This window comes from Lates calcarifer, linkage group LG11, assembly GCF_001640805.2.
Source record: "Lates calcarifer isolate ASB-BC8 linkage group LG11, TLL_Latcal_v3, whole genome shotgun sequence".
Lineage (NCBI taxonomy): Eukaryota > Metazoa > Chordata > Actinopteri > Centropomidae > Lates > Lates calcarifer.
The window spans coordinates 22,455,742-22,563,241 of record NC_066843.1 but is presented as its reverse complement, the minus strand read 5'-3'; the positions used below and the strand labels follow the sequence as shown (position 1 = coordinate 22,563,241).

At 42.1% G+C, this 107,500-nt stretch overlaps 7 protein-coding genes across 11 annotated transcripts in view; 6 read left to right on the top strand and 1 right to left on the bottom strand.

Moving 5' to 3' along the window:
• The window catches only part of LOC108898489 (serine-aspartate repeat-containing protein F), a 6,882-nt gene extending 3,591 nt beyond the window's left edge, over nucleotides 1-3,291 (top strand). Inside the window, exons 2-6 of the mRNA XM_018698368.2 lie at nucleotides 1,261-1,337; nucleotides 1,600-1,668; nucleotides 2,479-2,530; nucleotides 2,868-2,904; nucleotides 2,989-3,291. Coding sequence (XP_018553884.1) covers nucleotides 1,261-1,337; nucleotides 1,600-1,668; nucleotides 2,479-2,530; nucleotides 2,868-2,904; nucleotides 2,989-3,034 — 281 coding nt within the window. The 3' untranslated portion in view covers nucleotides 3,035-3,291. The remainder of the gene's footprint in view (nucleotides 1-1,260; nucleotides 1,338-1,599; nucleotides 1,669-2,478; nucleotides 2,531-2,867; nucleotides 2,905-2,988) is intronic.
• A 1,392-nt stretch (nucleotides 3,292-4,683) lies between these two features.
• LOC108898490 (multidrug resistance-associated protein 1-like) lies at nucleotides 4,684-28,121 on the top strand. Its single transcript, XM_018698369.2, is given in 36 exon segments — nucleotides 4,684-5,028; nucleotides 6,764-6,940; nucleotides 7,339-7,467; nucleotides 7,875-8,012; nucleotides 9,135-9,260; nucleotides 10,128-10,189; nucleotides 11,522-11,653; nucleotides 11,899-12,126; nucleotides 12,794-12,971; nucleotides 13,270-13,387; nucleotides 13,390-13,430; nucleotides 13,944-14,036; nucleotides 14,275-14,478; nucleotides 14,769-14,795; nucleotides 14,797-14,847; nucleotides 14,849-14,917; nucleotides 15,077-15,164; nucleotides 15,257-15,326; nucleotides 15,779-15,905; nucleotides 17,037-17,213; nucleotides 17,560-17,727; nucleotides 18,969-19,140; nucleotides 19,368-19,428; nucleotides 19,840-19,966; nucleotides 20,067-20,228; nucleotides 20,230-20,275; nucleotides 21,720-22,030; nucleotides 22,190-22,336; nucleotides 22,338-22,390; nucleotides 22,595-22,721; nucleotides 23,352-23,453; nucleotides 23,820-23,966; nucleotides 24,087-24,245; nucleotides 24,548-24,714; nucleotides 25,111-25,305; nucleotides 25,426-28,121. Coding segments are annotated over 36 exon segments (4,536 nt in total). The 5' UTR covers nucleotides 4,684-4,980; the 3' UTR covers nucleotides 25,535-28,121.
• A 485-nt stretch (nucleotides 28,122-28,606) lies between these two features.
• Nucleotides 28,607-37,785, top strand: scaf1 (SR-related CTD-associated factor 1). Its single transcript, XM_018698380.2, is given in 7 exon segments — nucleotides 28,607-28,816; nucleotides 30,633-31,880; nucleotides 31,882-34,198; nucleotides 35,070-35,152; nucleotides 35,671-35,982; nucleotides 36,496-36,624; nucleotides 36,917-37,785. Coding segments are annotated over 6 exon segments (4,161 nt in total). The 5' UTR covers nucleotides 28,607-28,816; nucleotides 30,633-30,719; the 3' UTR covers nucleotides 37,076-37,785.
• Nucleotides 37,786-38,177: 392 nt separating this feature from the next.
• On the top strand, nucleotides 38,178-49,670 carry snrnp70 (small nuclear ribonucleoprotein 70 (U1)). Its single transcript, XM_018698360.2, has 10 exons — nucleotides 38,178-38,406; nucleotides 38,746-38,899; nucleotides 39,001-39,063; nucleotides 40,767-40,821; nucleotides 40,908-40,972; nucleotides 41,077-41,139; nucleotides 42,577-42,658; nucleotides 46,709-46,810; nucleotides 48,149-48,248; nucleotides 48,337-49,670. Exons 2-10 carry the CDS (start codon nucleotides 38,753-38,755, stop codon nucleotides 49,073-49,075), a joined length of 1,416 nt encoding a protein of 471 aa, XP_018553876.1. The 5' UTR covers nucleotides 38,178-38,406; nucleotides 38,746-38,752; the 3' UTR covers nucleotides 49,076-49,670.
• Nucleotides 49,671-50,869: 1,199 nt separating this feature from the next.
• lin7b (lin-7 homolog B (C. elegans)) lies at nucleotides 50,870-57,361 on the top strand. 3 transcript variants are annotated; one of them, XM_018698363.2, is made up of 6 exons: nucleotides 50,870-51,203; nucleotides 52,315-52,433; nucleotides 53,949-54,020; nucleotides 54,648-54,857; nucleotides 55,548-55,763; nucleotides 56,749-57,361. In XM_018698363.2, exons 1-5 carry the CDS (start codon nucleotides 51,128-51,130, stop codon nucleotides 55,713-55,715), a joined length of 645 nt encoding a protein of 214 aa, XP_018553879.1. In that variant the 5' UTR covers nucleotides 50,870-51,127; the 3' UTR covers nucleotides 55,716-55,763; nucleotides 56,749-57,361. The 3 variants fall into 3 exon arrangements, with proteins under 3 accessions (XP_018553879.1, XP_018553878.1, XP_018553877.1); XM_018698362.2 differs by having other exon boundaries at nucleotides 50,879-51,203; nucleotides 55,548-55,723; XM_018698361.2 differs by having other exon boundaries at nucleotides 50,906-51,203; nucleotides 55,548-55,711.
• Nucleotides 57,362-60,561: 3,200 nt separating this feature from the next.
• LOC108898487 (protein phosphatase 1 regulatory subunit 35) lies at nucleotides 60,562-69,099 on the top strand. 2 transcript variants are annotated; one of them, XM_051073821.1, is made up of 6 exons: nucleotides 60,562-60,782; nucleotides 60,924-61,044; nucleotides 61,904-62,019; nucleotides 62,110-62,200; nucleotides 63,451-63,771; nucleotides 68,962-69,099. In XM_051073821.1, the coding sequence occupies exons 1-5, from the start codon at nucleotides 60,567-60,569 to the stop codon at nucleotides 63,753-63,755; spliced, it is 849 nt and encodes a 282-aa protein (XP_050929778.1). In that variant the 5' UTR covers nucleotides 60,562-60,566; the 3' UTR covers nucleotides 63,756-63,771; nucleotides 68,962-69,099. The 2 variants fall into 2 exon arrangements, with proteins under 2 accessions (XP_050929778.1, XP_018553881.2); XM_018698365.2 differs by lacking the exon at nucleotides 68,962-69,099 and adding an exon at nucleotides 64,304-64,497.
• Nucleotides 67,050-83,328, bottom strand: LOC108898488 (cytosolic phospholipase A2 gamma). 2 transcript variants are annotated; one of them, XM_018698366.2, is made up of 14 exons: nucleotides 83,040-83,328; nucleotides 82,460-82,570; nucleotides 81,293-81,435; nucleotides 79,051-79,237; nucleotides 77,938-78,043; nucleotides 77,704-77,844; nucleotides 75,614-75,679; nucleotides 75,306-75,446; nucleotides 74,941-75,087; nucleotides 74,752-74,835; nucleotides 73,879-74,033; nucleotides 71,406-71,577; nucleotides 69,559-69,727; nucleotides 67,050-67,683 (listed from the first exon to the last, which is right to left on the bottom strand). In XM_018698366.2, the coding sequence occupies exons 1-14, from the start codon at nucleotides 83,151-83,153 to the stop codon at nucleotides 67,665-67,667; spliced, it is 1,755 nt and encodes a 584-aa protein (XP_018553882.1). In that variant the 5' UTR covers nucleotides 83,154-83,328; the 3' UTR covers nucleotides 67,050-67,664. The 2 variants fall into 2 exon arrangements, with proteins under 2 accessions (XP_018553882.1, XP_018553883.1); XM_018698367.2 differs by lacking the exon at nucleotides 67,050-67,683 and adding an exon at nucleotides 67,721-69,050.
• Nucleotides 83,329-107,500: the final 24,172 nt, after the last annotated feature.

Genomic DNA, 107,500 nt, shown 5'->3' with positions numbered 1-107,500 from the left:
CAGAACAGTCTGGACTGAGAACGTCTTGTGTGCCAGGATGGTGATGCCAGACAACAATCCTTGGAGGAACACAGTGGCTGAAAAGAAGTGATAACCAGGGCCTGCACTAAGAATTGGGTGGTGTAGTGAGACCTGATTTTATTTATGTTGTATACTGAGAAACAACACGACCAAGAGACAGATGCATCGTGGTCAGAAAACGAGAGCTGGTCACCAAATGTAAAAAACAGGTTTCTCATTACCTTGGTTGAGGTGAAACATGAAGAGGAGATTTTGAGGCAGATATTGTGATAGAGAGATTGATTGTTTGGGATGACTAAGAGTTCAGTCTTAGACAGATTTAGCTGAAAGTGACATTCCTTCATCAATGTGGATATGTCTGAGAGACAAGCCAAGATTCTTACAGAGACAGTTCAGTCACCTGGTAGAAGGACGGATATAGTTGGATGTCGTCTGCGTAGAAAAGCTAGCACATGGTGTATATTGCAAACACTGAAGAAGCGCCCAGTGAGACAGAATCCAAACCAAGAAAGCGATGCCCGAGATGCCTGTATCAGAGAGAACAGATAATAGTGTCAAAGGGCTGATCATACCACCCACAACATGAAAATACTGCTTAAAACTTCAAATAATTATATTCCACTACTATAATATACAATAAAATTACCTGAACATGTGCCATTCTGCTGTATAATGAGGACTTTTACTTTGATACTTCTAATACATTTGCTAATTATGCTTAGTAGTTTCACTAGCAATAACATTAAGTAACATTTTGAATCTAGGACCGTTACAAGTAATTGAGTATTTTACAGTAATGCATTACCACTCTCACATTCTCACTAAAGTAATGGATCTGACTATGTCTTCCAGCACTATCGGTCACAACAAGTTTGAGTCGCTTAAACCGAAACTGTGTGCCAAATTACAAGTGAGCAGAATGACAAAGGCACCTGTAACATAATGTTATGTAACAAGCAATTTGCTTTAAGAAAAAAAATATATATATTTTCACTCTTCGTGATACATCTCCAAAAGAGATTCATCTATATATTTTATATGTTGGCTTTGTGTGGATTCATTTGTGTCTGAAAAGTTACTCCATACTTACTATAACTATAATTGGTGGACAGACCACTGTCACTTTATGCTCACATTATCAATGGTCAACCATGTATTTTGGTGCAGATTTGTTGAGTGTTAGAGCTGTTCAAGTGTTTCAGTCTGAACGTCATATGTTTATTATTATATTATGTGCAGATGATGATGATGACGACGATGACGAAGATGGTGCTTATCACAAGGGCTCTGTGTGCTCATATTGTGAATTCTGTGAGGTACGTCTGAATTTACATTAGTGAGATTAAATGTAGTTATCAAAGCTCAGCCAGAAACCTACAGACCTTCACAGGTTATGTCCCTGAAATCCAAAATAAAACAAACACCACAATGACAGATAACAATGATTAAACAGCTGGGATTTTTTGTGTTGAAATGGAAGTAGAACATACAATCCTGCACTCTACATGTGGCCACTGTGTTTTGTTTAATCCTGCCTGTACTCTGGACTTCTTTTTGACGACATGTGTCTTCTTCCAGCACTGTGACAGCTGTGATAAATGTCCTTGCAAAGAGGGAGACAAGTCTGAACACTGTGAATCCTGCAAGGTGAGAAAACACACAATATTCCATCATCAGGTCAAAATGTCAGCTTCCCAGGACCAAAAGCGCAAACCAAAGCCCAAGATTCTTACCCAAACTACCTGATTCAAAACACATGTTTGAAAGCACACACAGGTTCACACCACCACCAAAATCATATAAAGCCCATCTGTCTAAATGTAAATGACAGAATCCAAGCACATCAGCCTCCATCTGACTTATATAAAAACCTACATCAGCACCTTGTGGCGTGACAAAATGTTTCCAAATCTAATGCCTGTTTTCACATGAACTTTTCTTATTAACAAATTAAGACTAAGACACTGTTTACACTATCCACCAAAATATCAACTTGCACATTGCAGACCCCACAAAATCCACATGTAGAGTCTAAGCAGCCACTAGTTTTTTCATCCTGTGAGTCACCATTTATCTGTGATGTGACACGTTAAATTCATTATACCTGAAAACTGAATAAGATGTAAGTCTAAGCCACCCACCCTGCCTCTAGTGGTTGTAGTAATTATGACGGGAGCAAAGGGGGAAGTGACAAAGACCCTGTCAGGAGAAGGTTAGGGTAGGTGGATGGGTCGATGAAACACAGGATGTTCACAATGGAGACAGTTGTTTGTTTCTTTTTTCCATCACTGTTCCACAACCTTAACCATGTGTTTAATATTATAGCCATGATGATTAAGGTCCTGTGGGGTCAGACATTCTATATAGTTGTTTACACTGGAGAACTTGTTCTTGTGCTGCTTACATTTCTACATTCATGACTTTGTTGTTCTCTTTTTTTTTTTTTTTTTTTTACAGATGTGCAGCTTCTGCCATGTGTGTCCTGCTTGCAAAACTCTTTGCCAGCCCGGTGAGTACACACAGAGCTGCCACAGTGTCAGGAAACACATTTAAACAGACTCGCATCACAAAAGGAGCATTGTTTTGTTGCTCATATAACTGGCCAACCCTTGTTATACAAGAACTTTGAGACCTGATTCATAGCTGTAAAGAGAACAGGACCTCCTGAGCTACTGTGATAGCTGGGGGGGGGGGGGTTAGGCAGAAGCGCTGAAGCTGACCCATCAGGGAGCTTTGATTTCAACAGTACAGTGTTATATGAACGTCTCCCTCTGAAGAGAAATGTTAGACTCTGTGGTTTGATGACAGAGGATTCAGCTCACTTTCACATTGTCTTCTCTCTTCAGGAGGTTTTCTTGATGAAGTGACTGGATCAATCTACAAGTAAGTGACATTTAAACTGAACTGAAACCTGTTCAAGCATTTAGGAACTACAGTCTGTAACCTCTGCTTGTCTCTCCACTCCAGGACTGTAGCTGATGTCTTTGATGATGATGATGATGATGACAACTGAACCTGACCATACGTTGCCACCATGTGGCCAAACTAATGTTTCACCTTCATCTCTGATTTTCATTGTTATTTTTGTCTTTTTCCTTGAGAACATTACACGTTTGCTCACCAATGACTGAATATAAATTGTTAAAGAAATAACTTAATATATTTGTGTACTGTTGTTAACTGACAAGTCTAAGTCGCACTTTTAAGGAAAATGATATATTTGAAGTCATATTTGAGATATGTTAAATAAAAAAAGAGGGGACATTTTTACTGATTGATTTATTGATGTGAAACTGTTGACTGTTTGACTGAATGTATGAAGGACTGTATTCAGTCACAATGACGGAAATGTTTCCTACAGAATGAATTCTCCTAAAAGCTGTTATGCTGCCTGAAGTCAGAAAACAGGACATTTTGAGCAGCATAGTAACAGAGGTGAGGACTCTGATGACTTAACAGTTTAAACAGGCTTTCAAATTGACTTTAAATCAACATGATTTGACTATTCTAACTAAAACTCTGAGCCTCAGAATCACTTTGATGGTTCAACAGGTTGTAACAGGGAGGATGGGGCCTTGGTCATTTGAACACCTGTTGTTGCTCTGTGTAACTTTGGTGAGCAGGTACGATCTCCCTCTACCTGAGTGATAGTCAGCTGCTCAAACTGCTGGAATCAGGTCCAGCAAGTTCCAGAGTGATGCTGAACTGTGGATCAGTTAAACAGACTTAAAAGTCATTAAAAACCAGCGTTCATCTCTGACATCCAGCCAGGAAACTGACAAAAATATCAAGAAACAAATTAGAGTTTGGTGTGTTTGTTACAGCCACAGCACTTCCTGCTCCAGAAGCTGGGGATCATGGGTAATATACACAGATGGGCTGTGTTTCAGTTCAGTGAGACAGTGGGACTATGCAGTCAGAGCTCCACTCATCAGATTCAGATTGATAGACTTTGTTTTCTTTACGTGAATCACCACACATGACTGCAGAGGGCACTGTTGGTCAGCAAAGTTACATTATGTTACTTTAAAAACAATGACTTCTTACTTCACTTGGACTTTCAAGCTCTTGACTTGGACTGACAGTAATTATGATGTTTATAAAGAAGAGCTGAATGAGTTTTCATTTTCATTTTAAATCTTCATATGCTTCACTTTCAGTGAAACATTTCAAATGTCAAGGACAAGACTCCTGCTTTATTCTAAGCTCTATGAACCTAATAGGGACCAGAGACATTAACTGGCATATTGATGGAAAGGGTTCAAATATTTAAATATCTATGTTTGTGGTATGAAGACATATACAGTATATATTGAGAAGTCATCATCATGTAAACCTGGATGGATGGATTATTTAGTAGTAGTAGTCTACAGATTGATCTAAAAGCCCAAATAATGAACCTTCAGAAGTAGTTCTGTGTATCCCAGAAATTACTAAGGCTATTGATAAATGAATTCCCAGATTCCACCATACATCTCCACAGCTGAAACAACCTGAACTTGAACTTTTGGAGCAGCTGACCTTGTATCCCCAGGTCTGTATTCCTACTGACAGATAAACTGGCAAAGGGAGAGGAAATCAAATAGTTTATGCATCATAAAATAAACTGAAATGATAATATTTTGGCAGACTATAACGGATCATGTCCGGATCAATGAAGTATGTCAGAGTTACATGTTTTTAAGACTTAGGTTAGGACATAAAGGACTTGAGAGGATTTTCCATTAAAAATCTGATTGAATGCATTAGGGGACAGATTGAAAGGGAACATAAAGTCACGGTGCTCTCGCTGCTCAGCAGGTGGCAGCACACACAATGTTCACGCTGACTTTGTAAAGGAGAAAAGAAGAAGAATAAGGAGCAACCTTCCGCTTTGCTCCGCAGTAAGGTTATAAAACCAAAGCTAAGCTGTAAACACACTCCGACGCTCAGCACTTCACCTTCACTGCGGAGCAGCGAATGGGTTTGGACAGGTTCTGCAGTTCGGACAGTTCCGACCCGTTCTGGGTGAGTTCACTCTCACGACCTCCGTGTTTTCTCTCTGTCTTCTTGTTGTTATTAGCTGCCGGCACATGCTAATAGACCTGACTTAGAGCCGGTAGGTAGACTTCCGGCCGAAGCACTCAGCTCTACGTAACGCTGACCCGGCTTCACCGAAGAACCGGACACCGGCTTCACCACCGATCATGGTCCCCTGACAGCGGTCGGTGTCCCCGTGTCCTCAGGCTCAACACTGTCCTGTGGAGACCGCTGTTTCAGAAACAACACACAGCTGTTGTCACACAGCTTATAACTGACGCCGTATAATAATATGACCCACTCATCTCCCGTATACAGCAGGAGATACCGTAAAGTCCCGGTCCACCCCGATCCAAACCCGGTCCAAAAACGATCCACTTACCTTGTACCTGACTTCTGCCTCCGTAGGGACCCTGTCATAACAAACACTTCTTCCCAATACGTTACAGCTGAAGGTGGCACTTTAATTAGGTGCAGAATGTGTCGGTGTGTAGGTGATCGGTGGTTTGACAGTCAATGCTCTGATCTGAGTTCTGCTGCATTCAGTGAAGTATCTACTGGTCTCTGCTCAAACACTGTTAGAGCTGTTATCGAGACTCAAACATGACCCCCCCCCCTTTTTTTTTTTGGTCAAGGCAGATGGCCGCCCACCCTGAGTCCGGTTCTGTCTGCTCGAGGTTTTTCCTCTCCACTGTCACCTAGTGCTGCTCATGGTGGGAACTGTTGGGCCTCTCTCTGTAATTCTCATAATCTAAAGAGTATGGTCTAGCTATGGTCCTGCTCTATATGAAAAGTGCCTCGAGATAACTTCTGTTGTGATTTGGCATTCAGCTGTTATTGAGGGTCAGACAGGATGCAGCTGCTATAAAGGGTCAGATGTGATCCAGCTGTTCTCAAGGCTCAGACAGGATCCAGCTGTTACTGAAGGTCAGATGTGATCCAGCTGTGTATTTTAGGGCGTGTACAGGACCTGGAGGACATTAGACGTCATCACTGATCAGGAGTTTCTGTGGGAAACAGCTGGGGGATTATTTCCTTGTGGAAGGAGTTGGTCAACCTGCGATTTGGAGGTGATTAAATGTGTGAACCTCTGAGCGGATGAAACAGGTTTCTAACAGGTAAAAGATACAGCTGCTGACCATTTCCTCAGCTCATTAGTAGAGACAACTCTGACAGAGACTGGTCAACTGAACTGATTAAAATTCAATTGGAATATGAAAGAATGAGGAAGTGGTTTTTATGAGCATAACTGAGCCCAGAACATGTAGACACAAATGAATGAAAGTTTCCAACCACTGTCTGACAGCTTTACTGTACTGAGCCTAACATTGTTTTATTTTGACTTTAAACTTATAACCAGTCCACACAATATGCTCTTTGTTTCTTTGCTAATGTGAGTAATGATCTTTCAAACACCTGTGTTAATCAGTAGTGCTGACATCAGTAATAACCGCCCAGCGTCTTCTAGCTCTTTGTTTTGGTGTAACGACTTGAACACTTCCTGTATGGATGTCCCCAGCTTTAAGAAGTGTATCTGTCAGTGTTTTTGTTTCTTCTGCCTCAAAAAGGAAACTTAGCATCACACTGGAAAACACTGTCTATCACCTGTTGTTTTTGTTCAAGAGCTTACGTGTGGTCAGATGTGACTCTGATGACACTTGTGAATAACATCTCAGTGATTTTTGGCTTCATTGTTTTCTTTCTTTTTTCTTGCCTCCACCAGGACTGGAACTGTACATGGTACGCTGAAAACCCAGACCTGACCCAGTGTTTCCAGAACACTGTCCTGGTGTGGCTGCCATGCCTCTACCTCTGGCTGTGTGCTCCCATCTACCTCATCTACCTCCGCAGCCATGACCGTGGCTACATATGTATGAGTCACCTCAACAAAGCTAAAACTGTGAGTGATTATTCTGAGGAATCATTTTATTATTCCTGCTCTCTCTGTGATATCTTATATTATTGGGGCAGAACAAAAACTCAAACATTAATACACCTGTCATCAGGTTATATTAGAAAAGAAGTGGCTCATGTGTTGTTCTGAATGGACACACTGGAAGGCAGAGTGAAGAGCTGGACGTCATACAGATGGCAGAGATGTGATATCATTTAAATATGGAGATAAACTCTCAAAGAAGCACACAAACGGTCATCAACTGTCTAACTGACTTTTTCTCAGAGTCTAACTTTTCAAAGTGTAAAAGAAGTCTAACTCAGTCTAACAATGATACATGAATTGTACAGAGTCAGCAAAGGCTCCAGGTTTACATCTAAATGTGAGCTGTCTTCTCTCCTCAGGCTGTTGGCCTTCTGCTGTGGATCATCTGCTGGTTGGATGTTTTCTATTCTTTCTGGGAAAGAAGTCATGGCAGCAGTGTCCCTGCACCTGTCCAGCTGGTCAGTCCAACCTTACTGGGCCTCACCATGGTGAGTTTGGTTTTTATCATTTTTATAGATGGGAGATCTGTTACCTCTCTTTGAATCAGAGCAAAGCTGGTTTGGATTTATTTGAAGGTTTTGTTTTTTTTTATAGTGTTTTGGATCTTAGCTGCTCTCTGCATAGTTTTAATCCTCTTTTAATCAGACTGTTCAAGACAGGAATGTTGCACCTTTATCCTGCCTCGCTGTGGAGGGGGGTGGTATTGTTGTCGTTCCACCTTGGAACAGCTCAGGTTATCACAGAGCACAATTGACATCTGTTCATCCATTCTCTTTTGGACACTAATTCAAATCCAGGTCGTGAGAACAGAGAAAGCTCAGTGTAACAGAGGTGTGTTTGTTTCATGTAATATAAATGTGATGTATAAATGTTCTTAAATGTGTGTGTGCTCCAGTTGCTGGCCACCCTGTTGATCCAGTATGAACGGATGAAAGGGGTTCAGTCGTCTGGAATAATGCTGATCTTCTGGCTGCTGGCGCTGTTGTGTGCCACAGTCACCTTCAGGTCCAAAATCCTCCAGGCCCTGAACCAGGTCAGTCTTGAACAAGCAGAACTGAGTGAAATATCTTTTTTGCACATACTTTTATCGACCTCAGTGATTATTACCATCGTCTGTATACAAACTGTACATTTATGTTTATTACAGAGTTTGTAATGCTTTTTTGCACTTTATTTTTATCCTTATCCTATGCCTTTTTTATATTATATTATATTTTTATCTTTTTCTATTCTTCACTCTTGTTTGTTCTCACTGCTGCTGTAACAAGTGAATTGGGATAAATAAAGTCTATCTTATCTTATCTTAATAAAGTTTATAAATCTCTGGTTATGTCACTGGTGTCATGTGATGAGTAATCCCAGCACCTTAAACACAGTTACCTTCAGAAGAGACAATATTATAGTGAGTTTGTCAGTTCTTTTTATCAATGCTGGTGTGTTTCACAGTTGTACATTGTGAAACAATGATGTCAGGAGAGAGGGGACTCAAGACTTCTGTCTGAGCCTCTAGCTGCCTAGCTAGCTTCTACTGATAGTCTGCATGTGAGGGGAACAGCTGTAAACTGTAGCTGCAGATTGTAATGTGGGCATGAGTCTCTGCATGCATGTCAAACATCACACTCTGCACCACCCACCACTTTAAGTGGTAAACTTTTGGTCTCAACCAGTCTGAGTGCTTTACAGTCACAGTCTCACACTCACACACAGTCCACCTCCTGAGCCACAGCCCCACCAAATAAATTCTCAACCTGTGGGAGACACTGTGACAGTCTGTAAAATGGTCATTTCAACTAAGTGTGGAAATACTATGATAGTCTGGAACATCTCTCTACACAACATGGACTTCAGTTCCAGGAATGCTCTACAGAGTGTCTGTTTCCAGCTGAGCAGTTCGCTTCTGACTCAGACTGAATATCCTTTGTTATAACATTGACTTCACACACACAGATTTTTTTCTTTGACACAGAGAACATGAAAATGAATCTTGCACAAATATTCTTCATGTCTTTTAGATGATGTCAGACAGACTGTTGCTGAAAGGAATCAGTAAAGAATCAGATTGATAAGGAGAATTCATAATGGCACTGGTATCCATAGAATCTCTTCCCAGTTATTTCAGCAGGTTCTGTGGGTTAAAATCTTTGTTTTCTTTTAGCCTTTGACGGTGAGCGTGTGGCGGTACACCACCTTTTATATCTACTATGCTCTGCTGCTGGTGGCTCTGTTCCTGTCCTGCCTGACGGACCGCCCCCCCCTCTTCTCCCAGGCTGTTAAAGACTTGGTGAGACTACCTCACGCTCATCATCTGTCTCTACTCTCCCTGCTCCTCTCTTCACCTTCTCTCTGTCACAGTTTTATGGAAATGTTAACTTGGATTTTTTCATTAAGTTGAGCCTGATGATGATTATGTCTTCTTATTCTAGTCAGTGTGCACAGATGGAGCCCTCTAATGGCTCTGTGGGTTTAACCTCTCATGATGATGGATATTATAAATATAAGTTATGAAAGTTCATTACTTCTACTTATTTCTGGTCAGTGATTTAAACCTGGCTGCTCCTCCTGCTCAGTTTCTTGACCTTCTACTAACTAACTACTACTGACAGATGGAAACTGTCCTGTCTTAGCAGAGGAGACTGAAAGTGACTTGTGGATTTGTTTATTTGCAAAGAAACTCCAAACAACACAGAACATTCTAGTACATACGCCATCTTACAGCATCATCCACAGATCACAGTTTCCCACTGTAGTCTATAGATATGTCTGCAATTACAATCATGTTCACAGCTTCCAGTATTTTTCTTCACCTCACTCCACCATAAAACATGCTAACACCAACAGATAAAATGAGATAATCCAGCAGGAGAGCCTGAGCTCATAAGATGGTGTGTTGTGATGTGAGGGACAGGTAGCTAGGTGTAGCTGCTGAATGTCCAGAGTGACGAGTTAAAGTACAGGTGAGTGCAGTGTTCATCGTTCTCCACCTCCTCCTGTAACGTTCATCCTATCTGACTGGGGCTTTAGTTAAAGTCACATGACATCATATACATTCCCTGTTCACCTTCTAGATCCTGATAAAAACCCTGTTCTCTGATCAGTATGTGAGCAGCAGAAACACGTATTGGGTCTAACTGTGATGTTTTTGTTTCAGAACCCCTGTCCTGAGCCTGGAGCGTCTTTCCTCTCTAGGATAACCTTCTGGTGGATCACCAGGTGAGCAGCGAGTGTCTCAGTGGTGTGGAGCTCTGTATGTGCAGACAGACATAGTTAAAAAAAACCTTTACGGACGCTGGAACATTGTTGTCTCTCTGGATCCGTCTGTGTTCTAGGTTTGGTTGTATTCATTTTTTTACAAAGAGAGATCAGAGTGAAACTGAATCTGAGTCTTAATCATCAGTGGAAACATGAAAACGAAAACAGTAAAGGTCAGGTGACCAGTGTGGTTGTGCATGGCAGAAATGCTGTGTCATGGTTTCACAGAAAAAGAGACAGCATTGTGAAAACACAGTGTAGTGTTTCCATGAGGGTTTTTATCAGCCGCAGTGCTGTCGCTGTGTCCATGAACATGTAACATCTGACCTGTATTTATGTGTTGGATCAACTTAAATCAACCTTAGCATTGTTATAGACAGTCATTCATGTTCACCTGTGGTGTGTGTTAGTTTACTAAGAGGCACTTGAAGGGTGGAGGAATAAATGTTGAAGAATGAAATGTCTCACCACAGGAAATGACTTCCCTACTAAAACTGAACATATATATAGAAACTCTGAAAAGTTAGTTGAACCAGTTTAGTCTAAGTCTGAGCCTCTTTGAAATTGGCGCTGACATTGATATTGATTGATACATTTTTGTGATCCAAATAAAAATTTGTGCTCGCTTATATTTTTAATCAGAATCATGCTGCCAATACTCACAACACAACAAAATACAGAAACACACTGCAAGTAACACAGATGACAGGTGTTTCCAGGAGACAGAAACAAGACTCTCAATGTGAAATGTGCATGTGTTATTACAGCAGTGTATAGAATAGAGTGTGTAGCCTAACTGGATTAACCAGCAAACCTTCACTTTGTTTAGCTCAGTTGTGTTAGTTCCTGCTGCGGTGTCAGACTTTCTGTTAGGAGAGGTCGGGGTCGACCTTATCAGTGTGTGCAGATTCTCCTTAGCGAATTGTCTAACTGATGAACGTGCACTCACAAGCAGCCTGTACGGACTGATTGGTGGTGTGGTGATGTCACTGTATGTGGTGACAGTTACAGTTCATCGAGAACATTAATGAACCATGTGAAATGTCAGCAGCCTGTGTATCAGGTGCGCACTGTTTGAAAAGTGAACTAAAGCAGGACAGACAGGAGGACACTGATGACAGAGGCATATGTTGTGGTACCTGCGTCATGCACCACGTCACATAAACACTTTTTTGACCTCAAGCCTTTTGATATTTTTTTCTTTTTGCCTGTTTTACCAGTGTCCTCTGAATGTTCTGTGTAGTATCACTGGATTTAATACTTCTGTCCTCCTGCCCATCTCATCTCCACCAGAATGATGGTGACGGGCTACAAGCGCCCCCTGGAGGAGAAAGACCTGTGGTCCCTAAACTCTGAGGACCGCTCCCAGAGAGTGGTTCCCCAGCTGGTGCGACGCTGGAACACAGAGTGCCAGAAGGTCAAAAGGTCAGGAGCTCAGTACAGCAGGGAATGACTACTGTAAGGAAATATCCAGGAATAAAACACTGGTACCCTGTCACACTGCACCTGCAGCCCTGTACCCACCAGTTGTGATGGGTGTTGTAACAGGAGGACTACACCTAAACCTCATCTTAAAGATCTCACAAATCATTTCTGACTCTCGACTCAACACATTTATTTAGAATATGTAACTGAAGCAAACCTGCTTTCCTTCCTTTCTCTCTTCCCAGGACAGAGCAGAAAACTTTGTACTCTCCCAGGCAGGTCCCATGCAGTGAGAGCAAAGAGGGCCGAGCTGTGGAGGAGTCTGAAATCTTGATTGTAAAAACCCCCCAAAAAACAAAGGAGCCCTCCCTGTTCTGGGCGCTGTGCCTCACCTTCGGGCCCTACTTCCTCATCTCCTGCCTCTATAAGATCATCCAGGACATCCTCATGTTTGTTGGGCCCGAGATCCTGCGGTGAGAAACCTCATCTTCTCTCAGACACATGGAGCCTTTCATCAGGTCATTATTTGATGTATATGAAATGAAAATGCAGCCTTAACGTGGCCCTCCTCTCCCATCTGTAGACCCAATCAGTCCCACTGAAGGGAGGGACCAAGGAGCAAGTTACTTTTCCTTGTTTCTTAGGATAGGGGTTGATACCCCAACTTTTGGGGAATACACTGCCCCCTGTTTGTTTGGAGTATGAATGTATTTCTTACCTTTAATCAGTGTAAGATTAAAAAACCACCTGCGTCAGTCTGCTGTAAGTTAACATGTCGTCAGCACTAGTAACCAGGCTGTGTTTGGTCTGTCGATAATCGTATCCTGCAGGGAGAGGTTGATTCTACATACTTTAAACTCTGCCCTCGTGTATCTTTACATGGGTGTTTTCAGGCTGCGTTCCCCATACCAAAGCCAAACTTCTGCTGGTTAACTTGGACAGTTGAGGTCTGTTTATGAGGCTGGACACATGAGCTGCTGATGCACAGAACTGGTTCCTAGGCAAAGACCCTGAAAGAGGCAAAGACCCTGTTTGGAATGAAGTTATTGAAACAATGAAATACACAGAGCGTGAGCTTGTCATTATGGTTTAGTTGAAACATGTTCCTAATGCTGACTTCCTTCACTTGATCCCGACCAGGCTGCTGATCCGCTTTGTTAACAACTCTGACGCCCCCCCCTGGCAGGGCTACTTCTACACTGCTCTGCTCTTCATATGTACCTGTGTGCAGTCACTCATCCTCCAGAAGTACTTTCACGTCTGCTTCGTCTCAGGCATGCGCCTGCGCACCGCCATCATCGGAGCTGTCTACAGGAAGGTACAGACTCAGTAGATATTTAAAGTGATTTTTTTCAATAGAATTGTTTTGCTCATGTTAAAGATTATAGAAATACAGTATATGATAACAGAAACACCACAAAAGCACAGGATAAATAACTCTGAGTGAAATAGATGAGTCTCACTGCTCACTCCCTGGAAGAGGTTGTTACTGGATTAATTAACTCACAATAACACTATTACTCTTCCGGTCAGTTGTGTGCATGTTTAGGCTGTGAATCTCCTGCTGGACTCTAACCTTTGTAAGGACCTATCCCTCTCTGGATCTGCTCTTTCAGGCCCTGGTTATAAGCAGTGCAGCACGCCGCACGTCCACAGTGGGAGAGATCGTTAACCTGATGTCTGTGGATGCCCAGCGCTTCATGGACCTCATCACCTACATCAACATGATATGGTCTGCCCCCTGCAGGTGGTGCTTGCCCTATACTTTCTCTGGCAGGTAGGGTTACAGATACCTACAGTCAGTCATACAGGTGCAGGTTCACCATCCAAACCACCAGCAGCTCTCTGCTGACGACATCTCAAACAAGCACACATTTCTATTTAACCTAAGATGAACCAAAACCAGAGAAAACAGACTTCTGTGGAACTAGTCTACAGCTCAGTCATCAGTTAACAATGTAACAGTGAGATTACCACATATCATCTTTTCTCTCATTTTTGCCCCTTTTTTGTTCAGCGCACAAGTTAAAAGTTAAATTGTATTAGATTGGTGAAGTCAGGACATCTGGAAATACCTGCCCAGAAATATTGACCAGACCAGACAGAACATTCAGCTGACACTGTTTTTGAGGCTTGATGCCATGGACACACTTTGGTTAATATTAAAAGCATCCATCAGCAGCGTGGTGGGAAATACTGGAAATCTAACAGCTGCTAAGTACGAGTGGAGATGTTAGAGGGAAAGCTTTGTTAAAGTGTTGCTGTTGTGTTTTTATGTGTTGCTGTGCAGAACCTGGGTCCGTCCGTTCTGGCTGGAGTGGCTGTGATGGTTCTGATGGTTCCTATTAATGCTGTCATCGCCATGAAAACCAAAACCTACCAGGTGGGGCTTCTCCACAGACACACAGTCTTAAAGCCATACAAAACCTCATGACTAGGTCCACTGACTAATGAAGACAATGTTCTAATGAAGACAATGAAGGCATGTCCAACACAGCACTACACACATAGACCACACACAGACCAGGCTGCTGGCTCTGAGAATCCACAGTGTGCAGCACTGTGTGTCCTCTGTCTGTTGCTTCATGTTGCGTTTGTGTTTGTGTGTGTGTGTTGAGCAGGTGGCTCAGATGAAGAGTAAAGACAGTCGCATTAAGCTGATGAATGAGATGCTGAATGGCATCAAGGTGCTGAAGCTGTATGCCTGGGAGCTGGCCTTCAAGGACAAAGTGTCAGAAATCCGTGAGAGCGAGCTGCGGGTCCTAAAGAAGGCCGCCTACCTGGGTGCGATGTCCACCTTCACCTGGGTCTGTGCACCTTTCCTGGTGAGTCTGGCACAGAGGGACAGACAATGTATTTACAGGCTAGTATTTAGTGTACAGACTGACAGGACTTACCAGAGCACTACCAGAGTCAGAGTCACTAAATAACCACACAAAACTTTCCTCGCTTTCAGAGAGATTGGTCTGTAGTTACTCTGCTTACAGAAAACTCTTTTCACAAAAACTGCTTAACTCGTCTCACTTTCTGCAGTGTTACAGTTCTTTAAGAGTAAAATGGATTATAATCACATCCAGGTGTTTTTCTCTCTCCATCCTGCCGGTTCACTGTACAGGTTGCCCTGTCCACTTTCACTGTGTACTGTGCTGATCGATGAACGCAACATCCTCGATGCCCAGAAGGCATTTGTGTCAGCTGGCGCTATTCAACATCCTGCGTTTTCCTCTCAACATGCTGCCAATGGTCATCAGCAGTATGGTGCAGGTTGGTGTGCCTCTCCATCGTTCCTTTGGATAGCACTGCTAGTCATGTCTGGTTTTCAAATAGGAGAGATAATATCTTGATCCCCATAAGCCACATTCCAGCGTGATAAAGACATTTCCACCTTCAGTCCTGTGTTTCCTCCCTCCTGTGTCTCTTCAGGCCAGTGTGTCCTTGAAGCGACTGAGAGTGTTTCTATCACATGAAGAACTGCAGGAGGACAGTGTGGATCACAAAGCAGCAGCAGGCTGTGAGTCTTGATGAGCCCTGTGTCTTCTGTACATAATGTGGGTATATCACAGGCAGTGGTTTATTACTACATCTCTTCCTTCCTCCTCCCAGCCCCACACAGTATCTCCATTGTGGATGGAGTTTTCAGCTGGTCCAGAGCTGAATCACCGACACTCAAGAGGTGTGTGTCATCTGTCCTCAGGAGGCAGCTTTAGTCCGTTCACATAAATAAAATTAGTTTCACGTATGCCCACACTACTTCATTTAAAGCAATAATCACATGCCCATTGATTTCATATGGAATTGTCCCTGTTGTTCACACTGAGATCAGACATGTTAGTGCATGTGATGGAGGACAAACAGTTTCTGTCGAAATTAGGCTTCAGCTTCCTCCTCAACTCACTGTAAGAAAAGAAAAATTGTCAAAATGTCACTCACTTATTTTTCTCTGCTCATGTGCTCAACAGCAAATATGTATTTCTCTTTTTCTTCTAATGTAACTATTTTCCAACTTAGAAACAAAACATAGTGATTACTAAGTATGTCAGGAGATTCTTCCTTAGATGGAAGTGAGGTGAGCTGAACCTTCCTTTGTGTGTGTGTCTGTGTGTGCGCGTGTGCGTGTGTGCACAGGCTGAATGTGTGTATCCCAGAAGGCTCTCTGGTGGCTGTGGTGGGACACGTGGGCTCAGGAAAGTCCTCGCTGCTGTCTGCCCTACTCGGAGAGATGGACAAACTTGAGGGAACCGTGGCTGTGAAGGTGGCCGCTCTGACTCTAACAGACTAACATGCTGACAAACTGACTGCTACCTTCAGTAATGTCATGAGAATTCCAGTACTCTAAACAGCGCTGGAAGTCTTAGTCCATCATAGTCCTAAATCACATTTAATCAGTAAGATGTGACACATATGGACACATACAGCAGCATTGTGCTCTGTTTTCCTCAGTAAAAGTTTAGTCTCAGTTTCACTGAGCAGTTTTTTTATGCTTTCTAAACATTCTTACATACAGTTCCAGCTCAGCCACTATTTACTCGTTTGTACCAGATGGTAACACAACAGACTCTCTGCAGTGAATCCTGGTGTCATTCACAGACTCTGTCCTTCCTGCTCTCCTAGCATTAGCATTAGCATCACAGCAGCTGCCTGATCTCTGCTCTGCAGAGCAGCTGATCATCTAGAAGCTGATAGACTGAAACACTGTTCTCTGTCTGAGTTTATCTTGAGAGGAGAAGCTAAAACATCAGATAACATTGTGATATTTCTTTAGTCAACATCTAGAGGAAGACTGAACTGGTCGACTGCCGACATTGATCTCGTAAACTTTAACCTTCCTCATCCCTTCTGATAACACCACTAAAGATATCTGACTGAACCTAACATCAACATTAGTTCCACACCAACCCGATCATGTTAACGTTAGTTCACCTTTTTATAAATGTCAGTGAATATATAGTATGTCTCAGCTGTGTTGTTGCTGCTTCTTGTGTAATCCTCAGTGGATTGTAGAAGAATTTAGTCCATAAATCAGTTTCTTCAGAGAACATCTGACAACATTACTAACGGAGACAGAACATGACTGAAGGGAAGATGTCTTTCTGTTACTGCAGCAGCTCAAACAGATCAATCAGCTTCCCAACAGGAGAGATTATTGCCTTTAAATTTGCATTAACACAGTATTTGTCTGTTTACCCTGTCGTCACATTATTGTTTAACATCGTACCAGTGTGTTCATTGATGTGAGTGGCCAGGTTCATTTCTGTCTAAACACTGCTCACAAATAGGCTGTGGGAACATTAAATCTGAGTGGTTCATCCTCTGAGGAGCGGGACTGTGACTACTCATCATTAACTACTGGACTCCATCAGATTAACAGTGTGTGTACCTGCAGGGTTCGGTGGCCTACGTTCCTCAGCAGGCCTGGATCCAGAACTCCACTCTGAGAGACAACATAGTGTTTGGTCAGGAGAGGAGAGAGACATGGTATCAGCGTGTGGTGGAGGCATGTGCTCTTCAGCCTGACCTCGAGATCCTTCCTGCTGGAGACGAGACCGAGATCGGAGAGAAGGTATCGGCTCATGGTCACATAGTCCATTTATCTTCAGAGTGGAATGAGTGTACTGGGTGACATTGTCTACCTTTAAATCCCTGTGATGGATAAAAGGTGGAGCTCCACAACTGACAGTTTGTCTTTAACTATGAGTCATGAAGTAACAAACACTCTGTGAGAGCTCTGCAACTGGAGTTTACTGTATTTTTCACCCCTCCTCAGTTTGATATCACCTTTGTCTAAACTAACTTGTCACCTCTGTTGACAGTACACAGTGCTAAAAACACAGAGACATGAGATGAGGCTGAGCAGTGTTGGCTTGTTTATATCTCGGTCCTCGCTCCTGTGTCTCTCCTTGGTACAGGGAGTGAATCTGTCTGGAGGTCAGAAGCAGAGGGTGAGCCTGGCCAGGGCTGTCTACTGTGACCGAGCTGTGTACCTGCTGGACGACCCCCTGTCTGCCGTTGACGCTCACGTAGGAAAACACATCTTCGAACAAGTCATTGGCCCACAGGGACTGCTTAAGGACAAGGTGTGTATGATCTGAAGCTCAACCAACTTAAAACACCATGTACAGGTTGATTGTATGGTAACAGTTCATTTCGGAGCAGCTGTGGATCAGGAGGTAGAGTGGGTCACCCACTCATCAGAGGGTCATTGGTTCCCTGTCTCTTCCAGTATCCTTTGGGCAAGATCCGGAATCCCAAATTTCTCCTGATGGCACATGTATGTGTTAGAATGCTGTGTGAATGTGTGTCTTTACCTGTAGCTTAAAGTGCTTTGAGTGGTCGATATAACCAGAGAAACTGAAGGATGTTGTGGTTGTAGGCAGGTACAGTGTGAAACGGTGTGAACATGTTTGTCAGTTGAAAAACCCAACATGAAAACCACAGGATGTAGAGAACCAGGTGCACCTGGAGAAAAATATGATGTGTGCAAAATGAGAGCTGTGGAAAAACACAACTAGAAAACGATCTCATCAGTATCCAACATAACAGAAGCATCTCAGTCATGTGACTGATACAGTGTTGATTGCAGGGTTTCAAGGTGTCAGTCCACCAGTCATTGGCTGTTTGAGCCACTGTGCTTCTAACAGCCACTGACTGAGTGAAGAGGCTCGAGCTGTGTGATATGTTCACCTCCTGTCTAGATGTTGTGACTGTTGCTCCTCTTTGTATTCCTGCCTCAGTCAGAATCAGCTGCGACTGGTTCAGGATTCAGCTGCCAGGCTTTTAATGGACTCCTGTCCTATCATCACTGCACTGCTTTTCTCTGCGTGTATAATACATCTTTTAACCATCCCATGAGCCTGAGCATCATCTTAGATCTGATCTGATCTGTTTCTGAACTTTTTGTCAGTAAAGATCAGATTATCAACCTTTGTGTCCACTTTTAATAAGCATTCAAAATCAGGATTGTGTTTTTTATAATGTCTCCATGATATATCTATTTGTATGTGCACATGCTGAGTGTATATGTGAAGATGTGTGGTGAAGAGATCTATGTACATCTTGTGTATATCTTTATACACTTCTGTATAGATATTTATTCTGTTAGATGGATGAATATTCATCAGCGAATAGTCAGTATTAAAGAACTCAGATAAGGATTCAAGACAAAAGATGTGATTGTGACAGAGTGTGCCAGTCTGATGCAGAGAGTTTAGGATTTTGATGTGTGTGTGTGTGGTAACGCTGTAGTTTAAAAGGTTTTTGACTGACTGTAACAGTGACGACTTGAGCTTTAATGCTGAAGCATGCTAAATGTGTGCAGACTCGCGTGCTGGTGACCCATGGGTTGAGCTACCTGCCCCAGGTGGACCTGATCCTGGTGATGGTGGAGGGAGAGGTCACAGAGATGGGCTCCTACCAGCAGCTCATGGCCACAGAGGGAGCCTTCGCTGAGTTCCTGCGAACATACGCTGCTGTCGACCACACGGACAATGGTGAGACTTGCTGCACTTAACATCACCACAGTGACTGTATATCTTGGCTGGTGGTTTAAATATACAGCATAATGACATATATGAACTGTAACACTGAGGAAGAGGAAATCTGCTCCATGACCATTAACTGTGCTTTGGACCTCAGTTGTTTGCTGCAGTGTTTGCAGATAATGTTTCAAGATCAGTCCCTTGTCCTAAAACTTCTTTTGGTTCCTTCCTGTGTTCAGAGTCTGTGCCAAAGAGTGTGACCAAAGGACTGGAGAACGGCAGCGCGACTGCTCTTGTTGGGTGAGTGAAACCAGACAACAGTGGAGCTCCATATGATACATCAGGCTTTGATACAAGCACAGTACCTGCTAGTAGGAGCAGTTCACTGTCAGCTGAGTTTTCTTCACAGTCAGAATCATCAAACTCTCTTAAATGCATGAGCTTGGTGGGTTCTTGGTCTCCTCTCTGACCAAGGCCCTTCTTATCTGGTTATTCAGTTTGGCTGGTTGGTTGGTTGGTTGGTTTTTTCAATAAAATTGTTAAGATTCCTGAAAACACGTTTTCATGTATATATGTTTGTTCACCTCAGAGAAAATTGTAAGCACCAGATAATTGGTGACATTATCACCTGACTTATACCTCATGATAAATACTGGTTGTTTGTCTTTTCCGTTCTCCTGTGTTTCTTTTAATTGTTCCATGTGTATGCAGCACTCCAGATGTCAGCAGAGTGTCTAAGTTGTCCCAGACGGGCAAGGAGGACAAGGAACTGAACAAGAAGGCCAAGAACCCTGAGGTGGGAAAGCTGACAGAGGCAGACAAGGCCAGCACTGGACGGGTAGGTTGTGACTTTGATGTTTTACCACATCAGAGCAATGAATTGATCATCATACAACCAGCTACAGTCTGATCCCAGGTGGCCTCCTCTCACTCCCCAGGTGAAGCTGTCTGTGTTCTGGGCCTATATGAAAGCTATCGGGGTGCTTCTATCCTGCATCAGTGTGCTGCTGTTCCTCACCCATCACCTGGTCTCCCTCTTCTCTAACTACTGGCTGAGCCTGTGGACCGACGACCCCGTGGTCAACGGCACTCAGCCTGACAGACTGCATGAGACTGGGGGTGTACGGTGCTCTCGGCCTGTCCCAGGGTGAGGGGAGAAATCTTGAAAGGAATTAGCTTGACACGCAAGAACGTCATTAATGTTGTTGTATGTTTACTTTGTGATTCACACTGAACAAACAAAGAGGAAACAAAATTTCAAAAAGAGTCTGGGTGGTGTCAGGTATGAGGTGCGATCAAGAAGTTCTGACACTGTTCCTGCTGCAAACAAATGGAGCTCAGTGTGGTAATGTACATGCAGCAGGTGTGAGAACTATCCTGAGTCAGCAAGAGTTATATCACAGGACCAACATCTGGACCTGTATTATGAACATTTTTGTGACCACTTGCATTTACAATTTCACCACGAAGCAGAAGCTGCATTGTGTCAAAGTCTGTGAGGATCTCTGTCAACAGGCCCAGGATCTTCCAGCCCTCATGTCTAGAATCATCAGCACTGATGAGAGTTGGGTCTATGGCTACAACCCAGAGCCATAAACTACAGCTGTAGACTTTTCCACTGCAGTCCTCTCAGTCCTCACAGTCTCTGAGACCAAAGAAGGCACGTCAGGTCAGCAGTGCGACTGAGACCGTGCTCATCATTTTCTTTGAATTCATCATGAATTCATCCCCCAGGATCAGACAGTCAACGCTGAGCTGTACTGCACAGTTCTGAGGTGTCTGGGGGAGGACGGTCAGTGCAGACCACCTGAACTGTGGCATCATGACAACATGCCTGCCCACAGCACATTAAAAACAGTTCTTTGGCCCCCACTGTGATACAGGGGAGGAGATCCAGCGTGAGCCGCAAATGGTGCTTGTTGTGCTTACAGAACAGGACCTCCACTGTTCCAAGTATGGCAGGAGCTCTGGGAGCGATATATCTCTCCACAGGGTGACTGCTTCAAAAGGGATGGCAGCTAAATTGAAGTCAAGTATGGTTTTTGCTTGTTATAGGCACAGTCTTGGAACTTTTTGATTGCACCTTGTATTTACGTGTTCATGTCTGTAGCGGTGATACAGTGATGCAGCATTAGGTTTACAGTGACAGTGAAGTAGTATCTATCAGACCAGTTAAACAAAGACACCAGTGACTCATGACTGCACTTAGACTTTAGCCCGACTTGAAATAACTTCATATCTTCCTCAAGCTGAAAGATTAAATCTGATGTTATAAAAAGGCAGGAAATTTTCCTGCCTTTTTATAACATCAATCAATCTCTCAGTTTCTTGACAACACGTGTACTGTTAATCACCCACTCACACTGGACAAGCAAGAGGGAGAGTTGTGGAGAGTTGATCTTGACTCATATGTGTCTGTCAGTGAGCTCAGGTAACACTTATTCAAACACAGCAGTTAATGTGACACTTATTTAACTCTTCAGGTACAGTAGGGTGTGTGTCAGCCCTGCAAGGGTGGATGTGTGTGTTTGAAATTCATACAGCACTCAGACTTATGGTCTCACCTTATAAGCCCCACTACTCTGTTGCAGGTGTGGCAGTCTTTGGTTACTCCCTCTCCATGTCCATTGGGGGCATCCTGGCATCACGCTGCCTCCACCAGTCCATGCTGTATGACGTCCTGCGCTCACCTATGTCCTTCTTTGAGCGAACGCCCAGTGGAAACCTGGTCAACCGCTTTGCTAAGGAGATGGACACTATTGACTCAGTGATCCCCAGCATTATTAAAATGTTCATCGGCTCCATGTTCAATGTTTTGGGGGCTTGTGTCATCATACTTATTGCCACACCGCTGGTAGCTATTATTATTCCTGTTCTCGGGTTGCTCTACTTTTTTGTGCAGGTTAGTTGACAACCACTTTTTCCTTCCTTTCATACATTTTCAATACATTCTGGTCCCTTAAACACTGAGGACTGTGTGTTTACAACATCTAATGTGACTGTAGTGTTAAATAGTGACAGGTTAATCAGTGTGATATATGTCTGTCTGACTTCTGTACAGAGGTTTTACGTGGCATCATCTCGTCAGCTGAAGCGTCTGGAATCAGTCAGCCGTTCACCCATCTACACCCACTTCAATGAAACACTGCTGGGCACCTCTGTCATCCGCGCCTTTGGTGAACAGGAGCGCTTCATCTGTGAGAGTGACCAGGCGAGTGGACCACAACCAGAAGGCTTACTACCCCAGCATAGTAGCCAACAGGTCAGGGACACTGTTCTGACTCACTACAACTACACTCAGTACCTGCTGCAGCAGGGTACGTCATCTGTAGAGAAGAAAAGACAAACATGAGTAGAGTTTTAAGAGTTCTCCTCAAGTAACTGATCCTCTGCAGTTGTATTGAATGTGCCACTTAGTCATTACAGGAGTGTTCTTTCTTTATTGTGTCAATGAATGTGTGTGTAGGTGGTTGGCAGTCCGTCTGGAGTTTGTGGGAAACTGCATCGTGTCATTTGCTGCTTTGTTTGCTGTCATAGCTCGAGAGAGCCTCAGTCCAGGCATCATGGGCCTGTCTATATCTTACGCCCTGCAGGTAAGCGCTCACACCTGTGTCACCTATTCCCATTCACATCTTCTTCAGGAGCAAAGAGAAGTGTTTTTTCCTCTGTTTGAGGTTTGACTCTTTTATTGATGTCATCTTGTTGCACGTTCTTCTTCTATGGTTTATTTGTACATGGGTGGAGAATTAGCACCGCCTATTTATCTTGAGGTGCTAATATCTAATATTTGACTGACTGACTTTTGATGAGCATGTATTGACCTCAGAGGCACTTCACTGTCAGGAGTTTGACCTGTCAGTAACTGCGTTCATTCTTTAATCATTTCATCAGACTATTTATGTGATATTTATCAACAGCCTGAGTAATTTCTGTAAAGAAACACCTCATTCTCTACTGAAGAAATGTCACAGGTTGATTGATATTCAGTAAACACTGAGGGGTGTTAAGTGAGTGGGAGTCTCAGAACGACCCTCTTTTTTGAATTCTGAAGAAATGTTATAATGCTACATTGTAGAACCCTCTCACTGGCGTTGCACTGGAGGGGAGGCAGAAATCAAAGCTGTCTGTGTGGATAGATGCGTGCGAGAAAGATGTGTGTGTTTTATTCATGTGTGAACTGAACCTGTAAGTCAGAGGTTTTCTGTCCCGTGTCCTGTGTGCAGCTGACTGCCTCTCTGACCTGGCTGGTGAGGATGTCATCTGATGTGGAGACCAACATAGTGGCTGTGGAGAAAGTGAAAGAGTACAGTGACACAGAGAAAGAGGTACACAGAAAAAAAACAGCTCCAGGGATCCAACCACTTTAACCAGAATCACTTTTGTTTCTTCCTTCTTCCTCATGGTGCTGGAGTGGGACTGGGGTTAAGAGTACACATGATGTGTAAAGTTGAAGTTAGAAGGTTTAGTCTGACTTGTTTCACTGAAATCCAGGATGAAGTTTTCATTAGATGAAAATAAAATAATGAAACAACAGACAGGTCCAGTGTACTGTAGGTTGTTATGGGAACACGCAGACACACAGTGTAAAGTTACTTGATGTGGAAACATGTTTCTTGTGTATCTGTGAGATGTTCTGTGTAAAGCTTTTTCAGAAAACATCAGTGTTGTTCATGTGCTTATTTACCCTCCAGGCAGAGTGGAAACACGAGCCCTCCAGCCTTCCCCCGGGTTGGCCCACTGAGGGCCGCATCGACATCAGAGGCTTTGGCCTGCGCTACCGCCACGACCTGGACCTGGCCATTCGCAACATCACCATCAACATTAACGGAGGAGAGAAGGTCTGGCTCTGCTGTTGTGGGATAGTGTGTGCTGTGTATGTGTGTTACATCTGTGTTGATGTGTGTGTGTGTACAGTATGTCTGTGACCTGTAACATTTGCTGCTTCATGTCTCCATAAGGTGGGGATCGTGGGGCGCACTGGAGCAGGGAAGTCCTCCCTGACGCTGGGTCTGTTCCGGATCATCGAGGGAGCCGAGGGCCATATCTTCATTGACGGGGTGGACATTGCTCAGCTGGGCCTCCATGAGCTCCGCTCCAGGATCACCATCATCCCACAGGTCAGTCCAGAGAGGACACAGATGAAGATGAGTGGTCTCCCAGTGGAAGTGAATCACTAGGGTCATTGCGATAAATGTCCTTATGGCTGCCGCACACAGCAACTGTCATTCAGCGTGTGTTAAGTGTTTCCAGCTGTAGGTCACACACAGACAATGTATGTAAGGACAGAGCTCACAGTGTTGCGTTTGTGGGTCTGTGGGTAGTTTGGTGAAGGAGGTGTAGCTTTTGTCCCTCTGAGGAGATGGGGCACAGCTAACCTTGACCTGACGTGTTGACGATGGACTATCTCACCCCCCCTCAGGACCCAGTGCTATTTTCAGGCTCTCTGAGGATGAACCTGGATCCTTTCAACAGCTACTCTGATGAGGAAGTGTGGCGGGCTCTGGAGTTCTCCCATCTCAAGAACTTTGTGTCCAGCCTGCCTGACAAGCTCAGCCATGAGTGCAGTGAAGGAGGAGAGAACCTCAGGTATAACTGCTTTATTTACAACTACCCAAACCTTCACTGACGTTTTAGCAGTGACAGTCAAGGCTTCCTGGTACACATGCAGTGTGAGACACAAAACAGAAGCAGGTGTGACTGAAATGAGTGAGTATGGCCTTTATTAGAGGCTGACCTCTGTTTGTTAATGCTGAACATAGCTGTTACTGGAAAAGCAGCTTCACAATCCATACATCACTGTCAGCAGGGCCTTCCAGAACACTTCACATACCCTGGAATCAGTCTTCCATATTCTTTGTCTAAAGACATTGGTACACAGGTGAATACTGTACCTGTGCACCACCCATCATACACCTGGACTTGAGCACAAACACACCTCAGGAAGAAAAAATGTTGAAATACCTCTCTGTCTTTTCCCTGCAGTGTGGGTCAGAGGCAGCTGGTGTGCCTGGCCAGAGCTCTGCTGAGGAAGACCAAGATCCTGGTCCTGGATGAGGCCACTGCAGCTGTGGACATGGAGACAGACAACCTGATCCAGTCCACCATCCGCTCTCAGTTTGAGGACTGCACCGTCCTGACAATAGCTCATCGCCTTAACACCATCATGGACTACACCAGGTACTGTACACAGACATGCACACAATTTGCCACTACACAATGCTGGTAGTACTGGTTGTACTGGCAGTACTTTATGCCACTTGAGTAGACAGACGTTGATCAGTTTTGTGTCTCCTCCAGGGTCCTGGTGTTGGATAAAGGAGAGATGGCAGAGTTTGACTCCCCCTCTAATCTCATCGCTCAGAGAGGAGCCTTTTATCAGATGGCCAAGGACGCTGGGCTGGTCTGAAGCACGAGGTGCCGCCATTTGTCCAGTTGCTCCTCTGAGCCCCTCCCAGCTCCTCTGGCTCTGGGGGTGGACGTCCTGAGATAAAAAAAAGGAGGTTGTCTGACTATTTGAGCTGGAGAAACAGCTTTGGTTTGACCTACTCCACCCTACACCTCCATCCTGACTGAACTACAGATTTCTTCATGTTAACCCAGATCATACCCTGGCTTCTTCCTGCCTTTTCCACTGCCCCTCTGTTTCTGACATGGAAGTCCTAACAGAGGATGTAGAACTTGGCTTTTATTTTGACAGAGCAGCTGTACCAGTGTCTGAGCAGTCTGTGTCAAGAACCTCTGTTTGTAGTAACCAGTACTGAGGTCAGTAGAGGACAAAAAGACTGTTGTCCTGTGAGTATAAAATCATTAGTGCCAAATACTTCCCTCAGATACACCAGCTGTTTTGAAGTGCAGGTTGAGGAGATGGTGGGACCCTGCTTCCACAGACAGCACCTGTTCCTACTGTCCTCAAACACAGCAGCAGAAACTGATGGAGAAAATCCTGCTTTGTCCCAGTTCTATACATACAGGTGAAAGGCAGTACAGGATGGTCTCTGTATGTACCTGTGTAGTCTGCTGTTTGTTAGTTACATACTTTACACACAGTCAGTTTAAAGAATAAGACTGGCATCAGTGTACATTTTGAAATCTCCTTCAGACTTACCTGTGAGGCCAAACAGACTCAGAATCTGCTCTGCAATCGTCAGCTGTCTGAAGCTGGGACACAGCTAATGCTCTGAGCTTGGTTTGTTGAAGTGAATGTAAAATCATCAGGAGTCATTTTTCTGTTTGCCAGTTTTACTTTGAGGGAGGATGTGGAGGGTCTTGGCAGAGCAGCAGGTATGCCTGATGGCTCAGAAACATAAACTAAGCTGGTGATGTCACAGGCCTGGGCAGCAGTGGTGTGTGACAGTGAACAGCGACACATACAAATCACAACAAAACAACAAATGCACGAACTGAAGGGATCTGTGAGACAGATTCCACCTGACTGTTACATTACATGCAGCACTGAGTGTTTATTTATTGTGAGCTTGTGTTCTTTCAGCAGCAGCTTGACGTAGTTGTGTTGATACAGGCTGCTGGCTTGGTTAAAGGCTCAGCTTGTTAGTCAGGTCAGTCTGCAGTTTCAACCAAAGGATTTAGAGTGTCTCAAGGAAACTTTGAGACTTTGTGTTGTTGTTGTTGGTGTGCAGCTTCAGATGGAGACAGATGAACAAATTCCAGAGTTTTGTTTCAGATGAACTCTGAGGGGGTCACATGGTCCACAAGATGCACATTGTAATCTTTTTTTTAAAAAAAACAAAGACATTATATACCTCTGAGCTGTTTACCACCAATAAGTCCTGCTGCACACAAGCAAATACCAACAATCAAAACAATCCTCTTGACGCTCTTGACAGTTTTCAGATTGATTTGTTTCTCTGTTACATTTCTTTGCATCGCTGTACTTGTTTTGGTGAGTTGCTACGTTATCTTTATTGAATAAAGATCTGTTGGTTTGAAGCTCCTGAAGTGTCATGCAGGGTGTTTGTGCCCTGGGATGAGTACTGTGCACATTAGAAGCTCTGATTACAGTGAAGTTTCAGTCCTCACACAGATCTGAGTGTGATCTAGTGTTGCTGTATAAAGACGTGACTGCTCTGCTGTTGTCACCACAACGTGATCTGTGGAAGCTGCTCTGAAGGCATCTGACCACATGTGTCATTCTGACCAGAGATGATCTGTGGGACAGAGAACCTGCACATACAACACCTTCAGTGTGTGTAAGAAAAGAGTGCAACACAAAGATTTAAATTCGCATTGTTTCTAATGGGAAACTGGAAACACTGATGATGTGCATGTAACTTCAGGGGCTCTGAGAGAATTCTATTCAGTTTAAAGTGTAAAACAATTCAGAAATACATTTTCCAAACAGTACGTATCAGTAACGCCTGCAATGTAAGGTGTTGTCTGAAAATACAGATGGCTTTATTCACCATCATTGGAGAGAACTCTCCAAACTCCACTGATGTTGCATGTGTGTGTTTTGTTTCTCTGGAACTGGAGCAGATGTTCTACTGAAGATCAGGACTGAAAAAACTGAGAACAGTGAATTAAAAAAAAAAAAAAGTCAAAATGTCACAGTTACAGGTCTATGGAGGACAAAATGACAAGTTTTCACTCTTATGACTCAGACATTTAGTTTTTCACATGGCCTGGTCTGAAGGTCTGAAGCATCATGTTGTTTTTCATCCAGGAGCAGAAGAGTGCAGCTCCTGACAGATTCCCTGTGTCAGTATGATGGATGTTAGGACCACATGTTTAGCATGTCTTACGCCCTGCACCTCTGAGACATCAGACATCTTGATAAGCTGATAGTAGCTACTACCAGGGTTGTTTGGAAACATCATGCTGTAAAATTTCTGCTTTAGGCAGAAATCAGCTTTGCAAATGATATAAAGCATCTGGACATTCGTCTTACATATTATGATTACAAAGTGATTATTTAATGTTTTATATATACACCACTTGGTTTGTCAGTTTTTAAATAAAATGTATGTCTAAAGCAATGAGCATGTTTTGTTAATTTGCTTCTGAGGTTTCCAGTTTTATTTTCCTTCCTTGACACAGCAGCTCAGATAACAGCGAGCTGATAGTTTACTAAACTAAACAGAACTAACTAGTATTTGGTTTCAGTCACTGTTTTTAAGTGACACTTCCTCCATATGTTAAAATTAAAGAGACCGATCACAAAATGGAAACTAACGGTTGAAACAGAAAACAAATCAGTCACAAAGAGGAATATGACAGAACAGTCATGTTTAAAAGCCTTTTTTAAATGGATTTGTTGTTGCACATTATACATATTATACATTAGGCCTACTATTATTATACACAACATTATACATTTAAATAATTGAATTTGAACATCACTTAACTAGTTTACTGAAGTTTAAGTCCAGTGATAAGATACATCATCCGTGATTGTAGTATGAATCTGTAAGGACCTAACGTTTAGTATGTCGTGTTGTCATGGAGCCGAACAGTGACGACTACGTTTCCCGTCATCCTTTGTCGTCCGGTCTGAGGGGAGGGAAGATGGCGGCGGTTGATGGACTGGAGCTGCTGTTGCGCTTTTAAAACGGCACAAAAAACAGCTGATGCAAAGTTTAAACCATTGGTTTAATGTCTCTGAGAGAGACTGCAGCAAATACAAGACGGAGCCCTTCGACCAGAGACCGCAGACCGCCGCTCCGGACTCAAGGTAACTCGTTAGCACACCCCTCCTCCTGCTGCCTTTAGCCTCCTAGCTACTGAGAGCTAAATCTGCTAACTAGCTAGCTGCCTGCCTGCAGCCGACACATCTTCACACACGGTGTACACGTCTTTTCAGGAGGTCGAGTGACCTTATGTTTTAATGACTGCACCGGGTTACAATTGTACGTAACGTACACAGCGTTGGCTCAGCCGGCGTTGAGCCAGAGAGCTAGCGGAGAGACCGTGAAGGCGTCAACGTTAATGCTAACACCGACTAAGAGGGAGAACACACAGCAGTTACAGCAAAGTTTCCCTTTACCCACCAGAGTCAGAGGACACACAAGAAACAGTAGGAAACTCACTCAGGCTGTGGGTCAGTAGGAGGAGGAGGGCAGCAAGACAATGGGCGGTGTAAACCTCCATCCATGTGTTAATGCCCTGCTCAGCAGCTAGAGACAGGGGACACAGATGGGAGAAGTCGAGACCGTGTCAGCTGATATGAGCCGGTGGGTCAGGGTTGGTCATCTGTCCTCACCTCACACACCCTGCTTGTTAAACCAGTATGAATCAGCAGGACTAGTGACAGAGCATCGGGGCCCTGTCTTAAGACCTGAGTGAGGCACACTGATATTTAAACTGTGTCCCACAGAGGTCCTGCTCTTCTGATGCTCATTATGAATCACACACTGTCAGAGTCCCCTCCTCCTCCTGCAGACCTGAGGCAGACTCACACAGCCTCTGGTTTTGGTCACTGATTCTGTGGGTTTTGTGTTTCTTAACACATTATTGGGACCTTAAATTAGTTCATTGAAGATACTGTTTAGAGATAGATCAATATGTTTTTTTTCAGGGCCAATACCGATTATTAGTAGTCAAGGATAACCAATATTTGGAGCCGATATTCATTTGCAGTAAAAGTAAAAATATTGGCGTCAAAATTTTGAATAATACAAACTCCAACACTTAACTTCATTTAAACGTCTTTAAGCTGTTTATGTTTATTAAACAGCTTTTCAGATTTGCAACATGTTAAAGGTTTTTTTTAATCTTAGACAATAGACAGCTTTGTTTTAAAATTCTAACAAAAAGTGCAGGGAGCTCCCAGGCTCAGCAGCATGTCTTATAAAGTTAAATGAAAATTTAAACAAATAAATAGCTCCCTAGAGTTTTCAGATGGTGCTGTGGGTGGGACAATGCTGGAGACAGAGTAGTGACTGCAGACAGAGAGGCGCAGCTGCATCAGAGCCAAAATAACCCCAGTTTTAAATTGATCTCTTATCAGCCGTCGGATTTTTAAAAAAGGCAGATGCCGATATGCATCAAAATGCCAAACATTGGCGCAGATAATCGGCCCGGCCGATAATCGGTCTATCCCTAATACTGTTTCTACATCTCAGCTGACGTACACAGTGATTTTGACATATATGTGATAAGCTAATATCTGATGATCAAGGCTGTAGTCTGGACAACAGGATGACACTCATTATCTAAAAAGTCGCTGCAGGCCCTCAGGCTCTGTTCTGCACATTGGTTTCCCCTGAGAGAAAGTAGGGTGAAGTGGGTGCATCCTGACATGGACCTCCATCATGTACTGTGCTGAGTGCAGGAAAAGTTATTTCACAAGTAGCTGGATGCACAAAGAGCAGAGGAATGAAGTGAAATTTGCTGCCGTAGTATGTAACTGATTGATCCAGATTAACCAGCTTGTATCCTTACATCACACTGTCCACAGATGATACCACAGGCTCCTCTTGCCTTTGTATTCCCAACATTATCAGTTGGATTTTCATTGCAAGATAAACATGTCCTGTCTTTTCCACCAGATTTATCCCTGGAATCAGATTTTTCTGCGTCACCTCCACCTTCCAAGTTCCACTGTCTGACTCCTGCACCACCAGTGTTCCTGGCCCATGGACTTGACTCCAGCACCAGGCTTCAAAAGGAGGCCTGCTGCCTCCTCTTCCCCAAGTGGAATTAGAGAGATTGCCAGGAGCCCTGCTCCCTGCTCGCCCTCCTTGTCTCTGTCCTCACCTTCATCTGAACCGTCGTCACCGTTGTCTACGTCCTCGTCTGTCTGTGCCAACTCGTCAGTTTATCAGAACCATGTAAAAGGTCAGACGCAGGGGACAGAGGTGGCCAGGGTGTCCTCCACTTCTGCCTCTCTAGCAGCGCAGTCTCTCTCCACACCTACACTCAGCGCCACCTCCCTGGATTTCTGTCATCACACACCAAGTCAAGACTGTGAAGAAGAGGGCAGGAAAAGGGAGATGTACGATCCTTTCCATCCCACCGAGGGAGACAAGGAGGGAAGGGTGAAGGAGGAGGAGGAGGGGGAAGGGGAGAAATATGACCCCTTTGACCCCACAGGGTCTCCAGCATCAGACACTGATGATGGGAATGGCAAAGTGAGGGGGGTGAAGAGAAAGGCTGATAGAGTAGATGAGGAGGAGAAAGAGGAAGAACCTCCGGATTCCACTGACGCCTTGACTGATCTGCCGAGCCCCTGTCTGGTCACCCAGCTCTCTCTGAGGAGGAGAGTGGACTGTAGCTCCACCAAAGCCGGAGAGCAGAGGGAGAGTGCTGACTCTGATCACTCTGAGATTGAGGAAGGGGAGATAGTTGGGGCTGCTGACAGAGATGGAAGCAGTAAGAGAGCAGCTGGAGAAATCCTCCCTCTGAGTTCTCCCAGCGTCTCCTTCTTTGGTTCAAAGCCGGAGCGCATCCTGCGGGTGCTGGATGGGGACGGCTTTGTGTCTGTGCGTGCAGAAGGCAGTTGGGAGGTGGACAGGGAGCCAGAGGACGAGCCTGTGGTGGGAGTGGAGGATCTGAGGAGGAAGCTGGTCAGCAGGCGGAAGGAAAGATATCTCTCCTTTCCCGCCTCTTCCCCCCTCTCTCCTCAGCCACCGCCTCCTCCATCCCATCCTCCAGTTTCTACACCCTCTTCCCCTCTCACACCTCCTCTAGAGCAAGGCAGCAAGAACCGTAAGCCCTCCAAAAGTTCCAAGGACCGAGACCAACAGAAAAGCAAAGAGAGGAAGGTTGGGGAGAAGGAGGAGAGAAGAAAGAAGAGAACGGAAGGACAAAGAGGGAGGACGGGAGAGGAGCAAAGAAAAGGAGCATGGACACAAGACTGGGAAGGAGGTTAAAGGAAGGAGGAGCAGCAGGAGCAGCAGCCAGAAGAGGAAGAAGAGAAGGCACAGCAGCCCAGAGGCCTCCCGATCCTGCAACTCTTCAGGCAGGGGGGGGCACACAAGACGCTCCTTTTCAAGCCTGTCTGAAGAAAGACATCGAGACAAGGAGAGAGACAAAGACAGGGACAGAACCAGAGATAGAGATAGAGATAGAGATAGAGAGAGACGAAGAGAGAGAGACAGGGATAGAGAGAGAGAACAAAATCGCACCAGTAGCCATAGAAGAGATGAAAGAGATCGAGATTCTAGCTCTGGAAAGAAAGAGAGGGAAAGAAAGGGAAAACAGCATTCAAGCAGCAGAGAGCGGGATGATTCAAAGAGGTCCAAAAGAAGCAGGGAAAAGCGGGAAGGTGATCGAGACAGGCAGCGCGAGAGGGACCGGAGACGGGATGGGCGTCCTGTCGTCCCTCCATCCATACAAGACCTCAACGGGTCTGACCTCTTTGCCATAAAACGAACCATCACAGTCACCACCACCACAACCACCACCACCGTACCGGGCTCTCCCAGACTCGCCCCGGCCTCCCCCTGTCGGCCCCCGCAGGATTCTGACAAACCCCACAAGAGGAAAAAGAAGCGAAACTGGCACTCTGCCGGAGAGGTGGAGGACCGGGGGAGCTGTCGCAGCAGGTCACAGTCGCTCTCACCTCCACGGTATCACAGCTACGAGTCAGACCGTTATTCAGACAAACTGGAGATTGATGTGTTGTCCTTGGACGGTGAGGCTTTGGACTCAGACTACCCATCTTTGGAGGACACACCTCCTGCCGCCCTGCCTCCAGAGCCACCTGTCCCCAGCCCCAAAACTAAAACCACCCCCAAGACTGGACGACATCACCCGAAAAAGAAATCTCGCACATTAAAGAAAACAGGCCAGTCTGAGTCCTCCTCCTCATCTTCCAACAGAACCAAAAGTAAATGCCTCTCCTCTCTGACGGTCTCCTCAGGCTCTGCCTCTGTCTCATCTGGCCTCCCCTCTACAAAGAGAGCCAAGAAAGTAGGAAAGGATAAAGAGCGGGACAAAAGCAGCAGGAAGGATTTGGGTCGCTCTGGGAAGTCCAAGAAAGAGAGCGGCGGCAGTCGAAAAGGCAAGCTTCAGTCCAAAGTGTCTGTGCTGGTGCGTGAGGGTGTGAGCAGCACCACAGGGGCTTCAGTGGGCTCTGGAAAGCTCGGCATGGACCTCCTAGGCCCAGGAAGTACAGGAGGGGGTGCCGGGGGCTCTGTGGTGGGCGGTTCCATTGCAGTAGTCTTCTGCAGGGACAATGAGAGCAGGTCTCCGTTTCTCAAACCTTGCTCAGAGCCGCTGTCACTGAGTGGCCGTGGTAAAGATCTGTCCGGTATGGGAAAGCGAAGCAGCCTGGCTGCACCACCATCCTCCTTAACCAGTCCTGCAGGACTAAAATCCAAGAAAACAAAACCCAGCTCCATCACATCCACCTCCTCCTCTGCCTCCTCACCCTCATCCTCTCTGGCAACTAAGCGCCGCCGTCGCCTGGCCAAGAAGACCAGAGAAAAAAGTGGAGCTGCAGGGGTAACGGCTGGAGACGGCAGCCAAGCAAAAGCCACATCTGAGGGCTGGGGTGGAGCTTCGTTAGACGTTCAGTCAGCCGGTGGAGATGGGAGCAAATCAGTCAGTCCACATACTGGCCAGGCTGGCCCCGCACCCTGCTCTTCGTCCTCTTCCTCCTCCTCCTCCTCCTCCTCCTCCACCAGTGTGCTCCCACCCTCTTCTTCTCCACCACACACACCTCCACCCTCCATGGCTCCTTTGCGGGACACCCGGGACTCTTCTCCAGACTCTCAGACTGTGGACAGTAGCTGTAAGACTCCAGACCCATCTTTCCTAGCCGAGGACTGTCCAACTCAGACCAGCCCCACGCTCCCAACCTCCAGTCCGTCCAGCCTGTCCACCCCCCAGGGAGCTGGCCTCAGCATCGCCTTGTCTACACCCACAGCCAAGCCTCCTCCTCCAGATGAAGCACCCAAATCTCTGGCCTCACCTCCCTGCTCGTCCTCTTCAGCAGCCTGTGGCCTCACTTCCCTCACCCTGCCTCTCTCTTCTTCAGACCCCTCATCCTCCTCCTCTGTGTCCTCTTCATCTGCCAGTAAGCCCCCTCCTCCTCCCCCTCCAGCAGCACCTGCCCTTCCCTGGAGTCTGCAGACCGGGGTGGACTGCACAACTGGAGGAGTCCTGGCCTGTGAGTTTGCTTAATAGATGTACAGACGTCTGTCATGTTACTGTGAGACATTGACACCTTGAAGAGAAGGGACAGAGGACTGCATTACAACAATCAGCTTATTTTAGTTCATTAGGTTATCTTATTTGTCTTCGTTACATCATGTCACCTTTAATCTTGATAACAGTTGTTTTGTTTGTTAGATTGATATGTCCTGTGAACTGCAGCTGTAGCTTAGTTTTTACTGCAGTCAGAGGAGACATGATGGTTTACCTTGTTCAGGTGTCTGTCTGTTGTTAGTTCATTATGTATAGTGAAACAAATTGTTGCAGGTTTATGCATTTGGTTGTTAAAAATCCCATAACTCATGAAACATGAACGAAACATGAAATGTTATGTAAGTAACTTTCAGTTTTGAAATGTGGCTCAGTATAATGAATGCACAGCATCATGTACCTCCATCAGGCCAGACTGGAGTGTGTTCTCATGTTATTTTATAATGATAGGCTTTGCAAACCTCTGGTGGTATAAAGAGTAACTGAACACTAAATCTACTTTTCTGACTGAGTAAACCACACATACAGTCACTCAGTGATGCTTAGTTTAGGCCTCATTCCTCTGTCAAGATGCATTAAAACAGAACTCTCTCTGTTCTGTGGAAAGTTCTAGTTTATTTTTCCTGAACACCACAGATTGAGGAAATCCAGTTACGACATACTGTCTCATAGAACTGTAGTTAGACACATAACAGTGTTGATGAAGATGAAGATCAGGCTGTTGAGGCTAAAACAGGTGTTCTCACCTGTGAACTGCTCATTTGAACACAGACAGTGTGAATATGTCAGATATTGTCATGCATGTTAAATGTTGATGTACTTTCTCTGTCACACAGTGACTGCTCTGCTCTTCAAAATGGAGGAGGCCAATATTGCCAGCAGAGCCAAAGCACAAGAGTTCATTCAAGCCACCAGCCAGGTGAGAGAGGGGCACTGACTCTGTGTTATGTCTGTGTTTCATGCTCATCAATAATCCAGTCAGAGTGGGAATCTGGCAGGAATGTGAGTGAGGTGAAATCCATGTTTATGCTCACAATGTCAGTACAGTAACAGTCAGAGAGTGTGTGTAGAGGCTTGTTGTGGATGTTGTACTTGTAAGACTCCTCACTTTATATGTAAAGCTGCTGTTTGTTTTTGCAGTTTCCACTCGAGACTTATCTTTTCACTTCAGCTTTTTGACTCAACTCAGATTTTTAAATTAAAAAACCACACAACGGCTGAGCAGCTTTTTCACAATGAGTTAAATATATGTGATCAACAGGTGATAATAGGCAAATGACTTGAGATGAGCTGTTGTCATGATCTCAGTCACTCTACAGGAAATGGCATGTGTCGACTGCAGTCTGTTTAAACTGAGTCAGCTGCAGTTCATCATTAGGTCAGGAGATGTCGATCTCACCTCATGTGTCTGTCTCTGTTGTGTCTTGTCTCTTGCAGATCCTGTCACAGGCCAATCACAGCCAGTCCCAGCAGCACGCTCCTCCTTCCTCAGCCTCCTCCTCCTCGTCCTCACAGATCCCTCCCCCTCCTTCTCTCCCCCCGCCTCCTGGTCTCAGTCCAGCTCAGTTCATCCTCCACAGCTCCCTCCCACTGGTTGGCTGCACCAAAACTCCACCCTCTCACCTGCACCCCTCCATAGGTGGTGGATGTGCACAGACCCCACCCTCCATCATGCCTGTGGGGATGTCAGGAGTGACAGGGAGCTCTGGTGACTCTGGATGGGACAATGAGAGCAAAGACCCTGACAAGGTAAAGATGAAGTTTGTGTATGTGACATATCTCACTGCTGCTTCAGCTCATCTGCATCTGACCCAAAATCATCCTGTCTGTGATATTAACCTGTTAATTACCTGAAAATGTTAATATAGTTTTACAGCATATATTCATTACAGGATCTGTAACCATTTTCATATCTCTCAAGTATTTGACTGATGGATTTAATATTTGGGTAAGAAGTTCCTGAGTCAGAGCGACCAGTCAACAGTAAAAGAGCTCTGCTCTGTTTCTTTTGCATCTCTCTTATCTTTTTCAAAATAAATTTAATTTGAAATTCAAACTGATCTTCTACTGAAGTTTTGATGATTCATTCCTGTGTAACTACACCAGCTAGTGGTGCTATTGAGAACCTGTTAGAAACCCCCCCAGGCCCCCTTCCTGCCTGTCATCTCATTTAGCATTTTAACTGTGTTTGTAAAAGCACTGCACAGATAAACTAGTTGTATTTTTTTATGATTGTATCATTAATTTACCTGAATTGTCCAGTACCTGAAGAAGCTGCACACCCAGGAGCGGGCGGTGGAGGAGGTGAAGCTCGCCATCAAACCTTACTATCAGCGCAAAGACATCAACAAGGACGAATACAAAGACATCCTCAGGAAAGCTGTGCATAAGGTCAGTCAGCACACTCACCTATAGCAGAGCTGTCACTGGGTATGAATATCAAATACCTCTACATAATTAACAGTTAAAAATCAGGCCCAGAGTCAGATGATAACCTCAGTTTGTTGTCTCTTGCTATTTAGTGTTATTGTGTGTACGTGTTGTACGGTCTAATTTTTTTGTCTCATGGTGAGTGTGGCTGATGGAGCAGCAGTAGGATGATATCTGTTCCCAACCAAATATAAACTTGTATCCTTGAACTGATGAATTGATCCTTGATCTATGTACTGTGTCATTGTCTCAGATCTGCCACAGCCGCACTGGAGAAATCAACCCGGTCAAAGTCAGCAACCTGGTGAAGCTGTATGTCCAGCGCTACAAATACTTCCGGAAACATGGACGCAAAATGGATGAGGAGGAGAGGGATGACAGGGAGCCCGGAGCGCTGCATTCCTCTTCCTGATAGGAGACTTTTTCAAATGTTCCTCTACACCGCCTTCTGCTCAAGACCTGGGCCATTCACTGATTGTTTCTGTCTGATATTTTTATTGCTTTCATAGCCACCATGTCTATGCTTTTATGTGATCTGATGGAAGTCTCTCCCTTTATTTCTGATCTCACTGTAAATATGTCTCATTTAGAAAATGTATCGCGTATACAATGTTGAGGAAGTAGATGCTATCATGCACACCTGATAGCCCAGTACACCAACCCTGCTATAAATACCACCTCTGTAAAGTGTATAGATTTTAGTTTTTGTTGACTGTGTCCCATTAGGAGCTTCACAGTGGTGGTACTGATCGCAGGGCTGTTTTTTTCATGCTAGAGTTTGTTGTCCCCATCCCCCTGTATATCAGAATCCAAGCTGAGGGGAGATGTAATACCCAGCTGCACACATTAAACTATATTGTACAATACTGAAGGACACTACACCCACTCCCTACCCCCCTCTGTCTCTGAGTGTTGGTGGACAGTATGAAGCTGGCGCTGTCAGTGATTCGGGACAGCTGAGCAATGATGGTTTAGACACACTGACCTCTGACCTCTGACTTGTTTTACTCTGACATCTGTGTGTTGTGTGCATGTGTTACTGAGGTTGAGAAAGTTGCTAAATCTCTTTATAAAATGACTTGACCAACAAAAATATAAATGTTGCTTGAAAACCAGTACAAAGTAGAGTGGCCTTAATCATTTAGTTTGTTGTATGTGTTTACATCACATGTCCTCCACTAAAACCCAGGACCTGGTAAACAAGAGAGTTATAGACTGAACAGTCTGTAATAATAATGCTGGATTCACTCACTTGATGTAACTAATTTGGTTTATGTGTAGTTATAATATTCACATGTCTGAATATGTTCAGGTAGTACTCTAATCGTCTGGAGGATGAGTATAGTCTGACGTGCCCGTCAGTTTGATAAAGGATTTCTAAACATTTACAGCTGAATCGCGTTTCATAGTTCTAACTATGTTGCTGACGTAGTCCACGCTGCAGCGGACTGACGTTAGTGATCCGTGATCACGTGACAATGGTGCGCTGTAGTTTGCGGCAACGGTTGTCCCTTTACGGCAGCCCGCCATTTTACTCGAGGAGAACAGAGGCCGCTCGCTCATCCATGGGTCGCATGCATTGAGCAAGCCTACGGCCTGACGGTGTGTGCTCTCTCAGCGGACAGCTTCTACTCGGTATTTATCCACTTTTTAATTACGAGCCGGTCCAGGAGACCTACATACAACACACACTTCGTCCTGTGGTCCATGGTGTGACCTTTGTCAAACATCGGAGGAGAGAAGGTAAGAATAAATTTCGAGGCTCCTTGTTAGCATAGTTAGCTTGGCGACTAATGCACAGCACTTAACTAATGGGCGTTTAAAAGACGATAACCGGACTGGAAACATGTGAAGCGTAACGTCCGGCTCCACCGTCAACGCCGTATGTGTGTACAAAAAGTGCTGCTTGGCTCGACAAAAGGCTCTCAGAACGGCACATGGCAGCACCGTCTGGGAGGACAAACATTAGCACTCGAAGCTAACCGTCTTTCCGCTGTTGATTGGTCCACTGTGGACAGGCAGCAACCTGGCCATGGACGGACCAACCACGGACGTTACTTACACATGTTGTTTCTTTTTCAGGTGAAAAATGACGCAGTTTCTCCCACCGAACCTGCTGGCCCTTTTTGCACCGCGGGACCCCATACCTTTCTTGCCTCAGCTAGAGAAGCTGCCCCATGAGAAACATCACAACCAGCCTTACAGTGGCATCGCTCCGTTCATCAGGCACTTCGAGGTGAACAGTTAACCCCCTGTAATATCCCGATTGCTCTGCTTTATGTACTCATCTTTCTCGGTGTTACATCTCTCCTGTGTTTGTCTTCCCACTATGATCAGGATCCTAGAGATGCCCCTCCACCAACAAGAGCAGAGACCCGCGAGGAGCGGCTGGAGAGGAAGGTGAGACATTAATGAGGGGCCTCCATGTTTACTCAACTGAGGGGGGCACCTCCCCTTCATGGCCGGAGAAGATGCTGGTCCTAGCTTTGAATGCTATACAAATATTTGTAGAAGACACCACTGACTGGCTGCAGCTGATGCTGTATTAGAGATAGGACTCTCTCTGTGCTATTATTGCTGAGCTCTGTAGTGATGCAGTCATTATTGCAGTAGCATAGTCACAGTGATAGCAGCACACACAGCCATAAAGCACTGGTCTGAATTGGTTATGACATTACCTTTGAGATAAGATAACAACCAACATCCACAAGACAGAAGTTAAAGTGCTTTGTAACTTACACGCAGTTAGCATTAATATTGAGACTTGAGATTTAGACTACGAGTTGGTGGACCCAAAGTCCAATTAGCATTTTGTGGGTCTGACTCACTGAACAGAGTCTTAAATGACTGAACTGCCAAAGTAACTGTGATGGACGTAGAGATGTGATGGAGACAGAGGCTAGTACAACCACACACAGATGGTAGAGCTAACATAAATCCATGGACCCAACCTGCCTTGTGTCAGCAGTCCAGGCTGGTGCTGGTGGTGTAATGGTGTGGGGAATCTTTTCTTGACCCACTTTGGGCCCTGAAATACCAATCAATCATGGTTTGAATGTCTTTCTGAGCGTTGTTGCTGACCATGTTCATCCCTCCATGGCCACAGTTTACCATCTTCATTTCATGCTGCTTATGTCTTTTGGTTGAGAGTCCTCCCCCCTGGAAAATTTTGTTATTGTTATTTTACCAGAAACTATTTGTTTTCACATCATTTTGGAACATTAACATTACAAAATGCCACGTATCAATATGTCTGTTTGGTCTGGAATCTGTAGCTAGGTCACTTCCTTAGTGGGTGTAGCTGCTAGTCAGCTGACTGGGTTACTGCAGCAAGTCAATTCCTTTCTCACTCTCATTCCTGTGTCAGAATTGTTTTCTCTAACAGTCAGCATTTTTTAGATTTCAGTTGTCAGTGAAGCTATGAACTTGTTTTCACTTGGCATGTATTCATTTCCACTGTGACAGCAAAACACTTCATGCCAGCTTTCAAAAGCTCTGCAGGTTAAAGTGTGAGTGAATGTTTCTTCCTGCTTTATGGTATCCAACAGTGCAACATATGTGATGTGTTTTGTTTGATATTTATTTTTTAATCTAAGCATTTCCTGAATGGAAATGACAACCTACAGGGAGATGCTGTTTATCAAATTATTATTGTGGCTGTAGGAGGCACTTTAAATCTCAGATGACTCAGAAGAAAACAGTTTTTCTCGGCTGATCTGATCTGAGATGAATCTCCCAACTGAAAATAGGCTCCTTTGTTGTGTTGTAAAGTTCAATAAACAGGTTTATGAAGACTGAGGTAACAGACTGGTCTCAGTGACTAGTATCTCTGGTGTTCAGACCTGAGATCCTGAGATTACACTGCCATCAGATTACAGTACAGGAGAGCAGCTCTGAGAGGGGGCTTTACACATGTTTTCCTGATAAAGCAGCCACAGAGTGTCAATGAGGAAACAAGTAAAATATGAATTTGTGTTATGCACAAGGCTGCACACAGACTGGGCAGCAGCCTAGCATCTTTATGAGCATTGTCATCCACAGACAGCCCTCCCTCAGGAGTCTGTGAGGACTAACCACTTCCTGTAAATCTTTTGTATTTGCAGAGGCGAGAAAAAATAGAGAGGAGGCAAGCAGTGGTGGAGACAGAGCTCAAGCTTTGTAAGTGACATAAAGTACATCCTTTTTTCACTGTGAATGGTCTTTTGGTTCAATCTAATCCTGCTTTCCTATGTGCACTATTGCAGGGGACCCCCATAATGACCCTAATGCACAAGGGGATGCCTTCAAGACTTTGTTTGTTGCACGAGTGGTGAGTATGTTCAAATCACACTTTTATTTTTTTCAGTTGATTCAGTAAACGTGAATACTTTGTAACAACTGTTGACGTGTAACGCTGTTCTGTCTTTACTGTAGAACTATGATACCACAGAGTCCAAGCTTCGGCGTGAGTTTGAGGTCTATGGTCCCATCAAACGGGTATGTTTAGTCCGAGTACAAACTACACTTCACATGCTCGAAACCTTAGAGCCACATGAGCAAAAAATAATATGAAACCAAGTGATGCACGCTAACTTTTACACACCATATTCTTTATTTAGCTGAGTGAATGTGTTACATCTGAGTAATATAAATGATAAAAGGCGGTAACTGAAATCACAATAATGAGAGAAATATGCTTTGCCACTGGACAAATGGAGCTGCTTGTACAGTGTGACAGTAGTAGCCTGTAGTAAATGGTACATTAGGAAGGTGATATTTTAGTTGACTCCCTCAGACAGGGTTTGATTCAAACTCACTCAACGATTGAGATTTTTCTGGCAGATACTGCGATTTGATTTGCAGTGTAATTTTTCAAAGTCAAGCTTCAGTACAGGATTCACTAAATACATGTAAAGTGTGACGGATCATTACCATTTAAGATATGCTTGAAATATTAACTGCTCTGTGAACTACTCCAAAGATGTGAATGAAAATATATGAATCCAAAATGTATTTATTCTAACAATAAATGGTATAGAACACTCACATAATGAACCATAGAACAATTCTCACAGAACAAACAGTAGCACCATGTTCTCTTGGCTTCTTTGCAGTAACTTAACATCAGTCATTCTGCTGCCTGTGCTGATTTTTCAAATGCTGATACGCTGAGGGGAGACTGACAGGCACACAGAGAGCCGGTAGAGACAGACACAGCTGATTAAAACTCTACAGGATTTAAGAAAATACAAACCTAACTTAATGTTAGCTAGTTCATTCTACCATTTTCTCTCTATTTCTCCTCTTTCTCTCTCTCCTTCTCGGCTAAACCAGGATATTTTGCAACTTTATAATATCAGCGGCAATAATTTTCCCATGGCGGGCTGTGGCTACGAATATGAATAGCGGAAACACCGCAGACAAAGTTAGCGTCTTGGTCACAGCTCAGTTCTCTGTCTTGCTGGCCTGTTGACACTGTCAGTCAGTTTTAACAAGTTATAACACCAGTAGTTTCAGCTTTAGCTGTGTTCGTCCTCAGGACGGGCATGCAGGTAGAACGTGACACTGGAGCTGCTGCTCTGCCCTGTGTTTTCATCAAGTATCTAACTCCACAGTTTTGTTGTTTGGTCATTTCAAGACAAGGTGTGGTTGTGAGGTTTACAGCCTGTCGCTCTGTTCCTCCTCTGGTGTCAGCTGTGAGGCAGCTAAAAAAAAGTGTAACGACAAAACAAAAATAATCAGCCTTTGTGATTTACAAATCGCATTAGTTCAAATTGCAATTGTGGTGCAAGTTTTGATAAATTGTACAGCCCTAATTCAAACCTGTAAAGTTTGTGGTTTTGGAGCAACATCAAACTGATATATGGAGATGTTTAGGTTTGTGTAATGACTGATCCCACAGCCAACCAGTGTCTCCTTGCCTGTCTTTTCCAGATTTACATCGTCTACAACAAGAGGACTGGGAAACCTCGGGGCTATGCCTTCATTGAGTATGAGCATGAACGAGACATGCACTGTGAGTACCAGTGCAGAGCACTGATCTGTATTTGATCACATGTCGATGAGAACAATGTGATGGCAGGGGGGGTTCTTCAGGTGACCCCCTTTATTCCATATGACTGTTACTGTAATGATAGGGGGGTGGAGGCCTTCTCTAGCACCAGTGGAAGGTGACTACTAACTGATTGTTATGGCATCAAAGGAGAACTTCTCGTGTGCCACACAATTGCATGTTGAAATATACGTCTGGTGGTTGTGTGATGTGTGTGTCTGTGTTTGATGCGTGTCGTCAGTTGACTAATAGTCTGGCTTCATTCAGTGGGGCATCATGGGAAAAGTGGGAGAACCCAGAGGTAGAAGTGTGTGTTTCCTGTGTGACCCTGACCATCTTTGCCTGTCAAAGGGCACATTGTCTTTTAACTGTCAGGCGTTGTAGCTCTGTGGAAGAGCATCTCTCCTGGTCGGACTGCAATGGTAAGCACACAGTCAGACGGGTCACTGAGCACTGAACAGGGTTTTTACAGGACTGTATGGAAACCCATCCTCTGTATGACTAGGTATTGAGCTCGTGTGTCAAAGTTTTCATTGGTGGTCTTCAACCCTGGTCATGGTGAGATTAGTTCAGCTTCACCACATTAGAGAGATATTTAAAGCTGGTGGTGATGCCACAGTGAATACTACCACAGTACTGTCTCATTAGACAAGTGAATGGTGCATCTAATACAATGACACCATTCTGGGTTATTAGTGCCATCAGCTCTTCAAGACCAGAGTTGCTGAATCACAGCTATGTAGTGACAGCAGGGGGTGAACTGCGGGGGGATGTGGGGCTAAACAGTATATTAACTGTGTGTTGTTCTCATTGCCACTGCAGCCGCCAATCTGTGATGGCTATTGGCCAGAGCTGGCTGGCAGATGATGATGGTTATGATACATCTACACCCTACTACCACAGCTCAGTATATGGTTGGTATAATGGGTTTGTATGATGGGTAAGATTTCTTTCCACCCTCCATCTCCTACATAGGGAAGAGGAGCTACGTTCAATGGGTAAAGCATCTTTCTTTGCAAACCCTAAAGAGCTTTTAGTGCAATTATTCCTTCTTGGATCTTAGGCTTTGACCATTGAACGCACCCCTGACCACTCGTGTTTGAAATGTTGCCCAGTGACTCTGCCCTTTATGTTAAAGCCACCTCAGGTTACCCAGGCTCAGATGTATGGAGGGACACGAGGTCAGTGGGTGAGAGAGAGAAATCCACGTTGTTACACAGCCGTCTATTCCACCGGCTCTTAGTGGGGTTTGTGATTAATGCAGAGCAGATTGATCAACTGAATCTGTAGCAGCTGTTCACACAAATGAATGTAGGTTTCAGTTTTTTGTTGCAGAGCAGTGCAACTGCAGTAAATACAGGTCTGAGGGAAGGCACAACTGACGTAATACATATATATATATATATATATATATATATATATATATATATATATATATATATATATATATAGTTTTGAATATGAGTAAAAATGGTGCCCATGAGCAGAGGTTCATTTCTGTCAGCAAGGTTAGAAACAACTGTTAGATTGTCTCTGTGCAGATAGTTAACCTTCACTCTGTCAATGTCACCTCATTATATTTGTTAGGTTCAAATTTTCTGCTAAATACCAGAGTGTAAGACATTAATGATGGAGGCTGGACATTAACTCAGCCTGTTAATACCATTAATATACATTTCCTATGACTTGATTCTCTAAGCTGCAGCAGAAATACAGGCAGGTCGTAGAGCCTAATTATCTTCATACAGTTCACAAACTCATCCAGTGTAGAAAAGGTTGATACTGTCCAAACAAATAAGTCTGTGCTGGCTTTAATAGAAAAGGCAGATGAGGGGAATTTTTTTGGTAACTGCTAAATGGGCTATTCATACATAATTTATTCACTTTATAACCAAAGGTAGATGCTAGTTATTGTAGCCTTGCAGATTAATTGAGATCAGATTGTCAAAGAAATAATCCCTAGAGTTTCAGCTTCTGACATGTCCTTTAACTCTTTAGACACTGGACACCCACTGCAGGCATCTTTAAAGACATGTCAGCATTAGGAACATGAACTCATTGAATTGCTAGTTAAAAACAAACCATAAAAAGTTTCTTTCTCATTAGTTGGTTGGGGTTGTGATAAGGCAACTCCTGTAAGGAAGGTAGGCCGGGTTTTTTTGTTTTGTTTTTGTTTGTTTGTTTGTTTTTTGTTTTGTTTTTATTATTTTTATTATTTTTTTTTTTTCTGTTTTTTGTTTTTGTTCGTTTGTTTCAGTTGGTCAGTTTTGGTAGGACTGGTGGGGGTTTGGTAAGGCCCTGTCATTGGATGGGATGTTGTCATCCTCAGTGAACACGGGAAGTGGAGGGGTTGTGGTAAGGCCCCTGATAGAGCTGTTGTGACAGTATGTGTATTCTGTTGCTGAGGGGGCAGAGACTGTGAGGCCCGTCAGTGAGGGATTATGGTAAGACCATTAGTGAGGGAGTTTGGTAAGGCCCTCAGAGTTTCTGCTGTAACTGATGGGTTCTGGTAAGGCCCTCTTCTTGGAAGGGATCATCACCTCATCAGACCAGTGTAGCAGCCAGGATGAGCCGCATGGATTTCACCAAGTCCTTCGATCATACAAGATGGATTGAAAGACTGTTGTGTGGTATAATGGGATGAGGTGTGGGGTTAAATTCTGAAACATACATGAGGTTGGAACCATGCCAAATGCTGGACATTCCTTGTTGATTAAAGCTCCTTACTGTCGGCTCGCATCATGTTGTCTTCTCTTGAAGCTTGTAAAAGGTTTCAGCAAACTTGGGGCTGTGCGGTATGACAAAAATCTCATAGTGATAACGCTATATATCGTCCATGTTACAGAGGTAGCCTGTCATTTAGGAACCAGCTCCTGTCTTGGCTGATCATTCTCCTGTTTGGAGCCACTGGGTTCCGTTTCACCTTCACTCAACATGCTGGTATTCACCTTTTGCCTGCAACCATGTGGTGGCATGTAAGATTGCAAACCGTCATCCACAGGATTTCAAAAATTATTGTTGTTAAAAGCTAGCTAGACTTTCTTTTTCCCAGACAATATTTTCATTAAATGATTACTTCCATATAGAACAACTACCAGACATGTTTTAAATAGACATATAACAGTCTACATTTAAACTATAAAACACAAATGTTATGATCTAACTTTAAAGAAGTCAGTCTGAACTCTGAGGGATGTCTGCTTGGACATATTGGCATCATGTATAATTGTTAACATGTAAGTTGAGCCGACTCACGTGACCAAACACACTGAATGAAACAGCGGAGATAAAACCAGACTTTTACATAAAAAGTGTTTATAGGGAAAATGAATAACTGTTATTTTTAACCTGCTTTTTTTTTTGGGGGGGGGGGTTGATAATTGATATGGACTAAAGCCTTCAGGATCAGTGCAGTATTGATGAAGAACAGTGAACCTGGACACTGAACAGCAGCTGCAATGAAAATTAACAGTGCACACATCCACATCAAAAATGTGGACTGATTTTGTGACACCACGATATAGACAGACGTTTTTATTACATCTTATCGCACAGTCCTAAGCAGATTAAGGCTCCTAAAGTGTCTACTGCCATAGCTGATGGAGCATCTATAGCAGCAGGTGATGTAGCTTGTCTATCTGCCTGTTCAGTAGTAATGAGTCTGTTTAAAGAGGCTGCACCTTGACAACATGTGAGGTTCATAGTTCTCTTTAAGACAACCTCAATGACCCAACATCACGTAGGTAACATGTATCACATGGGTAACTGTAGACAGTGGAAGAAGTAGAAGCTGGGTATTTAAATGATGCAGTTTAAAGTGTAACATATCAATCACTCACCGGGTGGAAGGAAGTCTACTCCCATTATCCTTCGGCTTTTACCCAGAGAGCAGCCATCTCGGCCTCGCCTGCTCCTGGTCAGTATAATAATGCACTGTTTGTTTCCTTGGCCACATTGATACAGTCGTACTCTGATCTCACCTCTGTCTTCCCTCTCCCCATTCCTCTTCTCCAGCCGCCTACAAACACGCTGACGGGAAGAAGATTGACGGTCGACGGGTGCTGGTGGATGTGGAACGAGGACGCACTGTCAAAGGATGGCATCCTCGCAGGCTAGGTCAGCCGACATCTTTATATTCTGTTGTCCCTGCTCTGTCTGATGTGCTGATATTTCCTGTCTGCATACTGATGTTCATTGTGTTGTAGACTGGATTTTAAAGGGAATAGGTTGCTGCTTCTGCTGTCAGTCTACACTCAGTAACCCAGAAAGACAAAATGAAAACAAACATCAACAGGCCAAGCAGTGTGTTCACACACACTGTGTCCTCAGTCTCTGGCCTCTCATGAAGCTATAGCCCTCAAGGGTGGGGTGGGGGGACTATTGTGACTCTTGGAGCTAGCCGGTTAGCCTGTTAGCATTGACTTGTCAACCGGAGAGGTGTTGAGATAGCAGCCTGAAGTTGCCAGTTTCCTGGATTAACTTTGTGCTTAATGTCTGTTGTCCAGAGGCTTCAAGTTTACAGCGACTACGTTACAAAAGAACTTGATTTAACCTTACTGTAACAGAAGTTTATTTAACTATATTAGGGCAGGATTTTATTTACTTAACAGATAGAAGACTTGTAGATGAGCCTATGGCCCACAAACCTCAACATGGTATTCCTTATGACAGGCTTTCTGCAAGCACTGCTTTCAGATAGAGCCAAGGAATCTATAGCAGTGATGCTGCTGAAATAAAACAGACTGACCAACATGTGACATGCCTTGTTTTTGGAAATGTCACTGTCCCAACTGTATCTGATTCAACAGACGTGTCTGTGGTCTAGTGTTAAAAAAGTATACAAAAATATCAGGAGATAAGAATATCATCCCAGCCTTAGAAGCTCTGTGTTTTTTTTGAACACATAATTTACATCCTCTATTCAGAGTGTAGCTGGTGTACTACACACATGGAAGTCTCATTTTGTTGAAACTGTTAGACACACTGATGCCTGAGCCAACACCACCACCATGTATCTGTGTTGGAGGTGAGCCTTGCTCCTCCTGTGGAGCGGAATGGTAAACATGTCCATGATTCAGGTTCTTCATCACAATGAGCTCAGCTGCTTCTTGTCTTGTTGTCGCTCATACTGTGTTGGAGAACAGTTGCGCAAAGTTGAACCTTTCTCAGCTTTTCCGGGTGGGGTCACTGGGTGCTTTCTGAAGTCTCTCTAGCTCAGCAGGCTGCAGTACCTCTCCACTGTTGTAAGGTGCTCTTTGTGTTTGTGATTAGTCTTCAGGTTTGACCTCCAGTGTTTATCGCAGCTGTGTCTGTGCTGCTTCTTGACACAGTCTTTGTGATACAGCCTGAGGTCAGACAGGTGCCTGTACATGGTGGGTGTGTTACCCCCCACTCTCAAAACTCTCAGGGACCTGCCACACTTTTGACTTCTATCTTGCATGTGTCTTTCACCAGGTGGTGGATTGGGTGGCACTAGGAGAGGTGGAGCCGATGTCAACATCAAGCACTCTGGCCGAGATGATGCCTCACGTTACGATGATCGACCCCTCGGAGGGTGAGTACTGTCAGAGAACACCTGTTGTATGGTATAAAGTGTGTGCTGCTGTGTCTGACAGTCTTCACTTTGTCCTGATTGCTCGTAGTGATCGGGAACGAGGAGACCGGAGGGAGCGCAGCCGGGAGCGTGACCGGGACAAGGACAGAGAACGCCGGAGGTCCCGGTCCCGCGAACGCCGTCGACGTACCCGTTCTCGGGAGAGAGAGAGGGAGAGAGAGAGACAGATTGGAGGAGCAGAGGATGGCAGCGGTGGTAGCCGGCGTCGAGAGAGGGAGAGGGAGCGTGGGGGGGCAGCCGGAGGAGATAGCAGGAGCAGGGAGAGGAGTCGAGACCGGAAGAGAAGGAGCAGGAGCCGGGATCGCAAGAGGGACAGGGAGAGAGGCAAGGGGCTGGATGGGGAGGAGGTCAGTCAGGGAGACGGTGCACCCGAGGGTGGGGAGCGGATGCTGGAGGAGCAGGAAGGAGAGGTGGGTGAGGGCATGGAGGAGCGCAGAGACAGGGACAGAGAGAGGGACAGGGACCGAAGGCGTAGCCACAGGGACAGAGACAGGCGCAGGGGAGACCGTGACAGAGACAGGGAGCACAAGAGGGAGAGGGGTGAGAGAGACAGGGGGGAGCGCAGAGAGGAGCGCCACGGATCCCTAAGAGATGACATGGGCCCCCAGGACGACATGGGCAACGAGGACGAGGGAGGAGCGCCGTCACACATGGAGGAGTACAGTCAGGACGGCATGATGATGGACCAGCAGTCCGTACCATTAGCCGACGGCTACGGCTCTGGTGAAAACGGCTACAAGATGGAAGCTCCAGGAGATGAGTACTGAAACAGCAGCAGACTCCTTCTAACATCAGCTGTTTCATACTGTATGTTAACGAGCCACAGAGCTGAACGAGGTCAGGACCTCCTCAGTATCAGACATTAGCTAGCTTCCCTCTGTCAACACTCTGTTCAGATATTCCACTTGATATTGTTGCACACAGTTGATACACAGAATTGATTTGATCTCACTGAAAGTTGCAGCTTTCCTGCATTGCCCAACTAATCCGTGCCACTAAATGTAATCTAATTACCTTAGTGATTCAGCTAGGTCTGTTTCTGTTCTTAACTTTTTATTGTTTTTTTTTTTTTTTTTCCCTTCCTCTCCTGTGGCCTGGGATGAACTGTAAAAACAGGGGTTCTCTTTGGTTTGAGATGAGTAGATGGTCTTTTATTTCCATATTCATAAAGCAGTTACATTGTGTGCTTATTTGGATCCAGTTACCAGTTTCTGCTCAGTGTATGTGAAGTCAAGGGGTAATTGTAATGTGTGACAATTCAGGGCTGTACTGTTAATTCATTCTGGAATATTTTTTTTATGTCTGCTGTTTGTATGTTAGATTTGCAGGATCATTTTAATAAAGATGTGACTTGAAGCCTGAGCTGCTCCAAAACCACACATTTAATGTCCCTCACTGCACAGCTGCTGTTTGATTTGAACCTTTTAAAGAAACTGTCTCTCCTTTCTTTACCACCGCGTGAGAAAAGGAGCCGGACAGAGGACAGGTGTTTTGTCACAGATAAGGTACAATTCAGTTAAAATTTAGTCCTGTCTCAACATATAAACACTCACCGGCCACTTTGTTAGGTACACCTTGCTAGTACTGGGTTTGGACCCTTTTACTTTCAGAACTGCCTCAATTCTTCCTGTCATAGATTCAACAAGGTGCTAGAAACTTTCCACAAGGATTTTGGTCCATATTGACAGCATCACACAGGTGCTGCAGATTCACATCCATGCAAATCTCCCATTCCACCACATACCAAAGGTGCTCTATTGGACTGAGATATGGTGGAGGTCATTTGAGTACAGTGAACTCTGTACTCTGATATTGAAAAAAAAAAAAACAGTTTGAGCTTATTTGATTTATGTGGTATGGAGCGTTATCCTGCTGGAAGCAGGAGATGGGTACACTGTGGTCCTAAAGAGATGGTAAGGAAAATATCCCCTACACCATTACACTACCACTACCAGCCTGAACTGTTGATACATGGCAGGATGGATCCATGTTTTCATTTTGTTCTGACCTCTTGTAGCAGAATCAAGATTCATTGCTAGCAATGTTTTCATCTTGTATGTCATTTTGTGAGCTTGTGAATTGTATTTTCTGTTGACAGAGTGACCGTGTGTTTATGCTGCTGTACATCTCTTCAGTTTGAGTGTTTGCATTCAGATGATCTTCTGCAGAACTTGTTTAACAAATATTTATCTGTTACTGTTGCCTTCCCATCAGCTTGAAGCATTCTGACCATCCTCCTCTGACCTCTGGCATCAACAAGGCATTTTCACCCAGAGAGCTGTTGCTCACTGGATATTAAATAATATTTAACTAATTAAATATGTGCGTTAACGAGCAGTTGAACGGGTGTACCTAATGTGGCCATTGAGTGTATAGACAGTTTTTTATACAGCAGTGACACCGATGTTCTAACCAATGTAATATACTGCAGTATATAAGGAACAGTGTGAAGTTCATAATATGCAGTAGCAGGGTTAAACCGGAGTATGGTCCTTTAAAGATGCCACCTCTGATGAATTAAGTAGAAGTCGTGTGGATGACCCCAACTTGAGCAGGTAAACTGGTCCAAGCTCTGTAGAGGTAGGTCCGGCTCGGTCTGCACAGGAGGAGGACTTCACTTTAAACCTACGTAGAAGATGCTGAGGCTGTTCAGTCACGCAGCGGAGCGGGAGCTGCGCTGAAGCTGCTGCGTCAGGTCGTCCCTCATCTCGACCCCCGCCTCCAGCCCTCCGACATGTCCTCGTGAGGAGATGGAGCGCGCATCGCTGTGAACCAGACTCTGCTCAGATACGCGGCGTCAATCAGCGGAGGAGCTCAAGATGATGTCCTCTTACTTCCACCCAGCCAAGGAGGCAGACATGGCGGCCATGACGGAGCCGCTGTGCCTGGAGAGAGGTAAGAAAGTGGCCTCAGCTTCCATTAGCTGCTGGCGGAGGAGAGTGTGGTGAACCTGCGGAGGGTTTTAGTGAGAGGGCGGTAGCTGGTCTCCTCAGCACGGCGGTAGAACAGTGACGGTGTTCGGTGGTTACGGAGTCACCAGTTACTTCGGTTTGTGTCGCAGTTATTGCTGCTACAAATGCTTCAAAGGGTTCTGCTTGTCGCGCGACCATTGCTCGTGCCTTGGTTACCTGTAGATGCCAGAGACAAACATGTCCTCCATGCTCCAGCCCTCCGTCGGACTGCGGGATCAGGATCGTACTGTGTAGGCCCACATCATCATCTCGGTCTGAAACGGCTGAGAGTCATCACTATACCAAACTGTGCTGCGCGAGGCGAGTAAATATCGGTACGCGCGCGGTAGGAGCGCGGTAAAGCCATTGAGTAAAGGAGGAGCAGCGTTAATACGAGGTGAGATGAATGTACAGGATGTGTGAAATGAAATGATCAGTCGTTTGCTATCAGATAATGTTCCTTGGTTCGTTCATTAGACTCATTCTGAACGAGTTTGTCTGAGTCCAGCTTTTCTGAGCCACGTTTATGAAGCAGTCGAGAGGATCCAGACTAATCTTTGAAATAGAAATAAACCAGGTTAACCCCCCACCCCTTCATGTGGCATGTTGACCTCAGGGTCAGTGTACCAGAGCTGAGATTTAGCTCTGTGGTTTGCTGAGTTTAAACCTCCGCTGAGACAGCAGAACACGGTGAGTATAAACACACTGAAGAGAATAAAAATAATTTCAGATACATTTCAAAGTTCAGCGGTTAGTTTGGAATATTCAAGTATTCATTTGTACGTTGTTCATCTCACATTCTTCGTGTCATTTTTAAAACTAGAGTTACATTTGTAAAGGACTTACCACAGGAATGCTGAAGTTATTAGTTGTCTATGTGTCAGTGACGTGAAGTAATTTGACTACCTGCACAGGTATTTAGTTTTAACCACTGAAGTACAATCAAACTGAGGTGGCCACTGCCTAATCATGAGGCCCTGTCTCATACTGGGGCCCTATGTAACCATCACCTGTTATCAGTCTTGTGTGTGTGTGTGTGTGTGTGTGTGTGTCAGATGTGTGCAGGGTGATCGAGCTGCTGGACCGGCTGCAGCGGAGCGGTGAGCTGCCTCCACCCAAACTGCAGGCCTTGCAGAGAGTCCTGCAGAGCAAGTTCTGTGCTGCCATCAGAGAGGTATGGATGTTCAGCAGACTGTTAAATCCATGCGATGTCACCTTGTCTTTAGTCACCATGGTCACTCACTGAGTGTGGAGCATTAGTCATGCATTGGCAGGTGGTACTTGAATCCCGCTCCATGACCTTTTACCTCTTCTCAGGATGATGTAATTCATTGTCTTCTTAAGGATGTGAAAACTATGATTTCAGCAGCAGTTTGAAACTGTGAGGGGCCAGACTGCTGCAGGAGTCACAGGCCGATGTTCAGAGTGAGGTTTTTATTTCCACAGCAGTGAAGAATCTGATAGAAAAGAAGCAAAGGCTCTGGGGCCATAAAGAGGTCAACTAACCAAAACTAATCTTAGGCTGTGGTAACGTCACATGATCTGAATCAGGACTGAGGTAACACATCAGGTCCCCTAATCGCTACTTCACAGCCTACAGAGCAGAGCAGGAGAAACACTGGAGTCTTAAAATAACCCGAACCACAAAACTAACTGTGATGGAAACAGAGAGCAGAACGACTGGTTTCTACTGGTCCACTGACACTCTCAGTATCACTGATCTAATGTGATGGACATTAGTGAGACAGGAACAGAGGATAATCATCCGTATGAGAACACACAAGTAAAGGAATCATTACACTGTAACTCAGATGAAATGTTACATAGATATTAGAATAAAGTGACACCCGGCCTGAACCACACTCAGTCTGATTCTGTATCAACAGAAATATTTTACATGTAAGTCTTTAGGACAATACATGTATTAATGATCTGACTGCAAAATATTGTGCAAGAAAATCTTCCTTTATTGAAGACAGATGTAGTAATAACACACAGGCTTCCATCCACATGAGACTGAAACTACTAAAATCAGTTATTCCACAGTCCAAACCAAACTGGCCACAGAGGGAACACAGATATGAGGAAAATAAAAACTAACCCTGTCAACTAAACAACAAATACAGTTTAACAGTTGGACAGTTAGTTTATCAGCTGAAACACTTTCAGGCTGTAGTGTGGAACTTCTGTCTCCCCCTCCTGGCAGTGAGAGTAATTACACAAACACTGTTGTTGGCTGCTTACAATGTCTGTTCTAGCTGGTGACTTTAATTCTGTCATCTTTCCTTAAGTGAAGTTAACACAGCCTCTGTTTTCACATAATAATTTATTCAAATTATTGCCTCTTATTTAATTATAAATAAATTTAACTAAATGATAAACAGAATGATCCTTAGAGGTGTTGGTAGGTATACTTGGACAGAGCCAGGCTCCCTGTTTCCCCCTGTTTCCTGTTTATGCTAACCTAAGCTAACCACATCTTCATATGAGACTCACTCTCAGAAAGAAAGCAAGTACGTGTGTTTCCCAGAATGCTGAGCTCCTTCTCTGACTGTTAAAATGTCAGTACTGATCCTGAGACAGTCAAAATGACACCACCATTAGGATTTAGTGACTTAAGGTTGAAGTTTGTAATATCACTGTACTCTACTGATATGTTGGCCTCACTCACCTGCTTGTTGTCCCTCAGGTATATGAGCAGCTGTACGACACTCTGGACATCGCTGGAGGACCAGAGGTGCGAGCACAGGCAACAGCCAAGGTATTACATGCAAGTTGATGAGTACAGAGCATGTCACCACTGCAGAGGAGACATTTTACAGCTGAGACAGTCACAGTGGCGACGGTGTTGTGTGAATGCAGCAGAGCACCACAACATGAACACACAAGCAGAACAAGTGTGTAGCCAGAGGCAGCTGCTGCTCTACTGTTGATTAATCAGAAACACACCAGTTCATATGGTCACATCCAGTCTGACTCTGTTTCAGTCCCCAGTCCTCTGTGTTTGAGTTTGTCTTTAAACTAACAGTCACATGACCTGTGTACACTGAAATACGTTCTGCTTGCTGTAATCAGTCCTGTTCATCTGGAGGCAATTCTGAACCAATAAAGACAACCTGTATACTAAGGCTCTTTAAGGAGGCCTGAGCTAGTCCTGCCTGTTTCATCCAGAGGCTGAGCTGAACGGGTAGAACAGCAGAACAGGCAGTCTGAGATGACAGGACGAGTTTGGACTGTGAATCATACAAAGCTGCTCTAGTGGAGTCCCAGGATAGATGTACAGAGCTGGAAAATGAGCAGAGTGTGTCCCCTTTAAAACCTTTCATAACAGTTTTTGTGGTGTATTTATGTTGTATTTTTGCTGAACCCCAGTCTCCTTCCTGACCAGGCCACAGTGGCAGCCTTTGCAGCCAGCGAGGGCCACGCCCACCCAAGGGTGGTGGAGCTGCCCAAAACAGAGGAAGGTCTGGGCTTTAACATCATGGGGGGCAAAGAGCAGAACTCCCCCATCTACATCTCCAGAGTCATCCCTGGAGGCGTGGCTGACCGCCAAGGAGGGCTGAAGAGAGGAGACCAGCTGCTGTCTGTCAACGGTGTGGTAAGAAGCTCAAGACCCTCTGATAGGAGCTGCACTCAGAGCCCAACGTCCAACAGTGGTTTATACTTCACTGCATGTCTGCATACACAGACCTGATCACACATGCAGTGTGCAGTCTTTCCTTCATGCTCGCTGACATGGACAGATATACAGCAGCTGGTGAATGTGTGACTGAGAGAAATTTTAGTTCATGTGTCCTGGGCTGATCCGACTGAATCTGAATCTAAAAAAAAACGGATTGATTGAAATCAGATTGGCCAAACCACCTGTGGAAGGAAGTTTGATACTCAGACTGTTTAGAATGTTTGAAGTGAGTGAGTGCACTGATCTCTGCAGGATGAAGCGACACTGTGGAAATAGCCTGAGACTGTCATCACTCTCCCTCTCTAAAATGATTCAAATCACAATATATGATTCCAACACAGGCAGTCATTCAGAATTTATCTGATCCTAGATCAGTGCAATAACCAAATTACAGACAGGTGATGAACAAAAGGAAAATCCACCATAAAGTGTCTCAGTAAGGTGAGCCTCCAGAACAGCTTCACTGCTCCAAGCCTCTGAACTCTGGCGGGATGAACACCATTATTCCTAAAGCTACTCTCTCATGTGGTGTTCTGATGATGGTGGTGGAGGGTGATGTCTGACTGGCCCCTCACAGCATGTTGTTGTGTGTTGGTGTCCATGTAGAGCGTGGAGGGGGAGCACCATGAGAAGGCCGTGGAGTTGCTGAAGGCCGCCCAGAGCTCAGTCAAACTGGTGGTCCGTTACACCCCCAAGGTCCTGGAGGAAATGGAGGCTCGCTTTGAGAAGATGAGGAGCGCCCGGAGACGACAGCAGCACACCAGCTACTCGTGAGACTGCTCGTTAGTCTGCACCCTGTCACCTCTGTAAATATATGTACAGGTACACAGTGTCAGGGGAACACAGTAATCCATACCAGACACTAACCCTGTACAGTATGTTTTGCATAGTAATTATATTCTGTTCTACAGAGAGTGAATGTACTTCATTTTAATCAACAGGAAATGATAGGATATGCACCATGGTAAACCTCAGTCCCTTCAGTCACTACAGCTGCAGCAAAAAAAGCAAAATGCCTCCCTGTATCTGTTTCCTCTTTCAGTCCAATTACATGCAGGGCCCTGTTCATCAGACCTGGTTTAACTAAACCAGACTAACATGCTGTTTTCAGGTTAAAATGATCCTCTTAATTCTCATCCTCATAATTTGATTCTTTGAAAGCAGTTTGAGGATTCATCTGTTAATCCTGGATTAAGTTATCCCGCTTTTGCATTTTAAATAAAGGTAAAAATGAGTTGAGACTTTAAACCATGATCTGCAAAGAAATATGAACAGCTGAGTGCTGATCATGTGATTGTAGGTACATGAGGTAGGTGTGGGAACCCTCCCAGCATGCACTGGAGCAACTCATTTTATGCCTGTTCCTTCATTTACTTCTGGTATTTTGTTTCCACTGTGTTTGAATGTATGGCAAGGTGACATTCTGAAACATTCCAAGAAAAGCAACTTTAACTGTTCATACAGTTTTAAAAAGATTTAGTCTTAGCTAAAACATACAGTAGCACTAAGAGCACCTTTACCTTTACACCTGCAGATTACATGTTAATCACAGCTTCAGTTACCAGCAGCAGATGTTAATGTGCGTTACCCCTGTTAGAGCTTCTCACAATGAAGCAGTGATGGTGGGTGGATGCTCTTCTCGGGGAGGATTCTGGAAAAGTTCTCCACAAGGGCAACGCGATCCTTGAGCTCATGATCCAACATGACATTTGTCACTGTCTGATACAAACAAGAAGTAAGAGAAATAATCTGTGATGAAACATGTGTCTCGCTGTGGCCATATAACTGTGTGCCTCTCTTCCTGCAGATCTCTGGAGTCCAGGGGCTAGCTAATCCTCCATCCACCTCATCGTCCAACCCTCCTGACACCTCTGTTCCTTTGGGAGGCAAGACTGTAGACGAGAAGCAAAAAACCAAAGTAGCCTACTGACACCTTTTACCTGAACTTCTTCATGAAGCCAACGCTGCAGTTTAGGATTTTCTCCCTCTCTCCCCTCTTTCCCTGTTTCTCAGACAAATGCTGAGTAAGCTTGTTGTCAGACCATGCCTGTAATTTCACTTTCCCAGTGTGACATCATCCTCAGCATCCTGTTACATAAGGGCAACACATTGATCTCTTTAGTGTGTGGCTAAACTAGAACGCAGTGTTTCTGTTCTCCAGTTGTTTTACTGTTGCACTGGACTCCTCAGCAGTTAGACCTCAGTAGCAGGAAACATGGAAACTACAGCCCTCACCACCATTGTCTCCATCAGATGTCCCATCTAGAGAGTTAACCATTAGCATTGTAAAGAACTACACTGACATCAGTGGCAGAATCATCTTAGAGTTTCTAGAATGGTTTTCTATTCATTTATTTGTGCACAGTTTTCATTTAGCTGCATAATAAACATCAAATAAAAGTCTCACTGTGTAAACTGGATGCTGTCTTCTCTCCTGAAGAACTGTCACTGGACCACAACACAGCTCTGTCACCCACACACTGCAGCTAGTAATAACACTTTTTAATGCAAACTGAACATTTCAAAACAGATTTCCTCTCATCCTTCATAATAACTACCAAAGAGAAATCATTATTGTTGGCTACAAAGTAGCAACAGTGATGTGGGCATTCATATGAACACGCATGACCAGGATCAGGCATAGTTAAGACTAGGCTTAAGTTTGGTCGGCACAGCTGACCTAAAGTCCATTCTAAAGACTGGTCTTAACTAAGACTAAGCCTGCAGTTAGGACCAGGCTGAGTCTAGCTGAACCTATGCATTACACCCCATTTCTTTGTTAGGGCATTTCAGCAGCTGGAGCCAGCCAAGAACAAGGTTGAACAGGAATCCGGTGAACTTTGGGTTTATTAAGCAACTAAGAAACACATAGATGTGCAACTAAGTGCAAAACATGAACTCCAACAGTCAACATTTGGACTGCTGTCAATGTGCCTCAGATGTGTGGAGAAGTCAGGTGGAACATTAGGGTCAGAGGGTTGGAGCATTCTTTGTGTCATGCTGTGTGTTTTATAATATGTCAATGTCCTGGACTCATTACAGGACTTTAGGAGGCATGTTGCTGAACTGCATGTGCTGTTAATGAACCCAAATAGAGCAGTAGCAGCACACGGAGGAGAGATCAGTTGGCAGAAGAGCTGTGTCATCTGGAATGAACAGGATCTCAAACCAACTGCCCCCTTCCTCCTCAGGTCCACAGGCGGGGAGCACCATGACAGGGCTCACCATGGCAGGGTCTAGGAGCAGCAGGGGGTCAGTGTGCTCATAATGGATTGGGTAGAGGGAGGAGATCATGGGTTCAGAGGAGGAGGTGTTGCCGGGACGAGGTGTTCAACTCCTTCAGCGAGCCTCCCCACATCGAAGGGGCCACAGCAACATTTCAGTGCAGGTGTTCATGATCCAGATGCTCCCTGGTTCCACCATGTTGCATCCAGCCTGCTGGAACGGGTGGTCATCCTGCTGGACAAAGTTCCTGTGTCATGATCTGGATCAGCTCATCTCTCCTCTTGATGATGGTTCTTCCACCATCTTCTCTCTCTCCACATCTACACCTTGCTCCTACCTACTGGACCCGGCCTCAGAATCCTCAGCCAGCAGAGCAGCATGACATTTACAGTTCGTTTGACTTGACTATGACTTTGTTGCAGGTGTTTATTTGGAATAATTGATTTTCACAAGCCTGCATGGTCTGTACACACTGACTTATTGTTGTCACTGTGTACCCACCTCTAGCCCCTGGAACTGCCATCAAAATAGCAAATGTAAATTTGGACACGCCGCAAATGCACCTGCTCCACACGCTTTAGATGCTATAGAGAAAATTTTATCAATATAATAACTGATCAATACTCCCGAGGGGGACATTCAGCTGAGCACTCACATGAAATTACAAAAGAAAAAATCAACAGACCAAACAAAAACCAAAGCAAAATCATGATCAGCCGGTGGAGTTAAGTTACATGTTATATGTATATTTCTGTTTGGTCTGAATTATCACAGCTCAAGAGTGTGTTTCAGTTTCACATGGATCATATAGGAACCTGTTGCCCCCACAGAAATATGTACCCAGCACTTACTGAACAGGTTAGGACTAATAAGCTAAATGTCACTTGAGTTTCACTTTAGGTCTGTGTAAAATGAAAAATACATTTGTTTACTTTTTTCCATCTTGAAGTTGGTTGTGAAAAACAAAGTCAGTGTTTCTACAGTTCAACATTATTCTCATCCCAGACTTAATAAATGAAATATACCACATATTATTCAAACAGATTTCAAATATGGACATATCAGTTCCTTTCATGTGGGTCACAGCTTAGAGGAGAAATTAATTTATAAATTTAAATTTAATTTGCACTTGACTGCACTGTGGTTTTTAGCAGTATTATATGAGGGCTTTTTTTTTTTATCTTCATGGTTGTTTTTACTGTTGTGAGTGTCCTATATCCTTTTGTGTGTTATGTTGCATCTATGTCTTTGACCTATTGCAAATTAATTTTCCCCTTGAGGGACAATAAAGATCTGAACTGAACTGAACTGAACTGAATGGGATATGAGAAATATAGAAGGAGGCAGTCAGACAGGAAGTTCACGGGTTTGTGTGAAAACTGTCCAGATAACACACCTTTATCCGAGAGGAGCTGGATTCATAAAGAAAACGAATCTGTTTATTTGTTATTAACAGGGGAACCAACTGAGGTCCTCCCTCCAGCACGGCAGGGGGAGGTAATGCACCGCCGGGTGTCGCCTGACCCTGAAGAAGAAGAAGGAAGAGGAAGTGAGTGTGAACGAGGGGGCGAATTTAAAAAAGAAACGGATGATTTACACTGAAACGCTGGGAGAGTAAAAACGTTTCCCATCATCCTCAGAGAGAAAGAGCGAGCGAGAGAGAGAGAAGAAGGAGAGAGTGGCTGAGGATCGTTGGACCGGACTGCACCAGGTGACACAGATAATGATATGCTGACTGTGAGGAACAGAGAGACAGAGCAGAGCTAACAACCCTGTCTACAAGCCTGTCTTCACCTGAGGCAGGACCGTGCCAGGGTTCACTCAGGAGAAAAGAAAGTTAGCAGCTGGAGGCGAGGCTAGCTGAGGTTAGCTGTCTGTTGTTACCAAGGTAACTAGTCAGTACCTGCTGATAATAACAGTTAACTCGGGTTAACTCTCAAGCACGCAGTGAACTGTCTGTGTTCAACTAACAAGCTGAATGACTACAGTTAAAACGGTTTCATCTGTTCACTCATCTACCACCTGCTAACAGGCTAACAGGCTGCAGTCACTGTAGAGGCTGGTGTTTACATCAAAAACAGATGGAAACGATTTGTGATTTATTTAACCTGTATATTTACTTTATATATCCTAAATCTATTATATGTCATACATTTTGATTCGTTGTTTAGATGTAATTTATTCACTTCAATGTTAATGAGTGTGTGTTGCTCTCTGGTGATGTGTGTCACATTTGATCCTAAATCAACTGATTAATCATTCTTTAAGCTAGGATGATTATGATTATGATGGTGAAGATAGTGAAGATGGTGATGATGGTGTTTAGACTCCTTCATTTGTAATTAACAGCCCAACCTTGTTCTTTAAAGAGCCATTACACTGAAAATCATCAAACGTGTCATGTCTGTTGTTTCAGGAATGAGGAGTTCCTCCTCCCTCACCTCTCCTCCCCCCTCCCCTCACCCTGCCCCTCTTCCCCTCCTGTCCTCCTCTACCACTCTGACTGGTTGTCCTGAGCTTGACCTGTCTGTCACACTCAGCCCCACCCCCAAGACTGACCACTCACAGCTGAAGCCCCGCCCCCAAAGACAGACAGGGAGAAAAAGAGATACACAGGTGTGTGTGTGTGTGTGTGAGAGAGAGAGAGAGAGAGAGAGAGAGAGAGAGAGAGAGAGAGAGAGAGAATGATGATGATGATGATTGATGATGATGATGTCATCCTGTAGTCGTGTGTGATGATATCTTCCTGTACTGAAGGTGTGTTTTGAAGAGCCTGTGGTCGTCATGGATACACCAGAACCACATATCACACTGAGAAGAGATGGCCCACCTCAGCAGCCAATCAAAGGTCAGAGGAGGAGCAGAGGATGTCACCATGGTAACCAGACACTTACAACTCTTTTCTACCAAATTGGTTTTGGTTCTTGAAACCTGTGTCTACCTGTGGACTGCCTGAGTTTCCACCAGTTTTAATTATCATCAGTGCGGTGGAGGGTGTCGCAGAATTCACAGCAGAAGTAACCTACACAATGTGACACGTCTACTGATGTCATCAACGGTGTGCTCTTCAGGTTAAATAAGGCTTGCTATATTTGGGTTCTAGTTGGGACCAACGTCTGAGCTTCTGAACCAGTTTATTTTTGGTCAAGCTCAGGTTCTAAACTGGAGGCTGTAGAGACGGGGGGGGGGAGTCTCTCCCAGGCTGGTGATGGTGGTGGGCTCTAATACTGAGCAGGACCACAGCATAGCTACAGCCGTCCCCTGCTGTGAGGCTGAGGTCCATTGCTGATCACAAACTAATGCTAATTAGCCTTGAGTTGTTGTTTAATCAGTTTTTTTCCATTCTGGTTTTGGAAAGGTGGTTAAAATAGACAACACTCTCCACAGTCTCCAAGAATCTCATACTGCTACAGCTGCTCCATGATGAGAAGTTAAGGGTTTGACTCTTAACTAGCCAACTAGTGGATCATGTGACTGAATCAATTCAATTCAGACTCAACTGATTAGACATGATGTTGCAGATGTTCAGATCTGATCAGAACTGTTTGTTTATGTTTAGATCCAAACAAGAACTTGAATTTGGATGAATATAATTTAACACTGCACAACTTGAAATGAACTGTTGAAAGGTTATTTTATCTCTAAGTGGTCAAACACATCAGTTAGACTGTCTCTGTCACTGATTGATCAATAAAATGATCACTAACACAGATTCCTCTTCCTCTCCTCTCCTGGAGCCCCGAGACAGTGGGTGGAGTCTCCTGGTGCAGCGTCCAATCAAGATCCGGGCTGTCTGGAGAGGGCGGAGCTAAACACCACTCTGGCTCTGAAGGTGGAGCTTCAGTCATTGCAGGTTCACACTGTTCATCAGTATATTATCAATATGTCATCGCTGAGTCCATTAACAGCCAGTGACCATAGTAACCTGTCTGTTGTTCTGAAGGGTGCAGGGTTTAACTCCCAGAAGGCTGTTCAGGACATTCTGAGGACGTCAGAGAGGACCAAGAACCTGATCAACACCAGAGCTACTGAAGGTAACACACACACACACACACACACACACACACACACACACACACACTCTGCTCTGATAACAGTTTACAAACAGATAAAAAACAGATTCAACTGAGGTGTAGTATCATCACCATCTTTCATTCAGCTGAAATGATATAACCATGATGAGAAGGAATTATTACTGGATACAGCTGGCACTGAATGTGATGTAACAAGTGTAGACCGTATTCAACAGATTTTCCATCCCACTTTCCTGTTTTGAGCAGTATGAAGTTGAGCAGGTATAAAATGACATTCAGTGTGGTTAAAAACTCAGAAGTTTAGCTCAGTGAACTCTGATTTATCTGGTTTAAAACAATGCGTGCTGGTTAGACATTTTGTCTGACTTTTATTCTTCCTTTTTCACCTTTTTACTCTCTCCTGGTCATGTGGTGACCCATGTTTTTTATTCTCAAGTCTATGGTTCTCAATAAAACAGAAAAAAGTGATCTCTCCAAAATTGTTGCTCTCCATGTGTAACTTTTCCCCCATACACCTGAACACATCATACTAGATGTTTCATACTTGTCTTTTTGTTCTTCATACTTTTCTGGCCTGAAATGTTTAGATCAACATGTGTTTGGCTGAGTATGTATAGGCCTATAGGTTTACAAAGCAGTCTGACATATTAAATAATAAAAGCACAGAACAGCTGTGCAGGTTTCCCACAATAAGTTTGATATATTTGATGAATTTTGACAACAGCTGGTGAAGGGCAAACGCCCTCGCTCTGTCTTGCTGCCTCAAATGTGTCTTACTTGTCTGCAGTGGTTTTATACTCCACCCCAGCAGTCAGCAGCAGTTCATGTTGACCATCAAATCAGGCAAAGTCAGCTGCATCTTGAACGTGCTTATTGCTTCATGTGTACAGGCCCTGAGTCCTGACATCACTTCCTGTCCAGCTTCCATTCCAGTAGCGTGTGTAGCTCAATACAAGCCTTCATTCAGCATCTCTTTGATTGGCCCCTGAAAACCTGAATTGTGTTTCTGAGCTTCTCTTTCCATCCAGTTTGAGTTAGGGTTAGGATGGGTTTTGTCCTGAGATGGATTTTTCCTCCAGAGAACAAACTTGCGATGAGCCTCTGTCACAACAAACATCCACTGGAGCAAGTAGCAGTGACAAACCCATCAACTCAAAGCTGACTGACTGACAGTTTCTTACCATTAAATTAGTCTAGAGCATGAATTCAGAGAAGTTTCTCTCTCTCTGTCTGTCTCTCTATGTCTGTAGTAGTGAATGTCTCTCGCTCTCAGCTCCTCTTCACATCACTGGTCAGTGTTGATGTGCAGAAGGATCAGCTGATCAGCCAGATGCTGCAGGATAGGATGGTGCTGCCCATGCGCCCCCGCTGCAATGACAACAGGACAGCAGAGGGCCCCTCCCTCCTCCTCTTCATGTCATCTGACCTGCTAAGACAGAAGCCCCTCCCACCACAGGAGGAACCTGTCAACTACAGGCTCTGCCCATCACCACGGCCGGCCCATTTGACCTTTGACCTCTACAGACAACAGAGGCGATGGGAGACCATGCCCTGACTGTGACTGGCAGGAGGTACTGAGAATCTTATTGGATACTGTGATGCCCAGTGAATAATAATTAAATAATTTGTTTTTTAAATGATCTAAAACCTTAGTTTTTATTCTTCTTCTTCTTGTTTTTTGTGCAATAAAGTCTTTTCAAACACTGTCACTCTCTGATGATGTCATGACTAATCTTCTGCTCCAGGTCATCCAATCAGAAGGGTGATACAGAACAGAGGAATTACTACTGACAAAATACTGTGTGTCTGGGGTTAATGTACAGGAGCCCAAACACAAACAATAATAATTTAAATAGTGTTAACATGTATGTATACTTCAAACATGAAAAGCTGAGAAAAGAGACATAAAATGTTGAGACTGTTCACAACATATCTAATTCTCCATTGTCACAACTAAAGAGTTTACAATGTTAGAAATGTTTAATTCTGTTAACTTAGAATTTACCACTTTCTATACTGATTTTCCATTGCCACATTTTCTGGTGTAATTTTAAATTGTCCCAACTTAATGTTTTAAAGCCTATGTTTCTACAATTTCACCAGTCACCAGTCAGTCTGAACTGTGGGAGGAAGCTGAAGTACATGGATTGAACCCACACAAGCACAGGGAGAACATGCAAACTCCAGAAAACCAAGGTTCAAACCTGGAACCCTCTTGCTGTGAGGCAACAGTGCTAACCACTGCATCACTGTGCCACCCAAGGTGTCTATAAATAAATATAAACATCTAAAACTGATTAGTATCTGTGTCTGGGAGGACATTCTCTACATTGCTTGTTTAAAGCATTTAAACTTGAATTAACATCTTGACCAGGCCAAACACAAAAAGCTAAGTACTTTTTAGCTTTACAGTTTTTAACATTTTTAAGCACTTTCAGCTCATTGTAGTGCTTCCACATGCCAGCATGGTTGGCAGACCCAATAAATAAGGGCAAAAAAACAAACATTTAAAGAATTAAAAATAAAAGACCACAGCCTCCATTTTAACTTTGTAGAGAAAGATGGTAAGCTCCTGGGGATGTCCAGACTGGACTTCTCCAGGAAGCTAGTTCAGAAAGCTGTAGAATTTATGTCAAATGACCTCGACTGTATTTTGACATTGCCTCTTAACAAAGGTTTTGATGTGAGCATCCATTCTGCTGCTCTGTTAAGAGAGTTTTGGACATGTTTTTAAATGTAAAACCCATTTTCTGCTTTTACTGTTGAAAATTGGACTGATAATGCTTTGGAAACCGTTAATGTCAGAATGTTAAGTGAAACAGTGAATGCAGATTACATTTGTGGCAGGGGAGATGAGGATGGCATTTGAAACTGTGCTTGGAGGGCCCCCATTTAACAATGGCAGGACCCCAAAGGCTTCCAAGGCCTGAAACATCTGCCATCTATGATAGTTCTGGGAGAAAACAGTGAGTTGGATTATACTTACTTTACTTGGCTTCAGTTACCATTTGGCTTAGGGTCAAAGTCTGGAGCCACTCACAGAATCACAAGGTGTACTGTTTATATTTCAGAACGGCTGCTATATGTGCTTTATGATAAATATTATAATATATAGCTTCTACCTGTTTGCCTACAAAAATGGCCCTTGATGTTAAAGTCAGTTGAAGTGGCTGTGCAAGTATCTTTGTCAGCCTCCTCTGATCGAGTGAAATATCGCATTGTGCAATGAGGAGGATCAGTGGGCGTGTGGCATGCTGGCAAGTTAGCTTGAATAAATTTCTCCCATTTAGCAGCTTCCAGATGAAACTGCTTTGTTAAACCCCAACACTTGAACAAATACTGCTTTAAAAAAAAAAAAAAAAAAATCTAAATGACTCATCCATCTTTAAATTGTATTATATTCACTAACTGTCTGAATCTACAACTGCACATTGAGATATGTGTGTTATGTTTGGTTGATCTGCCTATTAGGTGGGTTGACAGCTGGAAAGCAAAACATGCTGTGACCACCCAGCTGTTAATCATTGCCAATGTCTGCTGCTTCTAGAAGTTCTTGATTGAGGTCCAGCTGCCACAGGTCAAAGTTCCAAAAACTACCCACACAGAGCTTTGTTCTCTCCGACATTGGGCGAGAGGCAGGGTATGACAGTAGGACAGATCACCAGTCCATCACAGGGCCAATATATACAGACAAACAACCAATCACACTCACATTATGAGTATAATGACTGTAAACAGCTAATTAATCCCAATAAAGCCTCCAATATGCTTTGAATTCCATTTATAGGGTATCCTATATCCTATCCAGGACTAAACTTTGGTCCTACCTCAAGCCAACAAGCAAGAAATCTTGGTGTGATCTTAAACTTTAATGCTTACATTAACTCTCTAAATTGGCTTTTCTATCACCTTAAAAACATTTCTAAGGTGCGACCATTTCAGTCTCTGAGTGATACAGACAAGCTGATTCATGCCTTTATATCAGGCAGGCTTGACTATTATAATGCTCTTTTATCTGGTCTACCTAAAAATGCTATAAATCGGTTACAGCTAATTCAGAACTCTGCAGCCTGAATGCTGACCAGGACCAGAAAGAAAGACCACATTACACCTGTTTTAAAGTCATTACGTTGGTTACCTGTCAGTTTCTGTATTGATTTTAAGATTCTTTTACTTGTTTTTAAAGCACTACATGGTCTTGCACCAGCTTACTTGTCACACATGCTTAAAACGTATGAACCAATACGCCTCCTTAGGTCCTCAGGTGCAACTCTATTAATTGTTCCTAAGTACAGGACAAATAGTTATGGTGAGGCAGCTTTAAGCTTTTATGCTCCAAGCTGCTGGACTAGTCTGCCTGAGGACCTGAGAAGCACTTTGAACTGTATTAACCTGTGTGAAAGGTGCTATACAAATAAAGTTTGATTGATTGATGTAGATGAATGTATCATTACACTCCTTACAGGAACCTTTGGGGTCGGGCTTACAATACGGAACATTTTGGATCCAGGAATTTTTTTACAGGCACCATTTTTATAAATCTCCAATTCCAGGTGCGTGCAACCTGTTTTCATCTTTCAGCACAACAATGAGCTGAAGCAAACAGCCAAGAAAACTGTCCTTCAGTAACCCAGACTTCAACCCCATTGAACATCTGTAGAGAGACCTAAAGATGGCAGTTCACAGATGCTTCACTGAATACTACTGTAAATGGGATAATTTCATTTTTGATTTTAAATGAATTTATAAAACATAATGTGCAAAAAGTGAAGGGGTCTGATTACGTTCTGAAGCCACTGTACATCATTACATTCAAACATTACAGTGAAGGAAGAAAAAGCAAAACACATTTTTGAGTTTGACAGGGACTTTACTATTCATACACTACAGACTACAGATCATCTATCATTACTAACCAACACAAAAGTGACAAAAAAGTAATCCACTGTAAATGTTTGTGAGGTCAGGCACTCACGTTGGGTGATAAGGCGTAGTTCACAATTGATGTTCTATTTGATCTTAAAGGCACTGGGTGGGGTTGAGTTCTTCAACAATCAACAGGGAAAAACTTTTCTTTATGAAGCTGGATTAGCGTAAGAGGGCGTTATCTTGTTGAAACAACAGGTTGAAACAAACCATGGTCACAAAGCCAGAATCAGAGAACTGTCTAAACTGCTGTAACACTGAGATTTCTCTTCGTGGGAATTTAGGCTCTGACTTAAAACATGCAAAATACAAATACTCAAACCTAAATAAGATACATGCTGTCACATATGTAATTGATATTTAAAGTAGTAAAAAAGACATAGCTTCTTTCTTGCATGCATTACATGATTATGTATTGCTCATGTGGCTGGGTCTGTCTGAGAACTGAGACTCTAAAGTCAGAGTCTGATTTATAATCATTATGAAACCACAGAGTGGTTCAGTTCATGCCAAACCAAAAAAGATTAGAATCAAAGCTTTAGTGTTGCAATGACTTCCTGGAAAGGAGAAAAAAGAGAAAAGGACATTAGGACGTTAGATTTCTGATAAGTCGGTTATTTATTCACCTGCCATCCACATCTCTCTCTCTGTCTCAGACACACAGTGATACACAGATATTGCATAAACTCCTTTTATTGAGTCCATTTTTATCCATCCATCTCCCTTCACACACACTGGTTCTCATGCAAGAACCAGTTGTACAAACAGATTTGTTCTTAAATAGCACTAATTAGCGACTTCAGACTACTTAGAGTTTTCTCTTAGGTTTGACCAATGTAATATTTATAGTAACTATTTTGCTATTCAAGTCAAGCTGTACTTTGGATTTTGTACTACAAATCAACTGCAAATATGACCAAAAGTGGTCCAAACCTATGAAGTTATTAACAGCAAGACTGCCTTTCTTCACATGCGGGAAATTCTTGTTTGCCTTAAGAATTTTATTGGTTTAATCTGAATTAATTATATATATATATATATATATATATATATATATATATATATATATATATATATATATATTGATTATAAATATGATGCCAATATTAATTAGAATTAACTATATCAAACTATAAAAAATATTATTCTGTTCACCATATCATAATCATCGTGGCTTTCCAATTTACTAAGAGTTTTAAAAAAAAGATTTTAGTACACTTAATTGGCATATTTCACCGAATGTAAAATGTAACTAAATAAGTTTGGCCAATTTAAAGTTGATTCAACTTTGAATATCTGTACCACTTGACTAGAGTGGATTGCTGACAATTACTCAACTTATTAAATTAAGTTTATAAAGTAGTTTGAAGAGACGTAATGTAAACTTGCTGTGTGTCTTCAATACATGTAAGTCAAGTCATGGTTGTTTCGTTCCATGATAATGAAAACAATGTTAACAAAAATTAATGTTAGGACTGAATCCAGTCCCAAACCTTGTACACTTATTATTTAACATGTCTAAGCGTTAAGCAGTTTTGTCAGTACAAAGTTAACATCCAAGGCTGGATGTTGTCTAACATCAAAATCACTTCTTTAAGTTTTATGTCAAATGAACTGAGAAAATGTAAAAGGAAAACAGGTCTGTATAATTACTGTCCATGTGACTAAACAGTTGATTTAACTTGATATCTTAAGTTTATTGAACTTGTTTTCTGAAGTTCAGTTAACATATTCTCTATCTACATGTAATTATATCTCATAAATACATGGTGCTAACTCGATATCCTCCCTTTCTCATAGTATTGTGTTCTTCCATCTCTTGTCTCTTTCTGCAGGTATTTCTGCCTCCGGAGCTGTAGAATCTGTTCTATGATGACAAGCCTCCTGCTGCTCCCACAAATCTGCTCAAAGCCTGCTGTTATACCTAATAATTAAATGAATAATTATTAGTACTACTTATAATATTATTGCTACTATTGTTATTATTGATAGCATTTTCTATCTCTACATGGAATCTGTATTATGCTATGTTCTTTTGTCCCTGTTCTTTACCTCCTTTTCTCCCCCTCCCCCCCCTCTCTCTCTTTCTCAACCCAACCGGTCGAGGCAGATGGCCAGTTCTGCTCAAGGTTTCTGCCTCTTAAAGGAAGTTTCTCTTTGCTACTGTCGCCTACTGCTGCTCATGGTGGGAAATGTTGGGTCTCTCTTTATAAATTTTATAAAGAGTATGGTCTAGACCTGCTCTAAATGAAAAGTGCCTCAAGATAACTTTGGTTGTGATTTATATAAATAAAAATTGACTTGACCTGACTTGACTTAATTATTTCTGATTGATTGCTGGAAAGAGATGTGAGATTCAGTTTTTGTCATGATTCTTTTATATCTACCTCTGCCTCTCTCACATAACACCCCTCTCACTCGCCCATCCTTACCTCTTATTCTGTCTGCGTAGAGCGGCCTTATTTATCTCTCTCACCAGAGTATCCTTGTTGTTCTTCATGTTAGCTTTCACCGTCTCTAACATAAACTCAATCTTCTCCTGGCTGAAGGCATACTGGAAGGTGGAGAACTCCTCCATCCTTGCTTTGAACTCCTCTGCATCTATAGAAGACATTTAAGACAAGTTGGACTCCAATTATGTGGCCCCCCTTTTCCATGACACCTTGCTAAAAGTATAAAGCAAAACTGAACCAGCAAGTAATAAGTAGCACAGCCAGTATATAATGTGTGTGTATGTATATAAATACAGTATATCAAGGTCTCTTCCCACTGTCTCCCACTGCACTGAAGCTTTAGTGTTGTCCCTCACTTGTAAGCTGCTTTGTGAAATGGCATCAGCCAATATTTTTAGTGAACCATTCTGCTACTCAAGTCAAGCTGTACTTTGAATTTTGTACTGCAAATCAACTGCATATTATTCATTTTAAAAAGGAATATTACTGTGTAGGTTCCTGCTAGCATGGCTTCAGACCCCTAACAGTGTCCATTTTCAGTGCTGTCAGTTACTCAAACACAAAACTAGCAAACATCCAAATCCAGACCATGGTGCACCTAGAAATAAGTTTGCAGCCTAAATGAATATGTACCTCAACTTTATTGGTACATAAATCAATTTATACATTCACCAGGTTGAGTCGCAGGCTACAGGACCATTATACATCCCTGCATGTAAGAAAATAGATTACTGATATATGATTTTCGCACCATGAATCATATTAGATTAAACCTGAGTAAAACAATGCTAGTTTAAATAGTCTGACACTTAGACCATGCGATAGATGTGAAATACAGCAACAAAAGAGATTGAGAGTGGCAACAATGGCTCAGCATAGATGTGGTCTGATTGTTAATGGCAAAGCCACAGTCTATAATATATTGACACAGCTAATGTGCCATCAGGCTGGTTCCATATCAGATCAATACCATTCACCATCCATCCATCAGTTATCTATACCGCTTATCTATAAGGGTCACCGGGGAGCTGAAGCCTATCCCAGCTGACATTGGGCAAGAGGCGGCGTACTCCCTGGACTGATACCATTGCATACCATTTCACTGTTATGTAAAAACAAGACCACAAGTCTACAGCCACACCAGTGGCTCTGTTGGGTGCAGCTGTACTTTGTGGTTAATGCTAATGTGAGCATGTTACCATGCCCATGGTATGTTTTGCGCAATGGCAGGTATGTTTTCTGTGTTTACTATCTTAGTTTTGCATTTTAGCATGCTACCATCTAACAACAACTAATTAACACTGAACACAAGGTAGCTGAGGCTGATGGGAATGTCATTAGTGACCAATATAAATCAAACACACAACTTCAAATGCTATTTTTAATTTCTCTCCGGTTTCTTATTTATGAAGTAATTGTGAAATAAGGCTTAGCTTCCACTGAGGGAAAAGGTCTCAAATTTACAGAAACATGCATTGTTCAGAGCAAACAGCAAGCAATGGCATCTATACAGGGCAGACAAAACAGAAAGAAAAACATTTACACTGCCCTGTTAATTCTATTCACAAAATGTGTCCATACTGCTTAATACATTAGACAAGTAAAAATACAAACACAGTTTCCTAGCTAACCTATGGATAACCCACACTGCTGCTTTAACGTTGTTTTGTTGCATAGGCTAAATTATTAGCAACTTGTTCACCAAAAAATTCTGTTTCCTTTTTTTCTGTCCATTGAAATTTACGTTTATGCTTGTCTACAGGGCAGTTCTGCCTTTGAGGAGAAAACTCACTAAAAACAAATCTGCAACTGTATGTGCAACAGACCTTTGCAGTTCTGTCTGTTGAAGAGTGGCATGTAAATGATCGTGGGCTCCTTCTCTTTTCCCTCGAACACGTAGCAGTCCTTTGGCCAGTCTCTCTCCTCCAGGATTTTGTTGTCTATCTCTGGGAAAGGCTTCCTCACTTCAGTTGCATAGTCTCTGGCAAGAGTCAGAGTCTGTGAAGAGTGCAGAGGGTGAACAGTGTTTCAGACTTTTTACAGTTTTACAGAATATGGTCACCCAAGGTACATTACATTACATATTTACCATGTTCACATATCTGTTGAGCCTAGCCTGTCCATTCACAACTTGTGGGACAGCAGCGCCTCTGAATGACATTTTGTATCAGCTAGAGATATCAAGAATTTGCACGTTCTTCCTGTGCCTGCGTGGGTTCTCTCTGGGTGGTCTGACTTCCTCCCACAGTCCAAAGACATGCAGGTTAATTGGTGACTCTAAATTGCCTGTAGATGTGAATGTGAGTGTGAATGGCTGAATGGTCTATATGTGTTGGCCCTGTGATGGACTGGTGATCTGTCGAGGGTGTACCCCACCTCTTGCCAAAAGTCGGCTGGGATAGGCTCCAGCTGCCCCGTGACCCTTAATGGATAAACACTATAAATAATGGATAAATAGATGGATGAAAGACTCATATATAGAGAACATATGGGAAAAAATTTAAGTAAATGTGAGAAGCTCATAAATATTATAAGGTTCCTGGCTGAATCCGGGGAAGAGATAGAGTGTCCAGAGTGCAGGTTTATTGTTGGGTCAGACTGGTGTTGTACAGTCTGATGGCTGTTGGAATGAATGACCTGTGGTAGTGCTCCTTTTTGCACTGGAGATGCAGCAGTCTGTTACTGAAGGAGCTACTCAGGTCTCCGTGCAGGGGGTGCAGGGGTTGGGAGGGGTTGTCCATGACAGGCGTCAGCTTGGCCAACATCCTCCTCTCACCCACCTCCTCAGTGGAGTCCAGAGAGCAGTCCAGGAAAGAGACGGCACGTCCACTGCATAAAAGATGGCAGAGGCCACCACAGAGTCATAAAAGGTCTTTAGCAGTGACCTGCACACTCCGAAGGACCTCAGTCTTCTCAGCAGGTGGAGACAACTCTGGTGGGTGGAAGAAGGGATTGACTAAAGTTGATGTATGCACAATTTCATTATCTGCCTTGATGGCACTGGAAGATGGGGAGGGAGCAGAGCCATACCAGTGGCGGAGAACTTAATAACGGCATGTAATCTGGAGAGGTAGGAAATGAATACAGGTTTTCTATGGGTACCAGCACATGTCGGTGTTGAGGGCAATGAGGTGGCAGATAGGATAGCTAGGGCAGGTTTAGGCAGGGACAATGTGGATGTACATGTGCCAGTTGGCAGAATGGAGCACTGCAGCATTATCAATGAGAGACTGGTTCATCAATGGCAACAAGAGTGGGATGCAGACAACAGAGGGAGAAAGCTAATAACATCCAGCCATAGCTAAACCTGGAAGAAAAGTGACTATTCCTAGGAAGTTTAGATCAAAATTCCAAGAATAAGGCTGGGACATTGTGGACTAGCAAGTGGATTAGTGCTAGTTGGGAAGCACAGAGATGGCAATTGTGAATGTGGAGTCCTGGAGTCACAGTAGCACATCTTGATGCATTCCCTTCTCTATGCTGGGGAAACAAGGATGTTATTCATAGCATTAGGCAACCTGGGAACACCCAGCAGTTCTAATGGAAAACTCTCAGAGAGCTTCAGAATGAGAGTGTGTCCAAACTTTTGACTGGTCACTTTAGATTTCAGATGGCAAAAGGAGCAATAACATAACACCCATGGGAGGCAGCAATGCACTAAACCATGCCTAGTCTTCTGATAAAGAAGTTTTCTCAAAGGCCAAAACACTCTAGCTCAGGCTTCTGGGGCTACATGTAGGCCCCTCTATTGTTCTGCTTTCAGCACATGGCATGAGATCCCAACCTGTGTTCACAAGTTAATTTATAACATTGTTCATGCAGTTAGCCTTAGCTGGAAATTACATCTGTGGTGTGCGTTTTCCTTTTGTTGTAGTGGTCAAAGGTAAACTGACTTTATTGATCACAGGTATACTCACTTCTGTTACATTATTTTCAATGTATAATACTGTATTATTTTAATTAACAAGACTAAATACCCAGTGTTTCAACCTAAAATAAAAGAATAATTGTTTAATTAATCGTATTTTGATCATTTTTAATCATTTAACATTTTATTGATATTGCACAGCAGCATGCTCAGTTTTGTTTTTGTATACTGTATATGCAGGTACAGGGCAAGTGAAACTTATTTGTTAGTTCTCATTTTTGACCAGCAACCATAATTTTTTTCTAACTGAAATGACAGATTTTATGAGCTATAGTTAGCTAACAGTGCTAATGTTATGGTTTAAAACACTGCCCCTGGCTGCAAGTGCACACACACACACACACACAAAACACACACACTCTTTACAGTACCTCAAACATGTTTCCAGCGCTGAACTCTGGTGCAATCATGAGGTCAATGTCTCTCTTGTCCCCCAGAAATGGAGGGTACGCTACATTAATCAACAGCCCAGCATCCACCAGATGTAATTTTTCTTTAGATTGAAGGCAAGGTGGAATGGTGAGACCTGACCAGCAAAAGAAATTTTTTAGTGATTTTTTTAAAATCACAATTTAATACCACCTTTAAAAGCAAATCTGTTTTTTATTTATCATTTTCTTCTTTGTTTGTTTCTCATGTGAACTATGTCCCTTGGCAATGTTTTATAATTCCTTGAGGGGTCATCATGAAATAAGGAAAAGTCTCTTTCAAAAAGGCTTTCAAGTAAGTAGTTATATATTCATCCAGTAGACACAGAGTAACTTAGCCTTGACTTGTGTTAGGACACCTTAGCAATATAAATTCAATAATCATACTCTTTATCAAACTCCTCTGCAAAAACTCTTTAGCTGCTAAATGCTCCACTATGTTCACCAGCTAGTTGCTAACTTTGGTGATGTGTGAAGAGTGCACTGTGTGAATTTGAGTTCTTTCACTGAAAACAGCTGAAAACAGTAAAATGACACTGAAATGTTTTGTAGAGCTAAGGTCAACTGCTATCTTTGGCCTCATCACAGTGATTGTTATAGGTCTTGTTTGCTTAATTCATATTCAAAACTGAAATGTAAGAATGACATGAGAATAATATCAATCTGAATATCTTAACTTTCTGCAAGAAAGCACAACTGTATTATCCAAAATGTCAAAATATCCCTTTAATACAAAAATATTGATCATAGTAGTTTTAAAGACAAAGAATTTCCTAAATCAATTCTTATTGTTGCTGAAGAGGTCTGTCTTCTCACCTTGATATTGGTACAGGAAGTTTTTTGTAGTTCCCCACTCCCATTTCAAAATCAGGGGAAGAACTTGCTTAGTAAGCAGAGACACTGGGGGAAAGACATTGAAAAGGGGCATTTCCATCTCATTTAAATCTCTTAAATGAAATGCATCTGTTGTCAGTAATATTGACCAGTTTGGATGTTTACACTGACCATGTGTTTTGAAAGCTCCATCCTCCAGACTTTGGCTCCAGGTCTCTACTGCTGCCAGCAGCTCCAGACTCCACTGCTGAAAAATACTTTTTCTTTCCTCCAAACTCTTGGACTCAAGCAAGGCAGACTCATTCAGAGTTACCTTGTCTGGAAAAGATAAGAATCTAATGGACACTGTAGCTCTTTCAATCAGACATGTCTGAGTCATTCTTTTATCACAGGTGATAAAATATGATAGCTGCAATTTCATGAATTAGCTTACAGCTAAAAACAGCTGGATTTAACAAATAACTAGTAAAACTAATATTATACTATTAGGCCAATGTAATAGTAAAATATTTGAGCAGGATCATCATTACCACAACCTGTTAGTGTTTTCTGCAGTTTATTCAGTTCAGACAGAGCAGTAGGATCATTAATGGTACTTCTGGTCAGGACCACCAGTTTATCAATGGTTCTGTATATGCGCAGGTATTCCTCAGCAGCACTGTCTACTTGCCCAGGCACTGAACCAAACACACACAGAGAGCAAGTGTGTAAGATAATACATCCAACTCACACGAGCAAGGAATAAACACTACCATGAAGCTACTTCTTGCACTTCAACCAGAGATTTATCCCTGGAGCTTATAAAAATACATTTGGGCATGTATGAGAATGTCATTGTGATTACCATTCAGCCAGGGAGGGATGAATTCTCTGATAACCTCCTCATGAGCCAAAGCACAACCTAGAATACCTGCACAGTTTGAACACACATGTACACACACAGTTTGAAAATGAGGACTGATTTGCATGCATTATCAACATGACCAATTATACATTGATAGGACTCTCAAAGCATAATTTTCTGATATACTGTACAATGACAAAAATGTACTTCCTGCACCTTTAAAGGACCCCAAAATGTAAACTTAGCGCAAAAAGTAAGGAAATTTGTGTTTGGTAGATTATTTTTTTTGTTGTAACAATGCTTCTTGGCAATAAATCTTATACCCTTGGAAAGCCTCTTTATTACCCTTTTAAATGGTGCCACATTTGTAAGGAAGATGCATTTGTGGGATGAGCAGCAGAGCTGAGTATGTGGGTCATGCTCATGAAAAATTTGCCAAATCTTCTCTGCCAACGCCAAACTGCTTATTCTGCCATTGACCCTTGTTTGGTGTTTGGTGGACTGGATGATTGAAGTTTGAAGAAACAAATGGCAATTTAACAATTTATTCATTTAACAAACAGGAGCCTCAGTAGCGTGTGAAAGAACCATACAGAGCCACAACAGCCTGGCACCTCCTCCTCATGCTGGTCACCAGCATTTGTCGCAAGTCAACCAACGTGGTTGTGTTGGTCACTCTGGCACGAACAGCACACCCAAGCTGATCCCACACGTGTTCAATGGGGTTGAGGTCAGGACTGCTGGCAGGCCACTCCATCCTCTCCACTCCCAAATTCTGGAGGTTGTCTCTGATAAACCCCGCTCTGTGGGGGCGAGTGTTGTCATCTTGGAGGATAGAGTTTGCTCCCAGACTGTGGAGATATGGGATTGCCACTGGTTCCAGAATCTCATCTCAATATCTCTCTGCATTGAGATTGCCTCCAATGATGACAAGCCTTGTTTTTCCAGTGAGGGAGATGCTGCCTGACACCATCACACTGCCTCCACCAAAAGATTCTCCCCATCTTCTCCACACTTTAACCCTATGATCCAACTGCCGTAGGCAGAATCTGGACTCATTGCTGAACATAACGTTCCTCCACATGTTCAGGTTCCAGTGCTGCTCATCCCACAAATACATGTTCCTTACAACTGTGGCACCTTAATAATAATAAACAGACTTTCCAAGGGTATAAGATTTATTGCCAAGAGGCATTGTTACAACAAAGAAATAATCTACCAAACACAAATTTCCTTACTTTTTGTGCTAATTTTATTTTGTCAGTTAGCTTTGTACCCTGGGTGATGGGATTCTACATTATCATACATTAGTCTGTCAAACAGTTGGGTTACTTCAAATAAGAGATTTCTGTATTTGGTCTTTCTAAGTGTTCAGAGTGCAGTCTTCCCACTGAAATGGCAGTAGTATTCCATATTCAATAAGTACTCAGACCCTTTGCTGTGACAAAAAATGATTGAATGTTTGGCCTCAATTTCAAGCACGTCTGAAGGAAACCGGACACCACTTATCACCTGCCCAATAACGTCCTAATAACATCTCTTTGGAGAGCTGAAAACAGCTGTCCACCAACAGTTCCATCTAACCTGACAGAGGTTGAGAGATCCTGCAGGGGACTGGCAGAAAATCCACAAATATAAATATGCAAAGTTTGTTACATCATATCCAAGGAAAATAAAGGCTATAATCACTGCAAAAAGTGTACTGACTAAGGGGTCTAAATTCTTATGTCAACGTGATATTTCAGTTTTTCCTTTTTGCTAGATTTGCAACAATTTCTAAAATTCTGTTTTTGCTTTGTCATTATGAGGTATTGAGTGTGGACTAATGACAGAAAAAATAATTTAAATAATTAAGGCTGCAGCACAAGAAAATGTGCACCAGCACCAGTAGGTTCTTGTTGATCAGATTTGTTAAGAATTCCTATGGCTATCTTTTTAACACGTTACAGATTTTTACATTTCAAAATAAAAGCTCTTGCTCTGCTGTAAACTCCAGCTTTGGTTTTCACATCTTTGGTTATTGTACTTCCTTCTTGTTCTTACGTTCTGCTGTCTTTATCACATAACCTGCTCAACCTGTAAACACACACCTTGTAGTCTTACCATGTCCATCTCTGGGGTCACCTCTAGCAGCTCTCCACTTTGGAATTTGCTGCCCAAAAGAGATGTTTCAACAAAGACACCCATCTCTGTGAATCCAGCTTCATGAGGGCTCACCTCAAACCATTTCCCTACGAGACAGAGAGTTTATTTGACAGTTACTGTAATTCAGATGAATGACTCATTTAGGCTCTAATGTGACATGTGCATATGCATGTGTGTACCTTCTATAGGCCCGTCTGAAAAGCATTTCTTCTCGATGGCGCTATAAATGGGGTAAGGGTTTGTGGCATTCCTACTGGCCTCATCTGAAAGATGCCGCAGGTCCATCTGATGAAAAACATGATATTTCTCTGAAGGACTGCCAATATAATCACTGTAACAAAGCATGTTGTATTTCAAATAGGAAACATTAGGAGTTAAAATGTCTGTGAAGGTTCTCAGTCATCCAGGTTATGATAGTCTTAAGTGCTGAAGTTGAAGGCAACTGAACTTCTTTTTGGTTTCTTGAGGCTGTTTCACCTCTCATCTGAAAGGCTTCCTCAGTTCTTTCAGCTCTGGTTGGGGAGTCCCAGGTATTTAACCTCTTGGAGGTTCTTGGAGAAGAGTCATTAACCCACCCTGTTGTTATGTGAGTCGTTAGGGTCACAAAATAAATTAAATCGCCTGGGTAGGAATCTCAAGAACACGTTGTAGGTGGCTGATAGCTGGTGGCTTAAAGAACATCCATCTTGTAAAGAACATGTCGTAAAGAACGTCCATTTTGTAAAGAACGTGTCGTAAAGAATGTCCATCTGTGTTTAAAGATGGACATCCCAGAAGGGCATAGATGGCCTAATAGATAGCCTCTTTAACCTCTTTCAAACCATCTGTCCTCTCTATCCAAAATATGGACATTATTGTCCTTGAAGGAATGTCCCTTCTGTTTTGGTAAATGGTAAATGGACTTGTATATAGCACTTTTGTAGTCGTATCGATCACGCAAAGCGCTTTACACTATGTGTCACATTCACCCCATTCACACATACATTCATACAGCGCTTGCTCTATGCACAAAGTGCTCTAACACATCCACACCCATTCACACACTGATGATACACACATCAGGGGCAACGTGGGGTGCAGTATCTTGCCCAAGGATACTTTGACACGGACTGGAGAAGCCAGGGATTGAACCGCTGACCTTCCGATTAGTGGGCCGTTCTACCTCCTGAGCCACAGCTTCTCCACTTTTAGATGTAGATGAACCTGAAATATCTTCAAGAAACCAAAAAGAAGTTGCCTTCAACTTTAGCACTTAAGATTAGGAGTGAAAGTGTGTCTTTTCGCCCTAGAACCTGTTTCATGATCACAGCAGAAGTTAGAACAGCCCAGATATCAGCGAGAGAGAAGTGCTCCTCTTTTGCCCTGTCACCCAACCAGGCCAGAACCTGCTCCAGCTCGACCCCAGGACCTGATAACCTTGACACTGCTCTGTCCATGTTGGTGCTCCACTGCGGGTCACTGTACAGGGAGGACATGGACCTATCAGAGGAAGACAGGTACAGAGGTCAAGAGAAATCATCATGAAGCTGAGTTGTCTTTTTTGGCTACCAGGTCACAAAGATGTGACCCCTGACTCTACATATACCACTCTAAGCCAGCTTGCCAGTTCCCATATCCAGATGGGTTGCAAATCCCCACTTTTGGCTATGCAATTATTTTTTTGTCACATTTGCGTTTGGCCATGGTGACAGCAATGCTGGTTGGTTGACTGGTCAGTTTGTTCACCACTTCAGTCCAGTCCAGACTGAAATATTAACACAAATATTGTATGAATCCTCCTGACTTTGGTTGACATTTCACTTAACACCACCTGCAGGTTTTCACTTATCCAGCTCAGTATATACATCTACAACATGGCTTGACTTAAAATTTGGTTGACATATTCACTGTTCCCAGGCAATATATCCGTAATGAATTTGGTGATTCATTAACTTTTCATCTAGCACTATTACTGGGTCAAAATTTTTGTTTGGTTTATGACCAAATAACAAAACCATCAGCCTAACAGCACCCAGCTTGCAAAATTGTTTTGGCTCAATTGCGTGTACCAGAACAAAAACACAAGTCTAACAACTAAGCTTCAAGTACACCACAAGTGCCAGACTGGGCTCATTACCAGCTCTGGCTGTGAGCCAGAATGGCTTATTTTGTTAATTTCCTGCCACTTCCCCCATGCCAACCCTTCCCACAGATGCAATAACTGCTCTTTTATTATATTACATAATTTACACTTGAGTACCCACATTCTCATGGACACACAGGAAGAAATTAACCATCCAACATGAAGCAAGAGCCTAGAGAAACTTCAGCTGCAAGTGAAACAAAATCCATAAACTTGCATAAACTGCAGTGGTACGTTTAGTTCAAGTCCAGAAATTGCAAGTAAAAATCCAACAGCAGGCTGCAAATCACATTCACTTCCTCAGTTCAGACCAGACACTTGAACCTGAGGGCATGCATACTTGAAACACAGCTGTTCACGTGCACTCCATATGTGATGAAGTTATACCACTGGATGGTCAAAATACTTCAAAGTAATTGATTACATTTTCTAGATACAAGTAATATAAATACTGCCCTTCTTTCCATTCATGTCATATGTGACAAATGACGTGGTGGAATGCAGGATTTGCATTACTCTTTCTGATTGAAACCCCTGCTTTAAGAGCTAACTGGCTGCAAATATTATGGAAGTATAAACTTGCTTGCAGATGTCATAGTTTAAAAAGTCAAAGTCTTGCTCTAATCAGTCAGGCTACTGAAGTCATATAGCCAAAATTACTAAATATGTTACCTCACTAACCCCATAATCTAGCTTTGTAGTATACTTCATTAATAGATCTCATCCACATTTTAAATTGGATGTAAAGTTTAAGATTTTCAAGCACTCACTTTGGCCTCAATGCCAGAACCCCATTCATTGTTGTAGAGCAAACAACAAATGGCCTGACATCATACATTTTTAGGTCTTCCCTTCAGTTTCTAACTTGTCTAACTTGAGGTGACTGCTAACAAATGTGAAAAAAGGTCAGGTTATCCTACAAATGAACAATTGAACAACAAATTAATTTGAAATATAAAAGTACCTCTCACCTCTCACAACAACAATCACAACATTTAATATTGCGGCTGTCAATAATAAAGATGGCTTCTTCATAAAACAGGATGATTATCTTACCTAATCATCCTTACCTAATCCTTATCTTACCTAAAATAACCTTTGTTTTCAACTTCAATATTCCAAAAGGATGAGATAATTAATTTGTCATTCAAGATAACAGGATTAAAAAGATTGCAACTATAGCTTCTCTTAGCTTCCATACTATATCAGTGTAGTTTGATCACAACTATACACACTGCGTCCTCCTTTATCGGATAGATAGATAAAATAGACTTTTTTCAAAGCTGCAAGGTCAAGGGCCTTTCTTATGGGCACTTTACTGGTAGCTGTTAATCATCCATGACCCATTCATGTGGTCAGATTTCATTCATTCACAAACATGATTTTATGTGTATAAGTGTGCTTATTGTTACCATGTTGACCCAGAAACTCCTCCCAGGTAGAGCAGAGTGTCCAGCAGACCTTCCTTTTCCATCTGATAGAGAAAACCCACCAGACCCACAGCTGCCCTCTGACCCCCACCTGACGCCAGAAGAGCAATGTGGGGAATAGAATCCTGGTTGGAGAAATGATGGAGAGATGGTAAATTTGACAGCTGTTAAGCTAATTGCAGGGAACAGTAAGCTATAAGAAAATGTCTTTATTTATTGATTGATTTATTTAGTATAGTCCATTGTTAGGGTTGTTTTATTTAGTGATCATCAGGGTTATTAGTGGCATTTCAAATCTCTGTTCTATCTTAAGTAGTATTAGCAGATCCAGTAGCTGCTCTTCTGTGCACTTGAAGTAATATTTTACTGATGCATTGTAGCAATGAGGAGTTTACACAGTAGCTCATGATTTCATTATGCATCTTGGTCATTGTCATTTATTTTTATGTTTATTTTTATGTTTATGTTTTCTAGTTTCACTCCTATTCAGACTGTACACGAAGGTGCTGCTCAATAAAGCGACAGGCATTTGGAAGCAGTATCCTGACTACTGATTGTATCCGTTTGAATGGAGTTTGGCTTACTGCTAAAAAAAAATTAAAAATTGGCTATATTATACACTTTAGCTCCAATGCATGACATGACTCTTAACTCATGGCGCATAACAAAATTTTGCTTAGGGCCCCAGTTTGACCAGGGGCAGTCCTAACTGTTTCATTGTCAGGGGCTGTGGGAAAATTGAAGTTCAAATCTTGTTTTACCAGTGTTTTTCTTTCTTTTTTTCCTATGTAGCACAGTGCAATCACTCATAAAATTGTAAAGGACTTCAGTGCTTCATCATGTCAAATTGCAATACATTTTTTCAGTTTCACAAAATGCATATTGTCATGTTTTCTGAATCGTGATGCATCATGCCTACTCTGTCAGTGTCTAAAGCCCGCACAAAAGTTATTGTAAGACTTAAAACAATGTTAATACAAGTCATGGAGGACATAGACATGTATGTTATGTAAAAAAAGGCCAACACATTAAAAACATCTAAATAACATTTGTAATATAAATCATTCCCAAAGAAAAATAAAAGAAACAAACAAAAAAAGAGATACAGAAATTTGGTCTGTCTTAAAGTGTGAGCACTTTCTTTCTTACAGCAGTACAGTTGATTCCCAGGCTGTTGAGTGACTCCAGAACTACAATTTTCCTCCTGTCAACATACTCTTGTTCACCAGCACACAGAGAGTGGGAGTGACGGATGAGTTTCTGGAAACGAAATAAACTGATTTCAAGTGAACATGAAGTAGAAACTGAGTGTTTATGTTTAATTTTGAATTTAAACTTTTTTCTTCTTTTTTGAAGAAACTATGAAAAAAGGTACATTTAAATTTATCCTAGAGTTAAATCTGAACTTAAATTTGAAATGTGCTACAGTATAATACACATACTGTATTGTGTTCACGTGCATGCTGCTGCAATAATATAATTTTAAGTGAATTAACGTGCAAATATGCTTTTTTACAATATTCACAGTAGGATTGATACAGATATATTGATATAGATTATATTTCATACTTGTTGCCATGACAGTCAGTGAAGGTCTATAGTCAAATACCTAAGCCAAATGGTTGTTTTTGTTTTTACATGTTTTTGTAATGTACAGATATATGCATTATATGGGTGGCACATCATGCTACTAATATACATCTTAAATCCTTTTCCATGCATCTCTCACCTCTGAAGCTGCCTCATTTCCCTCTGTGTTGTCCACTGCTTTTGTCAGAGTGCCTGAAGTCAAAAGGCAAAGGCGAATCAACAAGACTAACAAACCTGCATTTCCAGTCTGCATGTCTGGATGTGGAAACAACCCGCAATGTCAATTAAAATGCTGAAGTTACATCCACACTGTAGTGAAAATTGTGCCTTCTCTAACTTCTCCTCTCTCATAGATACCTAATCTCTCTCTCACACACAAATAAAAATCTAACATACACACTTGCTGATCTCTACCATGTGTTGGCTACAGAGGGAGGGATTTCTCAATATGTACCAGATGTCAAACTCAAAACAAGTTGAAAAACAAGAAGTTGAAAAAATGACAATGCTGGAATCACAATCCAACCAAAGTACATAAATGAATCACATACAGGTGTAATATGTAACATTACACACATTAAAATATTTAAAAACAACAACATGTGTCAGCATTGTACTGGGCTCAAAATTAACTTTGTATCTAGTTTTCAGTCACATTTTTAGATACTGTTTTTGATCATGGTAATTTTTTAACTATATCAATTTTATTTTAACCAGATGAACCCTTGACCCTTCCACTCCTAAAAACCTCTTGGATGTCTGGATTATAAATGATCAAAGAAGCTCAGTAAGCTTTAATTGCACCTCAGCTCATAGCCCCTTCAAGACAATTTCTTTATGTGAAACTTATAATACATATTATGTGTTTTTTTTTCTTCCAGAGTCAGTATGGACGTCCAAGGGTTAAATAACAATAGAAGTCACCAGCAGGAAAGAGTTGCAAAAATTCGTCAGTTTCACAAATTTCTACCAGAGGTTCACGAAGGACTTAAGCTGTGTTGCTGTCCCATTCACCAAACTCACAAAATTCTCCTCCTCTTTTCAGCAGCGCCTCAGCTGATGCATTCAACACAACTTGGTGCAGTTCTGTTCAGATCAGAAACTATATGCCTTCTTCTCTCCAGTTGAGAAGAATTATGATGTTAGTAATTGTGGGCTGCTGTCAGCTAAATTCTTGAGGAGTGGAGTCACTAGCTGGAAGGAGCTGAACAGGCCTCTGTGGTTTGAACGAGCCACAAAAACCTGGCTTTCATCCAGTCCGTTAAGAAGGTGACAAGCATGTTAGGATTTATTCTTCAGCCGGCTTAATTAACATTCACCTATGATCCTGGGTCCTGTAATGTCAAGCCAGATGCAGTTTGCAGTTTGTTTGTGAGGAAGCTAACCCCAATCCAGATGCCATTATACAGCTGTTTGGTGGCAAAATTGACCTGGGAGATAGAGTCTGTGGTAACAGATACCCAGATACCTTCAACCTGATCCTGGTACTGGTCCTGCTATTCATCTGTTTGTCGCAGACTTTGTGTCCAGGTCCAGCAGTGGGTCCACATGTCCTGTTTCTCCTACCATCCCGGGATAAACAGAGCCTTGACCTTACTGAAAAGACACTTTGAGTGACTTACACTTAGGCCTTATATTAAAGTTCATCTTAATGATGTCTCAAAATAGTACAGTTAGTGCAGCTGTATTTCAGCATGTCTTTAGTAACATTAATGATATATCATTAGCACAAGTACTTTCTTAGTACATCAACGGTAGCATACTTGTAGTACAGTAATCATGAGCTTTGACAGTACAACTATGTGTACTTAAATTGAGTGTAGTTAAATGTACTTTTCTTACCCTTGTTTAGTACATAGAAACAACAAACAACCTCATAAAACTTTCATCAACATGGATCTCTTAATCCAGGAAAAGTTCTTGCATTACTGTTTACCCAGTTCACAAAAACAAAAGAAATATAAAGTATGCCTGTACTGGCCCACTAACTGCACCTAACAGCATTACAAAACTGAATTTATTACAGAACTTGGAAACTATAGCATATTAATGGTCCACCAAAAAAGAAAGCAAACAGAAAATAAAAAACAAACAACTTGTTTCTGCTTAGCGTATCTTTTTTAACACAAAATTTTCATTGTTACATTTTCTTTGCATGACTGCTCTCATATCAGACACACTTGTTCCTGGAAAGTCAGCAAGTATTATATCTGTGTAAAACAGAAAAGAACAAATAAATTATATTAAAACAGATTCTACATAGGATACAATTTCATTGCGGCTTTACGTGTTGCTGATTTAATTCAGTTCAGTAAAAAGTATGCAAATTGATATTATTTTTCCTCATTAATCTTTTATTCATCTGGAATTGTATTTTTCATCATTATTACAAGATAACTGTATATAATATCGGGCAATAAATGTATCTTCTATCTATCAGAATGTTGAAAGTCATCTGAGGAAATCATTAGACAGCCTCTTGACTGAATACCAGGAGAGCAGCAGCAGGACACAACCAACAAAAACATCAGAGGTACAAAAACGTCAGCATTTGGAAATGAATAGATGTATTTTTGTGTTATTATTATTTTTCTCCGTTGTGTGCGACTTTTCTTGGAGTGAAATATAAGTGCACTTGACAATATCCATATATTGTATCTTCATTGCACGTATAAAGCAGGCTGCCAGAGAGAGAGCCTGCAGACAGTGCTGGAATTGCCACCAACAACATGTCAACAAGTTCTTACTAACAAAAATGGGACTCAACAGGATATGCAAATCCAAACAGAAGTATGGGTAACACTTACTCAGTCACAGTGTCCTTTATGTTCTTGCTATGACAACCCCTACAACTAATACAGAAAAGGTAAATTGAATCTTTTTTTTAAGTATTTTTTGCCTTTATTTAGAGGACAGTGAGAGAGGGACAGGAAACAGGGAGAGAGTGGGGGAATGACATACAGTAAAGGTCCGGCCGGATCAGGAGTTGAGCCGGGGCCCGCTTGCTCAGACCACTAGGGCCCACATGGTACACGCCCTAACCATTCAGCTATGAGGGCACCCTCATAAATTGAATCATTTTTATGCCGATGACAGAGTTTTGTATAGTTCAGCATCCACACCCAACCTGGCTCTTACCCAACTTCAAACAGCTTTTAATACAGTCCAATCAAATTTTCACAATTTAAAACCACCTTACAGGGTTCACAGATTGAGACTGTATCTGAGTGTAAATATCTTGGTTTCTTACTGGATGAATCTCTTTCTTTTGCGCCTCACACGCAGCATTTGGTAAAAAGGCTTAAGCTGAAACTGGGTTTTTACTTTAGAATTAAGTCCTGTCTTTCCCTTGAGGCCAAAAAGAGACGTGTTCTTGCGACTTTTATGTCTGTTTTAGACTATGGTGATGTAATTCATATGCATACATCCTCTCAAAGCTTACATGCCCTATATTATGGAGCTCTGAGATTCATTACAAACCTTAGAGCTCTCACTCATCGTTGTTTGCTGTATGCTTGTGTAGGGCGGTCTTCTTTGTCCAGTCACACACTAAAACACTGGCATGTGCTTGTCTATAAATCTATCTTAGGTCTGCTTCCATCATATCTCCAGATTCACATCAGTCAAAAATCAGGCAGTTACAATCTATGGTCCCAGGACCTCCTCTTATCTGCACCAAGGGTTTGCACTGAACTGGGAAAAAAGGCTTTTAAATATGCATTCCTCTTGGAACAATTTATAAAATGTCCTGGAACTGAAACAGCTAGTTTCACTGGACACTTTTAAAGTGATTTTCAATTAATTGGAGGATGCATCATCTGGCTGTCAGTGTTTTGTCTGACTAATTTCTGCCACTGCTTTAATGATAATTAGTTGCTTTTAATTTTCTTATGTACTTTGTATTTTGTATATGTATGTGTCATATTTGTGTGTTTGTATGAATGATTCCAACTCTGTAACCTACACTACTGCTGTGTTGGCCAGGACACTCTTGCAAAAGAGATATTTAATCTCAGTGCGTTTCTTCCTGTTTAAATAAATGTTAGATAGATAATAAAAAAATAAATAAATAAAATGTCAACACCTGCAAGATGTTATTTGAGCACAAACTGAAGACTATAATTGGTAATATACAAAGTATGACTGAATTATTCCTTGGTTTACATATGAATTCAAACTCATTACTCTGTCAGTTTGGCATTTTATATTCATATGGAAGTGTTTGCATGTTATCCATGTTATCCAAACACTCAAACACTTTTTTCAGATATCATTTAGCAGTTCCTTCTTACATTTTGTAGCAGTAGTATTAGTAGAATGAGTCATGACTATAGAAGAACAGAAAATAAATGCAAGTATTTATGCTTTCATTTACATTTTCTTTCAGGAAGTGTCTGAGGAACAACCAGAACACAAAGTGTCTGCTGCAGTTGACCAGCAAGAGACACCAAACCAGGTTGTTAGCAGTTAGCATGTATGTTTTCCCTTTTGATTACACAAACAATGTTTTTATGCAGATTCATTGTTTACAGTGACTTATATTAAATCATGTTCTCAGAGGTAGACCCCGTCTTGTTGGATGGAGATTATCCAGTGTATCCTGGAGCACCACTAACAAAGGGACAAAGCTGTCGATGTCCTATGTACTAAGGCACAATCTACCAGGTGTGTCATTAGTGCATCTACTGAAGATTTTCAATAAGCATTTCCCTGGTACCTGTAACCACATATCTATTTTGCATGACAATAGCCAACAGCCTGACAATATGGAAATTAGGAACCCTGGTTTTACTGTTCAGCACGTGGAAACTACTTGGGGAAAAATAATACAAGTGAGCTACAATGTGGTGAATGTTATACAGTTACTGATACAGAGAACTGTCTCAAAAATGGGTGTTTCTTTCTAGTGCTTCACAGATCAAAACACACTGCTTGGACCAAAAAAAAAAAAAACACAAGCTTGAAAAACAACTGGTAGATGACATTTCAGATATACAACCTGGAGATGAGTACCATAAGCTAAAAGAATCAGAATTGGGTGAGAATGACATATCTTTAATTTGGAGCTGTGACAGAATTCCAGTGTTCAGGAGCTAAAATGATCAATTCTGGCCCATACAATGTCAGTTTATAGAGCCTGAACCTAAAGAACGTAAGGCAGGTATCTGTCCTCCATGTCTCTTTTTTTGTGGAGAAGGAACCAAACATCTTAACATTTTTGAAGTCATTTGTAGATGAGCTGTTAGTTCTAGAAAAAGATTTTGTTATGTTATGCATGTCTCCAATGTGTATGCTCTTATATGCAGTTCAGATTCAGTTGCTCACCCACTCCTCAGAGACACCAAACAGTTTAATGGCTTTTATGGATGTGATTTCTGTTACCATGTTGGAGGTGGTCCTCACACCAACAAAGCCCCAAAACCACATCTCAGAACTAAGCTGAGCACTTTGATTAGGCAATGGCTGCCACACATAAAAATCCTGTAGTGGGAGTTAATTAATGAAACTCACAATATTTCAAAGATAAATGGATTTGTTCCAGAGTATCAACACTCTGCCACGCCTTGGTGTGACAAGACAGCTAGCCAACCTGTGGGTTGACTCAAGAAACCATGACAAAGAGTGGTTCACAGGCACAAGATCAGACCGTGCTGACAATGAGCTCATTGCAATCGAAGCCCATGTTGAGAAACGTAGAGAACCACGGTCTGTGGCAGACAGGAAATATTGAAAATCATCAGAGTCGAGGTCATTCCTCTTATTCTATGCTCTGAATGGAGTTTTACTCGAGAAATTCAGGAGCTAGTTTTTGCTAGTCACATTCTTTTGAGAAAAGGTGAAACAATGTGAAATTGAACTAGCAGAAGGAGCTCTCAAAAAGTTCACTATGCAATTTGAGAAGTTATATGATGAGCAAATATGACATTCAGTGTTCATCTGATGACACATATTGCAACAAGTGTTAGGAACTAGAGGCCTCTGTGGACCAATTCAACCTTTACCTTTGACTCATTTAATGGCACTCTGTTACAACACTTCCATGGAACCACACATGGAGGAGTCTAACACAAAAAGCAGAAAAGTATATGGCAAAATGCTAATGATGACAATATGTATGTTACCATTGTTTCATTATAAAAGACATACTCTATCACTCAAGTAGTAGCAGAACTCTAAAAAAAGAATAAACATAATTGTGGAATTACAGAATGGATGATTATGCAGAAATCTTTGCATGGTAGTAGTGCATGGTAGTGCTCACAGATCTGTTCTACAGGAAATGTGTTTTGATCCAATCCAAAGAGACAAAGAGAATGTGATTCCGTTTCCAAATAATTTATAGAGATTATTTACAATATTTAACTTACTGGTACCTGAAGAACTGTGAGAAAAACAAATGTGTTTTTCAGTAAAGATGCAAAGCAAATTTACACAGTTAAACATATTCTCTTATCTGAGAATATTTTTTAATTGCTATCAAATGTTATTGAAAATGGGATATGTACTTTCAGTGCAATGATTCAATTTCAATGAAATGACAGTAATTGTACAAAATAAAACAATACATTTCACATCTTCTTGTTTTACTGTAATAGCTACAATACCACATTATTAGAGATGCTGGTGTAATGTTATAATGTATTATAAGAGAGCAGTTAAGTGTACAAACTAAATTTCAATTTAAGGATTAGTACTGCCAAGTGTACTTTGAAGTCCTACAGAGGAGAAAAGGTACTTTCAGTTAGCACATTTGCAATGTATTTTTGCGGCACTTCTATTCAGCACACAAAATGATAATGCACTAAAAATGTACTTGCTTGTATTAATGTACTTTTTTAGTAGATTAGAATTTTTTTTTTTTTTTTTTAACCCATTAAAGGACCGGTACCAGTGTAGCCGAACACCAATTCACCTGCTTTATTAGTGTGTAGTAAAGGGATAGCTCACCTGGCCTCTCTCTGGTGAGTAGGATCAAACCAGGCATGACTAACCACCTATGTGGTCTTGGTCGTCATCTTCCCTCTTCCTCTCTCTCTCTCTCTCTCTCTCACACACACACACACACACACGCACACACACAAATTGACATGTACCTAGCATACACACACACACATTCTCACACACAGCCACACATATACCACATATGTTATATGCTTGTTGACTTGTTTTGACTACTGTAAAATACAGGTGCATCTCAAAACATTAGAATACCATGGAAAAGTTCATTTTTGTCTGTAATTTAATTCAAAATGTAACTTTCATATATTCTAGGTTCATTACACACAAAGTGAAAAATACAGTATCTCAAAATATTAGAATATTTCAAAAAAAGGATTTATACTGAAAAGTATGTTCATTTATGCACTCAGTACTTGGTTGGGACACTTGTAGCCCATTTCCTGGACACATCTGTGTGTGTGGCTCTTGATGCACTGACTCCAGCTTCAGTCCACTCCTTGTGAAGCTCGCCCAGGTTCTTGAATCGACCTTGCTTGACAATCTTCTCAAGGCTGCTCTTACCACACTTTTCCCTTCCAGTCAACTTTCCATAAATATGCTTTGATACAGCACTCTGCAAACAGCCAGCTCTTTCAACATTGATCTCAATGTGAGTCTCCTGGACAGCTGTCAAGTCAGCAGTCTTCCCCATGATTGTGGTTGTGTGTACTGAACCAGAAAGATTCATGGTATTTATACTGCATAAATAGTGATTTACTTAAACTCCAAATGAGATATTCTAATATTTTGACACACGTTATTTTCAGTTTTTCTTAGCTGTAGACTGTAATTATCAACATTAAAATAAAAAAATGCTTGAAACATTTTAGTTTACATGTAATGAGTCTAGAATATGTACAATTTCCACTTTCTAATTTAACTGACAAAAAATATTGAACTTTTTCATGATATTCTAATTATTTGAGATGCACCTGTAGTTATTAAGACTGAAGTTGTAGATATATGAAAGAGATGTTTGTAAATGTAATATTGGCTATAAGTGATATTGCTGTTATTAATAAATTCCATTATATTTTAAGCAGCCATTGTTAGTGATTATTTGTGTAAATGTGCTGCAATAGCAGCTGGTTTGGGTAAAATGGTAAATGGACTGTACTGTAGCGCTTTTCTAGTCTTTTCGACCACTCAAAGCACTTCACACTACAGATCACATTCACCCCATTCACACACACATTCATACAGCACATGACTACACTACACAAAGTTGCTTTCTAATTCACATTCACACACCGATGACAAACATTTGGGGTTCAGTATCTTGCCCAAGGATACTTTGGCATGCGAACTGGAGGAGCCAGGAATCAAACCACCGACCTTCTGATTGGTGGGCGACTGCTCTACCTCCTGAGCCACAGCCGACCCATGATGGTCGGTACTTGAACTCTATCTTTCAGTGTTCACCTTATAAGTGCCCCAGTGCCTCCCCCTTACAGATAAACACTCACTTTGAGACTGTGTTCTTTATTCAGCTATTAGCCCCCAGTAATAGAGTGGTGTCTCGTAATTCTCACCTTCTATTAATATCAATGAATAACTCTACATATTAAATATTGATAATATCCTTCAAAATGTGTAATTATTTGCTGATAGCCAAATCCACTCCTACCCTTGCACAACAGCGACAGCTCATTTTATTTCTGTCCCTAAAAACCTGTCTGAACTCCTGGATAGCCGTGTTTTCTGTCTTCATGGTATCCTCAGTGATATTGCCTCAGACAGAGGTTTATCTCCCAGGAGCAGAAAGCTTTCTGTCAGGCTTTTGGAGCCGCAGAAAGCTTATCCAGTTTCCATCTCCAAACATATGATCAAACAGAGACAGCCAACCAGGACATGGAGTCATCCCTGCAGTGTCACAACATCCAACCCGCTTCCAAGCTGCACAGAGCATCGACCTACCATGGATCGAAAACACTCACAAATCCAAACAAGTCAGCAGTTCCCTCTGTCCATCATCACCTTCGGCACAGTTGGAAGACATGCTGGTGTATTTCCCATAAATGTGGCTGAAATGAGTTGTGGTGACTTTGCAAAGGCTCAGCTCTCCATATTACAATATATAATTACTGTCAGGGATTACAATGTGTGCGTTACAATTGTTGTAACAGACACATTATAATCCCTCACAATGTGTTGCAATTGTTTTTACAATTACAATTTACAATTCTTGCCAACGTGTGAAAAGAATGTAACGTGACATAAAAAATGATTCATTCCCTGACTTCCTCCATTGCCTATGACATCCTGTAGACTGATTTCTATGCAAAGGACTCAGGTTGAATTTTCAGGATGCTCACTCCCGAGTGCCTTGCCACAAGAAAAGTATTTCGTCTGTGCCTCTACGGCACTGACAGTGTGCTGTTGTTAGCTTTGGAATGTTGGCCACCATTATGAAACAGTCGGCTCCCCAACACTAGAAATACTCCAACACATACACTGCAACTACAAAAAAAACAGAAAACTTTATCTCATGAAGCTTATTTGGCCAAGTGTGAATTGGACCAATGTCGGGGGAAAACTAGTGTTAACATTGGCAGGGTATTTGATTCATGGAGGTACCTTTGTTCCAACCCCGAGCTGGCTCTCCTATTGGAAAGAGAAAACAACACAACATGACAACACAAATAAGCTGCAAGAAAATCAAAAGCAAGATACCATACAGAGAGAAACTAAACGCAATAGCAATGTGGTCGTATATGCGACAGTGACTGCCAAAGTGGCTGCTAGGATTTGGCTAATTTTAGCCATTCGCATGTCCAATATGTAGACTATGCAGTTCACTTAATGGTCACAGGTGTCAGTAATAACAAGGTTTTTGGGATTTGTCCATACAGAGCCTTTAAAGAACGTAAAGAATATAAAGTAAACAAGGAGGCCTGAATAGGGCTTGAATAGCTCTTAAAGAATTTAAAAGCATATAATCTTGACACAGCTATAAATCATCTTCAGCATGTATTGTTTTTTTGGAAAGAAGGTGGGGCTACTTAATGTATAAAACTGAAAGTCCAAAAAAGCTTCTTGTTTCCAGGTCCAAGGCTCTTGCAGATCTATTGTTATTACTGCCTGTGATATCTTTAGACTTGGTTTGTTTTTTAGCCTTTATGGACAGGACAGTGAGAATGAGACAGGAAAGGGGGAGAGAGCATAGGGGAGTGACGTGGAGTAAGGGTCCGGCCGGATCGGGAGTCAAATTGGGGACTGGCTGCTCAGAGCACGCGGTACATGCCCTAACCGTTCGGCTATGGGGGTGCTGCCCCCTGCCTGTGATATCTTAATAAACACCAGTGGTTTCCTTTTCCTTATCTGTACAATTATGATGCCATTATAATACCAAAAGCCACAAGCACAAATTAGTTCCATGCAGCCACGTGATATTTTTGCAAGCGTATTCACAGCTCTATGCACAATATCTCTCCTCGCACATGCAATATTGTAGCTTGCGAGAAGAAAACCATGCTTTGAGCACACACAAACTCCAAAGTATTGTGTGACTGCACACACCATCAGACTTATGACAGGTTTATTACATGGTACTGTTTTGTACACAGGACGTTCCAAAAGAAAGAGGGCAGGGTCTCCAGCTTCTGATCGTCCACTGTCTTTGGAACTGCTACGCATAATGCAGTTGGCTAGTAAACATTATCAGTCAACCCTGATCATAACTCAGAGCAAACGTTAATTTCTCAGCTGTATTTACTTGAACAGTAATCTAATTTACATGTTAAAACAATGAAAACCAATTAAATTCAGTGTTTTGTGTCCACAGCAGATGCTGAAATCCAAATTCATGCCTGTCTTTCACTGAGAATGGATTATTTTAACAACATGTTTTCTGACCTGCCATATGCTAGTGCTAAAAGTCTTTAGATGGTTCAGAATGCAAAGGTGAGTCTTTTAACTAAACCCAGAAAATCTGACCACATTACATCAATTTTAGCTTCTCTTCATTGCCTCTCAAACCTCCTATACCTGTCTGATCTCCTTAAACCTTATATTACATCTCGTTCTCTGTGTTTTCAGAACACAGGGCTCTTGTCTTCCCCAGAGTCAACGTCCTCTGGTTACAGGGCCTTTTCCTATCAGCCTCCCTTCCTCTGGAATAACCTCTCTACTGACATCAGACTGTCTGACTCTATTGAGGCCTTCAGATTCAAACTTAAAGGATAATTCTGATATATTTCAAACTTAATTTTTTGGAGTCTGACTGAAAGTAAACAGACTGTAACAGCAGCCATTATGCTAACTAAGGGATCTACATCCTACTCAACTTGCTGGCCGACCCCCGTTCATAACACTGCACTGAGACAAAATATCCAACACAAGTGTGATCATTCCCTCCCAGCTTCCATTATAATGTGAAGTCATAGTGGCTGCAGGAATACAACATAGTGTTATATGATAGCGTGCTGGTGGGGCACATACATTGCAATCCCCTAATTGCTTCTCTTACCGTATGGAGAGCTGACCATTCGTCCAGCTGGCCTCTATCTTTTCATCAGTCAGTTTTGAGGCGGAAGCAGCACAGTGCAGTGGTGCAGTGGTTAGCACTGATGCCTCACAGCAAGAAGGTTCCAGGTTTGAACCCTGGTTCACATGTGGCTTTTGTGTTTTTTCTTTTCCTCCCACAGTCCAAAGACATGCATGTTAGGTTAACTGGTGACTCAAAATTGCCCTTAGGTGTGAATGTGAGTGGTTGTTTGTCTATATGTGTTGGCCCTGCGATGGACTGGCGATCCATACAGGGCGTAGCCTGCCTCTCACCCAATGTCAGCTGGGATACGCTGGTGACTCTATGCTACCCTGATCCCTGACTGCCAAAATACATTCATTTTCAGGATCTTAACCTTTTTAACCCCTAAAATTGTTTACACAGGGTCACTGTTTATGATTATGAAAACAAAAACACAGTCTGGTATATGTTAATGATTAGCCACAACAATAATTTTGATCCAGTATTACTTTATATAGGCTCAGGTCCCTAATTATTTTCCACTTTCAGTGAGATAAGTTTTTAAACAAACATCATTCCAAAAATAAAATTAAATAAAATTAAATAAACTACAGACACATGGCAAAAATGAATGCTATATGCATCAAGGCAGCCAAAAAGATCGAAAAATCTGAACTTTAATGGACAGAATTGTACCTAACTTCTTAGTTATTGGAATTTGGAAGTTATAAAATCTCTTTCTTTCTCTTTCTCTGTCAGCAAAGCTGGTCAGAGCTACTTTGACTCGTAAAAAACACTCAAACATTTTGAGTGTGCTAACCACAAAAAACCTCTGCTGATGTGAAACTTATTCAATATGCCACAGTTACACAAACTATAAATGGAGACAATTTAGTACTGTGGCTACTCTCCCAAGAATGTGTGTCCAGCTAGGATGGCTCCACAAATACAACACAGAATGCTTAAGGCATAGAGGAATCACTGCAACTGATTAACATCTGAACTTAATGAGTCTACCATACTCAATCATGGTGCAAGGTGTCTGTAGCAGGAGTCATGCTTCACACTGTAATACAAAGTATGCAACAACTTCAGTATGTTGATCCAAATTCTTTATTCATGTCTAGATTTCCCTGACAAGATATTTCATATCAAAAAAGCACAAACAACTCATTAATTGGGCAGATGCAAACAACAATTGATGGAACAGATGATCAAGGCAGCACTTCAGGAAATGTGGTCATGCATGGACACGGTTGTCATTCATCGACCGGCGAGTTGACAGCAACACTAACCCACCGACAGCGATGAATGTGAACCGGAAACCTGCTCTGGTAGACGACTGTTACATGTGGGTTTTTTCCCCCAGGAACCATAAAGGAAGCAACAATTCTGATGAGCCAAACAGGATAAGAGCAACGAGCTTTTGATAAAATGTATGAAGGGGCCAATACCAGATACATGCTTTGACATACATGCATGTACTGAATGTGGTTTTGAACAGACAAATATGTCTTCCATTTTACCTATGGATGTTTAAAATTGTATTAATACGTAATTTTTAACACTTTTTTCATCACCTAGTGCTGCTCATGGTGGGATTTGTTGGGTCTCTCTCTGTAATTCTAATAATCTAAAGAGAACAGTCTAGACCTGCTCTACATGAAAAGTGTCTTGAGATGACTTGTGATTCAGCATTATATAAATAAAACTGAATTGAATTGAATTGAACTAAACATGGACTTAAATTAGTAGATATAGTAGACATAGATCCCACTCCTTTGAGATTCTACTCCATTTTGATATACTGCATTGCATACAGTCTTCAGATTTGTCAGCTGCACAATGATGCTATGAATCTTCCAAAGGTGCTCCGTGTCCATAGATTCATGCTGATAATGTGAAATTCTGGCCCCACCATCTGCGTACCTCATCTGTCCAGTTTTGGTGAGCCTGTACCCACTTCAGCCTCAGATTACTGTTCTTGACCGACAGGATTGGAACCCAATGTGTACCTTTATAATACCACTGGCATGGTAATTTGGTTGTTCCCATGATAGTACAATTCCATAGTACTCCATGATATGGTACCTTGGTACTGTACCATTATGGACCAAATTACAAATACAAATTACGATAACTTGACACTATACTATACCATTATAAAATACGGGCAAGCACAGCTAACTTTAGAACTTTATGAAGTTATCTAATTTAAACACGAAAAACTTTAACAGAAAAATCCAGTTCATATATACTTCTCATGAAATGATTGTGACAGTGTGATTTATTCTTGATAGATAACGTGTACATCTTCTCAAAACAAAATTGGTAGCGGGGACTCAGTATGTGATCATTGCACCTGGTCAAAGGTGATTACTAATAGGAATAAAAAGAGGAATGTGTCTGAAAAAATTCCCCCTTTTTGGGCAACAGTGTATATAAGATCTATTCATTTCTTACAGGTGTCTAGCAATCCAGCAGATCAGATTTGACTGCAACTTTTGCCCTTATTGCTGAGCTTCTGTCACATCACCTTCTTCAATTCAGCCTACCCATAAGCAATGAGTTTCAGTTGAAATTAATTTGAACAAAGTGCTACAGTGCCAGATGATTCTGCCAACACAAATACAGCTGCAAACTATTAACACACAAAGACAGTTTATTTGTTACCTGCATAACTGTCCAACATCTCCAGTCAGGCTCAGTTCTCAGTTGTGCAGTGCTTAATATTTACCTGAAAAAAAAAAAAACAATTTCAAAGATACAGTTTTTAAAAATAGTCTGTATATTCATCTATCATGCATGATAACACCACATTATTTGTTGTTTTTCTCTAAAATGATGACTGTGATGGACTGGTGATCTGTTCAGGGTGTACCCAACCTCTCGCCCAATGTCAGCTGGGATAGGCTCCAGCCCCCCACGACCCTTAACAGATAAGTGGTATAGATAATGAATGAGTGAATGGATGTAAAATGATGATGTTACTATGACATTTATACTTTTCAGTTAATACTACATGTTAGTATGTAGTTACAAATGCAGTATACTTACTGCTGGCTAACACATTTACCAAGGAACAGGTAACTTGCTGTGGAGCTTTAGGCCAGTATTCCTTTGACAGCATTCCTTCACTGTCATTCTTTTCCACTCTTACTCTGGAAAACACAAAAGCATTAACATAATTCTGGTGGCGGGACTAAAAACTGAAATTTAGCTCAAGCTTAAACTACTTCAACTTAACCTAATAAATGATACAGTAATGGAATCCAAGCATACGGGAGACCTGATTTATATTAACACTTCAAGTCCCAGCACAAATGAAGAGAAATCAAACAACACAACATATTTTGACCCACAGGCAAACAAACAGTCATTATTTATTTATTTATCTATTATTTATGATTTAACTTATAATACAATCTACATATTGTTTTCTTGACTACCTGGTTAATAATTTAACCTATAAATTATCACTGACTGGCATCATGGTACAGTATTTTGTTTGCATTGCCAATGCCATGGTGCATTATTTGTACTATGGCCAGTTCTGTACTACAGTAACACCATAATCACTTGAAAATTTGTTTTAACTTGAACATTTACAAAAGGTAACTAAAACAAATTTTTTAGTCCTGCTACTTTAACAAGCCTTTTTTCACAGCAGACATTTTGATTTGTCATAGTGAGAAAGGCATAAGTAGAACTAAACAAAAACGATGGCTCGGTTGCATTTAGGCATATCAATAAGTGAGCTATTTTGCACAACACTGGGATTGAGACTGTTACACCTAAATGAAATGCAGCCATTATTAATGTTATTAGTTACACCTGTGTCTGTCATCCTAATCCATCATGTGTGTGTGTGTGTGTGTGTGTGTGTGTGTGTATGTGCGTGCGCATATATGTTTCAGACTGATGTGAGCTCAAGTGTAAGGGTACACTCAACACTCGATGGTTTCATTAAGTCACAAACTCACCGACAGCGTTGAATGTTCCCCAAGACTTAAAAAACTCAGGCTGACAGGAAGCTAACAAGTCTGTCCCTTAGTGCTATATGGAGTGGACAGTCATGACAGGATGGACCCAAGAGGACGCTAAACAAGAAGAGACAAGAGCACTGCAGGTGCACACACACATTTTAACCAGTGATACAGTGGACAGCAGACCTTCTAAAACCAATTTATGGAGTGGAGGCTACTAATAGCTGTGCTCACGTAGTAACTACATTACACAGTTTCAAGAGGACATGTATTCAGTTATCTTGGATGGATGGTGATTAGTCAAAAATTCTGGATAAATTGGTTAAAACTGAAAGCACTCACAGTGCATGCATGGATACTGCCAGCTCTGCTCTGGATTAATCTCAGAGTAGACGTGCAGTGGTAGGAAACCTCATTCTAATAACAAGATTGAGGTTTTTCTCAGGGTCTGATTTTGAATGCAGTGGTGTTGATGTTTCACCAGAACTTTAAATCATACTGTAAGTTTTATTTTTTCCTTTACCACTGTATCAGGTTTTTTTTTACCACTGCATTACTTGTTACAAGTTGAAATGTCTTGCCGAGTAATGGACAATTCATAACTGAACCACATCAACAAAAGGGTGACTTAAATGCTTCCTTTGTAGATATGCCGTTAGTCTCAAAATTCAGCAGAGGACATATGAGTATGCTACGACAAAATCACTGAGTACATCTTTAAATTGTAAACAATGGGATTGTCAGTCAATTCTGATATTAATTCACAAAAGCTACTCAATATCTGATTTGTGGAGCAATTTACCTAAAAACCAAACATCTCAGGTTATATTCCACATACACTTTATTTTTTATTATTATTACAAATGCCTGTTATGCTAACAAGACACACACACACACTGTCCATTTTGTATGCACACTCAAAGTTTCATCCTGCTAGAATAGGATGAGAATCATTTCTTTACTTTGTTACCTATTGTACCTCCAAAGCTACATTTTCATTCATGTTTTCAGAATTTAAAAAGGTGAAAAATGACCATAAATCAGATGTTTTCCATAATATAATATTGTCAGATGTTGTCTTACCTGAGTATCCAGTGTGGGTAAATACAGCTGTATGAGTGTGAGGTCATACAGTAAAACTTTACGCTCACAGTGTAACAGCTGTTGTCTGTGTGATGATGGAGGAGGAGGGTGAGAACTGGGAGAGTTGGAAGTCAAGGGTGACTAGAGAGAATAAAGAAGTGTGGGGGTATGGAGTAGAGGGTGGGGTGTCTGGTTGAGAGGAGTGCTGATCGATTCCAGGCTTGGTATTTTCCAGACAGGCTGAATGGTAAAGGGCAAAGGTTAGCTGCTCTTGTTTCCTATGAAAGAGAAGCTGTGTGTGTGGGTGTTTGTGTGCATCTATGTGTGTGTGTGTTTTCAAGCTCATGTGCAGAGTGGCAAACATCCATGTGTGACTGCTTGACATTGTGTCAATCTGTGTTTTTTCAAATCTCTAGTCATGCAAGTGACTGAGAGAAATGACGTGTGTGCGTGCATGTATGCATGCACACCTCTACAGTTTTATTGCGACTGACTACATTTGTTTGTACATTATTTACATTATTTATGTGTTAGCCAATTTCAAACACGCCTCTTTTATTTTACTTTATTATTTTTCAAGATAAATGTTTGAATTTATAAGTCATTCCTAAAAAACAAAATAAAAATTGGATGAAAAACCAATATTTCAAAAATCTGACAGACAAAGATGAAGATCTGAAAATCAGAACAAAATGACAGCTAATGCAGAGTGTGCAAGCAGATGATCGGGTGTCTTGCTCAAGGGCACATGGGAAAAAAAGCTAAAAGCTAAAAATAGTCCTGGGCATACAATCTGAAACATTTGCCCTACACTACTGTGCACTTGCATGTGTGTAATTGTTTGGCTGTCTGTATTCTGTTCCACCCAGACTGTGGCTGCTCACTAAACTACATTGCATTGACATGATGATAACAACACTCACACAAACAATATCACCTCAAGCAAGAGATGGCTCCTTTTACCTCTGTAGCTGTACTTTAATTTAAGCAGCATACACATCACACATAACCCTGCACATACACACACAGCTACAGATCTAGACAGGTAAAAATGCCAATTGCAGCCACACAGTGATGTCTTAACAACCATGGCTCAGGTAACAGCAACCAGCATAAACATTTAACACCACTGACCTACATACACACACATATAACACAGGTCATACCATCCACACATGCATGTATAAATACACACAGTCTCAGACACACACACACACACACACACACAGAGTTATACAGTGGCATTTGAGTTACATCTACTGCATGTGCACTACTTTATGTGTATGCATGTGTGTGTGTGTGTGTGTGTGTGTGTGTGTGTGTGTGTGTGTGTGTGTGTGTGTGCATGCATGGTTGCATGTCAATATATGTGGTTCTGAATAAGAAGACAGATTGTGGCTGTGAGATAAAGAAAAAGGGGGGGAGGGTAAAAGGAGACACAAGAGACATGCAGAGGGTGTGGGGGGGGGGCAGTGAGTAAGTGAGTGAGAGTTGCCCCCCCCCCAACTCTCCCTCCCTCACTCTACCAATCGCTTACTTACTCCCCCTCCCCCTCCAGGGACTTGAACCTGTGACCCCACGGTGAATGGGTTCATGGAAGGCACCACCATTACTAGGGAAACTGCTGGTCTGTTTTTGTGTATATGTGTGTGTGCATGGAAGAGTGTGTTTTGAAGTGACCTGAGTTGAGTTCACTGTTGTCTGTGCTTTGCTGAGAGTGTGTAGGTGGGTTTACTGGCAGAATTAGGTGTTTTTTAAAAGTAGCTTTTTACAACTGGATTGTGCTGTGTTTAAGAATACGGTATTAATGCCTAAATGTGTGTGTGAGTGATGTCACAGTTATGTATGTATAATATCACTACCTGGCTCAGACAGACTACATCAGCACTTTAGCCTAATTGTCACTCACTTCAACTGGGACAGCCAACAAACACAAACACATGCAACACACACATATGCAAAATGCTTATCTATATAGGTAGTCACATGCATGCATACAAATTCCTAAAAAACAAATGCACACTTGTGACAAACACACAGGCACACACACACACACACACACACAGGCAGTCGCATGAGAAATTATGAATGAAAATCCACATTGTGTGAATACACTCACTTCTGTGTTAGCATGCTACCTTGGTGTTCTTTACTACATCCATTTCCATGCTTAACTCTGCGCTCTTTTCCTGCCTCTCTGGGCGTTCCTCCTTGGCATTGCATTCTGCATGTACATCGGTGTCGACAAACATCCACTGACACACTGTCACATTGCATTCATGTCTGCCGGCAAGCAGCCTCTCCCACAGTCAGGGCTGCTCTGGGATCAGAGTCCTGCCGCATGCACAATAATCCAACTGAAAAAATGTAGGAAATGATGGTGCAAACTGACTTACCCAACATCCTCTTCTGCAGGAGCAGTAGTGTCGCTGTCCCTCTTTCTCTGCATTCCTCTGTCTCCATTTCTCCTTTTTTTTTTACCCCTCCCATTGAAAAGCCAAGGCGCCACTCTCTCTCTCTCTTTCATCCTCTGCTGTCATCTTTTACCCATCACCTATTCTCCAAATCACTACTTTTCTCTTGCTTCCTTCTCCCTGTTTCCCTCCCTACAGCTCCTTCTCCATGTCTGTCATTTATCACAATCTCTCTCTTTCTTTAGTCCTCTCCAGTGGCTGTCGAGTGTCTCCTTCCTGCTGCTGTAAACTGCAGACTGTCTGGAGAGAGAAAGAGAGGGAGCGAGACAGAGGAGAGAAAAAGAGAGAGAGCAAGGTTGAGAGAGAGCGAGGAGCAATGGGAAGTGCAAACCAGGACACACACAGCCTCTGTCAGTTTGAATGAATATTGTGCACACTAGGCTTGTCTCTCCTCCCCCCCTCTCTTTCTCTTTCCCTCCCTCCTTTTCTCTGTCTACCAGACACCCCTCCTCCACTCCTCTTTCACTTTGCCCTCCTTCACTATCTCCTCCTCCTTTTCCCTCACTGGTGCCTTCAAACATGTTCACACTCCAAGACTGACATTATAGAGCTGCACTTACTGACACCCCTCCAACACACACGCACACACACACACACACACACACACACACACATTCTCACACCCAGACAGTTAACCCTTTTGATGCAGCTGCATGTCGTGCCTGCTGGCATTATCATCATCTTAGTAGGAGCTGTTTTCCAAGTACAAGTCAATGTATTTTTTATGCAATGACTGAATTCTTTATATAGTTCCTAAAATAATTACTAAAGTTCATAATATGTATGGTAATTTTATTATCCTTTGTATTTGTATTTTCATGTGTAAAAGACAAATCTTCACATGTAAAATGATCAAAACCCCCATGTACTGAACAGTGAATGTATGTGTATTTAAATGTGTAGAAATACTGTATGTGAAATAATATATGTGAATTTTTGTGATGTGATGCTGTTTTATATGTGACATATCTGAAAATCTCTGTGTGTGTGTCCATATGTATCATGTAAATTTGTCTCATCTAAAATTTGCTTCATATGTGCTGTCCCCTAACATTTAAAAGATTCAAGTGCATTCATCATATTAGTTTAATACAGTGAAAAGCGGTTTCACACTGTACTTGACATACATTTAAATGTGGAATATCTGAAAATCACATTTGCCTGTATGATGCAAATTCAATGCTGTTTCACATTTTTTAAGCTATATATGCCTATTGGTTAAACTATGTTTTTCATATATAATTTATTACATGTGATATTGATGGTTTCTTGAGTGTTTTATTTCTATTTTTAGATAATGTGCATAATGTACATTTCTCGTGAAATATTTGAAAATCCTGTGTTACCATTGTGAAATTAGTATCACATGATATATGTTGTACATCTCATACACCTGAAAATCATGTGTGCTTATATAACATGGATTTATCACAGTTTAAATATCTGAAAATTGCTAGCATAATGTGAATATCATATATGAAATGTTTTCACGTGAATTATGTTCATTTCATTTCATAAGTTAAATAATTGACAATCACATGCTTACATTATCTAACTTTATTGCCTGTGAAATGCTGTTTTACATTTGAAATACCAGGTGAAATTGTCACATGTGAAGTGTGTTTCACATGTAATGTTATATATGAAATTGATTGTGTGTGAATGAATGTGTCTTACATTTTACATGTGGATATCTGAAATACTATATGCATCAAGTGACGTACAAATCATCGAATCAGTTGTCATCAAATACATGTCAACTGTACATTTCTTTCATGTGATATTACATTTAAAATATTTTCAGACAATGCTGTATGTTACATATATAGAATGTATGTACATCACAAGTGTACATCTTGATGACAAACCATGTGTTTACTGGTGAATTTCTATGCATGTGAAGTGTATTGTGGGATCACAAGCATATCACATGTGAAAAGATGTTTGACATGATCATTTATGATAAAACATTTTCACATGTAAAGTCTTGAATTTAAATGTAAAATATGAAAATCACATGTGCCTGTATCATGTACATACACTCACACATAAAATGGGTTTAACATCAATCATGTCTCTGTTTATGTGGTTTGCATCCATTAGCACCACCCAAACACTGCCCTCTTTACTTGTATTTTCACTGACACTGTTCCTTTACCCTCCTCCATCTTCTGCAACCTATCCCCCCATGTCCTCCATCATCCTCCCTCCTTTCTCAGTTACATATTGATTAGGTCGCTCCAAGTGTGTGTGTGTCATTGTGTGGATATGTGTGGATGCTTACGAGCCTGGTCCTGCTGTGGTCAATGAGGTCAACATGGTGGCCAGACAGACATCCCCCACCCCCCTCGTTTTTTTGTTGGTTTTTTTCCCCTTTTTTTTTTACCCTGCCTCCTTCATCACCTTCTGCTCTCCCCTCGTAGGGTTAGTGAGTTTAGTTGAGGTAAGAAAAGTGAGGTCAAAAATAATGTCAGCATCATTCATGAGCTCACCTAACACCTAGATTGATATTAGCAGACAGAAAATGACTTGTCTTGACTTGTGATGTGTACCACAGAGCCACATCTTCAGCTTAATGTTTTCGTAGGGCACTGACCATTTTCCAATGCAATAGTCAAAAAAAGGCATTTAGAAATGTGATCATGTTTGATAATACTCTTTGCAAATGATCAGATGATGTCTCTCACCTCACCAATCTTATTTTTGCATTTGAAGAAAAAATGCAGTATGTTGCTGACGGTGACTGTCCTTGCTGACCGCTATGGTAACAGACTCACTGTCTGAGCTAGAGGAGGGGGTAGGATGGATAGGAGTACAGGAGTCAATAAAGGCCATAAGGTGAAGATAGAGGGAGATGCGGACAGAAGACGTTTGAGAGGATACACCACACAAGGGAAACAAAAGAAACAAAGCAACACCATATATAACATAACATATTCCTCTGCACATTTTACTTACTTACATGTTAAATTGTTGTAGTAAAAAGAATACGCTGAAATATGAACTCAAATCAGTGATCTTATTGAGGCATACAGCCACTATTAGAGAATAATATGTTATCTTTTGTTCACATTTATATGCTGAAAGTCGATTAAATGTCTTACAGCAGCAAACAGCCATGGTGATAGTGCTTTTTATCTATGCTAGCAGTTTGGCTTTAGGTATGGTCAGATGATCAGTCAGTAATAATCAGTAAGCTGGTTGGTTGGTCAGACAGCCTCAACTAACTAAAATGAGCTAATGTAAGCATGCTAACAGCTAAACTGATGGTGAACATGGTACAGTACAGTCTTGCACAACTGCATAGGATGATGGGGGTCTATGTATGTAAAATGTGTGTGTGGAAATCTTCCTTTTCAATTGCATTGGTCTTTTGTGACCGAATCTGTCAAAAACTGAATACCGCTTGCATGGATGAGTGATGCAGGAATGAGTCCTAAAACCCAGAAATAAGCTAGTGTTTTAGCACTTTCAGTGCCTCAGCAAAGTCCAATGGGTCAACTTTTACATGACTTAAAAAAGGCGGTTGCTAATGAGAGGCTAAATGAGACTACAGAAAACACTGATGTCATATCACAGCACACAAAAGCAGATCTAGTCACCAGTCTACAGTTGTAACTTTGTTGTGTTTACTTGCGTTCTTGCAAACTACCACTAACTTTCTAAGAAGAAAGACTTTTGTAGAAGAGGTAAGCACATTGAATTGAATTTCAATTTGGAAGCTTAGTGGTAATGATGCTGATGTCATGCAACTGTGGTGTAGTTTGTTAATAGACTAACACTAGCATTTTTCTTCTGGAGATGATATTTACCAATGACACTGGGGTTTGCCCCATTTTATGGAATTTGAAGAATCACATCTTAAAATGTAATTAATATTAGCTTGTACGTAGATGAGATTTTTGAGTAATCAAATCAAATGGTGTGGCTCTCCCATGACTTGCTCTTTCAAGTGAAATCACAGAAGTTGGCACCTTGTTACATAGGCTATCAAGACTTAATAATAATTAACTCTGCTGTTGTACAATTATAAAAGCCTGATGTAGTAAAATTGTAAAATTGACAATTAACCACTACTCATATAAAATTTAGTTGCTGCTCTCTATGATGGTCCACCCTATGCTTCATTGTTCCATGCTTAAAAGTAGGGGTAGCAATTATAAACTGATGCACATTAATTCAAATTCATGGAATATCTCCTAATAGTCCACTAGCTGCCCCTGTGTGTGTGTTGAAAATAAATCTAGTGTTCTATACAGTCCTGGGACTAGAATTGGCTTAGAAATGAAGTGGATTAATGCAGCCCAATTATGACATTCGTGCTCGTGCACAGGAGGTGGGCAGTGGGAGCAAGAAAGATGGAAAGATGGCAAGCAAGGATGGACAGAGAGCATGAATGTAAAAAGAAATGCAATGATCAGGCCAGGGGGAGGATCCACATCAACACTGGTGCTGCTTTCCAGCAGAAGAGCGAGAGAAAGAGCTCAAAAGCCTGAAAACAGAGGCAGAGATTGCTCTGTTTTTCCTTGACATTACTTTAGCCAACAGAGCATTTGAGTTGTGAGTATCACTGTCTGCAGCCACTGAGCGTCACTGCACTTAATGTATCACACAGCTTTTAAAGACACAAAGACCTGAAAACAAAGTTTGCGAGTACAGTGGGATTGATGCATAATTTGAAACGCTATGCCAGGTGAAGTTAACTTCCCTGTCAGCAAAGCTATAAATCTACAGCCTGTCTTTAGTCACTGTAGTTCTGTAAAAACAATCTAAACCACTAGTTTGTTAGTTTTTATTTTATGTTGCAGATACTGTGTTTTTACTTTGATGACATTTTATGTTTGTTTTGCTTCAGCTATGAAAAAGCCGACACACTCGATTCTCTAATTTTCCTCCTCAGCCAGGTGTTAGTGCGGGTTTCCTTGTTTTGCTGCTGAGTTTGAATGTCAACAGTCTTTCTCCAGGATGTCTTACTCTGCCTTTAAGCCTGTTACTTCTTCCCTTTCATAAGTCATATTTTAATTACATTTTATTGATAATACTTTAACTTAACTGAATGCAAGACTTTTATTTGCAATAGAGCTTTTTAGTTAAGTATTGTTACATTTACTTTACTAAAAAATTAAAATAAATAAATGCAAAAATCAGAATACTCAGTCATCATACTGTTAACACTTTTCAAGAAGCCAGTGTAAACTGAATACTTTGTAGTGGAAACCTGGCCTGGCATCAGCCACAGGCCATTAAAGAGTCAGTTGTTTATGTTATTTATGTTTGTTAATGGACCCAAATGATCTACCTCTTATTTTTCTCACACTCAAACTATCAAGTTGATTTGAAACACAAACAAAAACCTACTTACTCCCAGGAAACACCAGCTTCTAAAACATCAGAGATTCACTGCAGAGAAGTGGTAGGATTAAAAACAATACCAATGAGACAAGACAAATGGAAGAATCAAATCTCCAAATAATGGAAATTCTGCATTTGATATGCAGAGGTGAAGGTGTCTGTCTCTGTGGCAAACCAAAACAACAGACTCTCAGTCTTTGTCTTGAATCAACAATCCATTGTTTTATTTAGTTGAAAA

Excerpts from the sequence above, each read along its gene's own strand:
- snrnp70 (XM_018698360.2), top strand. The coding sequence starts at position 38,753 with ATGACGCAGTTTCTCCCACCGAACCTGCTGGCCCTTTTTGCACCGCGG. Across the intron at positions 38,900-39,000 it reads CGTTCATCAGGCACTTCGAG|GATCCTAGAGATGCCCCTCC; the intron begins GTGAACAGTTAA and ends CACTATGATCAG. Across the intron at positions 42,659-46,708 it reads GCATGAACGAGACATGCACT|CCGCCTACAAACACGCTGAC; the intron begins GTGAGTACCAGT and ends CCTCTTCTCCAG.
- lin7b (XM_018698361.2), top strand. The coding sequence starts at position 51,128 with ATGATGTCCTCTTACTTCCACCCAGCCAAGGAGGCAGACATGGCGGCC. Across the intron at positions 54,021-54,647 it reads GAGCACAGGCAACAGCCAAG|GCCACAGTGGCAGCCTTTGC; the intron begins GTATTACATGCA and ends CTTCCTGACCAG. Across the intron at positions 54,858-55,547 it reads TGCTGTCTGTCAACGGTGTG|AGCGTGGAGGGGGAGCACCA; the intron begins GTAAGAAGCTCA and ends GTGTCCATGTAG.
- LOC108898487 (XM_051073821.1), top strand. The coding sequence starts at position 60,567 with ATGTCTGTTGTTTCAGGAATGAGGAGTTCCTCCTCCCTCACCTCTCCT. Across the intron at positions 60,783-60,923 it reads GGAGAAAAAGAGATACACAG|GTGTGTTTTGAAGAGCCTGT; the intron begins GTGTGTGTGTGT and ends CCTGTACTGAAG. Across the intron at positions 61,045-61,903 it reads GAGCAGAGGATGTCACCATG|CCCCGAGACAGTGGGTGGAG; the intron begins GTAACCAGACAC and ends CCTCTCCTGGAG.
- LOC108898488 (XM_018698366.2), bottom strand. The coding sequence starts at position 83,153 with ATGCAGACTGGAAATGCAGGTTTGTTAGTCTTGTTGATTCGCCTTTGC. Across the intron at positions 78,044-79,050 it reads CTGCTGTGATCATGAAACAG|ATGGACCTGCGGCATCTTTC; the intron begins GTTCTAGGGCGA and ends GTTTTTCATCAG. Across the intron at positions 69,728-71,405 it reads CAACAGACAGAACTGCAAAG|ATGCAGAGGAGTTCAAAGCA; the intron begins GTCTGTTGCACA and ends TGTCTTCTATAG.